Genomic DNA, 144,179 nt, shown 5'->3' with positions numbered 1-144,179 from the left:
GTCTTCTTTACTTCGACCGTCATAAGTTATTTTGCTCCCCAAATAGCAAAACTGAGCACCTAATTTAAGTAACTCATTTCCTAACTTAATTGTCGTAGCGTCACCTGATTTAATTCAACCACATTCTATTATCCTCGTTTTGCATTTGTTGAGATTCATTTTCTATCCTCCTTTCAAGACACGTCCACTCCATTCAACTGCTCTTCCAGGTCCTGTGCTATCTCTAATTACAATTTCATCGGGAAAACTCAAAGTTTTTATTCTTTATTTATTTATTTTTATTTATTTATGCATTTATTTTTCCTGGCAAGATTAGGGCCTTCAGGCCCTCTCTTACACCTAACCAGGCATACTCAGATTGAACGAGTTACAGTTTCTACAGAACATTAAGGACTGTATAATGTATTATGTAGTATTGATGTTAAAGAAGACAAATAGAGATTATAACAGTAGTACAATGATAACTATAACAATAAAAAATAATTATAACAGTCAATAATAATAATAATAATAATAATAATAATAATAGTAATGACTTGAATTTAATTCCCACTCCAAATTTTTCTTTTGTTTCCTTTACTGCTTCCTCAGTATACAGATTGAATAACATCGGGGACAGGCTACAACCCTGTCTCACTTCCTTCTCCACCATCGCTTCCCTTTCATTCCCCTAGAATCTTATAACTGCCAGCTGGTTTCTGTACAACTTGTAAAATGCCTTTCACTCTCTGTGTTTTACCGCTGCAGTTTTAGAATTTGAGACACAGTATTACAATCAACATTGCCAAAAGGTGTCTCTAAGTCTACAAATGCTATAAACGTAGGTTTGTGTTCCCTTAAATTATTTTCTACGAGAAGTCGTAGGGTCAGTGTTGCCTATCGTTTTCCTAATTTTTTTCCAAAATCAAATTTGAGCTTCCCCGAGGTCGGCTTCTACCAGTTTTTCCGTTCTTTTGTAGACGATTCGTGTTAAAATTTTGAAACCATGAACTGATAGTTCGGCAATTTTTACACCTGTCAGCACTTGCTTTCCCCGGAATTGGACTTAATATATTCTTCTTGACGTTTGAGGGTATTTCGCTGTTTCATAGATACTGCTCACCAAATGGAAGAGTCTTGCTCTGGTTGGATCTCTGAAGGCTATCAGCAGCTCTGACGGAATGTTGTCTACTCCCAGGGTCCTGTTTTGACTTAAGCGTTTCAGTGCTTTGTCAGTTTCTTCAAGCAGTATTACATCTCCTTTCTCATCTTCATTTCAATAATATTGCCCTAAAGTACATCTCAGTACTTTTCTGCTTCACCCTTGCTTAGGACTGGTTTTCATCTGAGCTCCTGGTATTCATACAGGTGGTTCTCTGTTCTCCAAACGTTGCCTTAATTTTCCTGTAGACGATATCTATCTTACCACTAGTGATACATGCTCCTACATCCATTCCTGTTTAGCTATTTTCCACTTTATCCGAGGATTTCTACGAGTCCTCGTGTTTTTAGCTATTTGAGCCTCTGCTGCCTTCTCTATTTCATCTCCTACTGTAATCTCTTCCCCTGTATTTGTCAAATGTTCCCTAGTGCTCTCTATGAAACTTTCTAGAACCTATGGTTCTTTCAGTTTATCCAGATCCCATCTCCTTAATTTTCTACCTTTTTGCAGTTTCATCGGTTTCAATCTACAGTTCAAAACCGAGAAGTCGTGGTCAGAGTCCATATCTGCTTCTGGAAATGTCTTACAATTTAAAACCTGGAAAACTGGTTCCAAAATCTCTATCTTTCCGTAATTTAAACAATCTGAAACTTTCCAGTTTCTCCAGGTCTCTTCCACGTATACAACCATCTTTCATGATTCTTAAACCAAGTGTTAGCTATGATTAAATCATGCTCTGTGCAATATTCTACCAGGCGGTTTCCTCTTTCATTCCATTCTCCCGGTCCATATTAACCTAATACTTATCCTTCTCTTTCCTACCCTACTATCGAATTCCAGTCCGACATGACTATTAAATTTTCCTCTCCCTTAACTACGTGAATAATTTTTTTGAGCTCTGCATACATTTCCTCTATATCCTCCTCATCTGTGTAGCTAGATGGGATATAAACTTGTATTACTGTGATAGGAGTGGGTTTCGTCTCTACGTGGCTACAATGATGCGTTCACTATGATGTTCCTAGTAGCTTACCAGCATTCGTATTTTTTTCATTATTGAAACTACTCCTGCATTACCCCCTCCCCCCTTTGACTGACTTTGTATTACTAACATCGTAATCATCTGACCAGAATTCCTGTTCTTCCTGCTACCGAACTTGACTAATTCCCACTACATCTAACTTTAACCTATCCTTTTCGCATCTTAAATTTTCTAACCTACTTGTCCGACTAAGGGATCGGACATTCCACGCTCCAATCCGTAGATTGCCAGTTTTATTTCACCTGATAATGACGTTCTACTGTGTAGCCCTCGCCCGGATATCTAAATGGGGGACTATTTTACCTCCAGAACAGTTTAATCAAAACATTACAGATGTAGCTTCCCCTTACTTTTAGCCGTTCGCCGTACCAGCACAGCAAGGTCATTTTGGTTGATGCTACAAGGCCTGATCAGTCAATCAGCCAGACTGTTGCCACAGCAACTACTGAAAAGGCTGCTGCACCTCGTCAGGAACCGCACAACTTTCTGGCCTCTCAACAGATATCCCTCCATTGTGGTTGCATCTACGGTACGGCTATCTGTAACGCTGAGGCACGCAAGCCTCCCCTCCAACTCAAGGTCATACGTGCTGCGAAAGTCTCTTGCCCTTGCAGCACAATAACACAACAGCGTTTTAAGGATCCCCGGCTCTGCTTACCCAAACCACCATGCTAACAAGGATAGGTAAAGCTCTACCTGGGTGGAGCAAAACTCCCACTCACCACCATTCGAGACATAAACGGACCCATCAGCAAGACTGGAAAATTTCATCACCCAAAGAGCATGAAAATGTTTCGAGCCCTTTTTTAGCGAGGTTGATAGTCGCTCAAACAGCACAATGATTAGTGAAACGGACAGGAACACAAAACATCGGACAAATACAAACATCAAAAAACGTTTTCCATCACGTCGGTTCCGAGAGTTCCGGAACTTGTACAGAAAATTGGAATAGAGATCAACATAAACATCTTGTTCGCCTTTTATTGCATTGATGCACGCCTGTATGAGTCGTGGCATACTATCCACAAGTTCAACAAGGCATTGTTGGTCAAAATTTAGCAACCCCTCAGCAGCGATTTCGACGTAGATTCCTCAGAGTGATTGGTGGGTCACGTCGTCCACAAACACCCGTTTTGAATCTATCCCAGGCATGTTCAACAGGATTCATGTCTGGAAAACATGCTGGCCACTCCAGTCGAGCGATGTCATTATCCTGAAGAAAGTCATTCACAAGATGTGCACGATAGGGGCGCGAATTGTCGTCCATGAAGACGAATGCCTCACCAATATGCTGGCGATATGGTTGCACTATAGGTCGGAGGATGGTACTCACGTTTCTTAGAGCCGCTACGGCGCCTTCCATGAGTACCAGCGGCGAATGAAGGCCCCATATCATGCGACGATAAAACATCAGGGAACCTTCAATTTGCTGCACTCGCTGGACAGTGTGTCTAAGGCGTTCAGCCTGAACAGATTGGCTTAAATCACGTCTCTGACGATTGTTTTGTTAAAGGTATATGCGACACCATCGGTGAATAGAACGTGATGCCAATCCTGAGCGTTCAATTCCGCATGATGTTGAGCCCATCTATACCGTGCTGTATGGTGTGGTGGTTTCAAAGATGGATCACACCGTCGACATCGGGAGTGAAGTTGCAGATCATGCAGCCTATTGCGCGCAGTTTGAGTCGCAATACGACGTCCTGTGGCTGCACGAAAAGCATTATTCAACATTATGGAGTTGCTGTCAGGGTACCTCTGAGCCATATTCCGGTCATCCGCTGCAGTAGTACCCTTGGGTAGACTGAGCGAGGCATGTCATCGACAGTTCTTGCCTTTCTGTATCTTCTTCACGTGCGAACAACATCGCTTTCTTCACTCCGAGACGCTATGACACTTCCCTTGTTGAGAGCCCTTCCTGGTACGAACAACAATATCCTAAATGTCGTATCAAGCATGATACGACTTTTGCTGCTGCGTAACGTCTGCGCGAGACCGGGTCATTTAGCAGATTACCTGTGAAGTGACGCCGTCGCGCGATAAGAACGCTACAATTTGAGGAAGCTGTCTTGCAGCATTTGGAGCGGGATCCTTCAATCAATACGGTTCTTCGTTAATGTGTGCGTCGGTGTTGTTGGGGACTGTTTAATTGCACCGCATCTGCTGCCTAGGCCATTAAATGGCAGGCACTATTACAATTTACTCGCCATAGCATTGACAGAATTGCTGGAAGACGTCCCGCTCCCTACAAGACAACACATGTGGTTCCAACATTACGGGGCGCCGACACATTTCGGGCGTCGTCTGCGTCGATTCCTGGACCGACGGTTCCCAGAAACGTGGATTGGCAGAGCTGGTCGTCTACCATGGCCTGCTCGATTCCCAGATATGTCCCGTCTGGACTTTTTTGCGTGGGGCTAGATGCACAATCCTTTTACGCAACTCCTGTTGCATCAGAAGAGGACCTGGTTGCCCTGATAGTAGCAGCAGCAGTAACAATTCAGGATACCCCTGGGGTTTTGCCCGTGTCAGACAGATCATGATCCGACGGTGTAAACTTTGTTTACGTGTCAATGGAAGCAGTTTTGAAAATCTAATGTAATTGAAATTGGGTTGTGTTCATGTGTTGTCTCTTGGTCATAAAAAATGGAGAAGTGTTTGTTGGTTTAACTAATTTGCGACCAGAGAAATCTTCCTCTACCGGTTTAAATACTGCTCATAGGAAAAAATGACATTATGGAATAATATTTGTTTTGATGTCCCCTACAACCTCCCAGAGTTTGACGGTTTAAATACTTTTCACCCTGTATAGACGCACGCCCATGTCAGGCCTCTTCTTAACGCTAGCCATGGCTGTAACTACTTACTATAAGTGTAGCAGTTTTTCCGAATAAGTTGATTCTGTAAATACACACACCTTTGTCAGGCCTGTTCTTATTGCTAGCCACGACTGTAAGAAGTTATTATCAGTGTTGCAGTTCTTCAGAGTAACCTCAGTGTATATAGACACATTCCCGTGTTACGCCTCTTCTTACTGGAGGCCACGGCTCTAAGAAGTTATTATCAGAGGAGCAGTTCTTCAGAATAAGTTTAGTATATATAGACACATGCCCCTGTCAGGGCCCTTCTTATTGCCAGCCATTGTTGTAAGACGTTATCATCAGTGCAACAGTTCTTCAGAATAATTTAAGAACGGTATCTTCGATAATCAGTTTTTTATGATCCTAAAACACTGGAGAAACCCAATTAACATACATGTCCATGTCTGCAGGAGGTGGCTGGGTATGACACACACGGTATGTGGCCTTTTTTCCTGCTTCAATTGAAAGTCGTCCAGCATTGAGTGGTATGAAAAGGGGATTGACAGCGACCACTTACTCATATGCGTATGTCCTACGACGTCACCTTCAGCCTGCAATGAGAAGGTAACGCCGAACACGTCTCACTGCAGATATTTTGTTGAAACGTGTAATTGTTCGGCCTCATTCTGCCCGTTAAAGAGCAGCATCAATAAGGAACATGAAATATGTTGGTTTCGAAAACCAATGTTACTTAACAACTTCGCACTGAGTTACTTTTATGTCTTCGGGCCGATGTACGAGTACCTGGGAGGCAAACATTCCAGAAGCGATGAAGACGCAAAAACCGCGGTGCATGAGTGGCTGCATTAACAGCTAAAAAAATCCCTCTCACGGAGTATCCATCCCGTTTGGAAACGGCGCAATACGGGCGTTAGAGGCCATGGGGACTACATAGAAAAATGATATATCTGTAATATCACTGTCGCCTCAATATTAAATAATTCGGATAATCATTTGATTCATCTTCGTAGTGAAATACAGATCAGACACTAAACATAATCTACGTTTTATGTACCGGAATTTCATACTACATACTAACGAGTGTATGTATGGAGCATGGAACGAGTTTTCAAGAGGCGTGCTATCTTATCATTCAGATAAAACATAGTTGTAAGTCAATCAGCTGCGTAAGACTTTAACACGATCGAAACGTCCTTGAGTCTCACAGAAACAACATAACATTGAGAGTTTAATAATGACGAGAACGATGGTGGTGATACTACTAATGTGGTATTATTGAATTTGTATGCAGTCTGCGTTACAATCATCGACGAATTAGGACCGCGAGCACGAGCAAAGTGAAATACCGTATAGCGGAAGATGCATGACGGTGGCACAGAGTGTACAAAATGTCGTTGTTTTACTTGTAAGATTCTAAAAAGTGGAGCCGCAGCGCTGGATATTGTGTGTAGGAGTGGGACATCCCCTTTCGCCTGTTAGAGAGACAATAGTGCCATCTGTTCCAAGAGCACTGAGTGAACTTGAGGATAATCATATCATCGTTATCACTCTGCAGAAACCATTGGACTTTGACGATGCTCCAGAAAACAAGCACGGAAACAGTTCTCCGTTGGGAGTCATACGTGCCACTGCTTTAAGAATCGATGCAGTGAGCTGAATGAAAGAAATGATGTAAATAGGTAAATAGAAGTGTAGCTACAGTACTTCAAACCAATGTCAGACAGTGTATTTGGAGGACGATCAAGCAGGAACGACTGCGGTTAAAGCATTGAACCCCAATCCATTCACTAAAATCGTTACATATATAGCTAAACGACTACTCTATTTTAAACGTTTCGAAGAGGAGGGAGACTGGGATTGTCCAAACAGAGCAACTATGAAAATGACTAAAAACATTTCTTGAGTCCATAACAATAAACTTTTTATGAAAGCGTCAGAGAATCGTTCACATCCTCGCAAACGTCTGCTGAAATACAAGCTCTGTACGTTAACCGCCGTCTTTAGCAACTGTAATAAAAGTCTCGTTCAGACTAGATGCGTCTCGCTTTATTTTAAAGCATCTGCAATGGTCACTGTAAAAATATGGTTTTTTCTCTTACAATTTCATTTGTTTTGATCTTCAACATTTCGCATGCTTTACTTGTTATCAGAAACAGTTTTAATTCGTTTAGTTACTAATAGCTTTTTGGTGTTCGTTCCATTCTTCTTCGTCTTCCGCGTGTACGTGTTGAGTGTCAGCATTTGCACAAAGCATTTTCACTGAACTGAACACATTTACACTTCTGTGTACTGCCCTCTCGTCAGGTTGCGTGTTTTGTTTTGCTATTTTGAAATGCGTTCGTGTTTTGTTTCATTTGTTAGTGATGGAGGTGTCTGCTGTCACTCTGTTAATGTTCATATTTCCCAAATAGCGAGAGTGAGAAGGAGAGGCGATAGTGTGTGTGTGTGTGTGTGTGTGTGTGTGTGTCAAAAAGAGAGTAGTTACTTTTTTAATTTAATTAATTTATTTTTATTAATCTACTTCTGTTATTACTACATTTTTAGATAGGTTGTTCATCTTGGTTTGTTTTCGTGTGTGTGTGTGTGTGTGTGTGTGTGTGTGTGTGTGTGTGTGTGTGTGTGTGTGCGAGCGCTTGCGAAATAAGGAAAGAGAGAGATATGTTTCTCCTGTAAAGTACTTTTTTTTCCTTCTGAAATGTTATTCCTCGCTACAGTCCTCGTTCCACAAGCTTTCAGGCGCCGTTAGGAAAGTACTTCAGTCTTTGTAGTTAAAATACTAACAGTTTCGTGCATAATTTGCTGATGACAAACAACTATACTTCACTGGAGGAGAAAAACATCATTAGCCAAGTTTTGTTAACACATGTATGCAAAGGTAATATATATACCAGCAAAATAGTTACTGTATTGATTCTAGGACTAAGACATACAAGCGCGTTGAGGGTCTTTATGGTTTTTCGATCCCTTGGAAAGCTGTGAAAAGATAACTACCTATTATACGGCGAGCACGAAAGCCATAATGGAATGATGCCACGTCGCAATGTAACTAGTACTAAAACCAGTGGTTAGCGTCGGACATCGGCACCTGAAATTCTACTTCCATATTTTTCATTTGCTTATAAAACCTAAAATATGATCAACATTTTTTAAACTTCCATTATTGTCAGTGGAATCTGGAAAATACCCGTATAACAAGGTAAAACAACACCACGACTAGCGGCAGTGTCGAATTAGCTGTGCATATCCGTTTCCTGAGTGCTTTCTGCAACTATGACGCAGCAGACTGACAAGTTTTCTGACGGTCGGGCCGGTTTCGAGGACGAGATTAAATAACCTTCGGTTACAGTAACCGACACGTGCCGTGAAAAACCCACATTCCAGATTCGTAGGTAGAGCAATAAACGTTGACGTAACGCTTCAAAAGCCAGCCACCACAAAGAGCGCTGGGTGCAGCTAACACCCGCTGCTCTTCCCTCCATTGTCGCTGCTGGCATGAACCTCATACGTTAAATGGACGCAACAGCGTATGAGTTAACGCAGAGCAGAGTGTTAACACTTCAACGATAAACTGAAATAACAGTCGTTAAGGCTGATGGATTAAATCTCGCCAATACAAAGTGATATATGCCTATATTTTTGTCCTGGAAGGCGGATATAGTGTAACATAGCCTGCATTCCCGAGTGCCAGGGCACTGGAAATATCAAAATATAAAATAGTAAATTAAAATTATCTTACAATACAATGTCGGTCGTCACTGTGGAAGGGTTTCTTGCTACTAATACAACAGCTAGCGACTGTCTTAATCAATGTACCAAAGTAGAACGTCATTGCCATGCTACAATAGATATATTTTTAGTACCAATCAGTGGTTTTTAAATATTTTACAAAAATTCGATATTAAGGAAATTTAAATACGTATAGAGATACGCAAACGTACACAGCAAGATATTCAGATTTTTATATTATGGATTTCCTCTGTAGACAAAACTTGTGCTTTCGTGATGAAATCAAAAGGTATGTGCTCAAAAAGTAGCACATTTTACAAAAATCCAATATTACATGTCTGAATTTAGGAATGTGGAAAATATTATTGTGCGAAATCAGATCAATCATTGTTCTTAAGTAACATACAGCATGAAAATCAGCACTGGTGATTTCAGAGATAACTTTGAGAGTACAAAAAGGATTCAAAAAGCTAACCTAATTTTGTAGGGTGTGATGGCAATACAATATGAAGCGAAAAAATGTGGCGAGGGCAATCAAATAGTAGCTGGCTCTATATATAGGAATTAATGGAACTTGAGTAATATAGGAAAATAACAGACAACTGTTCCACAGCTTACAAAATAACGAAGTATTTGACAGTAAATGTAGAAGAATTTAGACATAGGAGTTAATAAAGAATCAAAAGTGAGAATGTCAGTCAAGATACTGAAAAAGGCAGTAATTTTTAATAAGACGCTCAATGATAATCTAAACTAAATATGAGACCTGTTTCTCCCTTATGACAAATGAAGCTTTGATTACGTTTAGAACGAACAGTGTAAAACTGGTACAAATCAAACGTATGGAGAAGGCTGGCCAATTCATATCATCAAAAATTATTAGACACCAAACTGAATTAATCTGTTGAAATTCCGAAGATGTTACAGGAATTTTTGCAATATTATTGGTATATTAGCCATAAATTATTCAATAATTAATTAATCAGATAAGTAAACAAATGAAATAAGTCCATAAGTTTAATGATTACGGTAACATCACATTAATAATAACGCAGCAAAAGAAAGAAAGGAACAATAAGTATGTTATATGACATACATATAACATTGCCGCAGATCAATGGTTAACTCAAAGACCAACTTTACGTAACGTTTCAGAGTGTTCGATATGAACATTAATATTTTGCAACAATAATATGACAAATCCTGTAATTACTACTTTATCCTCTAACGATATGAAAAGGAACAAATTATATTACTAGTCGAAGCTGTCCAGTGACAGCAACTAAAATATAGTATATCTTTATGCGAATACATATTTTTGTAACTCAATGAAAACAATAGTAAAAGTGAGAAAAGAAACGGATGATGTTTAGAGCTGTCAAAAGTGGAGATTTCCGGTTCGTTATCGCAAAATGCCGTTGTATGTAACTCAGAGCTTAATCACAGATCAACAATCACTGCGGGAAATTCAGAGCATCGCTGAATAAACATCTCTCCGGTTACCAAACCCCTTTAAAAGAGTCTCTGATAGGAAGCCCAAAACACAATGAGCAACGGAGAAGTAAAACCTGAAGACGTTAAGAAGGAGATCCTTACACCAGAAGGGTTTAGGAAATGCCGTGGTTCACTTTGGACTGCAAGTAACGTTGATCTCCCTCACGATACAGCTTGCTTTTGTGCACTGACAACATTGTACTTCGCTATGACTCCTAACTTCCTCTTCATAACAAACAAAAACACAGATTGAGTTTTTATGGTTCAAACTGTAATAGATAACGCACTCGCTAAGAGACGGAACTCAAACAAAGTAAGAAAGTTAGGAAAAGAACCTCCCAGAACAGTTGCAACTTCCGTGCGGTAGTGATTTAAGAACATCTATAAAATATGAACATATAAAGAGGGAGGAATATTTGCAACACCGTTCCACACTGTGTCTTACAACAGCGCCACGTCGCTCATTGACGCACCCAGTTGATAGTAGTTAAAACTGTCGCTTTTCTTTACATTAAAAATGACAATTACTTATACAGTGTGTACCATTGATCGTGTCCGGGCCAAATATCTCACGAAACAAGCATCAAACGAAAAAACTACAAAGAACGAAACTCGTCTGGCTTGAAGGGGGAAACCAGAGGGCGGTATGGTTGGACCGTTAGATGGCGCTGCAATAAGTCAAAAGGATATAAACTGCGTTTTTTTAAATTAGTAAACCCCATTTTTATTACATATTCGTGTAGTACGTAAAGAAACATGAATGTTTTAGTTGGACTACTTTTTTCGCTTTGTGATAAATGGCGCTGTAATAGTCACAAACGTATTAGTACGTGGTATCACGTAACATTCCGCCAGGGCGGACGGTATTTGCTTCGTGATACATTACCCGTGTTAAAATGGGCCGTTTACAAATTTCGGAAAAGGTCAATATCATGTTGATTTATGACTATTTTGATCAAAATGCCATCCGGCGTGTGCTATATATGCTGCTCGGTAACCTGGACAACATCATCCAAGTGTCCGGACCGTTCGCCGGATAGCTACGTTATTTAAGGAAATAGGAAGTGTTCAGCCATATGTGAAACGTCAACCACGACCTGCAACAAATGATGATGCCCAAGTAGGTGTTTTAGCTGCTGTCGCGTCTAATTCGCGCATCAGTATGTGGCGTTCACTGTGTTATTCAGTGGTTTGGTATTTAACTAATTTGTAAATCGAAATGATACTCTTGTTTTATTACATTGAGTAATTACTTAATAATTTTTCTCCTGGTTAAAAATTTGATCAAGTAGCTAAAGAACTCCAAGTTAATGTCGTGTTAAAGTGTTGTCTGTATGTTGTGTAAGTGTCACTAAATCACAGTTCATACAACAGATTCTATACAACTATGGATTATGATGGAAACCGTTATCTTAAGCAAAATGATCATTAAAACCACCGAATATCATTCGCGCACAACATTGACGTATGTTACCTGAAACAATATTCTTCGTATCTCGTGCGTAATTAATTTCGGCTCCATACATCAGCTAGAAAAGTTTGTTATAACGATCGTGCTGTGAGCACTGTTTTTAAAGAATCAATCTGATTCGAATTATTTTCATTAAAATGAGTTCGGGACCACCGGTGCACATTTATTTTTACACATTTGCATTACGTTCAGCATTTATGTCTGCAGAGTTGCGTAATTTGAATTTGCCGCTGTGATAATTGTTAAGATGGCGGCAGACAATTGATAGAGACTTTCTATTGTTGGAGCAAATAAGTATTTTAAATGCTTATTGAACTTCACAGAAACTCTAGTATTGTGCACTATTTAGACTTCATCAAACAAACATTTGATTTGTTTCTAATGAAAAGACAGACAAAAACGCGATACAAATCGCTATCATCAATGGCTGCGCTCCTTGCAGCGGAAAGAAACAATTAACACAGGTAATGCTTACTGAGAGAGGAATTAACGTTACAAATAATTATTCACTCATATTTATAATAATAATGAACTCTATTTTCAAGTAATAATTAACAAATAATTACAATTTCTTAACAGACATCAGTTTGATAAGCGTCCGCAATCTACATAAGCCAACCAACAAAAGGTAAAAACAAAGGAAGGCAAACGCATATCAAAATGGGAATTTACAATTATCATTGTCTTTGTATGATACACATCGATATGTCTAACTACATCATGGAGTATTATATAAATAATTAATATTTATAAGTTTTCATTGTTTTTTCGTACGTCGAATACATAATGTTTATAACTGTTAGAGGCATAAATTCCTCTCGTCGCAGTGTAGCCAAAAATTTATCTCGTGGATGTTACAAGTAGCAGACAAATTGCGCGAGAATCGGGAATCTCAAAAATGTCGGTGTTGAGAATGCTACATCAACATCGATCGCACCCGTACCATATTTCAATGCACCAGGAGTTGCATGGCGACGACTCTGAACGTCGTGTACAGTTCTGCCACTGGGCACAAGAGAAATTACGGGACAATGACAGAATTTTTGCACGCATTATATTTAGCGTCGAAGCGCCATTCACCAACAGCAGTAACGTAAACCGGCGTAATATGCACTACTGGGCAACGGAAAATCCACGATGGCTGCGAGAAGTGGAACATCAGCGACCTTGGAGGGTTAATGTATGGTGCTGCATTATGGGAGGAATGACAATTGGGTCCCATTTTATCGATGTCAATCTAAATGGTACAATGTATGCTGATTTCCTACATAATGTTCAACCGATGTTACTACAAGATGTAACGGCATGCTTTCTCAGAAATGATAAGTTCACAAAGATACATGTATCACATTGGAACAACCGAAATAAAATGTTAAAACTACCTACATTCTGTATTTTAATTTAAAAAACCTACCTGTTAGCAACTGTTCGTCTAAAATTGTGAGCCACATATTTGTGACTATTACAGCGCCATCTATCACAAAGCGAAAATAGTGGTCCAACTAAAACAATATTTATTTACGGAGTATACAAATATGTAATAAAAATGGGGATTCCAGTTTTTAAAAAAACGCAGTTGATATCCGTTTGACCAATGGCAGCGCCATCTAGCGGACCAACCATAGCGCCATCCGGTTTCCCCTTAAAGCTAGACAAGTTTCGTTCTTTGTAGTTTTTTCGTTTGACTCTTATTTCAGGAGATATTTGGCCCGGTCTCGATCAATGTACCATCCTGTATACACATATAAAAAGGGAGCAAGAAATTGGTTTGCTCTCTCGGGGACAGTAACTTACGTGACATTTAGTACTCTGTCAGTTATCTCCTCCTCGATTTCAAGTGTGTATTCGAGTACTAATTACATAATGTGCAGCAACAAGAAACAATAAGGCATTAAATACGGTCTCCTAGCCGAATAACTCTACAGGAGTATCCCTAACACTCCAACGACTACCGAAGCGTAATACAGTTGAATGTAAAACAGAGGTACACTTTGCAATATTCAGGGAACACTCATGTCATCGTCCGTTGAAGAAACAAGTTTAGACAAAATAGGCCCGTTAGCAGGCTATATAAAACGGTCACGTACTAAGTTCTCTTAGGCGAAACTTACTTATATTACTAGAGAAAAGGCTTCAAAGTTACAGAATAAGGTTAGGACACTCTGGCGTGGCCATGAGAAGAGATGGCACCAGTTAGTCTTCTCTTAAAGAGTTTCGTCTCGGGAACGTTTAGTTGGTGTGAGTGCCTTACCGAGATTCTTAATAAAATCCCGTGGCAGACGTTACAAGAGACGTTCTGAATCACGGAGAGGTTTAGTACTGAAATTTCGAGGGAAAACTTTCTGCGACGAGTCAGACAGCTTACTACTTTCTCCCACATACATCTTGGGAAATGACTACATCGCGAAAATTCGATAAATTAGAGCTAACTTTGTCCACTTGCATTGGCTTGAGGAACAGGGAAGGGGGGGACAGTTAGTGTTGCCAGATGTACCGTCTGCAGCACACCGTTTTGAGGCTTGCGGAGTATATTGTAGATGTGGATGTAGACGACATCGATGAACCGAAACCGGTTCTGACTGTATACCACTCAGGTTCCTTCCCGAGTGCGGCGATGCATTGGTTCCATACTTAAAAATCAACTTCAATCGTTCGCTGGACGAAAAATCCCAAGGCAAAGACTGGAAAGTTGCACAGGTCACCCAATATACAAGGAAGGCAATAGTACTAATCCAATAATTACAAATCCATATAATTAACGTCGATATGCAGTAAGGCCTTGGAACCTATATTGTATTCGATGCTATTAATTACCTCGAAGGGAATTGTCTATTGACACATAGCCAACAGGTATTTAGAAAACAACGTTCTTGTGAAACACAACTAGCTCTTTACTCACACGAATGATTGAGTGCTATTGACAATGGATTCCGTATGTATAGATTTCAAGAAGACTTTGGTACCGTACCACTCAAGCGGTTTGTAGTGAAAATGCGTTCTTATGGAATATCGTCTCAGTTATGTAATGGTATTCGTGATGTCTTGTCAGAGAGGTCATAGTCTATAGCAATTTATGGAAAGTTATCGGGTAGAAACGAAGTGATTTCTGGCGTTCCCCAAGATAGTGTTATAGGTGCTCTGCTGTTCCTCATCTATATAAACGCCTTAGGAAACATGTAAATCTAGAAAGCAATTTGAGCAGCCATCTTAGGTTGTTTCCACATGATGCTGTAGTCTATCATCTAGTAAACTCTTCAGAAGATAAAAACAAATCGCAAAACGATTTAGAAAAGGTATCAGACTGTTGCGAAAATTGGCAGTTGACCCTAAATAATGAAAATTTGAGGTCATCCACATGTGTGCTATAAGTAATCAGTTAAACTTCGGTTACAAGATGAATCAGTCAATTGTAAAGGCCTTAAATACAACTAATTACCTTGGAAGTACAATTATGAACAACTTAAAATTGGAAGAACGCTTAGAAAATGTTGGGTGGAAGGCAAACCAAAGACTGTCTTTCATTGTCAGAAAACTTAGAAAATGTAACAGATGTACTAAAGAGACTGTCTACACTACGCTTGTCCGTCCACTTTTGTAGTACTGCTGCTTCATGTGGGAACCTATCAAGAAATAGGGGAGAGAGTGTCACGGACATGATGCAGTATTTGGGGTGGAAATAATTAAAATAAAGGCGCTTTTCGCTGCGGGTGGATTTTATCAGGAAATTTCAAACACCACTTTTTCCTCCGAATGTAAAAATATTTTGTTGACCCCTATTTACACAGGAAGGAACGGTGCGTAGTAAAACAATTGAAATCGGAACTCGCACTGAAACATATAGGTGCTCGTTTTTTCCGCATGCTGTTCCAAATTGGAATAATGGAGAATTATTGTGAATGTGGTGCAATGAACCCTCTGCCAGGAACTTAAGTGTAGTTTGCAGAGTATCCGTGGAGATGTATATGTAGACTCGATGTAGATGCAGACGTAGATGAAAACATGGCGAGCACTACCCACAATGAGACTGAATTACGCCTGATCGCTCTGCGAGCCCGTTACACAATAAGGTGTACAGTGAAATTTTTACCTCTACGGATCTCGCTCCGTCTGCCTCCATCAGCTGTCATAATGAGTATAACAGCGAACTTTTTAATTATTATAGCATATATTTTAGACAATGTTTTGCCATTTATTCATCCCTCTATGCTGAATATGTATTACTGCCGTACGGGGAATAGCCTGAAGATGGTCTGAGGAAATGGCAAAAACAAGTTGCTAACGAAATCTGATTGAGATTGTTTTTATTTGACTTTTAATATCAATGGAAAGCTTTTGAAGAACGGTGAAAATACTAGAACGCGGTAAGGTTTCGGAAATTCACGACTTAGCTTACAAGGTGGAAGTCGGACACTCACGCACTCTTAAATCAAGTTAGTTGGCGGTCTGTGGCAATCTGACGACAAAGTACAACGCAGGTTCAGGCACAGCTGTTCAGTACACATTTTGGAAGTGGATCCGGAGCGGGCAGCGATCTCCGAGATTAGACCGTGTGTCAATGGAAACTTGTCGCCTGGGCGAAAGAATCACGTTTCTTGCTACACTACGTCGATGGTCGTCCCCACATACGACTTTTTACAGGCGAAAGGTTGCTGGAAACTTGCACAGTTCACCGGTCGCACGCTTCCCACAGCACCTGTTGCAGTAATCGAAGGAAACATCCTTGAGCACAGCAAATACAGAAAATGGAAAGAAAAACATAAGTACAAAGAAAATAACAGCGAAGAAACCATATGTAACAAAAGAAATTCTTCAGTTGATCAATGTAAGTGAGAACTACAATAACATTCAGGGAAGTTCAGGAATACAGAAATACGAATCACTTAAGAATCAAATAATCAGAAAGTGTCAGTAAACTGAGGAGAAATGGCTACATGAAAAATGTGAGTGTCTGAAGGACTGACTCACGATATAGAAAAGTCAAAACAGCATTTGGTGAAGTTATAAGCAAGGGCGGTAATATTAAGAGTGCAATGGGGCTTCCACTGTTAAGTGCAGAGGAAAGAGCAGATAGGTCGAAATAGTACATTAAAGGCTTCTATGAGGGGGATGAGCTGTTTGATAGAAAGAGAAAGACGGGTCGATATAGAAGAGATGGAGGATCCAGTATTAGAATCAGACTTCAAAAGAGCTTTGGAAGTCTGAAGATGAAATAAGGCAGAAAAGATACATAACATCATTCAGAAATTCTAAAATCATTGGGAGAAGTGGCAACAAAACGATTATTCACGTTGGTCTGTAGAATGTACTGGTATGTGACTGGTGATATACCTCAGATTTTCGCAGAAGCATTATTCACTCATTTCCGGAGATTACAAGAACAGACAACTGCGAGAATTTTCGCACAATCAGCTTAACAGCTCATGCATTCGAGTTGGTGACAAGTATAACAAACGGAAGAATGAGAAAGAAAATTGTAGTTGTGTTAGGTGATGATCAGTTTCGTTTTAGGAAAGGTGAAGGCATCGAAGAGGCAGTTCTAACGTTGCGATTGATAAAAGAGAGGAATTATAGTACAAGATGAAACGATATCAGCGATACGATTCGTTAATGACATGGCTATCCTCAGTAAAAGTGAAGAATAATTTACAGGATATGCTGAATGAAATGTGCAATCTAATGAGAACAGAATGTGGACTGAGAGTAAATGGAATACAGACGAAAGTAATGAGAAGTACCAGACATGAGAACAACAAGAAACTTAACGTAAGAGTTCCTGATCACGAAGTAGATGTTGTTCCGGAATGCTTCGTAGACAGCAAAATATCCCACGAAGGACGCAGCAAGAAGAACATAAAAAGTGGACTGGCACTGGCAAAAAGGGCATTCATGGTCAACAGAAGCCTACTATTTTCAAACATAGGTCTGAGTATGAAGAGGAAGTTACTGAAAACGTAATTTAGGAGCATAGCATTGTAGGGCAGTGAGCAGTGAGACACGGACTACGGGAAAACCCGAAAATGAGGGAATCGATGTATGGAGCTACAGAAGAATCTTGAAAACTAGGCGAACTGGTAAGGTAAGAAATGAGGTTCTTCGCAGAATCGGCGAAGAAACGTCTATATGGCAAACACTGACAAGAAGAAGGCACAAGATAGTAGGATATCTGTTAAGACATCCCAGAATAAGTTCCATGATAATGAAGGGAGCTGTAGAGGGTAAACTTGTAAAGGGAGATAGAGATTTGAATACATCCAGCAAATAATTGAGGGCATAGGTTGCAATTGCTACCCTGCGATGAAGAGGTTGGTCCACAAGAGGAACCCGTGGTGTGCCGCACCCAACTAGTCATAAGACTGATAAATCAAGGACAAGAAACAGACCGTACAGATTTAGACATAAATACCTTTGAAACTATGCTAGATTATTAACAAGAGGTTTTCAACATGTGGTAATATAATTCATAAAATGTTGTTTACTTATTTATACACATCAACGTGGGCACTCTTTGTGCCACGGACAATGTCTAGTCGGAATTTAAATTCTCTTCTAGTACGATTCAAGACTCCACTGTGACATGTTCAAACTCATTTCGAATGCGTGCCTGCAAGTTCTGCAAATCCTGCCTCTAGCGATTGGTCGGTAACACCAGATCATTTATAAAAGCCCACAGGAAGAAGTGAAGTTGTGTGAAGTCAGGGGATCGTGGTGGCCATCGAATCGGACCCTGGCGTCCAGTACATCTATCCGGAAAGTTTCCATCCAGAGACTGACATGAGCAATGCATCCTGCTGGAATATGACATTATGTTTCAGGCGAATTGTGGCACAGAAATCTCTTGTAACATGTCCAGCTAAACACCATCGATGGTTCAAATGGTTCAAATGGCTCTGAGCACTATGGGACTGAACATCTTAGGTCATCAGTCCCCTAGAACTTAAACCTAACTAACCTAAGAACATCACACACATCCAGGCCCGAGGCGGGATTCGAACCTGTGACCGTAGCAGTCCCGCGATAAACACCATCGATGACGGCAGACTCGATGAAGAGGAATTCTCTAGTAATGAAACTGTGCATCAGTCAGCACCAAACACTGACCTTGAGATTGTTTCTTTCCATGCCATGTGGAACATGAGGATGGTGTGAACTCCGTATGCGAACGTTATGACGATTCAGTTTTCCGAATAAAGAACGTTGCCTCCTCGAAGAAACAAATGTTTGCCAAAAAGTTGCTGCTTTCGTCATTGTTCCCTAGACCCACTACAAACTGTTCGCGCTGAGGTATAATCGTAGGTTTTAGTGCCTGACACAACTGCACCTTCTAGGGATGTAGTTGTAACCTCTTATGCAAGACTTTGTGCACTATTGATTGTCTGATTTCAAACTCTCTGGCCACCGTACGCACTAATTTTGTCGGGCTCCTTGGAGAGGCCTGCCGTACTTTCTCCACATGGGCTTTTGAAACATATGGGTGACCCGCCGACTTTTTCTGGAGAAAGATACCTGTTTCCATAGATGATGTATGACTTAGAAAGTCAGAAAGTTTCGTTGCACTTAGATTTCGGACGCTGTGTGTATGACCCCGGCCACACACTAAGTTTCCTCCTGTTGCATTTATTAGGTTTTCAAGTACAATTTTGGGTCAAAATTGCGTCACCTGGAAGGTAAGAAAACCTTATGAACTATCACATGTTAAAAACCATTTCTTAATATCTAGTAAAGTTTTAAAGTTATTAAAGTCTTACAAAAGATAATTTATGGGCGCCATGTATCATAAAACAAACTTTTACTGGCGAAACCTACGTTTTGGTCACTATAACCGAGGCCGAAAAGTTGATTTCACAAGTAATAGCTTTTTATGCTATGACGGTGCACCATATCCAGAAAACATGTAAGTGAAGTGGCTCTGGCCGCTGAAGCCTTCGCAGTTATAGTTAGACCTATTGTTTCGGCTCAACAGTGAACATTCTTACTTTACACGCGAATTTGAAATGTACTGCTTTTGGAATCTGCCGAACAATGTTGTATATGCAGAAATAAAATCGAAAATTCGTATGCAATGAGAAGCAAGCTGTCCATGTACATGAACTGTTGATGAAAAAGACAATCGTAGAGGCTGATATAAAATATCTGATGATCTAAAAGGGCTTATAAAATGTAAACAGGCAATACCAAGAAAAGCGTTTCTAAAATAGAGTGTACTAACACTGAATATAAATATGAGTAAGAGGCACTATTTTCTGAAAGGATTGATCTGGAGTTTATTTTTACGTGGAATCTGAACTTGGACATGAGCAATACAGTAGAGATTTTGAAATGTGGTGTTACTGAAGATTTCTGAAGACAAGATGCCTAATAGAGTAACTTATGAACTGCTACTGAATCTGACTGGAGAAAAAAGAGCTTTATACCAAAAGTTAACTGAAAGAACGAATACGGTGACAGCATACGTCATGAGGCAGTAAGTGGTAACTAACTTGGTAATGGAGGAACGAACGTTATTGTAGTTATGTAGAGATGAAGAGATGTACACATGATAAACCAGTGCAGAGAGCTGCATCGAATCAATTTAGACTGAAGAGTACAACAACGACTGCTGATCAAATGGTTCAAATGGCTCTGAGCACTATGGGACTTAACATCTGAGGTCATCAGTCCCCTATACTAAGAACTACTTAAACCTAACTAACCTAAGGACATCACACTCATCCATGCCCGAGGCAGGATTCGAACCTGCGACCTAGCAGCTGCGCAGTTCTGGACTGAAGCGCCTAGAACCGCTCGACCACTGCGGCCGGCACTGCTGATCACCTGAAAAAGACAATAAAAAGCAAGGAAATATAGCGTCCCGACGACGATGAGGGCATTAGAGGCGGAGAATAATATCGTAATAGGAGAGAATTGTGAAGGAAATCTGCCGTACCGTTATTGAAAGAAAGATACTGGCAGATGCCTTATGGGATTTAGGGAAATGGCGATACATCTGAATCTCGATTCGAACCGTCGTCCTCCTGAATGCGAATCCTGTGTGTTAGCGCCACGGTGCACTGTGGAGACAATAAAATCTATGCCAAAATCATTCCACAGGCATTTTCCAAATAGAATAAATCGCATTTATTAACAAATCTAGAGAATAGTTTTTACATCCACTTCAGTACATGTTTTTGTACTCATATTTAGCGTGTCACATTATCAATGACGCAAATGGTGTCATCTACGGACACGTGACTAATCACATATCACATACGGTTTCTCCGTCCACAACGGTTTTAGCACTTCTGTACGCAGTGGTGGGGTCTGCACTACCTCAGCTAAGATACTACAGTTTGTTTTCCAGTCGCTGTGAATCGAGATGATATGAACTGCGCATTGCCGTAATGTAGCTGACACGTAATTTTATATGATTTCACAGAGAATCAATGTGCGTTCGTCACTGGTCAGCGTCCACATTTGCAAATGCTAGAAAGCATGACATTGATAACCACCAAGAGCCTACGTCAAACGACATCGCAAAACATCTGCTTCATAAGCTAAATACTGTACAGTATTACTTGAACCACAGGGGAACCGAACAGTAAATGTGCCTGAGGAGGATTCCTCACAACTATTAACTCACAGTTCACATTAAATGCTTTGTGGATGTGTTCAAGACTGTGGCTCGAAGCAAGAGTGGACACAGTTCTAGACTCAGTGCCACTTATCGGTAAAGAGTGGGATTCAAATCTTCATCCTCATTTCCTGAATTCCATTCTGTACAGTTACCCCGAAAAATTCAGCGAGCGCCAGGGTCCTTCGTACCACAGATTATCGCAGCGCGACTATAAAGTGAAATATCGAACAATCTTTCGTTTCGTTTTTGAGTTAATCTATTACAACACTGCCGACATGTCGTATTCTTAAGTGTATTGTAGAAATAAGGATTACCAACAGCCATATTTTATAAAAATATATTAATTAACTGGCCTGTTTCGACAATGCATTAGTGTTATTTTAGGCCCATATGCTAACCGACTGATGACATCCAATCAATGGTGTATTAGGACAAGTACCGTGCATATTCATTGGTCTCATGGATTTTTATTTAGACCATGTTTGCAGTCCAGCCGTCTAACGACAACTTCCAAGGTGGCTGCAGCACATACATCTTGTAAACAGAAATACATGAGACAACAGAATAAACATGGTACCTGTCCTAACGCACCGACGTCTGTATATCACCATTTAGTTTGCCTAGGGGTCTGAAGATAACATTGCTGCAGTGTCGGAACTGGTCACGTCAGTTAATATACTATATAAAAAGTACGGCTATCGGTATTTCAACTTCTACGAGTTTATGACCATCCACGGTCCCACTTTCACATAAGTGACGGATCGTCTGAAACTTAACTGCATTGGTCTGCTAAAATTTTTAAAGTGACTACATAAATCCGCTGGCTCTGTCTCTACGAATACCATATATCGTCCTACAGTTATTTCGTTCGATGTCTCATTTTGAGCCATACCATATCTAACAGATTAGCTATCAACGTCAGTGTCATTCAAAATTTTTAAGGCTTTCGTGGCCTCTTGTTGACAAACTGCCTATTGGCTTCTGTCACAGATTCTTTGGCCGACGTTCATCTAATGATTTTACTGACGTTTCGCCAGCACGAGTGGCTGGCATTGTCAAAGCTTCACCCTAAATTGCCAGTGATGAACTGGAGCCGAGCTCGCGGCCGCAGTTTATAGGTACCTGGCGGCCAACGTCCGAGGGCATCTCCGTGGTCATTATCGGGGCGGTTCTCCTCTTGCTAAGTGCTACTGTCGTTCATGCAGTACGGGAAGCCAGGATCCGTTTACCTTAAGGCTTTCCTCTTTCTTGTTGAAGGTGCTCGCGTGTTTTTGTATTTCAACAGCTTCTCTGAACAAGAGCGTGTGATAGTACTTCTCTACAGCCAGAACTTCCGTGTCGGCTGAGGCAGGTGGAGAAATCGGTCGTGGCAGAGCACGCACTGAATGAGACCGACGACGTAATAAAATTCCCCGACACGGAAGTTCTGGCTGTAGAGAAAACTATCACACGCGCTTGTTCAGAGAAGCTGTAGAAATACAAAAACACGCGAACACCTTCAACAAGAAGGAGGAAAGCCTTCAGGTAAACGGACCCTGGCTTCCCGTACTGCAGCAAACGACCGTCGCAGGTAGCAAGAGGAGAACCGCACCGGAAATGAGCACAGAGTAGAGGTGGGCCAAACGGTTATTCTGGAGTAACCGTTATCACAGTTCCAGTTATTCTTAGATAACCGTTATCGGTAACGGTTATTAATAACTGACAAGTTTTTTTTCGCTAGCGAATACCGAATATTCCGATGGGCTACAGTTAAATAACGACATAGTTGGAATCCATCAGTTTAGTTATCAGTATAACTGCGTGTAGTGTGAAATGGCAGAAATGTCGTATGTATCTTGTCATAACCTTAGCTAATTAACTCCGGGTACATTTTAGTTGATGTTAGAACGATTATTAGTGTTTAGCATTATATGTCTGTAGGTTATCGGTCGCTATTAGAAATTTCATCTTCGCAGCTGCGACAGAAAGTACGCGGAACTTCGCCACAGCACTATTTAAGTAAAATGTTAACAACGTGCGTCTTTAAGTATTAAGTAATATGTAAACTGAGCACTGTAGATTAAATTCGAAGCTTAATTTCTTGTGCTGCTCACATAATAGAATAAAGTGTACAGCCTTGTAATACAACAAAACATATACGTAATCTGATAGATTCGTTTACTCCTGTGCTGTAAAAGCTAGTCCTCTTGGGTAAAGTGTGAGTGCGCTAATGCAAGTTTTATCTCAGATTTGGAAACTGCTCGATTTCTCCACATATGAAGACATGCAGATCGAAAAGGTTGACAGTGTTACATTTCTGGGGCTACAACACGATAATAAATTCGGTTGGGAAGGGCATACCACATTTTTTCATTCTATTATTTCATAAGGGAGTATATTCTGTGGTAACTTATCAAACGTAAGAAAAGTTTTTCGCGTGTAAAAGCGTGTAATAAAAATCGTTTGTGGTATATATTCAAGAACATCATGTACGAACCTGTTCAGGGAACTTTGTATTCTAACCACTGCTTCCTAGTATATTTATTCCTTAATGAAATTTGTTAGAAGAATTTCCAACCAATAGCTCAATACATAATACCAGTACTAGAAATGGGAACAGCAATCTACATAAATACCTAAAATCACTTACCTTGGTCCAAAAAGGATCCAATATTCAGGAACATGCATTTTAATAAAATGCCAGCAAGTCAGCAACCATTAAAAACTTTGTTTAAGATAAAGCACGGTTTACAGTGTGTTTGAAAGATTATTTGATACAGAAGTGTCTTGATTCCACCCGTCATCAATATGCCGGAAATGGCTATTTTAAGTGTGGCTATGACGTCACTACATACACATGGCAACAAATACGAAGATACATATAAATAATACAACAACATTTCCCACCAAAAATACAATCAAACCAACGGGAAACTGCGGGAAGATGAGGGTTTTAGGGTGAGGACAATGGTGGTGGTGGTGGTGGTGGTTAGTGTTTAACGTCTCGTCGACAACGAGGTCATTAGAGACGGAGCGCAAACTCGGGGTAGGGAAGGATTGGGAAGGAAATCGGCCGTGCCCTTTCAAAGGAACCATCATGGCATTTGCCAGAAACGATTTAGGGAAATCACGGAAAACCTAAATCAGGATGGCTGGAGACAGGATTGAACCGTCGTCCTCCCGAATGCGAGTCCAGTGTGCTAACCACTGCGCCACCTCGCTCGGTGGTGAGGACAAACTAGTAAAAAAAACATTCTGCTACACCAACAGAATCTGCAGTAATCGGACACTTCCCTTAAACAATATAGGTCAACCTTAGGTGACCATACCAAAACACTAATACCCACAACTAAAAGTACGAAAATTGGAATCGGACATTTCCCTTGACCTACATAGGTCAACCTCAATGACGATACTAAAACATCAACACATATAACTATGAAAATGGGAATCGGTCATTTCCGGTAACCTATATAGGTCCACCACAGATATTGATGCCCAAAAACCAACACCTACAACTGCGAAAAATAAAACCATAATCCCAAAAGTCCACAAATCAATCATCCCTACATAAATTAAATCACATTCAATACACCATAAATACACAAAACATCACAGCTAGAAAAAACATAATTAGCACCAGCAAATTCCGGCACTGCAAACTAGATCGGGAGCCCCCCCCCCCCCCCACACACACACATACACACACGAAAACCAACTCATAAACACAGTGCCGTAATGACATTCACACACCACAACACCTTTACGTCGAAGCAGACAGGTGGAATCAGACGCTTCCATTGACCCCTCCTTCTACTCTGTAGATGAATATCGTAACAGAGACTGATAGACCAGCTTAGGTAAAAATTCTGCTATATTTCAGTTTTAACAGCACTTGGTTGCAACAGTCAAGATCAGATATTCTGTGTATGATAAATTTATTAAAAGTGCGTAACTGTGTTTTATTCTGACAGCGTATCAGTTCTGTAAATATTAGCAGTTACTCTGATATGTTCACATATTTTGACAATCTCCTGACAAATGATGAGGATGATAGTTGTTATATTCAACTGTATTATGATATACTTTCTGACATGTTATTTGTTATTCGCGATGGCCAGCGGCTGTTTCCGAAGAAGTTCGTAAATATTTGTTCGCTCCAGTAACTATCGTCTCTGTAATATCACCGGGGTCTAAGACTGGAGTCACTGTATCAGGAACACAGACACACAGTTATTCCGTTACCAACTTCCAGGTTACTTGTAATGGTAGCCCGATAACTACCAGAGAGCGAGAACTGTGAGCCAATAACGGTAACTGCCAAAGGAAAATACTGATCTCTGACAGTTATTTCCATAGTCGCTCGAATTCCTTATGGTACATCTCTTTATACAACCCGTCCAAGCTAAATTGACATATGAGACGGTGGCTTAAGGGTACGACCGTACTTTTTAATGCCTGTACTGCAGCTCCTATCAGCCACCGCTCGGACATTAACGTTATTTAACTGTTTGTGCTAAAAGTAACGAAGGTGCACGATATAATACACAGTTCTTATCAACAGACAGCGCGCAGTCTTACAGTTATTCCCATGGCCAATAGAACGCCTTTCAAATGGTCTACACTCTCCTTAGTTCCTAGCCACATCTCCGATGATTTGACGAAAAGCGTAGTACGATCTTCGGTCAACAGATGGCGAGAGGCACTGTTGACATTAGACAGTTATTGAAATAACTGCCTGTATCAGAGGAACGGTTATCGCAGTAACCGTTACTTTTCAGTAACCGGTTATGTCTATCAGTTACGTTATTTTTTGCCACCTCTAGCATAGAGGCCCTATAACGTTGGCGCGCCAGGTGCATATAAACTGCTGTCGCGAGCCCGGCTCGAGTTTACCAGCGGCAATGGAGGGTGAAACTTTGACAATGCCAGCCACTCGTGCTGACTAAAAGTCGGGAAAATCATTACATGAACGTCGGCCGATGAACCCGAGACAGAAGCCAATAGGCAGTTTGTCAGTGTCATTGTTCTACTTTGCTGGTACTGACCAGTTCTTACAAAAGTGGACGAACAGCCTACTTGAACTACACTCAGCCTAGAAACCATCCATTCTTATGATCAGTGATCTATGCATTCCGGAAATAGTAACTCATCATTAAAATTTACCACAGCCTGCAATGATTTCGTACTTAATAATTAAAGTTCACTGATTTGATTGAGCTTCAGAAATATGAAAAAAACTGGCGCACCCAGAATGTACAGATCTATTCAAAAACAAGGAGCAGATTTCGAATATTAATTGTTTCCTAACTACAAAAGTTAGAAACAGTATCTCAACTTTCGCGGAAAAATAAAAGTTAAAATTTTTATGTATTCAATGTGAACACCATGTGTTACACGACAAATTTCAAAGCGGTGGCTCATTTCCTGCCACACAAGAAGCAGCTGGTCTCTTGTTGCCGGATTCACAGCTTCAACAACATTTACATCTATCTACATCTACATCCACACTCCGCAAGCCACGTGACGGTGTGTGGCGGAGGGTACCCTGAGTACCTCTATCGGTTCTCCCTTCTATTCCAGTCTCGTATTGTACGTGGAAAGAAGGATTGTCGGTATGCTTCTGTGTGGGCTCTAATCTCTCTGATTTTATCCTCATGGTCTTTTCGCGAGATATACGTAGGAGGAAGCAATATACTGCTAGACTCTTCGGTGAAGGTAAACTTTAACAAAAGGTAAACTTTAACAAAAGCCCGTACCCAGCTACTGAGCGTCTCTCATGCAGAGTCTTACACTGGAGTTTATCTATCATCTCCGTAACGCTTTCGCGATTACTAAATGATCCTGTAACGAAGCGCGCTGCTGTCCGTTGGATCTTCTCTATCTCGTTTGTCAAACCTATCTGGTACGGATCCCACACTGCTGAGCAGTATTCAAGCAGTGGGCGAACAAGCGTACTGTAACCTACTTCCTTTGTTGTCGGATTGAATTTCCTTAGGATTCTTCCAATGAATCTCAGTCTGGCATCTGCTTTACCGACGATCAACTTTATATGATCATTCCATTTTAAATCACTCCTGATGCGTATTCCCAGATAATTTATGGAATTAACTGCTTCCAGTTGCTGACCTGCTATTTTGTAGCTAAATGATAAGGGACCTATCTTTCTATGTATTCGCATCACATTACACTTGTCTACATTGAGATTCAATTGCCATTCCGTGCACCATTCTTCAATTCGCTGCAGATCCTCCTGCATTTCAGTAAAATTTTCCATTGTTGCAACCCTTTCGATACACCACAGCATCATCTGCAAAAAGCCTCACTGAAATTCCGATGTCATCGACCAGGTCATTTATGTATGTTGTGAATAGCAATGGTCCTATGACACTCCCCTGCGGCACACCTGAAATCACTCTAACTTCGGAAGACTTCTCTCCGTTCAGAATGAAATGCTGCGTTCTGTTATCTAGGAACTCCTCAATCCAATCACACAATTGATCTGATAGTCCGTCAAACGCCTTGCGGAAGTCAACGCGATGTCGCAGAATCTAGCGAGTGTCAGGCAAAGGGTGGATAACTGCGCGGCCTTTTACGTAACTCCACAGGTAAAAGTCACAACGTGTGAGGTCTGGGACGTTGGATTGGAATGGAGGGGGGCAGGGGCAGAATATGAACTTCATTGACGGTGCCACCCGTTCCCCCTATCCCCCCCCCCCCCCCCATCTTTCCACACCTCACACCTTGTGACTTATACCTTCGGGGTTAAGTAAAAGAATTCTGTGACATTGCATTGTTGAAGCTGTGGATTCGGTAACGAGACCACCTGCTTCGTGTGTGGCAGGAAATGTGTCACCCTTTAGATTCGAGTGTTGGAACTTAAATAGTGGAAACTATTTATTCACAACCGACACAAAAGAGTTACATGTTTGTGCCTGCTACTGTCTTTCAAAGTAGTCACCAGCGTAGTGTAGAAACCGTTGCCAGCGATGTGGAACGCTTAGTATACCGTTAGCAGAGCCTGTACTGTTGATGGTGGAATGGAGCGGTCTAAAGTTATGGTGATTCTCGTGTACTACTGTGATGGTGTTATCCTAAAGCATTACGTTCCTCCACTGCACACCGTCAATGCACGTTTTTGGAGCATCACCTGCGACCAACTTTGCGAAAGAAGCGGCGACACTTTCTGCGCGACCCACCCATCGTTTTGCACGACAATGCGCTGGCGCATACGGCGCAAGCTGTGGCTGCATTGTTCGGTCGATCGGACTGGGAAGTATTGTACCACCCAACACACTCCCCGGATTTAAGTCCTTGTGACTTTGATTTGATTCCGAAGATGAAGGAACCACTTCGTGGCATTCACTTCAGACCTGTTCCGGAGATTCGACAGGCACCGTCAACACAACAGGCTCTGCTAACGGTATACTACGCCTTCCACATCGATGGTCACGGGTTCTACACAACACTGGTGACTACTTTGAAGGACAGTATCAGGTGCAAACATGTAACCCTTTTGTATCGGTTATGAATAAATAGTTGTCAATATTTATCTTCCAACCCTCGTATTTGCAGTGTAACACATAGTGCTCACACTGAACGCTTAAAAGTTTGAACTTTTCCTTTTCCAGGAACGTTGGAATTGTGTTTCTGTCTTTTGTAGTTCAGAAGGAATAAATGTTTGGATTATGTTCCCTCTTCTTCAATAGCCCTGTACTTCCCATTGCGCTAAACCACTGAATCTTCCAACTTCTCCGCAACAATCTCGGCCCTTTTTTCTGTTGCAATAATTAGCGCTGGGAACCCTTTGCACCCTGTGACATGCAGGAACGCAGGTGAATTCGAAATCAGCCGGAGAAATCACGATTGTATCAGGCAAACACAAATAAGTTTTCTTCGACTATTCGTAGATACATCTGCGATCTTCTTGTTAGCGAATAAAAAATTCGGCACCGATACATATCGAAAATACAGCCCACACGATAATGTCCCCACAAAATTGGATTCAGTTATCTTGATTTAATAGTTATGCATTTTATACCGTCGAAGCTACAGTATACTCGCTACCCACTTAAAATCCGGAAAGTAGACGACATCTTCTTAACATAAACCACACGAGAAATGTTTGTACAAGGTCGTGTTACCTATTAAATGGTTAAAAGTCGTAACACTAGAAAGAATGGATCTGTTTTTACACCTTCATTTCATGAGAAACTCTATATCGCAGCCTTTAGGCACATGTCCTACAAACAGGAAACCTCATTTCTTGAAAGAAAAGCGTATAATGATATGTCCATATCTTATGAGATTCGAATAACGTGGGTGAATATACTCACTTTCAAATTTGCTGAATAGCTTTAAGTGAACAACTGTTTTTACTTGAGTCGCTGTTAATTGCATGTACGGAGCATGGTGCTCGTACCATCACTGCTCCTTGGTTATGGCCTGGACGAAGCGTCACCGTCACAACTAGGACAATGTTACTGAACAGCTGCGATACGTGAACATAACTGGGGTACGTCAGCCTAAGGACGAAACACTCGACGTTCCGTGATACCCTTCCTGTCAGCTGACAAGTTCTGCGTCTACGAGGGCGTACACGTAATCAGCGCAGCGGCGGCTGCCTTATGCCATCAAAGTCAGGGAACCTTCTGCGAGAAGCCACACCGGTTCTCATTCCATAACGATTACGACTCACGAATCAGGAAGAAACGCAACAGTGATCTGGAACGCTGTTAAGAAGTCCAATGTCATACAAGCTGGCTCCCTCGAGTCCCTTGTCCACTTTCCCAATTGGTAACATGTTGCAGAAACCTGCAAAGCCGGTTCAACCAACTAGATCAGGAAGACTGAACGAAGGTCGACGTTTGTCTCTGAAACGTTTACCGTGTGAACAATAGCATTTCCAGTGTAGCACCAATGCAGAGTGCTGTGTTTATTACGACGATAACTAGCACTGTAAATACAGTATGGTCAAAAGTATCCGAACACCCTCATAGCCGCGCAGGATTAGCAGAGCGGTCTCAGGCGCTGCAGTCATGGACTGTGCGGCTGGTCCCGGCGTTGGTTCTAGTCCCCCCTCGTCCATGGGTGTGTGCTTGTTTGTCTTTAGGATAATTTAAGTTAATTAGTGTGTAAGCTTAGTGACTGATGACCTTAGCAGTTAAGTCCCATAAGATTTCACACGCATTTGAACATTTGAACACCCCCAAAATCATACGTTTTTCATATTAGGTGCATTGTACTGCCACGAACTGCCAGGTAATCCACATCAGCGACCTCAGTAGTCATTAGATATCGTTAGAGATCAGAATGGGGCGCTCCGCGGAACTCACGGACTTCGGACGTGGTCAGGTGATTTGGAGTTACTTTTGTCATACTTGTGTAAGCGAGACTTCTACACTTCTGAACGTCCCTATGTCCACTGTTTCCGATGTGATAGTGACATGAAAACTTCAAGGGACACGTACAGCATAAAATCGAACATGCCGACCTCGTCTGTTGACTGACAGAGACCGCAGACGGTTGAAGAGGATCGTAATGTGTAATAGGCAGACATCTACTCACAGGAATTCCATCGGGTTCAACTGCAAGTACTACAACAGTTAGGCGGGAGGTGAGAAAACTTGAAAATTTTTTGATAATATCTTATGGAACCAAACTGCTGAGGTCATCGATCCCTAAGCTTACACACAACTTAATCTAGCTTAAACCAACTTACGTTTAGGACACACACACACACACCCACACACATGCCCGAGGGAGGACTCGAACCTCCGACGGGGGCGATGGGGGAGGGGTGGAAGGAGCTGCGCGGACCGTGACATAGCGCCTAAGACCGTGTGGCCACCCCGCGTGGCGAAAAAACTTGGATTTCTTATTACTTGGTCGAGCGGCTGCTCATTAGCCACACATCACGCCGGTAAATGCCAAACAACATCTCTATTGGTGTAAGGAGCGTAAACATTGGACAACTGAATCCTGTAAAAACTTTGTGTGGAGTGATGAATCACAGTACACGATCTGGCTATACGATAGCAGGGTGTGGGTATGGCGAATACCAGGTGAACGTCATCTGTCAGCATGTATAGTGCCAACAGTAAAATTCGGAGGTTGTGGTGCTATTGAGTGGTCGTGTTTTTCATGGAGGGAGCTTGCACCCATTGTTGTTTTGCCTGGCACTATCACAGCACAGGCCTAGATTGACGTTTTAAGCACCTTCTTGCTTATGACCACATAGTGTAGATGCATGTCTCGTAAGAGTGTACAGAGGTAACAATGTGCGCTGGCGTTCTGAATAGTAATGTCGCCGATTTTTTGTTATTGTTCTCAATACTAGTTTACGTATTACATGTCACGCATATTACTCGGCCGACTTCCCTGCTTCGCTGACGCAAGTTACAACTCCCTTCCGCTAGAGGGCTCCGTGTTGTAGCATCAACTGTGTGTTACGTAATCATGACGATGTGTGAGAAACATAGTGGTGTAATCGAATTTCTAAAGACAGAAAACTGTCTCCAGCTGAAATCCATAGAAAAATTAAAACTGTGTAGGGTGATGGTTGTACCGATATCAGTAATGTGATACGTTGGTTTGTTCGTGCTCGTAATGAAGGAAACGGTGATGCTTACCTCAACTAGCGCCCATCCGATTTTCAACTGTTTTCAAAAGTTAAAGAATAGCTTCGAGGACTTTACTTTGATTGTGACGAAGCGGTGCAAGCAGAGGCAGAGTTGCGGCTCCGTCAACAAAGTTAAACATTCTACAGTGACGGTACCAACAAACTGGTCTCTCGTTGTAGACCTTTTCTGGGTATGGTGCCGCTTCATAATGTATTGAACTATTGCTGCTGGTTAAAAACCAACGTATCGGCCACGGCTGCAGCGGCCTTCTCGATCTGACTCTGGTCACGGAAGCCTACGCAATTAAACTAGTCTCTCTTTCGCAGAAATGTGTTCTTCGCCTGGGTGACTATGTTGAAAAATAAATGTGTAGACATGAGGAATAAACATGTATAACGTTTGCGTTGTTTGAAATACCTTAAGGGTTTCACATTAAGAAATTTAGAGTCATTACTTTGCATCCCGTCGTCGTAGTTTCCGCAGATACCTTACATGAGGCCTTTTTACAAATGTTATTGTGTTATATCATCAACCCTTAGGTGAGCGTGCTCTTTTCAGAGTAACTAATGTAAGTGTTAATTCCGATTCCCACAACACTGTAAGCATCAATCTTCATGAAGTGTTTATTTTCGATTAAGTAATTAAAGTGTTAACTGCACTTTCAATTAAACAATATCGATCAAGTTAATTAAATTTTAAAGCTCTTACACATTTCGCTAAATACTAAGTTTAATAACGACTGCGATTCAAGGATCTGGATGAAAATAGAATCCTTTCTTTGCATCCTCTAACTGAGAATAGAAATTAAACGTGACTACAAAAAAATGGTTCAAATGGCTCTGAGCACTATGGGACTCAACTTCTGTGGTCATTAGTCCCCTAGAACTTAGAACTACTTAAACCTAACGACATCACACACATCCATGCCCGAGGCAGGATTCGAACCTGCGGCCGTAGCAGTCGCGCGGTTCCTGACTGCGCGCCTAGAACCGCGAGACCACTGCGGCCGGCCAAACGTGACTACAGTCCGGAACGTAAGTGCGCCTCTCAATGTACATCATCAAAGATCACGAAGAGCGGTAAAAGTCAAGCTGATAGCAGGCCAGCGCATATAGTAAATCTACCCTATTTACAAGGGAATGTGGTCAATAGCAGAATTATGTCTTGCAATTGACGACGAAAGCGCGGAACTTGCCGCGCTCATGGAGCATAAGGGCATCTTCGCACTACTGAGTGAAACTAAGCTCAAACCACGCAACCACCTAAACTTCACCGGCTACTGCGTCTATCGCACCGACCGATTGGACGGCTCTGGTCACGGTGGAACGGCCATCATCATACACAAAGACACAGAACTCACTAACATTGTGCTCCCCGAACTTGAAAAATTAGAGGCAACCGCCGTCAGGGTCATGCTTAACGGAGCCTACACTACACTGGTGTCAGTATACAACAGCCTTAAGTACATCAATACACGCGACAACAGCACAATACTGAACATATCACTGCGCGTAATGGCCGCTGGAAATCTTAACGCAAAACACCCAGGTTGGAACTCACGTATACGAAACTCCAATGGCAAGCAACTATACGAACATGCACTAGGACGAAACTACATCACACTAGCACCGACCGAACCGACGCACATTCCCTACCGGATGGGTCACACGCCAGACGTGTTAGACATGGCCTTCATCAAGGACATAACAGCGACACTCAACGTTGCCGTTGAAAACGATCTGCCCTCAAATAACCAAGCCGTTATACTGTACATTGAAGAAACACTGCAGGACATGGATCAACGCAGGATGTTAGACTACAGGCGCGCAAATTGGACTTTGTTCAAGGAAACGCTTGACAGTCGCATCTCACCCACCCATGCTATTAACGAGACATCCCAAATTGACGAGGCCGTTGAAACCCTCTCTAGCGCAGTCCAAGATAGCCAACGCCATACCAATCCGCACACCACAAAAACATAGTGCTGCCCTGTCCAAGAAGAACCGGGGCCTTATCTCAATGAGGAACCGCCTTAGGAGGCATTGGCAGCGTACCAGGCGCCAGCACTTCAAACAGCCCATGAATTGGCTCCAGGGAATAATCCGGGACAAAATACAAACATTTAAAGCACAACAATGGAACCAGAAACTCGAAGGGCTGGACACCACGCGACCTGGCGTGTGGCAGCTAGCCCGAAACTTCACCAGGGAGAAAATGTACACATCCACTCTCAAAGGGCCCAACGGACCTGTATATTCTGAGGAAGAAAAAGCGGAAGTGATGGCCCTCATACTTGCAGCGTCATTCACACCGAACCTGGATTCCTCAGACCCAGCGTTCACACTTGCGGCCGACGAGGAGGTTACACGCATCCTGGCCCTACCAGCGCGCAACGTCATCCGACAGACTACCACAGCTGAAGTCAAATGGGCCATCATGCATACCACAGCTAGGAAGGCCCATGGTCACTATGGCATTCAAAACCGTCTCCTCCAGGAGTTCACCGATAAAGCTGTATAATACGTCACACATATCACGAATACCATACTTAAACACCAACACTTCCTCGCCTTTTGGAAGACGGCCAATGTTCTAGTGTTCAGGAAGCCGTGGAAAGACCGCTCCCTCCCACAAAATTACCGACCCATCAGTCTGCTGAGCGCGCTGAGCACTGGGTGCACCCGACTGCAAATTGTTGCTTATGTCGGCACTAATGACTCCTGCCGTCTGGGTTCGGAGGACATCTTCAGTTCGTACAGGCGGTTGGCGGAATTGGTGAAGGCGGAAAGCCTCGCTCGCGGGGTGGAATCTGAGCTAACTATTTGTAGTATCGTTTCCAGAACCGATCGCGGTTCTCTGATTTGGAACCGCGTAGACGGCTTAAACCAGAGGCTCAGACGATTCTGCGGAGAGCTGGGGTGCAAATTTCTCGACCTCCGCTATCGGGCGGAGAAATGTAGGGTCCCCCTGAATAGGTTAGGCGTGCACTACACGCCGGAAGCGGCTACAAGGATAGCGGAGTACGTGTGGAGTGCACATGTGGGTTCTTTAGGTTAGAGAATTCCCTACCTAGGCCCGACAAGACGCCTCCTGAGACGCGGCATGGTAGGAGTAGGCAAAATGCAGCAGGTAATTGGATGTCTCTATAGGCCCCATGGCTCAGCAGCTGTTGTGGCTGAGCACCTGAAGAATAATTTGGAAAATATTTCGAGTAGATTTCCCCACCACGTTATAGTTCTGGGTGGAGATTTTAATTGGCCGCTTATAGACTGGGAGACTCCAACGTTCATAACGAGAGGCAGGGACAAAGAACCCAGTGACATTTTTTTAAGTGCTTTATCTGAAAACTACCTTGAGCAGTTAAACAGAGAACCGATAACACGTAGTGTGAGGAGGGCTATGCGAGGGGCGTTCAATGAACTCAAAATTAAAGTTCTATGTACTGACTCGGCAGAAAATCCTAAGACATTTTGATCTTATGTCAAAGCGTATGTCCAGACACTCTGTGACCATAATGGTACTGAAACAGAGGATGAGAGACTAAAGGCCGAAATACTAAATATCTTTCTCCAAAGCTGTTTCACAGAGGAAGACTATAGCTCCTTTTCTAGGTTGTCGCACAGATGACAAAATGGTAGATATCGAAATAGACGACAGAGTGATAGAGATACAATTAAAATCGCTCAAAAGAGGAAAGGCCGCTGGTCCTGATGGGATACCAGTTCGATTTTACACAGAGTACGCGAAGGAACTTGCCCTCCTTCTTGCAGCGGTATACCGTAGGCCTCTAGAAGAGCGTAGGGTTCCAAAGCATTGGAAAAGTGCACAGGTCATCCCGGTTTACAAGAAGGCACGTCGGACAGATGTGGAGAACTATAGACCTATATCTCTAACGTTGATCAATTGTACAATTTTGGAACACGTATTATGTTCGAGTATAATGACTTTTCTGGAGACTAGCAATCTACTCTGTAGGAATTAGCATGGGTTTCGAAAAAGACGGTCGTGTGAAACCCAGCTCGCGCTATTCGTCCACGAGACTCAGAGGGCCTTAAACACGGGTTCACAGGTAGATGCCGTGTTTCTTGACTTCCGCAAGGCGTTTTACACAGTTCCCCACAGTCATGTAATGAACAAAGTAAGAACATATGGACTATCAGAGCCATTGTGTGATTGGGTTGAAGAGTTCCTAGATAACAGAACGCAGCATGTCATTCTCAATGAAGAGAAGTCTTCCGAAGTAAGTGATTTCAGGTGTGCCTCAGGGGAGTGTAATAGGACCGTTGCTATTCACAATATACATAAATGACCTTGTGGATGACATCGGAAGTTCAGTGAGGCTTTTTGCAGATGATGCTGTTGTGTATCGATAGGCTGTAACAATGGAAAATTGTACTGAAATGCAGGAGGATCTGCAGCGAATTGACTCATGGTGCAGGTAATGGCAATTGAATCTCAATGTAGAGAAGTGTAATGTGCTGCGAATACATAGAAAGATAAATCCTTATCATTTAGCTACAAAATAATAGGTCAGCAACTGGAAGCAGTTAATTCCATAAATTATCTGGGAGTACGCATTAGGAGTGGTTTAAAATGGAATGATCATAAAAAGTTGATTGTCGGTAAAGCAGATGCCAGACTGAGATTGACTGGAAGAATCCTAAGGAAATGCAATTCGAAAACAAAGGAAGTAGGTTATAGTACGCTTGTTCACCCACTGCTTGAATACTGCTCAGCAGTGTGGGATCCGTACGAGATAGGGTTGATAGAAGAGATAGAGAAGATCCAACGGATAGCAGCGCACTTCGTTGCAGGATCATTTGGTAATCGCGAAAACGTTACGGTGTAAGACTCTGCAAGAGAGACGCTCAGTAGCTCGGTACGGGATTTTGTTAAAGTTTCGAGAACATACCTTCGCCGAAGAGTCTAGCAGTATATTGCTCCCACCTACGTATATCTCGTGAAGAGACCATGAGGATAAAATCTGAGAGATTAAAGCCCACACAGAGGCATACCGACAGTCTTTATTTCCACGAACAATACGAGGCTGCAATACAAGGGAGAACCGATAGAGGTACTGAAGGTACCCTACGCCACACACCGTCAGGTGGCTTGCGGAATATGGATGTAGATGTAGATCGTTGAGAAGGTAATACTAAAACGACTCACTAGGCACTGCATCATAAATGACACCCTGAGACCGGAGCAATTCGGCTTCAGGAATCACCACTCGACAACACAACTCCTCCGCGTCGTTGAATACATGACACACAGATACAATACAAACAAAGCAATGTGGGCGGTGTTCCTGGACATCGAAATCGCCTTCGATCGTCTATGGCACAACGGCCTCATACCCAAACTCAGCGACGCAGGGTTCCCCGACGGGCTCGTACGTCTCATACACTCATACCTCACAGACAGGAGTTTCAAAACTAACGTGCAGCGCAAACAATCGACACGACATAATATCCAGGCAGGAGTACCCCAAGAAAGCATCCTAGGACCATTACTGTTTAACCTCTACATTAATGACCTCCCAGCTACACGCAGCAAGACGGTGGCAATCAACGCGGATGACATTGCCATCCTTGCGCAAGATTGGAAGCCATCTAACATTAACTCACGACTGCAGACTGCACTCAGACCGGCAGAGTCTTGGCTGGTGAAATTGCGTGTTAGAGTAAATGTCGACATGAGCGAAGCCGTTCTGTTAACTAGAAGCCCGAAACTACTCCGCAAACATAAGCACTGCAACCCAGTGACACTACATGCACGCCCATTACGTTTCCGCCATAAGGTCAAATACCTCGGTATCTGGCTGGACCGGAAACTACTCTGGAGGGACCACATTCAACCTCAGACCAACGAAGCTAACGCGAGGCTCAAACAACTCTACCCTATGCTTAACAGGCGTAGCACACTGAATAGGAGGGTGTCCAGATCAATGTACATGACACTTATTCGACCCCTGATGACGTAAGCAGCCCCTGTCTGGGGATACGCTGCGTCCACACTCCTGCGCTGTCATACAAAACAAAGTACTCAAAATTATAAGCAACGCTCCGTGCTACACACGTATCGCGGACCTTCACTGGGAATACCGGCTAGATGCCATCTTGCAGCTATTCCAAAAACTCTCCACACGACTGCCCAAGAACACGAGACACTCTCGTAATCCGTTTATCCTTTCTGTGGGTAATTACGACCACAACCATAGATGGAAACACAATATACCAAAGACACTATTAGCAAGAAACTAAACATCTATGGTCATAGCACGCGAACACGACAGTACTGGCGAGCCCCTGCAACACAGCTACTACTGGCAACCCGAGATGCTCGACCCGCCGAAAAACAGGCAATCGCAGGGAAACCGTACTGTACACAGCACGCAAACCAGCCACACACACCCCCTACAGTGTTAGCTGATCTATGACCGATCGCCCACTAATGTATGACGACCTTGAATTGTTACAGGGACGCAGCAGCTGCAGAAATCTCTACAACGAGCTCCCACAACGACAAAGCTAACGATGCACGATACCTCGCACTAACATAACCACACCTTGCATGCACTGTCGCAGCTAGCAATCCGCTACTTCCCTTACTACCCGTCCTACTGTCGCAGAGTTTTTTTCCCTTGGCGCTTGCCTTGGCACCTTTTTCCCTCTGCCCTAACAAACCGGTACCTTTCTCTCGCTTTCGTCCACTTTCTGTCTCCTGATGGACCATGTCAATGAGTAATCCCACCCAGACGCATGGATAACATCACAGCCCACATCCTGCGACTCGCCATTTCAAAACTAACGTGTTATACGCAGGTGACAGTAGAACTTTTGGTTTGGTCACCACGTTGGCGTGGGCGTGGAGTGGCCCCATACTTTATACACTCCTGGAAATGGAAAAAAGAACACGTTGACACCGGTGTGTCAGACCCACCATACTTGCTCCGGACACTGCGAGAGGGCTGTACAAGCAATGATCACACGCACGGCACAGCGGACACACCAGGAACCGCGGTGTTGGCCGTCGAATGGCGCTAGCTGCGCAGCATTTGTGCACCGCCACCGTCAGTGTCAGCCAGTTTGCTGTGGCATACGGAGCTCCATCGCAGTCTTTAACACTGGTAGCATGCCGCGACAGCGTGGACGTGAACCGTATGTGCAGTTGACGGACTTTGAGCGAGGGCGTATAGTGGGCATGCGGGAGGCCGGGTGGACGTACCGCCGAATTGCTCAACACGTGGGGCGTGAGGTCGTCACAGTACATCGATGTTGTCGCCAGTGGTCGGCGGAAGGTGCACGTGCCCGTCGACCTGGGACTGGACCGCAGCGACGCACGGATGCACGCCAAGACCGTAGGATCCTACGCAGTGCCGTAGGGGACCGCACCGCCACTTCCCAGCAAATTAGGGACACTGTTGCTCCTGGGGTATCGGCGAGGACCATTCGCAACCGTCTCCATGAAGCTGGGCTACGGTCCTACACACCGTTAGGCCGTCTTCCGCTCACGCCCCAACATCGTGCAGCCCGCCTCCAGTGGTGTCGCGACAGGCGTGAATGGAGGGACGAATGGAGACGTGTCGTCTTCAGCGATGAGAGTCGCTTCTGCCTTGGTGCCAATGATGGTCGTATGCGTGTTTGGCGTCGTGCAGATGAGCGCCACAATCAGGACTGCATACGACCGAGGCACACAGGGCCAACACCCGGCATCATGGTGTGGGGAGCGATCTCCTGCACTGGCCGTACACCTCTGGTGATCGTCGAGGGGACACTGAATAGTGCACGGTACATCCAAACCGTCATCGAACCCATCGTTCTACCATTCCTAGACCGGCAAGGGAACTTGCTGTTCAACAGGACAATGCACGTCCGCATGTATCCCGTGCCACCCAACGTGCTCTAGAAGGTGTAAGTCAACTACCCTGGCCAGCAAGATCTCCGGATCTGTCCCCCATTGAGCATGTTTGGGACAGGATGAAGCGTCGTCTCACGCGGTCTGCACGTCCAGCACGAACGCTGGTCCAACTGAGGCGCCAGGTGGAAATGGCATGGCAAGCCGTTCCACAGGACTACATCCAGCATCTCTACGATCGTCTCCATGGGAGAATAGCAGCCTGCATTGCTGCGAAAGGTGGATATACACTGTAGTAGTGCCGACATTATGCATGCTCTGTTGCCTGTGTCTATGTGCCTGTAGTTCTGTCAGTGTGATCATGTGATGTATCTGACCCCAGGAATGTGTCAATAAAGTTTCCCCTTCCTGGGACAATGAATTCACGGTGTTCTTATTTCAATTTCCAGGAGTGTATATAAAAGGGATTGGTGACGATGTCAACAGAGAGCTGTAACCGTAATATACAGTGGGATAGTGTACTCTAAAATATCGGATTAAGCTTTGATATCAGATCCAAGATTTATTTTATCTGCCACCAGTCTAAGCCTTTCCTCGAGAATGCCGGCATGGTTTCAATAATAGTGCCGTGAATGATTTCTTTAGTATTTATTGTTGGCTGCGTACCTTACAGCAAGAAAATAATACAACAGTTCAAAGTCTTAAGTAGCATACTAAAAAATCAAAACGTTCATACGTACTGACGAACTACATGGCAGCTATTAAGAACACACCTCTTGAGTTGTAATATCAATCTCTGCTTCATCATCGGAGCTGAAATGGTCCGAATATCGTTTCGACACGCTAGGTGAGTCCAAAATGATAGGTTATTGATGTCATAAGGCAGAGGGAAAAAACTGTGAAATGGCGCCTTCTTATACTATCCAAGGTTGCCCTGTTGGTTTTTTTTTTTTTTTTTTCGTGTGCTTTTCAAGAAAACAAGCCGTTCAGATCGCGCTCATTTCAACTATTTTATGGAGGATATCATTTCAACTACAAAATCAAATATGTCAAATTATAAGTTACCTAGCGCACAATATTTCCCTAGTGTTCATTGTCCTAATCTAAGAAAGATATTAGTTACTATTCTAATTTTTAAAAACTTTCTTATGCTCTCCATCTCGATGAAGCAATGCCATTTCGAGATCTACTCAATTTTCCCTACAACATCTTTATGAAATTAAGTCACACAGACGTTCATACGACTGGTTAACACATAATCCGTTTCATACGGTCGCGTTCTAGCATACTATGGCTGTGCTGCATACTTTTGGCAGAATGTAGTTTATGAATATTTTATAACGGCCTTAACCGTAAGTAATGTCACATATCCCACCCATGACGCTAAACATAATGTACAAAAATGAGATGAAATGATCTTACGGCATTGCCGGCCGCGGGGTCCCATCCTGGAAAGTTCATCTCCAGTGTGCGGCTGTTTGCTGGTGATGCTGTGGTGTACCGGAAGGTGTCGTCGTTCAGTGACTGTAGGAGGATACAAGATGACTTTGACACGATTTGTGATTGGTGTAAAAAATGGCAACTAGCTCTAAATATAGATAAATGTAAATTAATGCAGGCGAATAGGAAAAATAATCCCGTAATGTTTGAATAATCCATTAGTAGCGTAGCGCTTGACTCAGTCACGTCGATTAAATATTTGGGCGTAACGTTGTAGAGCGCTATGAAGCGGGACAAGCACGTAATGGCAGTTGTGGGGAAGGCGGATAGTCGTCTTCGGTTCATTGGTAGAATTTTGGGAAGATGTGGTTCATCTGTAAAGGAGATCGCTTATAAAACACTAATACGTCCTATTCTTGAGTACTGCTCGAGCGTTTGGGATCCCTATCGGGTTGGATTGAGGGAGGACATAGAAGCAGTTCAGAGCCAGGCTGCTAGATTTGTTACTGGTAGGTTTGGTCATCACTCGAGTGTTCCGGAAATGCTTCAGGAACTCGGGTGGGAGTCTCTAGAGGAAAGGAGGCGTTCTTTTCGTGAATCGCTACTGAGTAAATTTAGAGAACCAGCATTTGAGGCTGACTGCAGTACAATTTTGTTGCCGCCAACTTATATTTCGCGGAAAGACCCTAAAGGTAATATAAGAGAGATTAGGGCTCGTACAGAGGCAGATAGGCAGTCATTTTTCCCTCGTTCTGTTTGGGAGTGGAACAGGGAGAGAAGATGCTAGTTGTGGTACAAGGTACCCTCTGCCACGCACCGTATGGTGGATTGAGTAGTATGCATGTGGGTGTAGATGTAGATGTTATTTCAGTCGATGCAACATTGGGCGACTCATGTGCCGGTTGTGAGAGTGAAATGATAATGAGGACAACACAACACCCATTCCAAGGGCGCAGAAAATCTCCGACCCTGCGGGAAATCAAACCCGGGGTCGCTCCATGGGAGGCATGCACTTAAACAGCCAGCAGAGCAGGCGGACCATTATGTATATTTTGTGGCAACATAATGTGCGAGTTACTCAGCGCTGCCCATTTCTTTCATTGCAGCGCTCTCAAAGGTATCTAAAAAGATTTGGAAACATTGTGGGTAATGATGACGGCGAAGAAAAGTACTTCAGTCACAAAAAAAGAAATGGGGAATAGAACGAGTCCCTTTTAGTGAAAAAGGCGTGTATGGCCTCTGAATGTTGCAGTACAACCATACGACCACCGGGCTGGAAAGTCGAGAGTCTGTCATCAGCGGAAGACTACCAGGAGAAGGAGGATATACATTTATCGACGCTCTTCTTCTTTTTCTTGTTCCTTTGTCGCGGAACGGTACAGGAACTGTAGGGCTATTAACGGATTTGGCATGATTAACTTCAGGGTGGACAGAAAGTGAATCCGTTCATTTTCTATTGCTAACCTGTTGCAGACTCCCCCCCCCCCAGATCTCTCGACGATTTCAGAACACGAGAATCACCAGCGTACAAATGACTGCTCCGCTAATGCAGTGCCCTACTTTGCCTTGTGTTCACGATACTACCGCAATCTGTACGCGTGCATATCATTATCGAATGATTTTTGACGCCTCGATGCATTTTCGATGCGTCTCCTTGTGAAATAATCTGAATAACACGTATTCGATATTAAAGTAGATTATCGACTTACAAAGTTGCTGAGACCCACTTATTCAGAGGAGTTACAGTCAAGACAGCACTCACGATTTACTCTAATCTCTGTATTCCAATCGGATTGGATCGATTTAATCAACACCAAGGTGACGACTCGTTCATCAGATATTTTTATAATATTTTGCAATGTAATACTTCATACAAGTTGATCAGAATGAAGTTGTAACCAGTGCAGTAATCTGAAGACCGCAGTCTTCCTACCGATATCTGGTTTGATTAGAGATTCTAATTTCCAATAAAAAGTTGGTAAAACCAAAAGATGAGGTTATTAATGAAGAAGATTGTTAAATGCTGTTTATAATTGTTAGTCATAGTGGAATGCGAAAACTTCAACAAAATACGTTTTTATGCACTATTTGACATTGCAGAAGAAGTAATATACAACTTCTGTCAGTCGTTCGGAAGGGCATTCCAGGGTAATAACGCATAACAGTTTGCGAAACGATTAATTTATTTGAATCCATGTAGAGAGCAAAACATGAGAAGTAGAGGGGACGTGATTCAAGGCAATGACAATGATTGAATTTCATTAGTAAAAACATTGAACACATCACTTACAAAATACAGTTTATTGTCTTATTTTAAGAAATTAAACATAGTTATCGTCAAAGATTGTTATTGCATTATAACCCGTACAACGTCCGGCCCCCCGATATATGAGTAGACGGAACGGTAACGCAGCGTATTCGGTCAGAGGGTAACTGCCCTCTGTACTTAAAAAAAAAAAATCGCGTTAAGGGATCAACTGAAACGGGTGTCTTGCGACGTCCGCCACGAGCAGAGCAACGAACATTTTTATTTATGTGTGCAACAGTGTTAAGCTATAGTCTTTCACTTTCCATTTTCTCATCTCCGTCACGATGAACATGGACGTAACGTAACACTGCCGATCGTTATAAAATGTGGATAGTCGAACACAGAAACTGGCGAAATTGTTCAACGGTTAGAAAATTATGAGCGGTGTAATTGGATTGGGAAGGTATAAGGGCAGTGAAAGAGAGGACTGAAAAACGTAAGTAGATGAATGAGTACTGGATATAGCTTAAGGCAGATATTATTTCCTGTTTAAACTTTCATCTAGGTTGGCATACAAAGGAAAACAAGATTGGCATGTATCTTACGAAACATTGGCGTGTATCGTACGAAACATTTTAAAGGATGTTCTGCTACTTACATAGACAACTGTGAAACCTGTAGATACTTCAGTGTGAGCAACAATGGACTGGGAAAGAGCAGCGCACTGACGACCTTGTTTGCCACGTCTTAGAAAACGACGAGCTTTATCTAAGGCTAGGAAGAAAAGGAGGACACCATAAAATCGCTTGAATGACTGCTGAAAAGACAATAACAGAGAAACAGACGTCAAGCAATGTACCACAAAAGAATACAGGCCAAGCGTCAGTTACATAACACATTGGCATGTACTACTGCAAGAAAGCAAAGAAGTTCAAAACTACAAACTGATAAAGCACAACATTTGAAAATTAACAGTATAAAGTAATTTTAGATGCAAGAACCTAAATCAGTGTAATGAATAAACAGTCGTACATAGTTGTTGTATGTCATTGTCATATTCTCAATTACAAATGACAAGAGCTGATTATCAAAGTCATCAATGTTACAACTAATCTCCAAGACTGCCCATCTCTTACAGAAGATCGAAATTTAGAACAGACTTCAATGCAAGAAGCTTTCCGTTGTTTCCACAATGAAACACTGTCTCGTAACCTAGCAGATAATCCGAAGATATTTTGGCGCTATGGAAAAGCATACCAGTGACAAAATACTGGTTCAAATGGCTATGAGCACTATGGGACTTAACATCTGTGGTAATGAGTCCCCTAGAACGTAAAGCTACTTATACCTAATTTTGGTCCTATGTCAAAACGGTAGGTGGATCAAAACAAAATGTCCAGACACTGTGACCAAAATGGTACGGAAACAGAGGATGACAGACTAAAGGCCGAAAAACTAAATGTCTTCTTCCAAAGCTGTTTCACAGAGGAAGACTGCACTGTGCTTCGTTCTCTAGATTGTCGCACAGTTGACAAAATGGTAGATATCGAAATAGACGACAGAGGGATAGGGAAACAATTAAAATCGCTCAAAAGAGGAAAGGCCGCTGGTCCTGATGGGATACCAGTTCGATTTTACACAGAGTACGCGAAGGAACTTGCCCCCCTTCTTGCAGCGGTGTACCGTAGGTCTCTAGAAGAGCGAAGCGTTCCAAAGGATTGGAAAAGGGCACAGGTAATCCCCGTTTTCAAGAAGGGACGTCGAACAGATGTGCAGAACTATAGATCTATACCTCTAACGTCGACCAGTTGTAGAATTTTGGAACACGTACTGTGTTCGAGTATAATGTCTTTTCTGGAGACTAGAAATCTACTCTGTAGGAATCACCACGGGTTTCGAAAAAGACGGTCGTGTGAAACCCAGCTCGCGCTATTCGTCCACAAGACTCAGAGGGCCTTAGACACGGGTTCACAGGTAGATGCCGTGTTTCCTGACTTCCACAAGGCGTTTTACACAGTTCCCCACAGTCGTTCAATGAACAAAGTAAGAGCATACGGACTATCAGATCAATTGTGTGATTGGATTGAGGAGTTCCTACATAACAGAACGCAGCATGTCATTCTCAATGGAGAGAAGTCTTCCGAAGTAAGAGTGATTTCAGGTGTGCCGCAGGGGAGGGTCATAGGACCGTTGCTATTCACAATATACATAAATGACTTGGTGGATGACATCCGAAGTTCACTGAGGCTTTTTGCAGATGATGCTGTGGTGTATCGAGAGGTTGCAACAATGGAAAATTGTACTGAAATGCAGGAGGATCTGACGCATGGTGCACGGAATGGCAATTGAATCTCAATGTAGACAAGTGTAATGAGATGCGAATACATAGAAAGATAGGTCCCTTATCATTTAGCTACAAAATAGGTCAGCAACTGGAAGCAGTTAATTCCATAAATTATCTGGGAGTACGCATGAGGAGTGATTTAAAATGGAATGATCATATACAGTTGATCGTCGGTAAAGCAGATGCCAGACTGAGATTCATTGGAAGAATCCTAAGGAAATGTAATCCGACAACAAAGGAAGTAGGTTACAGTACGCTTGTTCTCCCACTGCTTGAATACTGCTCAGCAGTGTGGGATCCGCACTAGATTGGGTTGATAGAAGAGATAGAGAAGATCCAACGGATAGCAGCGCGCTTTGTTACAGGATCATTTAGTAATCGCGAAAGCGTTACGGAGATGATAGATATACTCCAGTGGAAGACTCTGCAGGAGAGACGCTCAGTAGCTCGGTACGGGCTTTTGTTAAAGTTCCCAGAACATACCTTCACCGAAGAGTCAAGCAGTATATTGCTCCCTCCCTACGTATATCTCGCGAAGAGACCATGACGATAAAATCAGAGAGATTAGAGTCCACACAGAATCATACCGACAATCCTTCTTTCCACGTACAATACGAGACTGGAATAGAAGGGAGAACCGATAGAGGTACTCAGGGTACCCTCCGCCACACACCGTCAGGTGGCTTGCGGAGTATGGATGTAGATGTAGATGTAACCTAAGTACCCCACACACATCCATGCCCGAGGCAGAATTCGAACCTGCGACCGTAGCGGTCGCGTGGCTCCAAACTGAAGCTCCTAGAACCGCTTGGACACACAGGCAGGCCCCAGTGGCAAAACACAATCAAATCTTCACTGCACGATGGCAATCGTAATGATACCGATGACAGTCTACTAAAGGAAAGTTGCTGAACATATGTCTACGAAATTCCTTCACCAAAGTAGATGCAATAAATAATTCAGAATTAAAGTCAACAACAGCTGTCAACGTGAGTAATTTTTAAGTAGATACCTTCGGTGTAGTTATGCAAGTTAAGTCGTTCAGTAAAGGTGAGTCTTCCGGTTCAGACTGTATATCAGTTAAGTTTCTTTCGGAGTAAGCTCATGAAATTGCTTCATTTTTACCAGTCATATACGATCACTTGCTCAACGGAAGTTCCTTAACGAAGGACTGTTAATATGTGGCATGTCTCACAAATACACAAAAAAGGAAACAGGTGTAATCCTCAAAATTGTAGACTCATATCACTGACATCCAATTGCGGTAGGCTAGTAAAAGATATGATGTGTTCGAATCACGAATCATACGAAACGTCCAGAACAAAAAACCTGCTGACACAAAAGCAGCACGACTTCAGAAAATGTCGTTCCAGAGGAGTACAGCTACCTCTTTAAGCAAGCGAAGTAGTATGTGCTGTCGACAGGAGAACTGAATTTGATATCATATGAAGAGATTTCTAAGCCATCACAGGTGAAAACACCAAAATCACAAAATATTACCACGCCTAATACGGTGTAGGATACCAGGTGCCTTCACAACAGTTTCCAGTCATCTCGGAATGATTTAAAGTCGGTCCTGCATGGTTTTCATCGGAATTTTATTTCATTCTTACTGCAGACTAATGGTCGTTACAGGTAACAAAGACAGGTGGACAGCAACCACGCACCGCTCTCTCCAGAGTAGGCTGCAAAGGCTCAGTAATATTGAGGTCTGGTGATGGCTCAAAAATGGTTCAGATGGCTCTGAGCACTATGGGACTTAACTTCTAAGGTCATCAATCCCATAGAACGTACAACAACCTAACTAACCTAAGGACATCACACACATCCATGCCCGAGGCGGGATTCAAAGCTGCGACGGTAGCGGTCGCGCGGTTACCAGAGTGTAGCGCCTAGAACCGCTCGACCACCACGGCCGGCCGAGGTCTGGAGATTGTGGTGGCCAGGTTAGCCGCGATAATTCATCCTCGTTTATAAACGATGCGAATTTTGTGAATAGAGGCCCTGTCATATTGAAACACGTCACCGCCATAAGCAAACAAAGATTATATCATGGGACGAACCTGATGAACCAAAATGTTCTGCTTGGCAGTAGGGCGACCTTTTAGTGCAGAGTAACAGTGCTACCATGAGAAACCACGATAGGGCCGCCTAAATAATTGCCGTCCCCTGCCATGTTCCATTCTTGGGACGTAAACGCGGTCAGAAGTAAGTCTCATTAAGTCTCACCCGACCGAATTACTTGCTTCCATTGCTCCATAGTCTAGATGTTATGGCTTCGTCACTGCGTTTTTGTATTCTGGCCTTTTGCATGAGTGGTGATCAGTTTTGGAAATCCAGTTCGCAGTGCAGTACCCTGTTACAGGAGCTCCCTACCTGGTGTTTTGGTGCTGACAGCGTTCGGAAGTGCGAAGTTCAGTTTTGCGGTGATTTTTGCAACTGTCATCCCCTCATTTGTCGTCACACTATTTAATGACCGTCTGCTATGATCATTCAACACTCACTCTCGTCCATTATGTGACGATGTTTTCCCGTTTTCCCCGAATGCAGCGTAAATATTCGATGTAGTCCCTCTTGAAACACCAGATCATTCGGCTACCTTGCTAGTGGGAGCATCCACAACGACCGCAAAAAAATGGCTCTGAGTACTATGGGACTTAACATCTCAGGTCATCAGTCCCCTAGGACTTAGAACTACTTAAAACTAACTAACCTAAAGACATCACACACATCCATGCCCGAGGCAGGATTCGAACCTGCGACCGCAGCGGTCGCGCGGTTCCAGACTGTAGCGCCTAGAACTGCTCGGCCACTCCAGCCGGCTACAACGACCGCAGCAACAATTCAGTTAGCTCCGACATAATGCACTCACAACAACATGGAACATGGTTTTGATCACTAGTGACACTTGCAACTTATTGAGGACATTCCACAAGTGCTGGTCAAATACAACAGCTGAACCTGCATTTATGTTCAAGCACGCGTTTCCTGTGTTGTTTCCATATTTTTGTCGAACAACTTTACCTACTTGGTATTCTCTCAAAGCAGCAAATAAATTCCTATCAGGAGACACCGCCTTACCGTAACACTGTCGGCGTGTTGCGATGAAGTGGGCGACTATACCGGCGGCGGCTTTGCCACTGCCAGGGTAGCCCAAGCCGGCCAGGCGTCTGTGGAGGAACCAGACGAAGAGTGTTTCACAATGTCTATCTTTCCTACATCAAGTCTTGATGTTCCCTTTCCTTGATTTGTCGGGTGGGCAGAGTTCGAAGTCTGTATAAGGAATGGTAACCTAAGGTATTGCCCAGTTCTCCGGATGGGAGTTGAATCTTTGCGATAGACCGCCAGCATTTCTATAAGCTATTTCTCGGCGTGAGATGTCAAAAAAAAAGTCTTGGAAAAATAACAGCACTGGATCGTCACGGAGACGAAGATGGCTCTGTGGAATGTGAGGAGTTTGGATATAAATTTAAAAAAAAGGAAAGAGCAAAGAAGAGAGAAGTATTCCAGGAACTAGGAAGGCGGAAAGTAGATGTCAGTGTCCTCAGGTGAAGAGGAAGGGAAATGAAAATGTAGCAGATTACACTCATCTTTACAGTGGCGTTAGGTAGGAGGAAAAGTGCCAAAAGAGAGATTTTAATAGCAGTCCATAAGAATCAGAGACGAGATATCAAATACTGGGAAAGCAATGACGAGGGGATAATGACGGATAAATCTCAAACTATGCCCACAAACTGATTATTCTTGGGACTAGTGCACCAAAAAGTGACGCTGACAGCAAAACCAAAGATGAGTTTATGAGAAGTTAACGAGTATGGTTCAAATGGTTCAAATGGCTCTAAGCACTATGGGACTCCACATCTGATGTCATAAGTCCCCTAGACTTAGAACTACTTAAACCTAAGGACATCACACACATCAGTGCCGGAGGCAGGATTCGAACCGGTGACCGTAGCAGCAGCGCAGTTCCGGACTGGAGTGCCTAGAACCGCTCGGACACCAAGGGCGGCAATTAACGAATATGCCAAGGAGCATAAGTGTTCACAAAGAAATAATTGTAATGGGCGATTTTGATGAAAAAGTAGGGTGGCCACTGATAGTGGAGCAGTGCAAAGAGGTGGCACAGTAAATGGCAGTGGAGAAAGTGTATCTGTGTGAGACATTGTCCTCGAAGATTTCAAACCTTTCTTTCCCTCACAAACCGGTCCACAAGTGTGTATGGGTGAGTTCCTTCAGAAATATCAGGTCATTAACAGATTATATCATTCAAAATAAAAATTTCAACGTATGAATAAATGATGTTAGAGTCTCCAGGGAAGCAGAACGTGAGCCAGACTACATCCTGGCGGCCGCTGTGGCCGAGCGGTTCTAGGCGCTTCAGTCTGGAAGCGCGCGACCACTACGGTCGCATGTTCGAATCCTACCTGATGCATGGATGTGTGTGATGCCCTTAGGTTTCTTAGGTTTAAATAATTCTAAGTTCTAGGCGACTCATGACCTCAGATGTTAACTCCCATAGTGCTGACAGCCATTTGAATCACCTCCTGTTAAGTGCAAAGATGACAGTAACATCGAAGGGCCAGAGACCAATTAAAGGGACAAATATTTCCAGGAGGACAGTTGACACTACGCTGAAGCACCAAAGAAACTGGTATAGACATGAGTATTAAAATATAGAAATGTGTACGCTGGCACAATACGGCGCTGCGGACGGCAACGCCAGACAACAAGTATCTGTTGCAGTTGTTAGAACAGTTACACCTTCTACCATTGTAGGTTACGATGATTTAAGTGAGTCTGAACGTGGTGTTATAGTTGGCATACAAGCGGTGGGACACGGCAACTCCGAGGTAGCGATGAAGCAGGGGTTATGCCGTATGACAATTTCACAAGCGTTCCGTCAACATCTGGAAAACGGTAAAACATGAGTTGCTGTTTTACCGGATCCACAACGCTGCGGCCAGAGAAAGAACCTGCAACAACGCGACAACCGACAACTAGAGAGAATCGTTCAATTTGACTGAAGTGCAACCCTTCCGCAAATTGCTGCATATTTCAATTGTGGGACCATTAACAAGTGTAAGCGAGCGAACCATTCAACGTAACATCATCGATATGGGCTTTCGGAGCCCAAGGCCCTCTCGTGCACCCCCTTGATGACTACACGGGGCAGATATGATAGAACCTCGCATGTCAAAATGAATAGAGAAGTAAAAAAGGCCATCTGCAAAAGCAAAAATTAAATGTGGGAGGATAAGGACGAAGAAGCCGGTCGCGTGTGGCAGCATGGAAAATGATAGGAGGGTTAGAAAAAGAAGTAAAAGAAGGAGCACAACTGTCAATCTGCCTATTATCAGTTCGATAGAGTGTGGCAAGCATTTTAAAGGACTGGTAACAGAAGGGAGGACAGAGTACAAGGAAACGAAGTAGGAGATACGGGACGCCCAAGAGTGTGAACAGATAGAGAAAATAACTGCAAAAGAGATACAGAAGGTTGGTACCCAAATGGAAACTGGAAAATCACCAAAGGCAGGAAACGTACCAGTAGAATTGGTGAATATCTCTTTCTGTGAATATGTAAGTTATTTACTAAATATGTGCGTGGGATGAGAGGAAAATTCGAGCAGAGTGGAACTTGGTGTATCTAAGCGCCATACATAAAAAGGGAAACAAGAAAGTATCTAGCAATTATAGTGGCGTGAGTGTCACAAGTGCAATTAGCAGATAGTATAAGAGGATTTTAAAATCATGATTGGAGAAGATTGCAAATGAAGTGGAAAAACAAAGTGGCTTTAGAAGAGGTAGGTCATGTGTAGATAACATCTTTACAGTAAGACAGATCGTGGGGAAGAGACTGAAAAGGAATTTAAGAAGTCATTAGGTTTCCGTAGATTTTGAAAAGGCATATGACACAGCATTACTAAAGATATTGTTCGAGGTCCTGTGGTCTGGAAACAACCAAAAATTTTTGTAAGAAGTATCATAAACCTCTATAAGGTAGCAGAAAGTAGGGAATGAAACTTCTAGAGTGACCTTCAGAATAAAGAAAGGACCGCAGCAGGGATCCTTGGGCATCGTGATTGAAGTAGGGAACCAGTGTATGTACACTTTTCTACATTGCGGATCAAATCGCTATAACAAACATGAATGGGATATATCTTGAGGTTGTTGGAAGAGTATAAAAAGTGAGGTTTAGTTATTAGAAATGAAATATCTGTATTGCGGAGGAGAAGTAAGTAACCAGCACATTGGTGGTCATCTTATTGTAGTGTGTAAAGAGTTCAAGTATCTAGATAGTATCCTATCACGTGATAGTAAATGTCACAAAGATATCCAACAAAGGATCAGGCGGGGAACGGAGGCTATCCAAAACTTAAACACTGTGCCTTGCTCCTTAAAGTGAATTTAGAGGTTAAAATTCATTTATCCAAATCCATCACGGAACCAATATCAACCTATGGAAGCGAGTGCTAGGAACCCACAAAAAAGAAACAAAAAGATATTTATAGCTTTAGAAATGGACGACCTGAGAAGGGCCTGTAGAATTTCCCCACTCGATCGTGTAATAAATGAGGAAATAAAAGAAAGGACACAAACTCATTATAGGATAAAAAGAAGAAAGGCCACTAGGGTGGTGTGGGTATGTCAAAAGAATGGATGAAGACAGATGGCTAAAGAAATAGAGGAAGATTACGGGAAGCAGTTAAGTGGTATAGAAGAACCGCTGGAGAGAAGACGAAATAAAGAGGATGGGAAAGAATCGCGAGATCGATTCGTCTGGCAACATAGATGCACGGTGCGGCAACAGCTGTAGAACCGCCGCACCATGGAAGGAAGGAGAAAATAAATTAAAAGTAGCTGCTCTGTCTGTGTGTGTGTGCGTGTGTATGTGTGAGTTTCTGAGAAAGGGGGAGAGAGGGGCAGTGGGAAATCCAGCAGGTATGTCGAGTGGAATAGCTCGATATGTAACGTGATTGTGATGTACTCAGATCTTTTACGTCAGAATGTCAGAAGAGGCAACTTAAGCGTCGTATGACTCCCATGGCTAAAAAACGTACTGTCATTTTAAAGAAGGTCAGTCCGTCACGTTTGCATTACAACTGAAATTGAATCAACATATTTAGAATATTTTAATGGATGAAAATTCACATACAATAGCAGGAAAACTGTATCCGTTTAGGTAAATAGTGACATTCGTATCCACAACCAACCTTAAAACCAAAAAACGATTTATAGGCTAATAATATTTTTGGTATGATCTTAGGGGACCCAACTGCTCAGGTCATCGGTTCATAAGCTTACACACTACTTAATCTAACTTATACTAACTTAAACTAACTTATACTATGGACAACACAAACACTCATGCCAGAGGGAGGACTCGATCCTTCGACGGGGTCAGCCACGCGGACCGTGACAAGACGCCTTAGGCCGCGCGGCTAACCCACGCGGCGATTTACGGGAACTTGCTAATTAGTAAATAAACAGCACCCACCATTCCTATCGAAGGCCGTTACTAGAGATTGACAAGAAAAGTGATGACTGAGCCAACCAGAAAGAGCAACACGCAGTTCAAAGTTTCCAGCCAACAACAGCGGGTGACGTCTCGTGTTAGGTAGAGCACAATAAACATAGTGAGCTGAGCACGTACTTTCCAGAGTCTAACATAACATGTAATGCTTCAGATCTAAAAATTTGCGGTCGGAGCTGAACAGAAGCCAAGGACGAGATTTGTTGTGTAAGTGGAAGGTTCCACAACGGTGGCATGACGATAGCTGCTATGCAACGGCTGGGTTTCTCATTCAGCACATACTGAAATGTTTTTTTAGAAAATCTCCGTGAATTTTAAATTTGTTTTACAGCACTTTAATTCAAATTAACAAACATCAGATGCAGTGTCATCACATTTACACAATCTTCTTAAAGATTCAAAGAGAATGGCTGGAACATACACATAATCTGATCAAACTATAGAGGACACTACTGTGGGGTGTGTCGACCCTTGGCCTACGTGGTGGCTTGACCTCTGTTGGGGACACTTTCAGTGCGGTATCTGAATGGCTGGTTCAAATGGCTCTGAGCACTATGGGACTGAACTTCTGAGGTCATCAGTCCTCTAGAACTACTTACACCTAACTAACCTAAGGACATCACACACATCCATGCCCGAGGCAGGATTCGAACCTGCGACCGTAGCGATCACGCGGTTCCGGACTGTAGCACCTAGAGCCGCTCGGCCGCTCAGGCCGGCGTATCTGAATGTGTTTAGAGGAATGGCACCACATTCTTCCTCAAGAGCCTAAACTAGGGAGGTAGTAATGATGAACGCTGGTGTCTGGAAGAAGCTGATGTAACTCATCCCACAGGTCTTCCATTGGTATTAGATTTGGAGTCTGAGAAGGGAAATTAGTTCCGGATTTTATTGTCCACTAACCATTGGCTCACAGGTACTGCTTCAACTGTTCTTGTATTGCACGTGTTAAACATTGCTATAAAATGTGATCACATCCTTCACATTTCGTGCTTCTATGAAAGCAATAAGGGCCCTACACCCTAACCATGATAAACACCCCCATACCGTACCACAAGTACTCTGTACTTCAGAGTTGGCAGCACACATAATAGCAGGTAATATACTCCTGGAATACACTAAACCTAAATATTCCCACCGGACTGAACCATTTCAGAACGTGATTTATCACTCCAAATCCCTCCTTTCCTGTCAGGCAATGTCCAATGTTGTGCCTTCGTACAGCATATCAAGCGTCGCTTAGCATTGCCTACGGAAATGTGTGGCTTACGAGGGGCTGCTAGCCCATCGTGCACAGCATTTTTAACTCGCTAACCACAGTCTTTCTGCTAACAGTTAAATGTCGGTTTTGACGGTCCCAGGCGAGACGCAAAGCTTTGTATCACTCATTCATCAAGGGTACACGAGTGGCCTTCTGCTCTGTTAAGACCATATCCATGATGTTTCGTTGAATTGTTCGCACGTTGACACTTCTTGATGGCCAGCATTGAAATCTGGAGCACGTTTCGGAAGGGTTGCAATTCTCTCTGTATTTGAATAAGCATGGCTATACCCGTTTCTTTGACGCTTCAGTGTAAATATATTCATTAAATCTCAGTTACAATGTAGAGCTCGACGGATTGACGTGATCCTCTTTAAAAAGAGGGTCATACAGAATGCGACTCAAAAACCTCGAGCACTTAAGCTGCCTTTTCTGACATTCTGCCAACTTGTAAAAGATCCGAGTACATCCCCACCACGTGAAGTATCGAGCTAATCCAGTCGGTATACCTGCTGTATTTCGCACTTCCCCCCTCCCCCTCTCCCTCTGTCTCACAAAACCACACACACACACACACACACACACACACACACACACACACACACACAGAGAGAGAGAGAGAGAGAGAGAGAGAGAGAGAGAGAGAGAGAGAGAGAGAGAGAGAAAGAGAGAGAGAGGCAGACAGAGAGAGAGAAGCTATTCTTAAGTCATTTGCTCCTTACCTCTTTACAGCGAAGATCCTACAGCTATCGCCGCATCTTGCATCTCTGTTGCCAAATGCCTTGATCTCGCCATTCTTCACCATCCTCTTTCATTGCTCTTCTCTCCAGCGCTTCTTGGATACCACTTAGACACATTTTCTGTGATCTTCCTCTACTGTCGTAGTTTAGCTGAGGTTGTTCCCCCACGTTTCCACGTAATGAACAGTCAGGCACCTTTAGAATGGTTGAAGTGTCCCTGACATATTCACTACTCAAGTGACATCCAATACTAGCCAAACTACTACGTCACTGCCCTCTCCTGACCGACCATATGTGCAATTACTGCTTCCCTAATGAACAAGTTTGTTTCAAAATAAGCTTTTGTATGGATGCAGACACAGAGACAGCTACAAATATTCGTTCGTGGGGAACGAGAGCGGAGAAATAGAGATTTCAGAAGTAGATGCATTCATCCTTCAGCGTCCTTCAGTTTGGAACCGCGCGACAGCTGCGGTCGCAGGTTCGAATCCTGCCTCGGGCATGGATGTGTGTGATGTCCTCAGGTTAGTTAAGTTACAGTAGTTCTAGGGGACTGATGACCTAAGAAGTTAAATCCCTTAGTGCTAAGAGCCATTTGAATCATCTGTGGTGTACCTGGCGGAAGGGGGGCGTTTTCTCTTAATTCAAGAATATTATTTTGTGCTCTTGACAATATCTTATCGTTTTTATAGTGTTACATTAATTCACCAATAGTTGCCGTAAATGAAATTTCACATAGTAGAATTTTGTTTTTTGTGGGTGAAAGAACCAGCGCAATATGATTATTTGTATTCTTTTGACAACAATGGTGAGTATACCGGGACCAAACGAAAGCTTTCTATCTCACTCACTCTCTACTCAGTTGACATCCAATACATCCAATACTTGCCCAACTTCGACGTCACTGACCTCTGCTGAACGACCATATGTGCTGTTACTGCTGCTCTAATGAACTAAAATGTTTAAAATTAAGCTTTCGTATGGATGCAGACACAGAGACAGCCACAAATATTCGTTTTTGGGGAACGAGAGAGGAGAATTTGTGTGTGTGTGTGTGTGTGTGTGTGTGTGTGTGTGTGTGTGTGTGTTTTCGAGTTGGTGTCATAAACTGTTAGTTAAGAAATGGGAGTAAGGTGGATGCTCCAGGAAATCAACATGGATTCCCAAACAAAGATCTTGCGAAACGCAGGTCGGTCTGTTCCTCCATGGCCGCCGGGGTAGCCGAGCGGTTCTAGTCGCTTCAGTCCGGAACCGTATGACTGTTACGGTCGCAGGTTCGAATCCTGCCTCGTGCATGGATGTGTGTGATGTCCTCAGGTTAGTTAGGTTTAAGTAGTTCTGAGTTCTAGTGGAACTGATGACCTCAGATATTAAGTCCCATAGTGCTCAGAGCCACTTGAACCACTTGCTCCTCCATACGATCAATAGAGCTGTACACTACGGCGCTCAGGTTGTTGCCGTTTCCCTTGACTTCAGGAAGACATGACACTGTCCCACACTGTTGTTCACTGAAACTAATACGAGCTTATCCAGTATTGGGTCAGACGTGTGAACTGATTCAAGAATTCCTTGCACATACAATTCAACAAGTCGTTCTTAACGGAACAAAGTCAATAGGTGAAAATGTGATTTCCAGAATACCCCACGGAGGTGTGTTATGACCGTTGCTGTTTACAGTCTACGTAATTGATCTAGGAAAATGAGTTGGATGGTGTTTAAGACTGTTCGTAGGTGATGCGGTTGTCCTGAACAAAGTAGCAATGTCAGATGACAATATCGATTTGCAGAATCAGCTGCAGACGATTCCCGTAAGGGTTCGGGCACTGTTTGTGCATCCGCACAGAAGGAGATGGACAAATAGCCGGTGAGCCTTTTTAAGTAAGCTGTTTAGTTTTTTATGTTGGTAACGCCAATTAGCGCTCTGTATGAAAATCACTGACTGTACTGCGTGCAGTGTGTGACTGGTTGGACTCATTGTTGGAATATTCGCTTATGTACTGTTGGGCAGTTGGATAGGGGAACAGCTCGTAGCGTTGCTCAGTGGGAGGTGAGCCACCGGCAGTGGCGAATGTGAAGAGAGAGATGCCAGAGTTTTGAGAGGTTACTATAAGCGGACGATCTGGACGTGTGTCCGCCAGAAAAAGGAAATTTGTACAGTTGGATGTAATGATAGATATATATGATTACTTTTGAACATCCTTAAGGCAAATTCATTGTTTGTTCTCTATCAAAATCTTTCATTTGCTAACTATGCGTATCAGCAGTTAGTGCCTTCAGTAGTTAGAATGTATTATTTAGATGGCAGTATTGGCGCTCGCTGTATTACAGTAGTTAGAGTAAAGATTTTTGTGAGGTAAGTGATTCATGAGAGGTAGGGGTAATTGTTAGTCAGGGCCATTCTTTTGTGGGATTATTGAAAGTGAGATTAGTGATGATCACAATAAGTAAACAGAGGAAGGTCTGAATACAGTCAGTTTTACTCAGCTGTCTTTGTATCAAATAACGTAGAAGTTTACTACCAAAGTCATTGATAATTTTTCTAAGGGGACGTTTCAATATGATGATCGTATCTGCCCTTTCGGACTTTTCGAAAGAACAGGTACCATCTTCACATAGATGTAGGGCTATTTCTGTCACAGGAGTGCTGTAAAAATTCTAATGCCTTATGTTTATTACTCGTTTCAGTTGGATTTGTTATGACTGGTCACTTTTGCCATTCTGTATAATAACGCAAGATTGGTAACCAATGCAAATTTTATGAACAAAAATTACTTCATCTTCTTTTTTTAAAAAAAGACTCATTTAATAACTAAAAATTTCTGCTGTGGCTTATTGATAATTATGTTTCTTTTTCGTTATGTTCGGTTGTTAGCAAACAAAAAAAAATGTGGTATATCCGAGACAAAACAGATACCGAAAAATGACTTTTATTCTAAACTAAGCACCGGTACCGGTTTTAACCGGTCGATATTTCCCATCCGCATCCGTTAGTACGATAGTTATCCCGATGACGAAAGAGAAAGCAGTTGAAAACGATGAAGTTGGTTTGATGGCAGTTTCCGCAAAGCCTGAACTGTGGATCCCTGCCTGTAGAAATGTACGTCAAAAGGGCTGAAAAAAAAAAATTCCCGACCAGTTATTAGTAAAAATGTCCGCCCCCTGTAGCTGAATGGTCAGCGTGACGGACTGTCAGTCCTCTGGTCCTGGGTTCGATTTGCGGCAGCGTCGGGGAGTTTTCTCCACCCAGCGACTAGGTGTTGTGCTGTTCTCCTCGTCATCCTCTCACCCTCACCGACTGCAGGTTGGCAAAGTGGTGTCAAATTGAAAGACCGGCACCCGGCGATCGGCCTGCCCCACGGGGGGTCCTGGCCATACGCTTAAATTAAATAAATAAAATTAGCGAAATAAAGATAAGGTACTAAGAGTACGCTGCAAAATTGCCATCACGCTCCAAGGTGACCAGCCCGCGTGCTTCAACAGTATTGACACAATACAGGAAAGAGGTAACAGGTATCGGGTACCGATCGTGACGCGGATCACTAAGGCGTGCGAATCGGGTTTTTCGGGTAAACGACAAGGTCCTGTTGCGAAACACCAGAAAATCTAGCTGTGTCGGAGAAAACCGGTCGAGGGGCTGTTGAGCATTCTGCGAGCAGTCGCGGCAGCCACCCCAGAACCCGCTCCGCGCGACCTTGAGCAGCGGCGAGTATTTCACAGGCGCGGGACGTCGGCGGACTCCAGCCACGCTGTGGTCGCCGCCGCCTGCTCGCACCGCGTCCGTGCCGAGCAGCCCGTGCCGTCAGCTAGACGCTCCGTCCACAGAGGCAGAGGCAGCCGCAGACACACCGGCAGACACGAGGCGCAGCGCGGGACGGCGGAACCACTGTGCGCTGGTGAGTCGCAAGCTGTGGCGGGCACAGCGGCAGGCGAGTTTACACTTAGGAAACATCGTTCTTGTGACACACAAGTGGCTCTTTATTCGGATGAAGGCTTGAGTGCTATTGTCAAGGGATTTCAGACCGATACCGTATTTCTGGATGGCTTTTTGACACTGTACCACACAAGCGGCTCGTAGTAAAATTTCATGCTTATTGAATATCGTCTCAGTTAAGTGACTGGATTTGCGATTTCCTCTCAGAGAGGTCGCAGTTCCTAGTAATTTACGGAAAGTCCTGGACTGAAACAGAAGTGATTTCTGGCGTTGTCCAAGATAGTGTTATAGGCCCTTTGCATCTCCTTATCTACAGAGTGATCTAAAAGGCAGTATAAATGTGAAAACTTAATAAACCACCCAATAATGTAGACAGAGAGGTAAATATTGACACACATGCGTGGAATGACATGGGATTTTATTATAACAAAAAAAGTTTACAAAATGTCCGACAGATGGCGCGTGAAAGATCTCGCCTATAGTGATGATCGTGTGCTCAGCCGCCACTTTCGTCATGCTTAGCCTCCCAGGTCCCCAGACCTCAGTCCGTGCGATTATTGCCTTTGTGCTTACCTGAAGTCGCAAGTGTATCGTGATCGACCGACTCCTCTAGGGATGCTAAAAGGCAACTTCCGACGCCAATGCCTCACCATAACTCCGGACATGCTTTACAGTACTGTTCACAACATTATTCCTCGACTACAGCTATTGTTGAGGAATGATGGTGGACATATTGAGCATTTCCTGTAATGAACATCATATTTGCTTTGTGTTACTTAGTTATGCTAATTATTGCTACTCTAATCAGGTGAAGCGTCATCTGTCGGACATTTTTTAACTTTTGTATTTTTTGGGTTCTAATAAAACCCCATGTAATTTCAAGCACGAGTGTCAATTTGTACCTCTTTATGTACATTATTCCGTGGTTTATTCAGTTTTCAAATTTATACTGACCTTTTGATCACCCGGTATATAAACGATTTTGGAGACAATCTGAGCAGCCGTCTTCGGTTGTTTGCAGACGACGCTGTCGTTGATCGACTAATAAAGTCATCAGAAGATCAAAACAAATTGGAAAACTATTTATAAAAGATACCTGAATAGTGCGAAAAGTGGCAGTTGACCCTAAATAACGAAAGTGGGAGATCATCCACATGAGTGCTGAAACTAATCCGTTAAACGCGGTTGCACGATAAATCAGTCAAATATAAAGGCAGTAAATTCAACTAAATACCTGGGAACTACAATTACGAACAACTTAAATTGGAAGGAACACATAGAAAATGTTGTGGGGGAGGCAAACTGCCGGCCGCGGTGACCGAGAGGTTCTAGGTTCTTCAGTCCGGAACCACTCTGCTGCTACGGTGGCAGCTTCGAATCCTGCCTCGGGCATGGATGTGTGTTATGTCCTTAGGTTTATTAGGTTAAGTGGTTCTAAATTCTAGGGGACTCATGACCTCAGCTATTAAGTCGCATAGTGCTCAGAGCCATTTGAACCATTTTTGCTATTGTCAAGGGATTTAGGACCGATTTCGTATTTATGGTTTTCCGGAAGGCTTTTGACACTGCACCACACAAGCGACTTATAGTGAAATTGCGTGCTTATGGAATATCGTTTCAGTTGTGAGACTGGATTTTCGATTTACTCTCAGAGAGGTCACACTTCGTAGTAATTGACGGAAAGTCATCCTGTAAAACAGAAGTGATTTCTGGCGTTCTCCAAGGTAGTGTTATAGGCCATTTGCAGTTCCTTATCTATATAAACGAATTGCGAGACAATCTGAGCAGCCGTCTCAGGATTGTTTCGGATGACGATTTCCTTTATCGACTATTAAAGTCATCAGAAGATTAAAAAAAAATACAAAACCATTTGGAAAAGATATCAGAATTGTGCGAAAATTGGCAGTTGACTCTAAGTAACGAAAAGATTGATGTCATCCACAAGAGTGCTGAAACGAAGCTTTTACGGAGGGTAGGACGTCAAACGCGCCGAGTAGGAGCAGGAGGGGCATGACAGGACGTTTTAATTTCCAGTGTCTATACTTTTACAAACAAATTCATAAAACTTTGTCAGCATCGCCATGAAGGATTCAGGATTCACACTCATTGCAGTGGAAGTACTAAAATATAACAAAATAATTTTTTTATGTGTGGAATTTCATCATTTTTTCACTCACTAATGGCTGCATTTGCTGCTCCAGGTAAACCTTTCTTCATAAGTTAGAGAGATTCTACGATGAATTTTGCACAGCATGCATACCATACTTACAGGTGTATGAAACTCTAGAATTTATCTAATTTATGAAAAAACGGATGATCTGTTGTATTTTAAACTTCATGTTTGGGAAAAACACACATTTTGTAGTTAATTACCTAAATTTTTACCACAGTTTTTAATAGATTTGGAAAATTCTAGAGCTCCATACACCTTTCAGTATGGTTTGTATGCTGTGCAGAATTCATCGAACCATCTCTCTTGCTTATGAAGAAAAGTGTACCTATAGCAACAAATGCTACCATTAGTAAGTGAAAAAAATGATGAGATTTCTAATGTAAAAAAAATACTTGGTTATGTTTTCGAACTTCCACTGCTATGAGTGTGAATTCTGAATCCTTCCTGGTCATGCTGACAAAGTTTTACGAATTTATTTGTAAAAGTATAGCCAGTGGAAATTAAAATGTCCTGTGGTGCCTCTCCTGCTCCAAGTCAGCCCGTTTGACTTCCTACCCCCCATAAACGCGGTTATACGGTAAATAAATCAAATATAAAGGCAGTAAATTCAACTAAATACCTAGGAACTACAATTACGAACAACTTATATTGGAAAGAACACACAGAAAATGTTGTGGGGGAGGAAAACTGCCGGCCGTGGTGGCCGAGAAGTTCTAAGCTCTTCAGTCCGGAATCACGCGGCAGGTTCGAATCCTGCTTCGGGGATGGATATGTGTGATGTCCTTAGGTTAGTTAGGTTTACGTTTAGGGGGCTCATGACCTCAGGTGTTAAGTCATATAGTGCTTGCAGCCATTTGAATTTGGAGGCAAACAGAGGACTGCGTTTTATTGCTATGACACGTAGAAAATGTAACAGATCTACAAAGGAGACAGCCAACACTACGCTTATTCATCCTGTTTTAGAATGCTGCTACACGGTGTGGGATCCTTACCAGATAAAATTAACGGAGTGCATCGAAAAAGTTCAAAGAACGGCACCACGTTTCTATTATTATTATTATTACTATTATCGCGAAATATGGGAGAGAGTTTCACTGAAACGTTACAGGACTTGGGCTGCCACGGAATCTTCTTACGAAATTCCAAAATTTCTCCTCCGAATGGCCGGCCGGGGTGGCCGAGGGGTTCTAGGCGCTACAGTCTGGTACCGCGCGACTGCTACGGTCGCGGGTTCTAATCCTGCCTCGGGCATGGGCGTGTGTGATGTCCTTAGGTTAGTTTGGTTTAAGTAGTTCTAAGTTCTAGTGGACTGATGACCTTAGAAGTTAAGTCGCATAGTTCTCAGAGCCATTTGAGCCATTTTCCTCCGAATGCGAAAATATTTTGTTGAGATCGATCTACACAGAGAGAAAGATCACCACGATAATGTAAGGGAAACTAGAGCTCGTACGGAAGGATATAGGTGTTCGAGATTGGAATAACACGGAATTGTGAAGGTGGTACGTTGAACCCTCTGCCCGGCACTTAAATATGATTTGCAGAGTATCCACGTAGATGTAGATGTAGATGCTCGGTTTTGTTGGAGCAGTAGATTTGGTTGCGTACTCAAGCTATCAATGTCTTCCTTCTGTCGTCAACGGCACATCAGTCGTACTAACAGACCTCCAGCTATGTGATGGAGTCATTTTGAAGTATTTGCACGGCAGTTTTTGAGAAGCTTCTTTCTCTTTTCTTTTTTGTGTGTCGTGAGGCTTCTCACTGGTTTGAGTTTCTCCCCTGCGCCAAACTCATCATCTCAGGGTAGCACTTGCAAGCTACGTCTCCGATTATTTGCTGGATGTATTCAAATCTCGGTCTTCCTCTACAGTTTTTACCCTCTACAACTCCCTCCAGTACCATGGAAATCATTTCCTAATGTCTTAACATTCATCTGTAGCAATACAATTCAAATGCTTCGACTCTCTTCTGTTCCGGTTTTACCACAGCCCATGTTTCACTGCCGTACACTGCTGTGCTCCAAACGTACGTTCACAGAAATTTCTTTCTAAAATTAAGGCCTGTGCTTGGTTATACACTTCTCTTGGCCAGGAATGCCCATTTTCCGGTGCTAGTCTACTTCTGATGACCTCCTTGCTCGGTCCGTCATTGGTGTTTTTTTGAATAGATAGCAGAAATCTTTAACTTCATGTGCTTCGTGACCATCAGTCCTGATGTTAAGTTTCTGTCTCATCTCATTCCTGGTGTTCCTCATTTCTTTCTCCTTTCTTCTAGTTAACCTCAGTCGATATTCTGTACTCATTAGACTGTTCATTCCTTTCAGCAGATCATGTAATTCTTTTTCACTTTCTCTCAAGATAGCAATGTCATCAGCGAATCGTATCATTGATATCCTTCCACCTTCAATTTTAATTCCACTCCTAAGTCTTGCTTTCATTTCCAAAATTGCTTCTTCTTTGTACAGGTTGAACAGCAGGGGCAAAAGACTGCATTCCTGTCTTACACCGTTTTTAATAAGTGCACTTCGTTCTTGATCGTCCACTGTTATTATTCCCTCTTGGCTCTTGTACATATTGTATATTACCCGTCTCTCTCTATAGCATACCCATATTTTTCTCCGAATTTCGAACATGTTGCACCATTTTGTATTATCGAACGGCTTTTACAGGTCGACAAGCCATATGAACGTGTCTAGATTTTTCTTTAGTCTTGCTTCCATGTCAACCGGAACGTCTGAATTGCCTGTCAGGTGCATTAACCTTTCCCAAGGCCAAAGTGGTCGTTATCTACCACATACTCATTTTTTCCATTCTTCTGTATATTATTATTGTCAGAAAATCATGTGGATGAGATGTTAACTTGATTGTGCGACAATTCTCGCTCTTGTCGGCTCTTACAGTCTTAGGAATTGTGTGGATAATATATTTACGGAAGTCAGATGGTTTGTCGCTAGACCCACACATTTTATGCCGACCAGGGTGGCCTAGAGTTTCTAGGCACTACAGTCTGCAACTGCGCGACCGCTACGGTCGCAGGTTCGAATCCTGCTTCGGGCATAGATGTTTGTGATGTCCTTAGGTTAGTTAGGTTTAAGTAATTCTAAGTTCTAGGGGTCTGATGACCTCAGCTGTTTAGTCCCATAGTCCTCAGAGCCATTTGGACCACACTTTCTATACACCAGTGACAATAGTCGGTATGTTGCCTTTTTCTCCAATGATGTTAGAAATTTTGATGGAATGTTATCTACCCCTTCTGCCTCAATTGTTCTTAAGTCCTGCAACGCTTTTTTGAATTCCGCTTCTAATACTGGATCCCCCATCTCTGCTAAATCGACTCCTGTTTCGGCTTCAATCACATCAGACAAATCTTCCCCCGCACATACTTTCAGTGTATTCTTTCCACTTATCCGCTCTCTTCTTCATCTGACAGCAGAATTTCTGTTCCACTCTTAAAGTTACCACCTTCGCCTCTAATTTCACTAAAGTTTGTTTTGACTTTCCTGTTTGCTGATTCAGTCCTTCTGACAAACATTTCTCATGGGATTTCTTCACATTTTTCATGCAGCCATTCCGTCTTAGCTTCCCTGCAGTTCCTATTTATTTCATTGCTCAGCGAGTTTTATTTCTGTATTCGTGAATTTCACTGAACATTTTTGTACTTCCTACTTTCGTGAATCAACTGAAGTATTTCTTCCGTTACCCATGGTTTCTTTGCAGTTATCTTCTTTGTACCTATGTTTTTCTTTCCAGCTTCTGTGATTGCCTCTTCAATTATACTAGCTACTGCAATATTGCTTATAGCCTTAGAGAACGTCAAGCGTATCTCGTCATTCATTAGTACTTCCGTATCGCACTTCTTTGGGTATTGATTCTTCTTGAATCATCCCTTACACTTCAGCCTACTGTTCATCACTACTATAAGAAGTTGTATTAGCCTTGAAAAGGAAAGCAGCTATTACGAATAAAGTCATAAGCAAGCACCATGTTACGAGAGAGGATTCCTTGGTCTGGTCATTCTCTTACTTTCGTATACCTTCCCGTATACTCTGGGGTGATAAAACTCATGGGATAGCAATATGAACATAAACGGCTGACGATAGTATCGCTTAAACAAGATACGTAAGGGCAGCGCATCAACGGAATTCTCATTTAAACTCAGGTGAATCACGTGAAAATTTTTCCAATCGGATTATCGCCGCATGACGGGAAATAACTGACTTTCAACGCGGAACAGTAGTTGTAGCTAGACGCATTGGAAATTTCATTGCGGAGTTCGGCTGTTCCGAGATACACAGTGTTATGGGTCTGCCGAGAATATGAAATTGCAGGCATTACCCCTCATCAAGCACAATGTAGTTTATGACGGCCTTAACTTAATGATCGAGAGGAGAGGCGTTTGTGTGGATTTCTCAGCGCTAACAAACAACATGGTTACTAGGAGACCATTTGCAGCGTTTCGTTCACTTCATATTCCTAAACAGCGATAGCGGTCTTAGGGATGACAATGTTCTATGTCACCTGAACGCAGTTGTTCGCGACTGGTTTGAAGAAAATTTTGAATAGTTCGGGCGAATGATTTTGCCACCTAGATCGTCCGACATGAATCCCATCGAACATTCATCGGATATAATCGAGAAGTCAGTTCATGTGCAAAATGCTGCACGAGCAACACTTTCGCATTTGTGGATCGCTATAGAGCGGCTGAGCATTTCTGCAGGGGCTTCCATGGGCTTTCTGGCTCCATATCACGTCGAATTTCTGCACTATGCCGAGCAAATATTGGATCCGACACGATATTAGGGGGTATCTCACGACATTTGTCACCTAGTGCTGCTTTTCTGTGCAGTCGTCCGCATTAGTCATTACGAAGTAATATGCATAACAATTTTGAAGAAAGCTGTATGAACTCTTGGAAGGAAATCAGCTACTAGGAGCAAAGCAGCTTGCCACGAGAGAGGCATCTGCCGCTCAACACAGTGATGTATTAGTCAAGCATCCATAGCGTGGATCACATAGCTTAGGTGACCGTGGGTTTGTCAATTGGCTACCAGTGGACGTTGTGGCACACTATCAACTTTCGTATCTCTAAAGCTATGCACATCGAGAAAGGACATCACACACATCCAAGCCCGAGGTAGGATTCGAACCTGCGACCATAGCAGTCGCACGGTTCCGGACTGCGCGCATAGAACCGCGAGACCAACGCGGCCGGCTTCTAATTCTCCGTGAACACTTCTGAGGTTACAACGAATTAAATGTCTTTGAAAATGGGTAACAATAATAACGATAGTCATAGTGGCTCTTTCGTGACGAGCAATCGAAACGTCGATGTGCGTATAAAGTCACACGGAATTACAGGATAGGCCAAGGTGATCCAACCGCATGGCCGCCGCGATCGCTGAATTTAACTCCTAAGGATTACTTCTTGTGCGATTGTGTGCAAAGTTTAATATACGAGACTTGTGTAGATACAGAAGAAGATCTGCTGGCACGAATTGTGGACGCTGCACTAGAAATTGAAGAGACCAGGTAGAATGCACATTATGTACCATAACATGCTTCGTAGGTACAAAGTCTACAACAACGTTGGTGGTTTGCCAGCCGCTTTTGGTAGCGATCATTGATTATTTATGGTCAACGACAACTCAGTCCTTATTAAATTTCGGTATCTCGGTGTCGTGATTTCGTCCACACTCGGGGATGTCAATACCTACTCCGTCGGATACGTTAACTTAAACGCTGTGGAACCACAAGAAGTGGCTTTGCTACTCATATGCAGACTCTTTGCCTTCCTCCGAAACAAAAAACGACTACCGGTAACAATTCCTCTCCTGTGGCTAGTTATGTGATTTTAAATTTCATATTATACCATCCAGTCAACTAATAGCCACAGCATAATGAAACATATACGATTGGCTCGATGAGTGTTTGACCAATAGATCATTACACTGACCTATATACACACTGTCAAATGGAGGCACTTCACTAACGTATTTCATGCAAAAAACCAACACAACATGACGGAAAAAGTGAATACGCTTCCTGTGCGGGAATGACGTTACTGTGCGGCACTTTTGGAAGCAGACACTGGGAAGCAGACGCTGGGCCATCTGGAGATTTGGATCTGCCCTGGAAGCGTGCTCGGACAGCCGAAGTTGTTATGACGATCGCTCGAGAGAAACGGGAAATCTGGGCTCGAATCCCGGCCCGGCTAAAATTTTCACATGTTTCTACTAACTTCTATAGATGCTGTAGTACTGTACTCACAGTTCTGGGAGTACATATTATGATAATTTGTCTGCCATATGTTTTATCAGAACAGAAATGGCAATCAATGAAGCTTTAGCTGTGCGACGGTCATACAGAAACTAATATTGAATATGATATCAATAGAAAAATACAAAACAGAGGATAATAGTGGTATATTCTGTACACGTCAGTGAACACCACCATCTGAATATATAGTTATCACCAAGGTGAAAGCAGATTTGCATTCAGCCGTCACCTCTAGGAATGGTTCCACTGCGCATGAAATTCTCTTCATCCAAACAGTAAATACTCAGTCATTTATAATACCGAAATTTTAACATAAATTTCGAAACACGGTGAAACTTGACATTTTTCACGTATACCAATCATTGACGAAGTTGAATTAAGAAAAAAGTGGCCCAAATACTCCTTGACTACAAGCTTTCGGAGAAGTGGACTCTCATACTGCTACCGAGCCTGATACAGAACACGGTCGTACAATGTTTCAGCCGGACATATGCTCTGTTTCAGTGTTTCTCAACAAAATATAGTAGTTTCTCAGCCCACATGCTTGGACAGTGTTAGACCACGTTAGGAGGATCCAGTGAAAAAGATTCCCCGTGGGTAAGGAAGGAATCTACCAGCTCGTAACTCCACTGTTTCATCTGCTGGCGCCCCGTAAAGACAAACTCTCGTCCTAGCCCAGGCTTGCTATGCACCGCGGCTCCCTTCAGTAAAAGAATTTCTTTTGCTTTCTTATTTAAGGCCGCTTGGAGGCTCTCATACAACTTTTTTCTACTACTACTGCTGAGGCTGGCGGGAGATATCTGTCCCTCGCTTTGATGAATACAGTCTGTTTCTTTGCCCTTTCTGAACAAAAATATAAAATTGTAAAATGGAACCATGTCAACGTATTTACAGACTCACCACTGTTTTTACCAAATCTCTGTTACAAAAACAAGAACGAGTCTCTCTGAATCTGTCCAGCATAGCAGGAGAAGGCAAGCAGCATCTGTCTCTCCCGCTTTTCACTTATTTCAAGATAACTGAAAACGACACGCCGGTAGAAATAAAACTGCTCAAGAGAACGCCTAATACATTATAGTGGAACTTGCCGCGAAAATACAGACGAAAATTCTACACAAAATCATGAAACTAAAAAGGAAAGATTATATGAATGTGGGCATGTACGAGAGAAACAAACAAACACCACGCATTCATATAGCTAATTCGACTCGATGGGTAATGGACCCATCAGCCTGGTGCAAATGCACAATTAAGGGCGGGCTCCTGAGGGAATCTCAACGTAGCGAGCTTGAAGGACATGGACGGGACTGCGGATAGGAGACGCCAGGTGGGAATATGGATCGCCGGGAGGCATGGCGAGATAATTCATGCAATGCCAACGACTACTGTGTCCGGGTGGCGCAGTGGCTAACGAACTGCCTAGCAAGCCGGAGATCCTGTTTTCGAAGTCAATGCAGCACACATTTTTCGGTGATTCCGCAAAAAAGGGGGACCGAACCAGCTGAAAGCAATAGTTCGTTCCCTGCTCTATCACTTCTCTCAACTCCACCTCCAAATTTACATAATGCACTGAAGAGCCAAAGAAAGTGGTACACCTGCCTAATATCGTGTAGGGCACGCGGGAGCACGCAGCAGTGCCGAAACACGTCTTGGCAAGGACTCGACTAATGTCTGGCGTAGCGCTGGAGGGAACTGACACCATGAATATTGCAGAGCTGTCCATAAATTCATAAGAGTACGATGTGATGGAGACCTCTTCCGAACAGCACGTTGCAAGGCAATAATGTCCATGTCTGGGGAGTTCGGTGGCCAGTGTAAGTGGTTCCTGGAGTCACTCGGTAACAATTCTGGACGTGTGGCGTGTCGCATTGTCCTGCTGGAATTGCCCAAGTTCGTCGGAATGCACAGTGATTGTAACTGGATACAGGTGATCAGGCAGGATGCTTACGTACTTGTCACCTGTCAGAATCGTTTCTAGACGTATCGCTCCAACTGCACACGTCCCACACAATTACACAGCCTCCACCAGCTTTGACCGTCCCCTGCTGGCATGCAGGGTGCATGGATTCATGAGGTTGTCTCGGTACCCGTACACGTCCAATCGCTCGATACAATCTGAAGCGAGACTCGTCCGACCAAGCAACATTTTTCCAGTCATCAACAGTCGAATGTCGGTGTTGATGGAATCAGCAGAAGCTTAACGCTTTGCGTCGTGCTGTCATCAACGATACAAGAGTGGGTCTTTAGCTCGGAAAGCCCATATCGATGATGTTTCGTTGAATGGTTCGCACGCTGATATATGGTGATTACCTAATATTGTGTCACGCTGAACGATTCTCTTCAGTCGTCGTTTGTCCCGTTCTTGCAGGACCTTTTTCCGGCCGTAGCGATGTCGGATATTTGATGTTTTACCAGATTCCTGGTATTCACGGTAGACTCGTGAAACGGTCGTACAGGGAAAATCCTCACTTCATCACTACCTCGGAGATGCTGTGTCCCATCGCTCGTGTTCCGGCTATAACACGACGTTCAAACTCACTAAAATCTTAATACCGTCCCATTGTAACAGCAGCAACCGACCTAACAACTGTGCCAGACAGTTGTTTTCTTATGGAAGCGTTGCTGACCGCATCGCTGTAATCTGCCTGTCTTGTTATCTCTCTATTTGATTACGCATGCCTATACCAGCTTCTTTGGCGCTCTAGTGTAAAAGGGAAGTGCTATGTCCCATCATGAAGTGGTATTATTTATTACGTTCACATACCTCTTGCGTTCATGAAATAGTAGCCCACCACTTCACAGCCTCCACAAGACATTAGTTTTATAGTTATGATTGGAGCGGTTAGAAGAGAAAAGTGATACAGAAGTGAAGGTAGTAATTTACCCCATTAATCACTAATTTATAAGACGTGTGAGAGTATATCTACTATTAATAATTACTGCTATCATCATTACTGCTTTCGGCATGTATTTTTCACTTTAGCTGAACGGAGCCGCTCGGTGTAGCCGCACGGTCTTAGGCGCCTTGACACGGTTCTTGCGGCTCCCGCCGTCGGAGGTTCGAGTCCTCCCTAGGGCATGGGTTTGTGTATTGTCCTTAGCATAAGTTAGTTTCAGTTAGATTGAAAAATGTGTAAACCTAGTGACCGATGACTTCAGCAGTTTGGTCCCACAGGAACCTACCCCAAATTTTCCAAATTAACCGGAATATGAACGTGACTAAATGACAGATACAAAAGAAATAAGTACTTGTCGCTATGTTGCATCTTCTGTTACTGAGATAACACCTTTGAAAATCTGGATTTACTGACCAGGTGAGTGAGTCTAAGTTACACAGTTTTCAGCATTTGCTCTAATGTTTCGAACCCACTATTACTCTATAATAACTTCAAAACTTAATACCTTTACTTTAAGCCACAATGTGTGCTACTTTCACTTCGCCATTATGGGAGAGCTATGAAGTAAGAACTAAACTTAGAAATGAACACAGGTTACTCTCGGTTGGAAACAGGTCAAAGTGTAAGAAGAGTCGCAGCCAAATCGCTTCTCATCCTCGTGTTGCGGTCGGGAATTATCACGAGACAGTAAATCCCCGTTGGAAAACACGACACGATATTTTATTGCGGGTTTCCCGGGACAGTCATTGCATCTCGTTACCACATAACGTTGGAAACGTGGCAGTGATCTCACGAATGTTTCTGTTTCGATCATTTTTCATCTTACTGTGACCAGTCACGACTCTTATACAGCTGTACCGTAAATGCCGCATATTCTGTAACAAAAGAGGAAGCTTTATGTGACACACGCGAAGGGTGACACCTGCTTCATGACACGACTCAACAGCGGGTCTTACTTCCCGGACGCCATGAAGCATTTATCGAATTGCACCAATCCCCACTTCAGTGATTACCAAAATTTCGGATTCCGTTATGCATGATTTAAGTAACGTGTCAGCTATTATCCTCCATAAATTTCAGTGCCCTATTCTCTTTAAGGCGATCAAAAACTAGAGCTCGTTTATGGAAAATGACGAAGGTAAACAGCGTTTACACTCAAAAAATATATATATTAATTTAATCAACAAATGGTCCTAAAAACTAAAATAAATTACACTGATGTTCCACAGTAATATATATATCACTGCTCGTATTCAACTAGCGTTTGGTCTTTTAGATCGTCCTCATACAGGTCCTGGACGAGCCAAACATTCTGGTTACACTCTCGTACAAGGGATAATACTACATAGGGGAGACTGCTGTCAGAAGCAACACACTCAAGAATACCACTGATTCAAAACTACCGGTGCAACAACGTTTGACAAAATGTCGCGGCGCGTTTCTTACTACGAAAAGTCCGCAGCACGTTGCACAAGGTCGTTAACAGGAAGATACTGCCACAGGGAGCGTGAAGACCTCCTTGGATCATAAGTATGGAAGAAACGTGGATTCGGTAGAACGAACCACGGATAAAGCGGCAGTCCACTGAATGGAAAAGGCCTGGTTCCCCTCGCCCACAGAACGTACACCGTGAACCAGCTGCATCATATTGTATTGCAGCGTCAGACGGTCAGTGCAGTCTACTGCTGCAACCTTCGTCCCCCAACTGAGAAGAAACCGGCAGCAGCTTGTGGCACTGCAGCTCATCATCCTTCGTGACAATGCACATTGCCACAGGCGATCCCTGTGGAGGAACTCCTGCGTACGTGGGATTGGAAGATACTGGAACACCCACCATTTCACCAGATATGAGTCTGTGCAATGACGACCTGTTTACCAAAATGAATGGACCTCTTCATGGCAGGCGCTACAACACCACGGAAGACGTCATCTCTGCCATAGGGCGGTCCTTCACATACATCGACAAAGATGGCGCTCTGACGGTGTACGACGATTTCCATCTGTATGAGGGAAGTTGAACGAGATGCGAGGAGATTATATCGAGTGTATGTAATATGGTGAACGTCTGTCAGTAAAGTCTTTGGATTTTGGCCACTACTTTTTATGCAACCCTAGTATAAAATGTTGAATGTGAAGTTCATAAAATAATAAGAAATGTACCTAAGCTAATTTACAGGTTCCGCCAGTTTCAAATATTCCGGGTTTACTGCTCGAGTGAAATAGGTTTCAGTGCCAATGTCTTTCAGTCTAATTTTAGTTATTGTCTCGGTCAGTGTTCTATGTACGGCCAGATTAATTGCTGACAAACTACTGTCACTCCCTATACTGGGTTGAGATTCCAGCGATTCCAGTTCATTGTACGCCAATTGGACGATGGGTTGGGGAGGGAGGAGGAAGATATATGGAGAAAGTGTGTGTGTGTGTTCTGAGTCATTTTTAACTAGTCTCATGCTGCTTATCTGCATATATGAGCCGAGCATGTGAGGAGTTACATAATTATAAGCCTGATATTTCTCTTGAACACAGCAGCATAACTACCAAACGGTAACAGTTATTAGGTACACCGAGGCAGGGACATATTCTTCGAGTAAGCTATCCTGGGCTTCCGTTTCAACTACACTCCTGGAAATTGAAATAAGAACACCGTGAATTCATTGTCACAGGAAGGGGAAACTTTATTGACACATTCCTGGGGTCAGATACATCACATGATCACACTGACAGAACCACAGGCACATAGACACAGGCAACAGAGCATGCACAATGTCGGCACTACTACAGTGTATATCCACCTTTCGCAGCAATGCAGGCTGCTATTCTCCCATGGAGACGATCGTAGAGATGCTGGATGTAGTCCTGTGGAACGACTTGCCATGCCATTTCCACCTGGCGCCTCAGTTGGACCAGCGTTCGTGCTGGACGTGCAGACCGCGTGAGACGACGCTTCATCCAGTCACAAACATGCTCAATGGGGGACAGATCCAGAGATCTTGCTGGCCAGGGTAGTTGACTTACACCTTCTAGAGCACGTTGGGTGGCACGGGATACATGCGGACGTGCATTGTCCTGTTGGAACAGCAAGTCTAGGAATGGTAGAACGATGGGTTCGATGACGGTTTGGATGTACCGTGCACTATTCAGTGTCCCCTCGACGATCACCAGAGGTGTACGGGCAGTGTAGGAGATCACTCCCCACACCATGATGCCGGGTGTTGGCCCTGTGTGCCTCGGTCGTATGCAGTCCTGATTGTGGCGCTCACCTGCACGGCGCCAAACACGCATACGACCATCATTGGCACCAAGGCAGAAGCGACTCTCATCGCTGAAAACGACACGTCTCCATTCGTCCCTCCATTCACGCCTGTCGCGACACCACTGGAGGCGGGCTGCACGATGTTGGGGCGTGAGCGGAAGACGGCCTAACGGTGTGAGGGACCGTAGCCCAGCTTCATGGAGACGGTTGCGAATGGTCCTCGCCGATACCCCAGGAGCAACAGTGTCCCTAATTTGCTGGGAAGTGGCGGTGCGGTCCCCTACGGCACTGCGTAGGATCCTACGGTCTTGGCGTGCATCCGTGCGTCGCTGCGGTCCGGTCCCAGGTCGACGGGCACGTGCACCTTCCGCCGACCACTGGCGACAACATCGATGTACTGTGGAGACCTCACACCCCACGTGTTGAGCAATTCGGCGGTACGTCCACCCGACCTCCCGCATGCCCACTATACGCCCTCGCTCAAAGTCTATCAACTGCACATACGGTTCACGTCCACGTTGTCGCGGCATGCTACCAAAAGACTGCGATGGAGCTCCGTATGCCACGGCAAACTGGCTTACACTGACGGCGGCGGTGCACAAATGCTGCGCAGCTAGCGCCATTCGACGGCCAACACCGCGGTTCCTGGTGTGTCCGCTGTGCCGTGCGTGTGATCATTGCTTGTACTGCCCTCTCGCATTGTCCGGAGCAAGTATGGTGGGTCTGACACACCGGTGTCAATGTGTTCTTTTTTCCATTTCCAGGAGTGTATATATCGTGAAACAATGCCTAATACAGACAGCAGTCGAAACTGGAGGTCACCTACAAGTTGTGGAGACTGGCACTTCGATATTAACGTGTAAAGAGAAATCAAAATTGCCGAACTCTCACAATGAAGTTGTGAAAAACTAGTGCTTCGAGTACCGCATGTAATCAGTATGTAGGCTGCTACAGAGGGATGGCCAGCTCTATTACGGAGGATGGAGGAGGAAGTTGGCCGCGACATTGGAAAAGCATACCACTCTGATAAAGAAAAGAAGTTAACAAGTACATGCTAACTACTTTATGACGCAGCAACTGTGACCATCTTCAGACTTCTGTCCTTGAGTCTGCAGACGCTGGCAGCAGAATAAGCTGCGGTAGTCGTTAGAGTAATACTCCCAACGGCTCTGCTTCTTATTTACGTAAGCTCACAGAACAAAATATGAGTCATCCATTTAAAACAGCGTCTTGGATTGTGTGACCGTCTGACACCAAAGTCATGTGAGTCTCGATCTCTGACGTAACCCACGGCAGTGAAGTTGTGTGTTTGTGATGTTCGGTTGTACTCAACAGCGCACTACGAAAGGTAGACACGACGTGACAGAGGGACAAAAAGGAGCTATCGTGTTTGCTCATTATCACATCGTGAACTGTTGGTGTATCAACAACTGCTTTCCTACAAGGAGTTACGGACCACTCGCGGCCATCAAAGATGGCGTAAGAACAGCCGTCTCAATACGATCCTCAGGGACAGACCAAAGGAGCTTATGAGAATTGTTTCAGTCGCAACAGGAATTGCAATAAATATTCGGAGTCAAATACTTCGCAAACGGCCATAGTCCACAAGGCATGCAAAACTGCTCAAGGTCAGTCGACTAAGGAACACAGAAACTGTGCAGTACCTGCCTGTTGCCTTGTTATGTAGTCCGACAAGTCTCAGTGTCACCGCTTCTCAAATATGCAAGGCTTTGAGAGCAGTATATTAAGGATTTAGCTCAGACCGGAGCTCTGTGCTGTTTTGGGGAAGTTTCGTATACCACGACTTGTATCCACGCATTCAGACAGCCATCGACATGAACCAAACTGTTTTTTTCAACATTCTCAGTGACCAAGTGTCCTCATTTCCATCACATCTTCGTGATCAATAGCCGAGATACGCAACGCACGTGTTCGTCGTGGCGCTCGACTCGGATCGTGATGATGGTTGAAATTTTTGCTGCCACGGGAGGAGAGTGGTGTACAGTTCTTATCACGTCTTTGTACCAATAGCATGGATTAATTTCAGACCTTCCCGCAGTTATGAAATAAGGTCACGTGACAGCGTTGATTTCGTCTATCGGACTGGGACATTAATATCGGCGGCCTCCATTCGTGCAATTCGACAGGAGAAACTCTAGATGGCCGCACCGGGTTTCGTTCTCTCTCTTCTCTCATCATCAGCACAAAAATAACACGGCACGATACACGGATCCATTACATTCCCCTTCACTCTACAAAGCAACACACGATACAACTCTCACACGTCCGCAACGAAATTGCGTTTGGAAAACATTCAGCCTTTCCGACAGAGAAATCCCGTAAAATTTCCTAGACAATAATGTCTTTCGACATTTACATTTTTATTGTAAACTTTGTCCAGAATCGAGTTGCTGAAATAATATGAGCGGTTTTGATTGTGATTGCAGTCATTTTCAAATCAGAAAATATCGTCCAAGGGCGTAACATGCCTCATATCGCACAAACAAGCACTCAGAACTAAGAACCGGTAGACGTTTTAATGGCTCTGTACTTTTTTTTACAACATGTGACGTGCTGCGCTTTGCAACTGAGAGGTCCTCAATTTGACACAGCCATCACTCGCCTTCGTAGCCTGGGTCATCAACGGACTCCATGCAACCGGTTCGAATACTGATGTTGGAAGATATTTTAGGCCAAAAGGAGAAGGAAAGGTGATGGTGTAAACATCCCAAACATCAGATTTTGCGCTAGCGTTCTGGATTAGCGGTGTCCTCGGGGGCCTCCTTGGTGTCACTCAAGTGGACAAGGCTGTGTGCCAGCAACCGGTTTCACAACAACTCCCTTCTCAATATCGACAAACACAGACAAAACACCACACTGCTACACACACCCATTGCGGTCACGTACATTCCACAGAGACAATTACTCCACAACATCCAAACAACTCGAAGACGGGGTGAAGCACTCACTCCGTCTTCAGCCCACAAGTGGCCAATCGGGACCATCCGACCGCCGTGTCATCCTCAGATAAGGAAGCGGGTAGGAGGGGCATCTGGTAAGCACACTGCTCTCCCGGCTGCTACGATGGTATCCTTTGACCGGTGCCGCTACTATTGGGTCGAGTAGCTCCTGAATTGGCATCACGAGGCCGAGTTCACCCCGAAAAATGGTAACAGCGCATGGCGGCCCTGATGGTCACCCAGCCAAATTCCGACCACGCCCGACACCGCTTAACTTCGCTGATCTCACGGGAACAGGTGTAGCCACTGCGGCAAAGCCGTTGCCCACGGGACGAAGGGAGAAAGACTTTCCCAGTTACTCGCCGCTGTGAACTGGCTACAGGTCGCCATGGCGTCGCCAACGTCAATGTTTCCATGTACCTTTGACGTAGCCTCTTCTGTGTGTGAAGATGATTACATGAAAGAGAGTGTTTGGAAAGAGCCTGGGGAATTTGTCCAGAGATCAAGTAATCAAGTATTTATGTATTCACACTATGTGGAAAAAATAGCGAATATGATTTCATTGCGGATGGTTTTCAGTCGTAACAACTTACTCAGAGTTTTCATTGAGCGCGTTCAGCACACCCAACTACTAATATGGACACAGCGTTATTGCCACCAGATGTGTGCCTAACACACAGCCATGTTCTGGAACTTAACTGCTCATGCACAACCTCACAGGGCAACAATTTTCAGTTCATTTTTGTATGAATTTCATTGCAAAATAAATGTTCAAATACTATGCCTACTTAAAACTATTTTGTATTCTGGTACCTCAATATTAGGGTTAATGTTTCTTAAGGTGTTACTAGAGAGAAACATCTATTTGATGAGACATTCCTGAGAACTTTTTTTGATTAGATCTAGGATATAGTTAAACTGGGCAATATTTAACCTGAATTACTCAAGATGGTTTATATGGCTCTAAGCACTATGGAACTTAACATGCGAGGTCATCAGTCCCCCAGCCTTAGAACTACTTAAAACTAGCTAACCTAAGGACATCATACACATCCATGCTCGAGGCAGGATTCGAACCTGCGAACCTGCTACCGTAGCAGCAGCGCGGTTCCGGACTTATGCGCCTAGTACCGTTCGGCCACAGCGGCCGGTGAATCACCCAAGAAACTTTTAATAAATAACGATGAAATGTGTCGTAAAGAAACCTACATCGAACGTTGTCTTCGATATGGGATGCGTTCATCTTTTCCGTTATGTAACTGTTGGCGCAGAGTCATTGTCTTCTTTTTCTTCCAGCAGGAAACACAGCAATAAATCGCTATTACTAATTCTGAGAAACATGCATCTACTGCTACGAACTGTTCAAGACAGAGGCTAAGAACAACTGCAGGCTACTTGCCTGTGGCGTCCTCAAATGAAATTGTTCAACTTCTCCACTGCCTAACAAAAAAAGTGAAGCACCCACAAAGCGTGGTCGGATGTCAATGCCACTTCGCACACCTACACCTCATTGGTGGATATAAATGAATAGAGTTACAAAACGGCCGTCAGAGCGCAATGGTGTTGTTGGTGTTTTGCTTTCTTACAAGACCTAGTAATGTAAGGGGTGAGAACTGTGTCGTAGGAGGTATTTTCAAAAAAATCCAGAACATTGTCCACAATAATTTTTTGCGCTTATCTTTTGCTTATTGTGCACTGTCTTTTTCGAAATACTCCCCTCCACAAATAATACACCGCTCGCAATGGCGTTTCCACTTCCGGAAGCAGTCTTGGTACGTCTCTTGCTGGATCGCGAGAAGTGCCGCCTGCGAATTTTGTTTCCTCTCGTTTATCGTTGGAAATCTTCGTCCTTGAAATGGGGTTTTCAACTTTGAAATTCCAAAAACTTCCACAGGTCCAAGTCTGGAGAGTACAGAGCATGAGGCAGCACAGTGATATCTTTTTTTTCTCGCAGGCTTCGCAACACATACCGATAGTACCATCCATTTACAGATTCTCCCTGGGCACGAATTTATAACTAACTAATTATTGAAATTCAAAGGAATCTGTCAGCATGGCTTTGACATTTGACCTTATCTGACAGGCTTCTTTTGGCCTTGGGGAACCTTTCCCGGTTTTTTATGAAGATTGAACCTTGGTCTCAACATCATAACAGTAGACCCACGTCTCATCACCAGCTATGATTCTCTTAAGGAACATCTCGTTCTCATTTTTGCCATCCCAAAGATCTTCACAGATTGCGAGGTGAAGGTTTTTCTGGTGTTGACTCAGGAGCTGTAGGACGTACTTGGAGGCAAAACGATGCATTCAGAAATGCTGTGTCAGGCTTTCATGACATTATCCAACTTAAATGTGGCGTTCTTCTGCAATCTCTCGGACAGTCATTCTTCGATTCAGAAGATCAATTTCGCTGTCGCTCCTGACATGAGCGTAATCGGTAGACGTCGAAAGGCGTCCTGAACGACGGACATACACTCCTGGAAATTGAAATAAGAACACCGTGAATTCATTGTCCCAGGAAGGGGAAACTTTATTGACACATTCCTGGGGTCAGATACATCACATGATCACACTGACAGAACCACAGGCACATAGACACAGGCAACAGAGCATGCACAATGTCGGCACTAGTACAGTGTATATCCATCTTTCGCAGCAATGCAGGCTGCTATTCTCCCATGGAGACGATCGTAGAGATGCTGGATGTAGTCCTGTGGAACGGCTTGCCATGCCATTTCCACCTGGCGCCTCAGTTGGACCAGCCTTCGTGCTGGACGTGCAGACCGCGTGAGACGACGCTTCATCCAGTCCCAAACATGCTCAATGGGGGACAGATCCGGAGATCTTGCTGGCCAGGGTAGTTGACTTACACCTTCTAGAGCACGTTGGGTGGCACGGGATACATGCGGACGTGCATTGTCCTGTTGGAACAGCAAGTTCCCTTGCCGATCTAGGAATGGTAGAACGATGGGTTCGATGACGGTTTGGATGTACCGTGCACTATTCAGTGTCCCCTCGACGACCACCAGAGGTGTACGGCCAGTGTAGGAGATCGCTCCCCACATCATGATGACGGGTGTTGGCCATGTGTGCCTCGGTCGTATGCACTCCTGATTGTGGCGCTCACCTACACGGCACCAAACACGCATACGACCATCATTGGCACCAAGGCAGAAGCGACTGTCATCGCTGAAGACGACACGTCTCCATTCGTCCCTCCATTCACGCCTGTCGCGACACCAATGGAGGCGGGCAGCACGATGTTGGGGCATAAGCGGAAGACGGCCTAACGGTGTGCGGGACCGTAGCCCAGCTTCATGGAGACGGTTGCGAATGGTCCTCACCGATACCCCAGGAGCAACAGTGTCCCAAATTTGCTGGGAAGTGGCGGTGCGGTCCCCTACGGCACTGCGTAGGATCCTACGGTCTTGGCGTGCATCCGTGCGTCGCTGCGGTCCGGTCCCAGGTCAACGGGCACGTGCACCTTCCGCCGACCACTGGCGACAACATCGATGTACTGTGGAACCTCACGCCCCACGTGTTGAGCAATTCGGCGGTACGTCCACCCGGCCTCCCGCATGCCCACTATACGCCCTCGCTCAAAGTCCGTCAACTGCACATACGGTTCACGTCCACGCTGTCGCAGCATGCTACCAGTGTTAAAGACTGCGATGGAGCTCCTTATGCCACGGCAAACTGGCTGACACTGACGGCGGCGTTGCACAAATGCTGCGCAGCTAGCGCCATTCGACGGCCAACACCGCGGTTCCTGGTGTGTCCGCTGTGCCGTGCATGTGATCATTGCTTGTACAGCCCTTTCGCAGTGTCCGGAGCAAGTATGGTGGGTCTGACACACCGGTGTCAATGTGTTCTTTTTTCCATTTTCAGGAGTGTATTTCAGTTCCGTCCGGCGATTTTTAAAATGTGTGAACCATTTTGTAGCACCGAGTACGGCCGAAGCTCCCATCACCATAGGCTTTCTGCGTCATTTGGTTTGTCTCTGTAAAGGTTTTCTTGAGTCTCACGCAAAATTTTATGCAGACGCGTTGCTGCTCTAACTCTGCCATCTCGAAATTCGCAAACAGTGTGACACAACGTTCTACTCAGTACAGCAATGAACAGTAACTAACAGACACACAACGATGATCCTTCTGGCAGTCACACTTGAAACCTAGGCCTACGCCGTGATGCCAGTCGCATTTCGCTCCAACCCACCATTGGCGCGAAATTAAGAATGTTCTAGAATTTTTTGAAAAGACTTCGTATGATTGGTGATCACTGTGAAGGATACGGAGATGCCACGCACTCGTATTAGACAGCGTTATGAGCACCTGACAGAGTTTCAAAGGAGCCTGATTGAAGGCGTTCATCTAGTCGGTTGGTCGAATAGTTCAGTGTTAAGATTTGTGGGTAATTCGGATGCAACAGCGGTCTGATGCTAGACTGCATGGGAAGGTGAGGGCCGGCATACATGTCGTAAATGTTCAGGTCAGACACACCAGATTATCCAAAAACAGGATCGCCGTACCGTGCACCAAGCACGTCGCAACCATTCACATTTGCGTCTGCCATCCGAGAACAAGTAATGGACTCCCTCCAACATTCTGTTGGACTTTAGAAGCAGGTAGAGAAGGAAATTACTAATACATGCCTATACTACATCGATACCACAGCACAAACGGCTGCAGTAGGGAGAAACGATTTCGGAAGCTGCCTGAAAAGGCGAAACACGTCAATTCTGTTTTCGCAACCTCTACTGTTTTTCCTACTGAAAATATATCACGTTTTCTACATGATGGGTATAGACCGAGAGGATTTATACAAACGGCTGAGTCTGTAGTAATGCCCTGACCAGAAAGCACAGATTTCTGATGATATGAGCCACTATGCGTTCAGCGTGTGTCGGCCACTGTGGCGGTGACCTGCGGAGAGGTTCCATTCTTCCAAAGTTTCGAATATGCACTGCAGTGTTACTCCAGGAGTTATGGCGGGTGAGCCATCGGTAATGACTACACACTGAAGAGCCAAAGAAACTGGTACACCTGCCTAATATCATGTAGGTCCCCCGCGAGCACGCAGAAATGCCGCAGGAGACGCAGAATGGACTCGAATGATGTCTGAAATAGTGCTGGAGGGAACTGACACCCTGAATCCTGGAGGGCTCTCCACAAATCCGTAAGATTACGAAGGGGTGGAGTTTTTTTTTTTAATCGTACTTTGTAAAGAATTCCAGGTAAGCTCAGTAATGTTAATGTCTAGAGAGACAGGTAACCAGCGATAGTTTTTAACTTCAGAAGAGTGTTCCTGGAGCCACAATGTAGCAATGCTGGTCTTTTGGGGTGTCGCATTGTCCTGCTGGAATTGCTCAAGTCCGTCGGAATGCACAATGGGCATTAGTGGATACAGGTGACCAGACAGGATGCTTACGTATTTGTCACCTGTCACAATCGTATCTTGACGTATGAGTCGTTTCATATCACTCCAACTGCATACGCCCCACACAATTACACAGCCTTCACCAGCTTGTACAGTCCACTGCTGACATATAGGGTCCATGGATTCATGAGTTGGTCTCCATACCAATACACGTGCATCCACTCGATTCAATTTGTAGCGAGATTCGTCCGAAGAAGCAACATGTTTGCAGTAATTAAGAGTCCAATGTCGGTATTGATGAGCCAAGGCGAGGCTTGATGCTTTGTGTCGTGCAGTCATCATTGGTACACGATTGAGCCTTCGGCTCCGAAAGCCCATATCGGTGATATATCAGTGAATGGTTCGCACGCTGACATTTGTTGATGGTCCACCACTGGAATCTGCATCAATTTGCGGAAGGGTTGCACTTGTGTCACGTTGAACGATTCTCTTCAGTCGTCGTTGGTCCCGTTCCTGCGATGTCGGAGATTTGATGTTTTACTGGATTCCTGGTATACTCGTGAAATGGTCTTACCGGAAAATCCCCACTGCATCGCTACTTCAGAGATGGTGAGTCCTATCGCTCGAGCGCCTACTCTAACACCACGTTGAAACTGCCACCGTAGCAGCAGTAACCGATCTAAAAACTGTACCGGTCACTATTCTCATATAGGCGTTGCAGACCGCAGCGCCGTATTTTGCCTGTTTACATATCTTTGTATTTGAATACGCGTGCCTATACCAGTTCCTTTGTCGCTTCATTGTATAACTGTATGTCATGGAAATTTTGCGTCGTCAAGTGTTACTTTCACACAGTAATACGATTGCGCTATTTTGCAACTCGACAATGCTAGGCTACACACAGCATGTGTCTCGATGTACTCCTGTGGCTAACAATTCACCATATTTTTCGGTGGCGCTGTGCGTTTAAAAATGTATAAAGTTCTACTGACCTAGTGCTAAATCTCTTACAACAATCACGTTCCTTGAAGTTACCGACACTCATTTATTATCTACAAAAATCTATAGAAAAATCAGTTGTACACATAGTAACTACACGTCGCTCAAAATTGTTTTGTTGGTGGAAGGAATAGTTACATAAATATATTATTTCACTCTCTTACGATAAACTTGCATATTCCAGTCACTAAGAAGACTTACTACAAATTTTAAAAACTCTGAAAAGTCCGCAAGCACACATCATTCATAACTGTACCCAGTTCATGGTGATTATCAATGATATTTTCCTAAAAAAAAAGTTATTAGGTCTACCCCTTAGCTTCCGCCGTTTTGCAATAGACTGCAGTAGCGGCAAGTGGGGTCAGGTGGTTGGTCACAGGTGTGATACCACAAGCTTAGGCATCTGTAAACACAATGCCATAAAAGTATTAGTCGATTTTTGATTGCATCATAAGGTTATTCTCGATTACGTACGTCAAATTACGCATCCATTTCTCATCATTTGCGGGAAGTTTTAATTTTATGCTTTAACATGAAGATATCTGCTGCTGAGGCTCTTAAAATGTTGGGTAAGACCAATGGTGAGGGAACTACACTCCTGGAAATTGAAATAAGAACACCGTGAATTCATTGTCCCAGGAAGGGGAAACTTTATTGACACATTCCTGGGGTCAGATACATCACATGATCACACTGACAGAACCACAGGCACATAGATACAGGGAACAGAGCATGCACATTGTCGTCACTAGTACAGTGTATATCCATCTTTCGCAGCAATGCAGGCTGCTATTCTCCCATGGAGACGATCGTAGAGATGCTGGATGTAGTCCTGTGGAACGGCTTGCCATGCCATTTCCACCTGGCGCCTCAGTTGGACCAGCGTTCGTGCTGGACGTGCAGACCGCGTGAGACGATGCTTCATCCAGTCCCAAACATGCTCAATGGGGGACAGATCCGGAGATCTTGCTGGCCAGGGTAGTTGACTTACACCTTCTAGAGCACGTTGGGTGGCACGGGATACATGCGGACGTGCATTGTCCTGTTGGAACAGCAAGTTCCCTTGCCGATCTAGGAATGGTAGAACGATGGGTTCGATGACGGTTTGGATGTACCGTGCACTATTCAGTGTCCCCTCGACGATCACCAGAGGTGTACGGCCAGTGTAGGAGATCGCTCCCCACATCATGATGACGGGTGTTGGCCGTGTGTGGCTCGGTCGTATGCAGTCCTGATTGTGGCGCTCACCTGCACGGCGCCAAACACGCATACGGCCATCATTGGCACCATGGCAGAGCGACTCTCATCGCTGAAGACGACACGTCTCCATTCGTCCCTCCATTCACGACTGCCGCGACACCACTGGAGGCGGGCTGCACGATGTTGGGGCGTGAGCGGAAGACGGCCTAACGGTGTGCGGGACCATAGCCCAGCTTCATGAGTACGGTTGCGAATGGTCCTCGCCGATATCCCAGGAGCAACAGTGTCCCTAATTTTCTGGGAAGTGGTGGTGCGGTCCCCTACGGCACTGCGTAGGATCCTACGGTCTTGGCGTGCATCCGTGCGTCGCTGCGGTCCGGTCCCAGGTCGACGGGCACGTGCACCTTCCGCCGACCACTGGCGACAACATCGATGTACTGTGGAGACATCACGCCCCACGTGTTGAGCCATTCGGAGGTACGTCCACCCGGCCTCCCCCATGCCCACTATACGCCCTCGCTCAAAGTCCGTCAACTGCACATACGGTTCACGTCCACGCTGTCGCGGCATGCTACCAGTGTTAAAGACTGCGATGGAGCTCCGTATGCCACGGCAAACTGGCTCACACTGACGGCGGCGGTGCACAGATGCTGCGCAGCTAGCGCCATTCGAAGGCCAACACCGCGGTTCCTGGTGTGTCCCCTGTGCCGTGCGTGTGATCATTGCTTGTACAGCCCTTTCGCAGTGTCCGGAGCAAATATGGTGGGTCTGACACACCGGTGTCAATGTGTTCTTTTTTCCATTTCCAGGAGTGTATTTTAATTCCGTCCGGCGATTTTTAAAATGTGTGAACCATTTCGTAGCACCGAATACCGTCGAAGCTCCCATCACCATAGGCTTTCTGCGTCATTTGGTTTGTCTCTGTAAAGGTTTTCTTGAGTCTCACGCAAAATTTTATGCAGACGCGTTGCTGCTCTAACTCTGCCATCTCGAAATTCGCAAACAGTGTGACACAACGTTCTACTCAGTACAGCAATGAACAGTAACTAACAGACACACAACGATGATCCTTCTGGCAGTCACACTTGAAACCTAGGCCTACGCCGTGATGCCAGTCGCATTTCGCTCCAACCCACCATTGGCGCGAAATTACGAATGTTCTAGAATTTTTTGAAAAGACTTCGTATGATTGGTGATCACTGTGAAGGATACGGAGATGACACGCACTCGTATTAGACAGCGTTATGAGCACCTGACAGAGTTTCAAAGGAGCCTGATTGAAGGCGTTCATCTGGTCGGTTGGTCGAATAGTTCAGTGTTAAGATTTGTGGGTAATTCGGATGCAACAGCGGTCTGATGCTAGACTGCATGGGAAGGTGAGGGCCGGTATACATGTCGTAAATGTTCAGGTCAGACACACCAGATTATCCAAAAACAGGATTGCCGTACCGTGCACCAATCACGTCGCAACCATTCACATTTGCGTCTGCCATCCGAGAACAAGTAATGGACTCCCTCCAACATTCTGTTGGACTTTAGAAGCAGGTGGAGAAGGAAATTACTATTACATGCCTATACTACATCGATACCACAGCACAAACGGCTGCAGTAGGGAGAAACGATTTCGGAAGCTGCCTGAAAAGGCGAAACACGTCAATTCTGTTTTCGCAACCTCTACTGTTTTTCCTACTGAAAATATATCACGTTGGCTACATGATGGCTATAGACCGAGAGGATTTATACAAACGGCTGAGTCTGTAGTAATGCCCTGACCAGAAAGCACAGATTTCAGATGATATGAGCCACTATGCGTTCAGCGTGTGTCGGCCACTGTGGCGGTGACCTGCGGAGAGGTTCCATTCTTCCAAAGTTTCGAATATGCACTGCAGTGTTACTCCAGGAGTTATGGCGGGTGAGCCATCGGTAATGACTACACACTGAAGAGCCAAAGAAACTGGTACACCTGCCTAATATCATGTAGGTCCCCCGCGAGCACGCAGAAATGCCGCAGGAGACGCAGAATGGACTCGAATAATGTCTGAAATAGTGCTGGAGGAAACTGACACCCTGAATCCTGGAGGGCTCTCCACAAATCCGTAAGATTACGAAGGGGTGGAGTGTTTTTTTTTTAATCGCACTTTTTAAAGCATTCTAGGTAAGCTCAGTAATGTTAATGTCTAGGGAGACTGGTAACCAGCGGTAGTTTTTAACTTCAGAAGAGTGTTCCTGGAGCCACAATGTAGCAATGCTGGACTTTTGGGGTGTCGCATTGTCCTGCTGGAATTGCTCAAGTCCGTCGGAATTCACAATGGGCATGAGTGGATACAGGTGACAGACAGGATGCTTACGTATTTGTCACCTGTCACAATCGTATCTTGACGTATGAGTCGTTTCATATCACTCCAACTGCATACGCCCCACACAATTACATAGCCTTCACCAGCTTGTAGAGTCCACTGCTGACATGTAGAGTCCATGGATTCGTGAGTTGGTCTCCATACCAATACACGTGCATCCACTCGATTCAATTTGTAGCGAGACTCGTCCGAAGAAGCAACATGTTTGCAGACATTAAGAGTCCAATGTCGGTATTGATGAGCCAAGGCGAGACTTGATGCTTTGTGTCGTGCAGTCATCATTGGTACACGATTGAGCCTTCGGCTCCGAAAGCCCATATCGGTGATATATCAGTGAATGGTTCGCACGCTGACATTTGTTGATGGTCCACCACTGGAATCTGCATCAATTTGCGGAAGGGTTGCACTTGTGTCACGTTGAACGATTCTCTTCAGTCGTCGTTGGTCCCGTTCCTGCTATGTCGGAGATTTGATGTTTTACTGGATTCCTGGTATACTCGTGAAATGGTCTTACCGGAAAATCCCCACTGCATCGCTACTTCAGAGATGGTGAGTCCTATCGCTCGAGCGCCTACTCTAACACCACGTTGAAACTGCCACCGTAGCAGCAGTAACCGATCTAAAAACTGTACCGGTCACTATTCTCATATAGGCGTTGCAGACCGCAGCGCCGTATTTTGCCTGTTTACATATCTTTGTATTTGAATACGCGTGCCTATACCAGTTCCTTTGTCGCTTCATTGTATAACTGTATGTCATGGAAATTTTGCGTCGTCAAGTGTTACTTTCACACAGTAATACGATTGCGCTATTTTGCAACTCGACAATGCTAGGCTACACACAGCATGTGTCTCGATGTACTCCTGTGGCTAACAATTCACCATATTTTTCGGTGGCGCTGTGCGTTTAAAAATGTATAAAGTTCTACTGACCTAGTGCTAAATCTCTTACAACAATCACGTTCCTTGAAGTTACCGACACTCATTTATCATCTACAAAAATCTATAGAAAAAACAGTTGTACACATAGTAACTACACGTCGCTCAAAATTGTTTTGTTGGTGGAAGGAATAGTTACATAAATATATTATTTCACTCTCTTACGATAAACTTGCATATTCCAGTCACTAAGAAGACTTACTACAAATTTTAAAAACTCTGAAAAGTCCGCAAGCACACATCATTCATAACTGTACCCAGTTCATGGTGATTATCAATGATATTTTCCTAAAAAAAAGTTATTAGGTCTACCCCTTAGCTTCCGCCGTTTTGCAATAGACTGCAGTAGCGGCAAGTGGGGTCAGGTGGTTGGTCACAGGTGTGATACCACAAGCTTAGGCATCTGTAAACACAATGCCATAAAAGTATTAGTCGATTTTTGATTGCATCATAAGGTTATTCTCGATTACGTACGACAAATTACGCATCCATTTCTCATCATTTGCGGGAAGTTTTAATTTTATGCTTTAACATGAAGATATCTGCTGCTGCGGCTCTTAAAATGTTGGGTAAGACCAATGGTGAGGGAACTACACTCCTGGAAATTGAAATAAGAACACCGTGAATTCATTGTCCCAGGAAGGGGAAACTTTATTGACACATTCCTGGGGTCAGATACATCACATGATCACACTGACAGAACCACAGGCACATAGATACAGGGAACAGAGCATGCACAATGTCGTCACTAGTACAGTGTATATCCACCTTTCGCAGCAATTCAGGCTGCTATTCTCCCATGGAGACGATCGTAGAGATGCTGGATGTAGTCCTGTGGAACGGCTTGCCATGCCATTTCCACCTGGCGCCTCAGTTGGACCAGCCTTCGTGCTGGACGTGCAGACCGCGTGAGACGACGCTTCATCCAGTCCCAAACATGCTCAATGGGGGACAGATCCGGAGATCTTGCTGGCCAGGGTAGTTGACTTACACCTTCTAGAGCACGTTGGGTGGCACGGGATACATGCTGACGTGCATTGTCCTGTTGGAACAGCAAGTTCCCTTGCCGATCTAGGAATGGTAGAACGATGGGTTCGATGACGGTTTGGATGTACCGTGCACTATTCAGTGTCCCCTCGACGATCACCAGAGGTGTACGGCCAGTGTAGGAGATCGATCCCCACATCATGATGACGGGTGTTGGCCGTGTGTGGCTCGGTCGTATGCAGTCCTGATTGTGGCGCTCACCTGCACGGCGCCAAACACGCATACGGCCATCATTGGCACCATGGCAGAAGCGACTGTCATCGCTGAAGACGACACGTCTCAATTCGTCCCTCCATTCACGCCTGTCGCGACACCAATGGAGGCGGGCTGCACGATGTTGGGGCGTGAGCGGAAGACGGCCTAACGGTGTGCGGGACCGTAGCCCAGCTTCATGAGTACGGTTGCGAATGGTCCTCGCCGATATCCCAGGAGCAACAGTGTCCCTAATTTTCTGCGAAGTGGCGGTGCGGTTTCCTACGGCAGTGCGTAGGATCCTACGGTCTTGGCGTGCATCCGTGCGTCGCTGCGGTCCGGTCCCAGGTCGACGGGCACGTGCACCTTCCGCCGACCACTGGTGACAACATCGATGTACTGTGGAGACCTCACGCCCCACGTGTTGAGCAATTCGGCGGTACGTCCACCCGGCCTCCCGCATGCCGACTATACGCCCTCGCTCAAAGTCCGTCAACTGGACATACGGTTCACGTCCACGCTGTCGAGGCATGCTACCAGTGTTAAAGACTGCGATGGAGCTCCGTATGACACGGCAAACTGGCCGACACTGACGGCGGCGGTGCACAAATGCTGCGCAGCTAGCGCCATTCGACGGCCAACACCGCGGTTCCTGGTGTGTCCGCTGTGCCGTGCGTGTGATCATTGCTTGTACAGCCCTCTCGCAGTGTCCGGAGCAAGTATGGTGGGTCTGACACACCGGTGTCAATGTGTTCTTTTTTTCCATTTCCAGGAGTGTATTAGTGTAAGTTAGTGCAGAGAATGTTTTCAACGCCTTTAGAACGGTGAGTTTGATGTCGAAGACCAGCATTGCGGCGGAAGACAGAACGTACTCGTAGCTACTGAAACAGACGAAGAGAGACACATGATGTCATTATCGAAAGTAACTGATGCGTTCGAGCCCAGCACTAAAACACATACGGCCACAGTACAGCGATAGACACATAATTTTGGAGCAGGACAGTGCTCGACCCCATGTCGCAAAATATACACAGAAACGTTGAAATGAGCAGTCCTATCCCTCCCGCCGTATTCTTAATACGTTGCTCGTCTGACTACCACTTTTTTCGATCAGTGGCATACAGTGTGGCTGATCAGCACTTCCGATCATATGAACAAGTCCAAAATTGTATCAATTCATAGAGCCCCACAAAAGAGGCCCAGTTCTTCCATCACGGGATTCGTATGCTATCCAAAAGATGAGAGAATGTAATGGCCATCGATGGCAATACTACGAATCATAGTTTTTTTGTAACTTTTTCACTATAAAGCCACTAACTTCGAGATCAAACGGCGGAAGCAAAGTTGTAGACCTAGTACTTACGGATTATTTTAGAATAGCTCTCTCAAACGTTGGAAATTTGGAGTTTGTGGTAAGGGCTTATGGGAGCAAACTGCTGAAGTCATAGGTTCATAAAATGACGCACTACTTAATGTAACTTAAACTAACTTTCGCTAAGGACAACACACACACACACACACACACACACACGCCCGAGGGAGCTCTCGAATCTCCGACGGGGCGAGGCACACGGACCGTTAGTAATCGCCCTACAACGGGCGGCTACCCCGCGCGGCCAGCAAATGTTGCTCTAAACAGTCTCACACAACACAATGTGCACGTTCGCGAGTAAGCAACACGCCACTCTGAATTTAGTTACTTCAAACGCCACCAAAAAGTTCACAATTTCATGCCCTACATTAACTTGATCTCTCTTCCACGCTTTACGGCACATCTCATAACATTTTGGTACCGTAATTTCGCAATATTAATAATTTTCAACGGAGCACATATCAGAAGGTCTGATCACTATGAGATCCAAGCCATGACTTTCCTCTCTCTACACAAAAAAAGTTTCTAGTTTCCCAAAGAAAGGACGAATATGTTAATTTAGGATTGGCGGAGAAACTTCGCAGTCAGTCATTCAATCCGCTCAGTCCCGCACGTATATACCGACTGAATCAAAATTTGTCACTGAATGGGAACAGTAAATTGCTCTAAATAAGTTTAGAAAACCCACGAACATAAATCTAATTCCCTCTTAACAAAATTACCTTTCCGAAATCGTAATCTCATTTTTCCACTGCCATTATATGACGAAATAGCTTATAACGAATTCCCCCGTACGAATGACTAACGAACACGTCTTTCTCGGAATTTCCTCACGTGACCAATTTCCTCAAAGTATAGCACAAAAACTTAACATAAAGCGTTATTTTACATTCACATGTTCATTAACTCTCATAACTAAGCATAATAGTAGTAGTAATAAATAAACAATTATAAATTAAACCAACAGAACAGCAGCTAAAATTGACAGTATTTTGACTGCAGATCAAACAGTGTCGGACAGCTAGTGACCTCTATCATATCGCATAGAAATTACATACACTCGAACAATCTGACGCCATCTGTCTTGCGAGTGACATATACTGCACGTCTAATCACTGCTGTAATGTCCCATATAAATAAGTACGATGTAGAGGGGCTGCTACTCAATCTGTCGGCGACAGAACATTTGAGGACCAGCTCGGACATTAACTCCGTCTCGGTACCCCTATTCAGGACGTCAGGGAGGAGTTACAACAGTCGTGTGTCTAAGGAGAGGGTGCCCAGGATTTATGATACACTTCCCCACCGAACAGATGCAAGTATGCACACAAGAGAAAGTGTAACACGCTACTGATAAGTCGGCTCATACTACCAAGTTCTCTTTAAATGTGAATCGATGTTACGATCACTGGAATAATCTCACATACCTTCTTAATCGGCGCAGCATAGAAAAGATATTAATCATCAAGCTATGATGTGAACAGTTTTGTGTGCGAATTACGAATGGCTCAAAATCGAATGAGACGTATCATTTCTCGAAGGAAACGCTCAGATCCGAAAGAGGTGGTTTTCAATATTTTAAACGAAAAAGAGAAATTCTACCGAAAAATTAACTTTTCGATTTTATGTAGCATTGCTCCATTTGCGTACTGCACTTTTTGCAGCAAGAAGATCAGAAAACTTCTTTTCCTCACATACTACGTTACATCACCTGCTACATGCTCCCAGTGCGATGACGAAGGCGCCACCTGCATCATAAGAATATTTGCAGCTTTCGCGATCACGTGTGACCTGTGGCGTAAGCTAATGCAGTCTTTTGTTTTGCTAACAGAGAGCCTGCAGTCTACATTTTTGTGGCTCAGGAGGGAGCAAGTTCGAGGCCGCTGCTGAACACGTTAAGTGCGGTGAGTCTAGCGCCTTCAGCAGTGTTTTGTTTTAAAACTCGACGTCCACAAATTATAAATGCAGTGACACCAACTTAGTGTAACTTGTATCAGGCGATCTACAGGCTAAGCTACTGAACATTCTACGCACACTATGCACTATTCAAAGTCGTCACGAAGTAAGTCCGGAACAACCTGCGAGAACGCATCGCATAATACGTTAAGCGCCTCCTGATTACCAAATCATTATCACTTATTTCAGGTTTAACATAATAAAATTTATTTATGAAGATAAATAAACTGCTGTACTAATAGGTCCTCTTGTTCCAGATGTTATGCAGTTTGAGGAAAAACAAGTAACATGTTGCAAGATGTAAGGGACCGAAAAAGATTTCTTTATCGGTGTTAAGTGTTTAAGTGTTTGCGTTAAACTTTGAATTTAGTTGTGTCCTCTGCCTCCTTGGGCAACGGCCTTGCCACAGCGGATACACCGGTTCCCGTGAGATCACCGAAGTTAAGCGCTGTCGGGCGTGGCCGGCACTTGGATGGGTGACCATCCAGCCGCCATGCGCTGTTGCCATTTTTCGGGGTGCACTCAGCCTTGTGATGCCAATTGAGGAGCTACTCGACCGAATAGTAGCGGCTCCGGTCAAAGAAAACCATCATAACGACCGGGAGAGCGGTGTGCTGACCACACGCCCCTCCTATCCGCATCCTCAACTGAGGATGACACGGCGGTCGGATGGTCCCGATGGGCCACTTGTTGCCTGAAGACGGAGTGCTCTCTCTCCTTGGATTGTCGCTCTCACCCTTCCATAATACACGAACTGGAGCTCGAGGTATTTCTATCTCTCTAAACAATCTATGGATGAAAAGCTCACATGGCCTAACTTGTGTAAACAGGACCATCGGTAGGTGAAGTAGTTGAGGTAGTCCTAGAAATGTTTTGGGAACTGCAATAATCGTAGTGAATAGCGTCGCCATTATCAAAGTGAACATTGCGGCAGAATTGTTGAATCTTGCCGACGCAAGTAAGTACCAACTGTGACAGAAACATAAGCTAAGTAACAGTCATATGTTCACCAATGAGTCTTTAGAATTATTAAACCACATAGCGAAAAATCATAAAAATATAGATCGAGACGGCGCAACGGTTAAGACACTGAGAGAACGACGTTTAAAGCCCAGTCTAGATTTATGAGTTTGCGAAAACACGACATTCCGTCTGCGGGAACGGTGATTAACTTATTGTAAGGTATTACTTTTTTATTTTTTGATCCAGTCACTTTTTTGTGGTTTCAGGTTACAAAGGTCATATTCAAATGCAGTGTGTGAGATACGATGAACAAGTGACCATATAGTATATAGTATAGCAAAAAAGAAAAAGTGAATGAGTAAAAAGTAAAAAACAAATAGTGCCCTAAAAGTTTGTGTTATGCCTAACCGCTTGCCGTAATTATATGGATGATGACTGAAAACTGGACGACCTATTTCTTTGCCCATTCCTACGCAATGATCTCTGGTGGGGGGTGGGGGAGGGGGAAACGTCTCTCTCGTCCTATCTCCACTAATAGTCTACCAATAGACAAATTTGATAGCATCGTTCTATGGGAAAGTGACTGGAAGTTTCAGCAAAGGATGGACAAACGCCAACCCGTTCAGCCATCTGTGCGTGTTAAAGCGCCACCTCTGGGACGGGGAGGTGTACTGACCCCGGATCGAATCCTCCAGATTATGCCTGCTAGCCCCGATGTGAATTTTAGTCGGTTTCCCACATCCCACTCGGTGAAAGAAGCATTAGTATCCAACTCCTGCCTCAGTTATACGATTCGCAAACATTTAGAAAACTTTCGACCACTTGTACATGCAAACAGCTGTGACAGCCGTATCCCATCACGGGAGTGTAACGGGGTGGTGACAGGAAGAGCATTTGGCCAGCCCTTAAGTTAACAAAGCGAATCCGGAGATATCCACGTTGACTCTGCGCCGATTTGCGACAAAGGCACAAAAAATAGAAGATTGCGAAAGGAGTGAACGAATTAATAGATAACCGGAATACCTACGAAAGCGTTTATTTCCACACGATGATGAATGCAGGCACCATGGTTGTTTTAGAGTATGATAGAGTACCTGAAATATGTGTGTGACGTGTCATTCACCATATCGTGTTCGTACTCTATCTCTGCAGCTGTGAGTGGCCCAAATACTTGCTAGTGAAACTGAAACATTGCTGCTTAACAGTGCCCCGCACTTTACATACGCATGGTCCACAAACGGACACCACTACACAATTCAGTCTCGAGAAATCGCCTTAACTCATATATTCTATTACCTAGAAACGCTCACGAAAAGCAGTATTTTTTTGGTAGTGCGTGCAACCTACATTCTCAGTTATTTTCTGGATTTATTCCAATTTCTATCTTCCTCTACATTCTTTACCCTCTAGAGCTTCCTCTACTTTCATCGAAATTATTCTTTGATGTCTTAACAGATTCACTACACTTCTGTCCCTCCTCCTTATGAGTGTATTCTATATATCGCTTTCATCTCTATTTTGCGGAGAAACCTGCTCACTTCTTACCTCATCACTACCATACGGTGATGTACTGCAAAATCAGTAACACAATACCAAAAAACTGAAATGTTATGTTATCTTATGTATGGTCTGCTTATGTACAGCACAGCACAGCACAGCACACACACACACACACACACACACACACACACACACACACACACACACAGACGCACAAAACGCATACCGTTTCTCATCTGCAAATGCTGTACTGCCTTGTCATTAATTTTCATGTCACAAGTGTGTGCACGGAATCAAAAAATTACGTACAGTATTTCCACTTGTACCTCATCATCATAAATAGTAAATTTCATCTATTTCATTAATACACTGATATATCACAGTAAATTTCCTCTCTCTCTGTAACGTTTACTGTAACAAAGCAACAACAATATTATAATACATTATAATGGGACTGCCTATACCTCCCCAAGCAGCTGACATCAAGAGTCAACCATATCGTCTTTCTGATATTGTATACACAAAGGTAAATATTTCCTCCTTATGTAACGCCTTTAATGCTTACTTAAATGAGAATGCAACATTATAATATATCACAGACAGAATGAAAGAAACACATTTTTTCTCAGTAGCTGACACCTCTCCCTGTAGCTGACGTCCCCAGCTGCTAACGTCATCTTTCTGATTTGTACACCACAGTAAATTTCCTCTCTCTCTCTCTCTGTAATGCTTACTTTAATGATGCAACAACGTCACAGAGCGAATGAAAGGAATGCTGTTTTCTCCAGGAGCTGACACCTCTCCCAGTACCTGACATGCCCAGCACGTGACATAATCCCGCTGACTAACAGACCACACCGTATTACCTCTCGCTCTGTAATGCTTACGTTTGGTGGTGCAACAATCACTTTGATATGTTACAGTGGTAATGTAACCTGCAACGTTACTTCTATGAGGCAACAACATCGTACGAGTCCAGAGGAAGTGAAAGGAATACAGTCTGCCCCAAGTTCCCGTTGTGTAACAGTAGAAGATAACAAATCTGACAAAAGCACCTCGTTATTTTAGAAGTAATTATCTCTTCTCTGTAAGGTACAGGTTTCCTAAATATTATCACTATATCAAATAATGATTATAACTTTATATTCTATTTTTAGGTTATTGTTTATAAGATTCTAGTGTAATTTTATACTTCGACTTTTGTGACTTCCAATTTCTGCTCCAGGTTAGATTTAATCAACTTGTCTTTTTGTTGGAAACATCGACCAACGTCTTGCTATTGGCTACAAAACTTCAGCACATTGGCACCACTTCTGTAAGCCACACCATTCTCTTTCATCTTTGACGATCACTATGGACCACTGTGGTCGAGGCAACACGCGGTGTCCATTGAATATATCTTTGGCACAAGATAGTCATTTGTACGACGATGTATCCATGGAAACGTCCTCGTTAGGCACTCTAACCGATGCCACAAGATGGCGTTCATGTAACAAACAGCTTCTAGTTTGCCTTATTACTCTGATGTACTATAATAAAACGATTATGCTAATATTAATACTGGTGTATTTAATGGTTACGTAGGTGCTTCTTTTATTTTAATCTGTTATGGGTCTATAATTGATGACTTAATAGCAGTTGCTACGGAAAGAGCGTCTTCGTAATGCTATTGCTCCAGACAGCGTTCTGGATTACACTTTAGACTATCACAATGGCTTATTATTTAATGATATTAAACTGGTTTTAACCTCTAGGATGCTATAGGGTGTTCTTCAGTAATTCCCGTTTTCTAGCTGTTTAGAATTGAATTTACGTACATTTTTAAAAATGGATGTTTAAATCTTATCATACGACGTGTAAATCGCTTCCCATTGGCTGACACTGACTTCATGCTGCTCACGTTTGCCTTCTTTCCCTGTATTTAACGTGTTACTATTCAGCCATTAGCAGCAGTTTTGCGTATAGGGTCAGTTGTTCCAAGTGTCGTCGTCATCGGCCGGATGGGTAATGATATATCATTTTAACATATATTCTTTTTAATATTTCCATACTACCCTATGTAAATCAGCAGTACCAGTTTTTATCTTCACAGTGCATTATCTGAAGATGGTCTACTGCTACAGAGCGAAGTCGGTCATTTTTTTAAAAAAATGTTTGTGCGATCGGGATGTTTCTTCCTAATTTTATCTACTTGTCTCATCGCTGTCTCTCAGTAATGTTATCTAACGTTTTGATTCGTTTGTCATGTTGTGATGAATCTAAAAATAGCAGAAGTTCTCGTAGTGTGTTACGAAAATATACCGTTTAAGTGCTGCATCATAACTTAATTTGATTGTTCATTCTGAAATGTGGCAATGCATGAAAAGACAGCTATAGAAAGAGTTAGACCTTTGTTATTTCCTATGTTACAGAACTTGCACAGTTATCTGTATAATCCAGTCTTCCCGAAAAATCTCACATGGGTCTATTTAGTATTTACTGGAGGTTTGTGCTATCGCATTGTCCTGCTGGAATAGTTCAAACCCGTCGGAATGCGCAATGGACATGATTAGATAAAGCTGATGAGACAGGATGCTTACATACGTGCCACCTGTCAGAGCGTATCCAGACGTCATCAGGTGTCCCATAGCACTTTAAGTGCATGAGCCCCACACCATTACAGAGACTCCAGCAGCTTGAACATTCCCCTGTTGACATGCAGGGTACATGGATTCATGAGGTTTCCTCCGTACCCGTACAGGTCCATCCGCTCGATACAATTTGAAACGAGGCTCGTCCGACCGGGCAGCGTGTGCCCTGTCATCGACAGTCCAACGTCGGTGTTGATGGGTCCAGGTCAGACGTAAAGCTTTGTTTTGAACAGTCATCCAGGGTACACGAGTGGGTCTTCGGCTCCGAAACCCCATATCAATGATGCTTCCTTGAATGGTTAGTTGGTGGCCCAGTACTGAAACCTGCAGCAGTTTGCCTAATGGTTGCACTTCTTTAGCGCTGGACGATTCTCTTCAGTTTTTTTTGGTCCCGTTCATGCATGATCTTTTCCCGCCCGTAGCGATGTCGGAGATTTGATGTTTTACCAGATTACTGACATTCACGGTACACTAGTGAAGTGGTTCTACGGGATAATCCCCACTTCATAGCTACGTCGGTGATTCTGTGCCCCAGCGATCGTGCGCCGACTATAACACGACGTTGAAAGTCACTGTATCTTGATAACCTGCCGTTGTAACAGTAGTAACCGATCTAACAATTGCGCCAGACTCCTATCTTACATAGGCGTTGCCGATCGCAGCGCCGTATTCTGCCTGTTCACATAACTCTGTATCTGAATACGCATGCCTTTACCAGTTTCTTTGGAATTTCCTTGTATATGGGTTTTCTTACGGTAATGACCGTGTCATACAGGTTTAGTATCTGGAGATATTGGCAGAAGTGGGATGTACCGATAAAAGCACATTTGAAGCTCTTCATGTCATCCTGAAGCATGGGATATTTAATACTGCTTCGACTAAGACTCTGCAACTAAAAGATGTAAACACTGATGCTGTTGACGAGAATCTATGTCGATGTAAGACAAGTAGCTGCAACAAGTAATATTACCCACATTGCTGTTTGAGGAGTAAGACATAGGAAATTTCTGCTTCCTGACCGTTTACAGCGTACGTAACACTATCTGCAGCTAAATTTTCTGCATGTATACGCTGGTGCAAGTGATTTATTCAACACTGTATCAAGCCTTGGTCTATTGAGAATACTCTGTTCAGGGACGCAGAATTGTTCACACGGGATCAGATAGCAAATTTCCAGTCAGCCCTTATGAACTGACGTGAATTATTCTACAACTGTTGAAGTGCAACTGGAGATTTTGAACAGCTAAGTAATAAGGTGTTTCACTTGGTAAAACTGTACTTTCTCTTTCTGTGTACTTCCCACGATGAGTGTATTATGAAGAGCTCTAGAAAACAGTCCTACATGAAAACAAACCTTTACCGACATACGTATGACTAAGATATTTTCTCCTTCAGTGTGTCGGTAAAGTCGAGTGACTGTACGTTTATAAGTTCATCAGAAGATCGTGTTAATATGCTCTACAGAGTAATTTTTATTTATCTGAATGGGAACTGCTACTCTTCACCTGTCATAGACCCAGAACACCTGAAAATATGATGTCCAAGAACTGCTGTGTTCGAGGGTGGCATTTACTTGATATCACAAGGACTTCATTTTCTCAAACACGAGTATATCGAGTACAAATTTCGAGTCCTCCCATCAAACCGTTGTCCTGTCTGCTTTGTGTTTCATCGGCGATTGGACTCTGAGGAAGTTCTGCATATAGATTTGGAACGATTAGCTGTGACAATCACTGGGACGAAAGTGCGCCCTAATTCATGACGTTCGCTCAAAGCGGAGTTTCCGTGTTTGTTTTCCTGTTATTGTATCTCGGACTGCACTAAGTGACTCTCAGCTTAACTTCCTGGACCACTAATAGCATAAAGTAGCGCATCGCATCGGACGTGTGATGTACTGCAGTAGAGCGCCATCATGTGTGTAACAGGTTGCTGGCCGCATACGAAATTTCGTTGCGTCCAGGTACTACTGATATGTTCACATACATTTCTGTTTGGTATTTAATGGTGATCTTACCATTAGATGATTATGGGATATGTGAGTGGCCCACTGTATTTTTCATTCATATTTTGTGATCCACTGATATATTAGTGAAACAGCAGTGGCAGCATGGTATATGCCCACGCTCTTGACATCGCTGTAACGACGTATTTTAAAACTTGCAGCACCCTACAACTGATATTGAAGGCGCTAGATGCAATTGTTTCACGAAACGCGACCAGGATATATTCCAGAGCTGGTTGTCTCTTTATTTCATAACTGTGCTCTCGCTTCTTTGCGTGTACAGTCACTTTCTGATTCTTAATCTTACCTAATGGTTGAGAACAGACTCTCCGCTTACTCCAGTCACATATTCCAGTCCCTTGATGCGTTTCAGTTTCTCTTTTTATTGACAGATTCTCTGCAAGCGTGCTACTGACCTCGCTGCAACTGTATAGAGATTAGTTCCCACATTTTCCATCCAAAGCACCACTTGTCATTGATATTAATTTATTTTAATTATAATTAGGTTTTTTAATATTACTTACTACGCCACTTATATCGACATAAAATTTTGTTTATGCCTTACGACAACTATAGTTACTTTGCTTTATTATTTTATCGTACTTTCACCCCCTCTCTGATATCAACTTCAAAATGTCATTGACTGATTGGCTCATGTTCTATCGGTTCTGTCGTACTGTTTGCACTTTTGGTTTCGTTTCTTTATACTAATTTTATGCAGACACTGTGAACTACATGTAGGCATCTAAGCGCTGTTATTGTGTTAGTCCAGTTAGTATTGTATTACTTATTGCTCTTGCATATATTTTTAGGACCATGACATTGTACTGTAAACATTTTATTATTAACGCTCGAAAATAATGCGATAGGCGTAGGTATGTACGATTTTCATCGTTTACTTTTTAAAATATTTTTTTAAAAATTTTGTTCCTAAATTTAATATTTTTATCTGACTTCTACTTATTTGTGGTATATTTTCCTTCACCAGTCTTATTAAGAAGCGCCCTAGGTGCTCTAAACTGGTAAATAAATTAAGTTCCTTTTATGCAACTCGCTGCTTATAATTTCATTATAGTATTTATGAAGTTTGAGTAAGTTGTGTTGCATCCGCCTGGTATTCCTGTCCTCAGCACACCAGGCAGGTCGTGCGGGTAGGTGCAGCGCTAGGAGTACGTGCGTAAACAGTTGTCATGAACACTGCGATATTTTCTTGTACGGCCTGGGCTGTTTACCGTGGAGTAACACGTCACCACCATAGTGTATGGGGGCGCCAACCTCCAATACAGGCAGCCTGCCTTTCGCAGCTAACATCGCTGTCGATAGTGCGCTATTTACTTACACCATTTCACGTGCCTTTGCTGCGCTACGCACATATCCATCCGCTCCCGTTTATTGATGCCGCCGTCGGACTGCATGAAGTCAGTTACACCCTACGCCTCGTATCAACACTGCCAGCAGTTCCTTTCAGTAGCATCAACAGTCCAGTTCTGGAGCAACTAGTTGGCAATACCAGCAGTATCGCGTCAGCGCTTGACGTCGGCAGACCTGACCTCCGTCGCCTTGGTCTATACCAGGCAGCGCGTCAGCCGTAACACGCCGTCAGTAGAGGCCCAGTAACTACCCAGATCTTCACGCCGCCGCCTTCTACTGCTCTACGGTTCTTCGTGTAGGAATATTGCGGACAACGTCATACAAGTAGGAGAGACACCCCTGTAGTTACGTGGATATTCATCGAGGAACTGAGTTCTTTTAAAGTATCTTCGATCACTCCTTCATACGAAGACACAGCAAGTTAGTTTTGGACGTGGGAAAACGTCTCCCAATAATTATGTAGAATTTTTCAACGTGCATTGTGAACGAGCCCTAATTTGTGGTTTGTTATCAACTTCGATATAGTATTCATCATTCATCAACATCTTTTGTGTATGGCATGTTTTGATTGCTCGCACTGTCGATCCTCTCCCAGGAGTCTCACGTTATCATTTGCTTCTTGCGTGATAGCTACTTGAGCGTTTTCTTGTCTTGAGACTGGCTTCCAAGTCACGTATCTCACAGGCGATAATCGCAGTCGTAGTCTGTTTGATGTACATCCTTCGACAATTGTCGTCAGCTAAATTATTTGTTGCGGAAGCTTCGACACAGGTTAATGTCATTCCTGGAACTGGATGCAGGCATGGGCAAGTTTACCCTGGGGTCTCCCAAGCTACTTTTCTTGACATTCACCAACCAATAACTGCGGTACGGTGGTGGCGGTAACTGCCTAATGATGGTAAATGTATCTAACACTGCATCGCTATGACTAATACTTTGAGCAGCACATCAGTACTTTATGGTTAACTACCCAATGCTGGAGGAAATGTTGCGATCAAGTAAAGAAATCAAAGTTTTCTATATAAATTCTAATTAGGAATTTACTGGATCATGGAATTCTTGCTGATTACATTCGTAAACTGTTTTATATCCTGCCAGTTTTGATATTACTAATTAATGTAAAGATTACTTTTCCATTTCCTTACGAAATTATACCAAGTTTCACAAAGGGAACTGGAATTTCAGGATCTACAGTTAAGTGTATGCCGGAGTAAGAGTCCAAAAGTTTGGACTTCGACCTTCAGTTGATCATAGCTGTTTTTCTGCCACTTATCGCTCCTTTCCACTCGGGATATAATTTAGTCATGTGAAATGTATCAAGATGCACCACGTTAGGGTTACATCTTGAACAGTGGGTGCTCCTATGGCTGGTTTGTGAGTGGAAAGAGTGAACCAAGCAAGGTCATGCTACCTATTGTAAGGCACATTGCTTACCGAAGCAGCCATAGAGTTGCGGCCACCTTTACCTCACTGATGCAGTTCACTCACCAGCATTGCATATCCCCCCCCCCCCTCAGATTGATGTCAGGGAGTTCGACTTTTTTATTATCTACCCAATCAACGGTAAATGAGAATATTTTATATTTTGCCAAGTTTCTTCTTTCATCACTAAAAGCAGTACATGTTACAGAGAAGCAGTGGCACATGATTGCATGAAATAGGTTCATATTTCTGTTGTTTTAATGACTGATGTTGTAAATGTTTTTATCTGCCATTAAAGGAGTTGCTTAGGATGGCAACTGAAGGCGGAAAACTAACAACAATAGTGCGATAATTTATCGTGGCAAGACAGGAATATTCGTGTAACTAACTTTTGCTCCGAAATTTTCAAAACACAAGATTCATGATCCTCATTCATATTTTACTAGAACAATTATCGTTACATAGACTACTAATGAACATAGCATAGGTACGAAAATAGGTTGAGTGGCATGGCGCATAGAGTAACACTAGTTCAAGATATAATGTACACATCAAAAAAAAAAGTTTTGCATCACCTCGGTTCTGAGAGTTCCGGAAATTGTACAGAAATTTGGAATAGAGGTCAACGTAAACATCATTTCCACCCTCTTTATTGCTCATGAAAACCACACATTGCACGTTGTACAACCACAAAAAGGAGATAAAAATTCTCTCGGCGTCCACCTGAGAGACAATCTCCACTCCTTCCAAATTAGTTATATAAGTGTAGACCAGATGTGGCTTGAATTCAAAAAAATAGTCTCGGCAGCAACTGAGATATTTATAGCAAATAAATTAACAAACGACGGAGCGGATCCTTCTTGGTACACAAAACGGGCCGGAATACCGTTGCTGAAACAGCGAAACACACATGCCAAATTTAAACAGACTCATTGTCCCCAAGATTAGCGATCTTTTACAGAAGCTCGAAATTTAACGCGGACTACAATGTGAGACGCTTATAACAGTTTTCATAACGAAAATTTGTCTTGAAACCTGGCAGAAAATTCAAAGAGATTCTGGTCGTACGTGAAGTATGTTAGCGGCAAGAAACAATCTACGCCTCCTCTGAGTGATAGCAAAGGAGATACTATCGAAGACAGTGCTGCCAAAGTAGAGTTACTAAACACAGCCTTCCGAAATGCCTTCACGGAAGAATATGAAGTAAATATTCCAGAATTCGAATCAAGAATAGTTTTCCAAGATGAGCAGGGTAGAAGTAAATATCCTCGGAGTGGTGTCGCAACTTAAATCACTTAATAAAAGCAAGGCTTCTCATCCAGACTGTATACCAATTAGGTTCCTTTCGGAGTATGCTGAGACATTAGCTCTATACTTAAGAATCATATACAACTGTTCGCTCGACGGAAGATCTGTACCCAAAGACTGGGCCGCGTAGATAGGCCGCGCGGTTTGAGGCGCCGTGTCACGGATTGCTTGACTCCTCCCGTCGGAGTTTCAGGTCCTCCCTCGGGCCTGGATGTGTGTTTTGTAGTTAACGTAAGTTGGATAAATTAGTTTACGTAGTGTGTAAGTTTTGGTGACCAATGACTTCAGCAGTTTCGTCCCTTAGGAATTCATACACACACACACACACACACACACACACAAAGACTGGAAAGTTGCACAGGTCACACCAATATTCAAAAAAGGCAGTAGGAGTAATGAGCTTAATTACAGGCTCATATCATTAACTCGACTTGCAGCAGGATTTTGGAACAGATATTGTCTTTGAACATTATGCATTACCAAGAAGAAAACTGTCTATTGACACATAGTCAACATGGGCATAGAAAATCCGTTCTTGTGAAACACAACTAGCTCCTTATCCGCATGAAGTGTTGAGTGCTATTGACAAGGGATTTCAATCTGATTAGAACAAATTGCGAAACGGTTTAGAATAGATATTTGAATGATACTAAAATTGGCAGTTGACCCTAAATAACGAAACGTATGAAGTCATCCGCGTGAGTGCCAAAAGGAAGTCGTAAAGCTTCGGTTACACGATAACTCAGTCATATTAAAAGGCCGTAAATTCAACTAAATGCCTAGGAATTACAACTGCGAACAACTTAAATTGGAAGGAACACATAGAAAATGTTATGGGGAAGGGTAACCAAAAACGGCGTTTCATTGGCAGGACATTTATAAAATGCTAAGACGTACTAAGGAGATTGTCTGCACAAAATTTGCCCGTCGTCTTTTAGAATACAGCTGCGCGATGTGGGGTCCTTACCAGATAGGACTGACGGAGTACATCGGAAAAGTTCAAAGAAGGGCAGCACGTTTTGTGTCATCATGAAGTATGGGAGAGAGTGTCACTGAAATGATACAGGATTTTGGTTGGACATCATTATGACGGAAACATTGCAACCCAATCTTCTCACGAAATTACAATCACAAACTTTCTCCTCCGAATGTGGAAATATTTTTTTGACACCCACTTACATAGGGGGGAACGATTACCATTGACAATGCGCTGACGCGGGTTGTCAGGCGTTGTCGGTGGATCACGATAGCAAATATCCTTCAACTTCTTCCACAGACAGAAATCCGGGAACGTCAGATCCGGTGAACGTTCGGGCCCTGGTATGGTACTTCTACGACCAATCCACCTGTCATGAAATACGCTATTCAATAACGCTTCAACCACATGCGATATGTGTGGCGGACATCCATCAAGTTTGAAGTACATCGGCATTCCGTCATGCAGTGAAACATCTTACAGTAACATCTGTAGAATATAACGTAGGAAATGAGCATACACTGCACCATTTAGATTGACATCGATAAAATGGGGGCCAATTTTAATTCCTCCGTCGGAGCGTTTGTGGATTTTCCGTTGCCCAATAGTACATATTACGCCGGTTACGTTACCACTGTTGGTGAAACACGCTTCGTCGCTAAATAGAATGCGTGCAAAAAATCTATCATCGTCCAATAATATCTCTTCTGCCCAGTGGCAGAACTGTATACGACGTTCTGGTGTATAGAAATATGGCAAGGGTGCAATCGATGTTGATGTAGCATTCTCAACACCGATGTTTTTGAGATTCCGGATTCTCGCGAAATTTGTCTGCTACTGAGATGTGAATTAGCCGCGACAGCAGCTAAAACACCTACTTGGGCATCATCATTTGTTGCAGATCGTGGCTGACATTTCACGTGTGACTTCCTGTTTCCTTAAATAACGTATCTATCCGGCGAACAGTCCGGAAATTTGGATTATGTCGTCCACGATACCGAGCAGCATACATAGCACACGCCCGTTGGCCATTTTGATCACAAAGTCATACATCAATCGATATCGACCTTTCCCTCAATTGGTAAACGGTCCAGTTTAACACGGGTAATGTATTACGAAGCAAATGCCATCCGCACAGGCGGAATGTTACGTGATACCACGTACTTATACACTCCTGGAAATGGAAAAAAGAATGCATTGACACCTGTGTGTCAGACCCACCACACTTGCTCCGGACACTGCGAGAGGACTGTACAAGCAATGATCACACGCACGGCACAGCGGACGCACCTGGAACCGCGGTGTTGGCCGTCGAATGGCGATAGCTGCGCAGCATTTGTGCACCGCCGCCGTCAGTGTCAGCCAGTTTGCCGTGGCATACGGAGCTCCATCGCAGTCTTTAACACTGGTAGCATGCCGCGACAGCGTCGACGTGAACCGTATGTGCAGTTGACGGACTTTGAGCGAGGGCGTACAGTGGGCATGCGGGAGGCCGGGTGGACGTACCACCGAATTCCTCAACACGTGGGGCGTGAGGTCTCCACAGTACATCGATGTTGTCGCCAGTGGTCGGCGGAAGGTGCACGTGCCCGTCGACCTGGGACCGGACCGCAGCGACGCACGGATGCACGCCAAGACCGTAGGATCCTACGCAGTGCCGTAGGGGACCGCACCGCCACTTCCCAGCAAATTAGGGACACTGTTGCTCCTGGGGTATCGGCGAGGACCACTCTCCACGAAGCTGGGCTACGGTCCCGGACACCGTTAGGCCGTCTTCCGCTCACGCCCCAACATCGTGCAGACCGCTTCCAGTGGTGTCGCGACAGGCGTGAATGGAGGGACGAATGGAGACGTGTCGTCTTCAGCGATGAGAATCACTTCTGCCTTGGTGCCAATGATGGTCGTATGCGTGTTTGGCGCCGTGCAGGTGAGCGCCACAATCAGGATTGCATACGACCGAGGCACACAGGACCAACACCCGGCAACATGGTGTGGGGAGCGATCTCCTACACTGGCCGTACACCTCTGGTGATCGTCGAGGGGACACTGAATAGTGCACGGTACGTCCAAACCGTCATCGAACCCATCGTTCTATCATTCCTAGACCGTTAAGGGAACTTGCTGTTCCAACAGGACAATGCACGTCCGCATGTATCCCGTGCCACCCAACGTGCTCTAGAAGGTGTAAGTCAACTACGCTGGCCAGCAAGATCTCCGGATCTGTCCCCCATTGAGCATGTTTGGGACTGGATGAAGCGTCGTCTCACGCGGTCTGCACGTCCAGCACGAACGCTGGTCCAACTGAGGCGCCAGGTGGAAATGGCATGGCAAGCCGTTCCACAGGACTACATCCAGCATCTCTACGATCGTCTCCATGGGAGAACAGCAGCCTGCATTGCTGCGAAAGGTGGATATACACTGTACTAGTGCCGACATTGTGCATGCTCTGTTGCCTGTGTCTATGTGCCTGTGGTTCAGTCAGTGTGATCATGTGATGTATCTGACCCCAGGAATGTGTCAACAAAGTTTCCCCTTCCTGGAAAAATGAATTCACGGTGTTCTTATTTCAATTTCCAGGAGTGTACGTTTGTGACTACTACAGCGCCATCTATCACAAAGCGAAAAAAAAGTGATCGTACTAAAACATTCATTTGTCTTCACGTACTACACGAATATGTAATAAAAATGAGAGTTCCTATTAAAAAAACGCAGCTGATATCCGTTTGTCCTATGGCAGCGCGATCTAGCGGGCCAATCATAGCGCCATCTGGTTTGCCCCTTGAAGCTAGGCGTGTTTCGTTCGTTGTGGTTTTTTTCGTTTGATGCTTATTTAGTGAGATGTTTGGCCCGGTCACTATCAATGGACCACCAAGGATAGTCTCACTACACGAACCCTCTGCCGTTTAGCGGGACGCAGAAGAAGGCGTCACCAAGAAACGCGCCCCAACATCTTCGAGTACCAAAAGCAGACCTGCTTAGTAATATTGCATTCGAACTAGGTTTCAGATGAGTCAATGAACAACCGCCATGTTTAAGTGTTATGTTCCACCCTACGGCATAACATGAGACCTCGAATGTCCGTACAGTAGCAAGTAGTGTCAGTGAGGGCAAAGAATTTCACAAGTGCTTTGTGTCTGCGGCGATAGTTTGATTTAGTTGTAACCGGTGCAAGCAAATTAAATTCTTTAGGGTGTTAACTGATCAGTTCCACTCGACCTTTTGCTAGTGCTACGTCCCATACGAGGTCACAAAGTTCAGCTCTGTTCATTATCTGAATACCCTCTTCAGATTGCTGATATGGGCCTGACACGTTGCTGGAACATGAAAGAGAACTTTCTTCTTGCGTTTCTTCAGCAACTGTATATTCTGTAGGTGTTGTTGATTTGTGCATGCGGCGGGATTATGTAGAACTGGTTTAGAGATTGAGGGAACGTCAAAATACATTACAGATGTACGATTTTTGTAGGAAAATCAGGCAACATTTACCAAACAGAAATGGTGTGCTAGTTGACTCGTGCGATAGCATAGGAACCCCGAATGTTAGACGGTTGTTCTTCTTCGGCTTCCTTGTCCAACAGCGCAAGTTACATGCACTTGCCAAAGAGATTAACGGTAATACCCACCATTTACCAGTATCCATCTTTTAATAGAAGGATAATTCATATGCTTTCTTCAGAAACGAAGTTAATGCCTTCCAATGGGATTTATCTTTTAGACAGACAGGAACAGATTAAAACAGATGTCTGCAACCTTTGGACGTCACAATATTGCCTTATACTGAAAATAAAAAGATACAGATTATAGATTGGTTGTTCGATATCGTAGATGTTTTGACGTTTTCACTTAAATACAACCATTTTCACCGACGACGAAAACATATGTGATATGACATAAAAAATTACTGAATACTTGGAGGTAAGAAAAAAATAAACAGAGATCAACAGTGTTCCATGAAAATAATTATTTTCTTGATGTCTTCAAAACCTGAGGTGCTAGAGCAAAACGGTTTTCATGTATGAAATTAGCATGAAAGACTAAATTAGGGAAAGTAAACAGAATGCCATCTGACTATAGGTTACTTACCACACTAATAAATGATAAACTAAGATCAGTGTTCTAATGTCAACAACAGAACTAAAATTTAGAAAAGAAATTTAATAGCCCCGTGTTTCTGTGATAACTTTGCGAGAGACGTATTCCAGTTCTCGCGTTGTAAATGCAGTTCGTAATATTTAAGAAAATTCACACTTGTAGTACCGTCGCTCATGAAGAGAACCGAAATGTTACAAATTCAATATGCAAGTCATTGTTCTATCGTCGTGCAGCTCGATTATTCCGACAATACTATCTATTTCTAACCTATGTGATTCGCTTTCCAAAATCAAAAACAATGAGATACTTATGTTTAGTGCATTACACCCTAATACAGGCAAAAGAAAGAAAATATGTCACAAAATCGTGTATCGAATCAGGAGAGCATAATTTTGTGATCACCTAGGGAGATTATCATAAATAGTACTGTGAGATTTATACGAACGTCAGCTGAATAAAAACCAATAAACACATTAAACACGGAAAGAAAGACATCGAGCGGAAGGGCTTGATTAGTGTAGCATGTCATTCCTACTACCTATTATTTTCTCTTTCCCATTTCTGAATTTTATGTTTAGTTATTACTGACATATGCAGTTACATTACGCAATGCCAATTATTTCGGCACGTTTTCAAAAAGATAGTATACTATGGTAAGGGAGCACGTCTTATCTCTGTTAAGTGAATGAATTTAAATATTAACAAATTCCATGATCTTTAAGTCTTCTAATCAGTATGTAGAAAAAGATGTAATCAATCTTTGATACTTTCTACTCACAGTTTTCTTGGAACAATAAGATATTCAACAAAAGATTAACTAACTTATAGCGTAAAGATTCCTTTAGTATCTCAGTGCTGCACTAGTAAATGCTTGTTCCACGTGCAGTTTCGAGTAATGGTCAGATTTTAACAAGTTAATGCTTTATTCAAAGAAGTTCAACAATGCCAAAAGCGTTCAATGTCATGACTTTCCACCACAGAAGTTGTGACGATTGTTAATCACTCATATTATTGATTTATGAGCTGTTAAAGTAATCTGATAAGCATTTCAAATTAGGTCGAATCTCGTAATGGTCTTAGTTCAACGGGCGTAACAAATTGAAACCAACAGCTAGACCAAATATACGGTTCTGACAAAGTCTTTAGAGTTTAATTTGTGTTTCTAAAATTCGTGTTTCAGGCAACCTTTTCGTCTGGAGATCTCCCATACTGTAGTTGAAAGCCATACAGACCACAACCTGCTTATTTCACCAACATCTTGATTCATCTGTGGACACTTCGCCTGAAGACTATTTGCACAGCCAACCAACATTCTTAGTAAGTGCAATATCTCCAGCATCCCTAATTTCAGCGTTGTGTCAAGTTCAGCTTCAATACACGATTGAAACGACATGCGATAAATATTGGGTAGTAAAGCACAAAACCGATACTTCTGTTGAGTTGTGGATCATACATCAACGCATGTGTAATACAAAGAGCAAACATATATTTTTTAATTCGCTTGATGTAATTGTATTGTATTATGCACAGTTATGTCGTAAGAGGTGATTTTGTTTTTTGAACCCAGATATATGCCTGTGTGAAGACATACTTCCAGAAACGAACAGACATACGCACACAATTTTAAACCGTCGTTTGTGATCCAGGTGTCTGCGTAATAACTATGAGTCATAGAATGATATAATTTTGAGATACACTCTGCGTAATATGTGGCTGCTGTCTACAAAATGTGTTGCGAGAGGAGTTGGTTGCAATGAAGCAATATGTGTCAACGTCGTGCACGATGCGGCTGTTTTTCACGCATCTCACTGTTTGTGACGTCATATCTTTTAAAATATATGTCATACAGTGTTTTAATATTGAAGGCACATGTAGTGAAATATGTGGACACTGTCTGCCAACTTTATTCGAATAGAGGTTGTAGCAAAGAAGTAGTAATCTGGAACGTCATGCGTGATGCGAGAAATACAGAACTTGGTCTTGACACTGGCCATCCTATGGAATGTAGCACCACCGACTTTCTGGCAAGCACTTCCAGCTATCGGGATAGAGTTTCAACTCCACAATAAATTCTTTTATAACCAGTGACGCTGCCATGAGTTTTATTTTTATTTGAACTATGTCCCTATTTCAGCTATACAGCCATCATCAAGTTGTCTGTAATAGAACATCTTACAAATTTGGTATATTTGTTGTGTGGCACGTGAGTTACTGATGGATAATATGATTTTACATAAATTTTCAAGTCCTGACTTCCATGCTCCAAGCGTTGATTGTGTTACTGTGTATTTGTTCTATATTCTTTGGTGTGTGTGTGTGTATGTATGTGGATGGGTGGGTGGGTGGGTGTGTTTGTGTTCGGATGTTACGGGCTCCCACTGGTGAGGTCGTCAGCGGGCTCTTTCGTTGTTATTTTAGCAGTAATCAGTTGTGTGCCTCAGCTTGTTCTGACACTTCATTAATAATGGTCAGAAATAAAGCCACTTTCCTTTTGAAATTTCGTGACAGTAATTGTGTCAGGTGATCAGCGATACTGAGATCAGCTTGTTGAGAATTCTGTCAGCGATGTCATTCGGTTATAATGAATTGATATCTGTGGTGCTGTGTTACTTAAATTTGCTCTGGTTCTGTTATGATTGGTGGTTAACGTCAACAAAGTTTTCAATAAACAGTTTATATTTTATTTCAGTTTTTTTTGTTGAGAATTAAATGTGGGTACTTTCTTGTGTGCAAATACGTCTCAATTTCCCTCAACATTTCAACAGTAAATTAAGTTTATTTCTGATCACTATTAATGAAGTGCCAGAGCACACTGATTACCAGTAAAATAGCAACAAAAGAATATAGTCAGTAAACAAATAGAAAGCAGCAGAATGAGCGATACTGCATGAAAGTTGGGACTTGAAAACGTATGTAAAATCATTTTATCAGTAGGTAATTCACATAAATTTACCCAAATGTTTAAGATTTTCTGTTAAAGATAACGTGATGATGGCTGTGTAGCTGAAAAAATGTTCAAATGTGTGTGAAATCTAATGGGACTTAACTACTAAGGTCATCAGTCCATAAGCTCACACACTACGTAACCTAAATTATCCTAAGGACAAACACAGACACTCATGGCCGAGGGAGTTTTTAATTTCGCTTGCACAGCGTTTACTTGCTGCAGTTTTGCCTTGAAAATGGAAGGGTGTGCTCCTTTCTAAATATCGTCGGCTGTCGACAATGACGCCCGGCTGCATTCCTTTAAGTTATCTGAACATTGTATGCGCCTAAAGAAACTGAAGTTTCGCGAGTCAAGTTGTTCTGCTAAGGAAAAGTATTCTTAGCCTATACCAATAGACGCCGGACATCTTTATTACTTGAGCCATCCGGAATACTTTTGCTACCTTCGCAGGAGAATCTTGTTGCTGCGTCACACCCAATTTTCATATAGTCCTCCCGTCTTTACTTAGTACCAGCTTTCATTTAGCTTTTGTTATCCTGAAACCATCTGCTGTATTGAGTATGCTGCCCATTCCATTGAACTGGAACTCAGTCACAAGGGTTAAGTCGTCTGCTGCCTTAGCATTGGTGGTTGTTTCCCTATTATAAGTGTTCGCTTTCTCTCTTTCCCTGTTGCTTTGGCGCACAAGTTAATAATACTGATTACTTTCACACTTGCCTCACACACTTCTCAACATAAATTTCCTTCCGCTTTTATCATGCTCTCTTTAGTGTTTATAGCTACGACGGAAAACTCGTCAGTCTATGTTGTAACGAGTCTCATTACTGTGAACATTCGTTACGCGGTCGAAGGCTTCTCTAGCCGTACAAATATAAGAAATCGCTTGGTACTGCAGCTTCTAAGTTCTGCACTTAGCATAGTCGCAGTTCGTAAGTGATTTCCTTGATTTTTACGTTTAATCTACTTGTATATCTACATCTCCGTTTTTCCTTTAGTTATTGCTTTATCAGTTTGTTTAAACGTCTTATACTATATGATTTCACCTATTCGCATTAATTCCCAATTAAAGTGTGCTTCCGGCTTCCTGTTTCATTCTATACATATGCACTTGTTTTTCCATCGACAAGAAGGAGCATTTCGTTACTCACTTACGGCTCTCGTGCCTCTGCTTACAATGATTAATCACTATAGTTATTTTAATTGTATTCACATACTTGTATGCAAGTGTTTACAATTAATACTTGAAATGCACATAGTAATAGATAACCTCCTAAAATATTTGTGTGACGTACAAGAAATTGTATAGCTAAAATCGTTTCTGGTTTTTTCAAGTTGGTCTTCGGTCTTTTACTCTTTAGAAGCGCTGTGAGATGCACGCCGTTAACATCTCGTAATGTATGTTAACATCATGGACGTAGCGTACGTAAAAAAAAGTTACATTTATTCATCTCGTAGACGATGCATGATGGACCGAAAAACATTCACAGATGGGATATTCTTCATAGCCTTTGTGGAAGAGTCATCCCCTCATTAAAAAAACTTTCTCTTATACATACGACTCTTTAAGTTTCACTCAAGTGGTGGTACGAAATGCTTCAAATTTTCAAAATGTCTTATTAATGTTAAGAAGGATCATAAGTTGCGAAAGCTCTTAGTTGCTGATTTTGCAAAGCTTTGCTCGGTAGTTCCATGAAGGCATTTCATTGTCAAGTTCCTCACACCCAGGATTTACGTTTTCCTCTGTTGTTGTCGAAGAAACATTATAAGTATATACGAGTAATTGAAATTTTAATTTCCTCGGAATTTTCTTTGTCATTAGTCTCCTGAGTTGATCAGATGCAGTCCGTCGCGAATCCCTCTTCTCCACCAAACCCATCACCTCCGACGAAAACTTGAAACACCTCCACCTTTTGTTCAATATATTACAATCCTTGTCTCACCATACAGTTTTTACACCTACGTCTTCCACAGGCATTATGTAAGTTAGTCCTTGATGTCTTAACACATGTCCAGTCGTCCAGTCCATTCTCCTTGTCAATGTTTTCCACATGTTTCTCTCTTTATCCTTTCTGAGGAGACATATCTTATTCCTTATTAGATCTGAACTGCCTACTGTGGTATTCACCATCGCAGTACGTAATTCCAAACGCGTCTCGTCATTTCTCACTACCTCAATAGCCTACTTATTTCCACAATGACTGTTCCGAGCATTCCCGTTACACTTCAGTTTACTCTACGTCATTGGCGTTTGTTTACTGTCGATTCCGATGAACATGATTGTAATTCTAGCACTGAACTGTTGAAAGTAACTTACCCCCTGCGTTACCTTCCTATTATTGATGAATCCTGCCCCCATTACGCTATTTTTTGATGCTGCTTATATTTCACTATATTCTTGGACTATCTTTCTTTTAAGTTTGTTGTCTAGGATCCTACGTAGAAACTGACTGCTGTTCTCGTTTCCGTCACAGTACTGCCTAACGTCCCCGACAAGGAAGTGCGAGGGCTCCATTCGGTTGTTTTCATCCTGTTGCATCTACCGAATAGCAGTTTCAAGAAATGACTACCGGAACTACATCCATACTCAGTTAAGGAGTTCACGAAGAATACAACGCCCTTGTCTCATAACGGATGCTCCAACCTGAGATCTATGGATAGTAGTACAGCAATCTAGATTCATTCAGAAGAAACATGAAGCAGCCCAACAATTCATATTCAGCTTTTTCGTGATTGCCCCAAATCGCTCCAGGCAGCTATCTTCGAAAGGGCCGGTCGATTTCCTTACCTATCCTTGAAACTATCCGAGGTTATCGACGAGACTTAATGAACACTAATCTTCCTTCTTTACTTTTTTTGAGCAGTCAGTGGTTGTGTATTGCATACGCCTTTAGGTTTTACTGTTAGTGAACCGGTTTTGGTGGTTTAAGCGACTGTGTCTACTTTCTGCTTTACAGCAATGACAGACACCGGCAAGTACTTTGCGATCACGGCTGAGGAGGTGGCGTATGTCAGGAAGCAGGTGGGCACCAACGAGGAGGACATCAAGACGGCTGTGACGTCCCTGCGAGAGTGGCTCAGGATGCAGCCACACTTACCAAACGCCGTAGGTCAGTACCCCTGAGGTCATATATGACGCCTTCGTAATGTGCGTACCGTCATCGTAACTGATGTAACTACTCAGATGTAATGCCTTTGTTCATGCAAATATTATTTCTCTCTTCCATTTCCATACCAGGAACAGCGCTGATTTACTATTTTTTATTGATTTCCCTCCATGTTTCTTCACATTGTGTAAGTGTAAACGTGACTGAACTACAATTGATGTGGACGAAGTTTCCAGAATGAAATATTCACTCTGCAGCGTAATGAGTATGCGCTGATATGAAACTTCCCGGCAGATTAAAGATTTCTAATAAAGTTTTTTCTTGATAACTGTGGAAAAGAAGGGTATAGTTTCATACACAGCTTCACAAGGAACTATGTTCGTTTCAAATTTACTTCTGTATTACCACATCACCCTCTCCATGTTAGTTTACGAGAAATATTGAGTTACGGTATTCAGCTTTACGTTTTATACCCAAATTTTATGTTCCTATTTCCGTAGGTTATCTGTTCAATGATTAAGAATGCTCCGATGTGTTATTGCTCTATTTTATCTTTTGTACTATGTTTAGCAGCAAGTCGTATGTGGAACACAGTATTGTGATTTTGAGTCCATTTAACATGTAACCATGACTCACATATCAGCTAAAACTGAAAAACTTACATCTTTTATTACCAGTTCTAGTGTCGGAAATTTTGCATGGCAAAATTTTTGTCGATCTGATAATAAATTATATACGCAGTACACTTGTCCAAATATATGGAGTGTTGCTAAGTACATTTAGTCTTGAGTTTTTGGCATTATGCATTTATTAGTTGCTTCAGTAAGACATGACACATGGACGAAATCATTCCCTTACTTAAGGCCATAAATTTGAGTGCATTAGGCTAACCGTGATGAGCTGTATTTATTTCATGTGAGCGCTTGCGTGTTCTGTTTCCTGTGTCGTTAATGTCCTGGCTTATGGTGGCTATCGGACAATCTGTGTTCCAGACGGCTCCCTCATCGAGCGCATGTACATCAACTGCAAGTGCAGCATGGAGAGGGTCAAACTGGGATTAGACGCTTATTTTTCCCTGAAAAACAGAATTCCCGAGTTTCTAATGAACAGAGATGCAAGAGGAACCGACATCCAGTTTGCAATGGAGCACATGTGAGTCCCGACTCGTCTTCATCAGTTTAATTTCACGATGTAGTTATTACTAATTAATTCAGGAATTTTTGCTCATTACTATAATGGATTTATTATCCTACAGAGAACATGTACCAATGTTTAGACTGTAATCATGTGTAAGGGTTGTTATCTTGTAAATTCTCAACGAAATCATGATATTACACTTTTGTTGAGAGTAGTAAAGTCTTTTGTACAACCAAAACAGTTAAAATCAAATGAAAAAAGTGTTCTATATTTTATAAGCAGTTCAGCCTTCTAATTCGTCGGACATTTTTAAATGTGTATTTCGGTGTCGGTGTTCGGTAGTTTGGTTAGGTTGCTTGAAATGGTACGCACATTTAAAAACTCGTAGAGAGAAACGAGTATTTATGAACGTTTAATCGTATTATCCGTTCAACACAGATAAGTAGTAACGAATACTTTACTGTTGTGAAGTAGAATTTACACTGTTTACGTGCCTCTAAATTTCTTAATACTGCCATCGCCTCCTCCTTCGTGCGTACATTTATTCTTCACCATTGTTGACACCTGACGCTCACTTTCTGGGCTCACTCAGTTTGTATGATAGTCCGAGTCACAGTTCTATCCCACCAAGAAATTTCGGAAGAGAGCACAGTACATTGTGGCCGAAGGATTCATTCTAGATGCGTACTTCGTTGTTTGTTGCGGAATGAGTTAGCGCAGCGGTTAGAACACTGCACTCCCATTCAGTAGGACGACGCCTCAAACCCGTGTCCGTCTTCGAGACATAGGTTTTCCCTCATTTCCCTAAATCGTTCCAGCCAAATGTCGGGATGGTTCCTTTTAAAGGGGACGCCCGATTTTCCTCCCTATCCCTGACACAATCCTAGCGTACGCTACGTCTATATTGACTTCGATGCCGACAGCACGTCAAACCCAGTCTTCATTCCTTGTTTATTGTTTGTTGCTGTATTTCGTAAACTGTAACTTCATGTTGACTACATGTATTATCCTCTTTCCCGTGCGTATGGATTAATAGGAGTATAATGTCTCCTACAGCAAAATGATGACGATGCCACGACTCACAAAGGACGCGTACCGCGTCCACGTCATCACCGCTGTGGACGAAGACTCAATGAATATAATTTGGGCCGCATATGGTAAGATCCTGTCCATTGCTATGGAAGTTATGTTCGTCGAGGACTATTCTATTGGAGATGTGTGCATCATAGACATGGCCAACGTAAATGGTGGGCACGTAGTGCGGGCGGACATCAACATCATCCGCAATCTCGAACTCTGCTACAAGGTAATTTCAGTAACCTATTACATTCATACCTAACAGACTGAAAGTGTAATATTTAAGGAACTTTCGGACCTTAAAACCGTTTACCAGACTGTAAATAGAACGCAGGTATCAAGGATCATGTATGTTCACCTAATAAATTTGATGCCCAGCAGAAATATAGCAGGAAGCGAACCTCCCGCCATAGAAATTAGTTACTATATTGAGGTGCGCGCTTGCGCGTGCAGCTGTCTGATCACAGTGCAAAGTATAACTACAACAAAAAGAATGAAACACACTGAATAACAAATAACAGTCATTTATTAAAATCATATGTACACAAACAAATATTCGGCGTCAGTTCGAGGAGAAGGTGTGGCAGTGATGTACAAGTTCAGAACCCAAGTCTCAGTCTAGCTCAGTGGATGATGACTATCCAATCTAATTGTAGCTTACTTTCTACTGGTATTGCTGGCAGCAGGCTCAGTTAACGGCTAAATTTCTCGACACTTGGTGATTATTGCAAACATATGATGATAATTCTTCATAACTGCTGGTGACTCGCTGATGGCTTAATTAGAACTGTGTGCCAAATTGAACTAGAGTTGTTGGCAAGTGAAATGACGACTGGCCGAGGGAAGCAGTGCAGCTGCTTAAATCTGTGGTTTGCAAATGAAATAAATGCACTGAATAACATAATTTGAGGGTCACTTTTTCGGAACTCCGTAATTCATTCCCATTTAAACGAAGAATTTTGGAACACCAAAATCGTCCTCTCTACAAACACAGAAGTGTGGCGATCTGGGACGTTACATTTGGGCTCGACGAGTCGTTAAACCAGAAGTGTCGATATCTGCTCCTAAACGGACAGGGCTCAAAGGTTCACGAGAGGTGTAAGACTACGCTGCCGCTCTTGTCCCTACTAATGGGAATGTGAAATCGGAAGGGTGCCAGGAGGTTGTCTGCCTGCAGGCGCCTTGGACTCAGTCAAAGGTTGTATGTCTATAGGTGTGCTAGTGGCAGAGAGAATGTTGCCGAGTTGGGTGGTCTTAGAGGGATTATTTGACATTTCATTTACACATATGTCTTGTTCACACATCTCTATGATCATGTCACAGGAGGAAGCGAAACAGGCGGGCTGAAAAACCATAAGCATACTCTGCTGCTTTGGATCACATATATATAGTCTACCGAATGGTACTGAACAGTCCCTTGAGGGTCCACCCGGTACACAAGACCAGACATTGCAGTAACAGTATAAAACAAAAAGATGTCGTGATGTTCAGTGAGGTTTCATATTCTGGATGTCCTTAGACAGGGATTGAATTGTTTGGATGGGGGATGGAGGGGAGTGACAATGTTTTCCAATAATGCCATTCTGTTGCCTATTGCCCTATAATCTTTCGTTTTCAACCGCGAAATTATGTGATCATGCCACACACATTTTTCTCATTCCAGCAGTCATCTGCTTAGAATTCCCATTTTCGATTAAATGGTTTACTATTGCGCAATTTTGATCGCCAAATTTTGGGGTCTCACTCCGTAAATGATCTGGCGAATTTACGCTGGGAGCTCTGTAACATTCTGTTTGTGGGCTATGTGTTTATATGGGATGGGCAGACTAAGCATGTCCTAAGAAATATTTCATGCACTTCAAGACAGGCAACGCAATTTACATCATCCTTGCCTATGATAGATGATGTAACTGGTATTGCCTATCTTAAGGTGCGCGAAATATTTTCCAGGCCATTTCTACTCGTATTTTGCCCGCCTTGTATACGGAGGAGGTGAGTAGGCAAAAGGTGGCATCAGAGAATCGACACTTAATGCAGTGGATCATAGCTGACTATATTCAAGCACAAATTAATAGATGGAAAATTTAATAGTTTCCTTTTTGTTTGTAATCACTATTTGCATTGATCCAGTAGAACTACATTTACTATAAAAGGCAGTATAAATGGTATTTAAAAGTACAGATAACAGCTTTGTCAGGAATCATAAAAACAATTTTGAAATTTTTGTTTAGCCTGATTCTAGCGTTGAAGGCTTCCTGCAGTGTATATTTATGAGATGACAATGATTTAATATGATGATAGTTATAAATTCATTATTAATTTCAACTATAGTTTTTTACCCGTATTCAATTGCTTGGGTCGAGGAAGCGTGATACCCTGCAACATCGGCACTAGCACTAACAGCCTTACACAACATGCAAACAAACTTATACTTTACGGCCTATGTGGATCACCACGTATCAGGTTTGACGCACCACTAAAGGTGTGTATTGTGTTCCAGTAAACGTTAGTATTATGTGGTGTTTATACAAAAACTGGCCATTTATATCGGATACTCTCACAAATATTCGCATGTATCTTTAAAGTGTCATGTATCAAGGAAATCAGAAAATTATGTGCGCAATTAAAGTGTTATCACAGTTTTGTTGCGTGTAGTCGAAATCTAACTGAATCATTAGGTAAATTTAAGTTAAGTCCAAATGGCAATTCTGCCTGCAACAGTAGGACAGTTACCCTTTTTATATACAACTGGTCTTCAAAACATGGAAGATAGCGGATAATTTCAATTATATCACAAGGGCATAGAGAATGCCAAAGACGAACATAGCATGTTGTCTTAGATTCATAGAGAGAAAGATGTTGTTTTGGTAAACCTCGCCTACTCCTCAGTTCCTCACGGCTGACGAGCGAATTATAAGGCAATTCTCCAACCCTGTCAACTTGCCAGTACCTGACTGGCCTTGACTGGCAACTTCAGGAAGCTTCCCCTACGTTCCTGGAAAATCACTTAGCGTTTCTAACGGTCGACTAATTACTGTTTGACAGGTCTTGCACTCAAAATAAGCTGGCCAAAAATTGCTCTTGTACAGATGTAATGTTGAAGTAATTCCCATCTCATTATCGTCAGAGTGCTTTTCCTTTTGTTGTTGTTGATAACAGTGTTCGGACTGGACTGATGCGGCCAAGCCACGATTGCCTTAGTGGCAATTTCTTCATTCCCGAGTAGTATATGGAACAAAAGTTGGCAGCATTTATTCTCTGGATGTGTTCCAACCTCTGTCTTCTTCTACAGTCAGTCACCCTCAACTCACTCTAACCATGGAAGTCATTCTCTTAACTCATATTCTGTCATCCTGCCCTTTGTTCTTGTCAGTGTATTCCGAATGTTCCTTTCTTCGCTGAGTCTGCGGTGCACCTTCTCGTTTCCTATCCTATTAGTTTCATTTATTTTGAACAACCTTCTGTAGCACCACCTCAGAGAAGTTTCAGTTTAGTCCTTTTCCTGTTTTTCTACAGTCCATGATGCGACACTATGAGATGCTCCAATCGTACATTTCCAGATATTTCTTCTTCAAAATGAGGTTTTTGTTTGATACTGTTAGATTCAGTCAGGAATTCTCTCTTTGTCTGTGCTAGTTTGCTTCTTTTTTGTACATCTTGTTTAGTTCGTCATACATTACAGTGCTTCCAAGGTAGGAGAATTTCTTATCTTCGTTTACTTCTTGATCCTCAAGTCTGGTGTTACGTTTTTTGCTAATCTCAAATCTGCCACTCCTCATTATTTTCGTCTTTCTTCTGTTTACTATCAATCCATACTCAGTACTCATTAGACTGTTCATTCCATTCAACACGTCCTGTAATTCTTCCTCACTTTTATTCAGGATATCAGTATTATCAGCGAATCTTAACACTGACATCCTTTCACCCTGAGTCTTAGCTCCACTTCTGAACTTTTCTTTGATTACCTTTCACTGCCTATTCGATGTAAGGATTGAACAGTGGCGGCAACAGACAGCATCACTGTCTTACAGACACCAACACTAACAATTCGTTCTTGATCTACCATGCTTATCGTTTATCTTGGTGCACATATAGTATTTTACTCGTATTAGCTTTTCATTGCCCTTTTTCTTCAAATTTGCAAACATCTTGCAACATTCCGCACCGTCAAAAAGTAGTTTCTCTAGGTCCACGAAATCTATGAAAGTGTCTTGATTTTTCTTAAGTTTTGTTTCCGTTATCAAGCAGAGCTTTAGAACTGACTCTCTGGAAACTGTACCTTTCCTAAAGCCAGTTCCTTAATATTGTTTTCTGTTGTTCTGTATGTTATTCCTGTCAGTAACTTTGATGCTCGTTCTGTTAAACCGATTGTGTGATAGTTCTCACACACGCCTGACTTTGCAATTCTCGGGATTCTATTTTTCCGAAAGTTTGATGCTGTGTCTCCAGCTCACAGGCAGCGCAAACCATCTTTAATAATCGTTTGACTGTCATCTGGTTCACAAAAAATTACTTACGTAACTTCATTTTTTAAAACTAATATTTATAACTTTATGTCTACACCGTGCATGTCGAGGGAAGACAATGGCGTAAATGGTCCTCTTGTCTCTCTTGTATTTCGAGTTTAGAGTTAATATCACAGGATAAGAAGTTAGTATCTTCTTAAGTCCAAGGTATTTACTGTACGATGGTTGACAACATGTTTCAGCTTTTAACTCTTGTAGAATTATTCCTTGACGACGCTCTCGTCAACGTACAGGATTCTTTCCTTTACCAATCGTCGAGACCTCATGACTTACATGCCTAGCGCAAATGACAGTACTCATCGGATCACTAGCTCCTTGTATCTGAACAAGCATCTTATCACCACTTCTTCACTTCGACAATCAAGGATAATGTAGATCATGTTCCGACCTCGTAAGTAGCTACCGCTTTAATTTGTCTAATGATGCCTCTCTCCACGTTGCGTTGTCTGTTTCTAGTTCTGTCCAGTCTTTCGTCATAAAGTCTCTTGTTTTTTGGTTGTTCGAAATGATTTTGCCGACTGAGTTTGATTCCACGGTCATCGCTCCGACCTTCGTCTTGTGAACAATGTCTGTTTCTTGCATCAAGTCGCCAGCTCATCGTCTCCAAGTCGCGTTCTCGCTTCCCGAGCACGTGGTCCCGGATTCGATTCCCGGCGAGGTCAGAGATTTCCATCGGGGTCGAGATGAATGAGTATTTGTGTTGTACTCATCATTTCATCATCATTGATGAAAGTAGTGCTACTGGACTGAGTAAAGGCTGGGAATTTGTACGGGCGCTGATAACCGCGCAGTTGAGCGCCCCACAAACCAAACATCGTCATCATCTTGCATCAACTTATGTATCTTTTGACTGAAACAAATTCTGTAGTTTTACCGTCCTTTTTATATTTCTCATTGTCAACTGTTCGCATATTCTCGCTTTCCCCTTTGTTTTAATAATTGCCATTCCAAGTTGAATATTATATCCGTGACGCTATCTTCCTTACTTGGCGTTAGTACAAAACAGCTGTCTTTCTTTGAAATTCTTAGGTGTCCTCCAGCAGTCCAATCTGTCAAACACCCCATACTGCACTGAAATAGTCTTGCAAAGGACGGAGAGGCGTAATGTAGGCAGTCTACTTAATACAGCTGTCGCATCTTATTTCTGCTAATAAAGCGGAGTCTTTGGTTTGCCTTTCACACAACATTAGCTATGAAATAGATGCAATTTAAGTTATTCCCAACTGTAGTTCCTAGTTATTTGGTTGAATTGAAAGCTTCAGATTTGTGTGATTTATTGTGTAACCGAAATTTAGCGGCTTCCGTTTAGTACTCATGTGTATGATTTCATTCTTTTCGTTATTAAGGGCCAATTTCCATTTTTCGCGCCTTATAGATGTCTTGCCTAAATCCATTCTTTGATATAATTTTAGACTTTTCATCGTTGTCAAATATATACCCTAATACTTGAATATTATGATATGGGTAGCTTCACAGACGCAGTTTGTTTTTCCAGTATTACCTGTCATTCTAGATAATTTCATCACCTCCGTCTTTGCCCTACTAATATTGAGACCAACCAACAATAGCTTCGTCATGCATCTTCAGTCTACATATACATCTACATGACTGCTCTGCAATTCACACTCACATACCTGGCAGACCGTTTGTCGAATAACTTTCACACTATTTCTCCACCGCTCCACTCTCTAACAGCGCGCGAGAAAATCGTACATAATTATCATTCAGTGAGAGCTGTGATTTCTATTGTTTTGGTAGAATGATCATTTCTTCCTGACCATTTCTTCTGTATCTCATTTGTTTTTAGCTGTTACTAGTACATCACATGTGTAGACCATTTACTGCTTCCACTCAGTCGCAATCCTTGGAACTATATTTGTCTGTCTGCCTCCTTCATATCTTTCTACAAAACTGGTTAAAATTATCTTTCTTGGCAGTCGGATTACCTGTAATGCGTCTATGACTCTTCTACTGAAACTAACTTTCACCTTAGTACGCTTCGTACGTATTTCCACGGCGCCAACGTAGTATTTTCTCTACGTACAGTACAGTGTGTAAGGTGTGTCGTTGCATGTTATCCGCTGCGAGTCGGTGTTCATCACTACACTGGAGTTTTTACGTATTACTAGTTTAATCATTAAAACCCTGAACTCAAGAGAATTTTAACTTTTTTCTACTTATGTTAACGTTCAAATTCGCTTTTTCTATTTACTTGTAACTAAAAAGCATTCTTTTATATCATACTAAGCTTAAGACTTCAGCCTTCAAAAGACTTTGTGCTCTAATTAACAAATCTGTTATGTATAGACTGCCTACTGCCGGAGGCTTAAAGGACTTCACTTCGTGAATGCATCGAAGATTATGGATTCAGCCATGAAAATTGTTAAGATGGCGCTGTCTGAGAAGTTGCAAAAGAGGGCAAGTATTATATATCCGTATTTGTTTTCTACTTCTGCTTAATATAAGGGAATGTCTTTGGATCAATCAATATAAATTCTAACATTTTACATTCAGGCCGCGCACAGATTTTTCTCTATGTTTACCTTCATGATTCACACGCACCACTGCAAGTTACAATATTACATTTTACAGTATACGATATACAGAGTTGTATTACGCTACCATGTCCAAGTAAATAACTACGCAATACCACTGCGTGAAAGGTGCCTCGTTTTATCGCTTGCGATGAAATTCTTATGTTTACAAATTATTTCCAAATAGTCAGTCTAGGAAATCTCTTAAGCTTAACAAATTAATGATAACAACACACATTCAGATACAATACCAAGAGTCGGTAGAGAAACCGATAACTAGAAAACAAAAAAATCCAGATAAATTACCGCGCTGGTGCACGATCCGAGACTCTAAAATGTTTACTTATCCAGAAACATTCCTAGCGGAAAATGTATCACACCTATCAGAAAAATTGAAGCCAAGTAAAGAACAGTATTTTTAAAAACATTTTTAAATTTACACATTTCCAGGCGCGGTTTCAGATCTTTATATAATATGACTAGTTTCGATCGCCCTGGATCATATTCAGATCTGAAAATAAAGTAAAGCTGAATATGTATTAACGATTATTTGACAAAATGTAGCCAAACATGGTACACAGTTCTTGAATTTATGTATGTAGTTGCGTCAGCAACCCGAAATGTCTGTATCGGAAGTACACACCGGTATACTGTTGTACGCCAAACTGTGGTTCATGTTTTAAGTCCGTAACTGATAGAATGAGAGGAGAGGGGCAAAAATGGAAAGTGGAAGGGGACAAAACATGGAAAAGGGGAACTGGATTTTCGATAGCAAACTGAAAGGGAACGAGCTAGCACGTAAATATCGTTGATGGCACTTAATTAGCACTGATGGTTGCTAATGACATCTACCGGATACTCCCAGGCTGAATTTGCTGTGCATATTACGAGTGTGACGTACTATCGAAGTATTATGTATGTAATGAACTATCAGGCTTTTAAATAATCTAGATATATAATATTACGTTTACCAGACGTTTTTAGGGTAATGTCTCATATTTTTCTGCTGACAGGTTGTGAGAAGCAACATCCCCAACGTCTTACGCAGATAATTTGTTGCTGCTAGTAATGTGTTATTTAGGACACTGTCATTATTTTCATATCTTTTTGCAGTGGTATACATTAGTGTTCGTTAATTTCAATTTTAAGAGAAGTTCGAGTATTCAGGTAGTTCATGACTGTGTGGCAATGTCTCAGTGGTATACTAGAAAGTTTTTGGACTGTTTTATGCCATACTGCGTGTTTGTTGCAGGTGTTCGTGCACCTTCCAGGATCGACATCTCTGTTCGATCATGTGCAGCGTGACTGCTTACCTGACGAGCTGGGAGGCACTGCTGGCCCTGTTGACAAACTAGCGTGTAAGCAACTCCTCTAACTGTTCAGCAAATTCGTCAGCGGCTGCCTAACAACTGTATTTAAAAACCACCTGCTGCTTACCTTAATTATTTCGGCTAAGCCGGAAATAGTTTCACATTACGAAACACAGTACATAAGGGTTTTGGATTTGTTATGCAACAAAATATTCCCTGCCCTGGTCTCTAATACCCCATGTAATACATGTAAAAGTACAGGAGGCATTATTTTTATTTTTCCACAACGCAGAATATATCATTTTACGCAGCGCACCTCACAAAACATCTTCAGCATTGTATAGTTGCCGCGGATGGTGTGGCACCTCCTTCTCCCAAAATTTAGGCGCGAAATTAATTAAATGTGGTTGAATACCAAGCGGTACGTTCAACAATAATTTAATTCTTACAGTTTGTCTCGGGTGGACAACTGAAACAAAAGGACTTAAATAAGAATCTCCTGGATAAATTTTAGTTACTAGAAAAAATGCATAATGGAGGCCCTAGATTTAGAATCTGATTGAATTAAAAAACGTGTATCTCCGATATGGGCGCCTCTCGTAAAACAACTGAAATAAAACGATAAAGCAAAGGTTAAAAATTTGTCTCAGCTTTACACAGTGATTTAAAAATTGCACACTACCTACCGATATTAAATACTGACACTACGATACGAATTACGCTCTACCTTTTATCAATGAACTAAAAGCCGAATATATTTTTTTCAGTTATCCCAATACTGCAGGCACTGTACCTCGCAGACACAGCTGCCTTGCAGTTTTCAAAACACATTAATGTCAACTACAAAAGTCCTCGCACAATGAGGAACCAGTCAGTCCAGAACGAAAGCAGTTCAGCGATGAGTATTACAACTTCTTTTCCTTCCTTTTTCTGTGATAAAGGCGAGTCCTACACCCCGTGCCTCTTCGGTCACTGTTCGGCGATTCCATTGCATTGATATCCGTTTCCCCCGACGAGAAGCTGTGTGGCTGCCGAGACACGAATTGATATTTTTTCAACGTTATTAGTGAAAGGAGTCTTCCCTCTACCATCATTCAGTAACAGTTTGGCAAACATTAGCCAAGTTTTAAGACTGAAATTAATGAGTTTGCGGAGAATAAAAAAAAAATTGTAGCTGTATTTTTACAGTTGTATTAGGTCAACGAGACTATTTCCAAATTCGATATCACACGTCTTCGTTGCACTTCAGTTCAGCATCTACTCGAAGACTCCAAAAGGCAAAATACATATAGATATTCTACAACAATTACTGCACCCCTCTATTGGACATCCGCATGATTGTTAGTTTGTATACGTCAGTGTTTCATGGTCTAGATCACAGAGAAGATTGAAGAACGACTGCGCTCCTCTACGAGCCACAAAAGCCTAGTAAATAATTGTGAACTGAGAAACGCTGCTTGAAACAAGTATAAAGGTAAGCTTAAAGGTTATGCTTACGCAAATACAGCTCTACCACATATAGGCACTACATTATGTATAAATCAGAGTGCAAAGAACTGTTATTTATTAATTTAATGTCTTACGTCAGGACAAGATTTCACTCATGCAGTACCTTTCTTCCACCACAGTTGCTTAACAAATAACATTTACGGTATGACAAGCAGTATTAGAATGTTATGAATGTTATAGTGGTAATGTGAGTAAATAAACTGAAGAGACAAAGGAACTGGTACAAGCTGTCTTATGTCGTGTATGGCCTCCGCGAGCAAGCAGAAGAGCGGCAACACGAGGTGGCATGGACTCGACTTAAGTCTGAGGTAGTGCTGGAGGGAACTGACACCATTAATGCTGCAGGGCTGTCCATAAATCCGTAATAGTCCGAGGGGTATAGATCTCTTCTCGACATGACGTTGCAAGGCATCCCAGATAAGCTTGATAATGTCTATGAAGTTCGGTGGCCAGTGGAGGTGTTTAGTCCTAGAGCCACTCTGTAGCAATTTTGAACATGTGGGGCGTCGCATTGTACTGTTAAATGATTCAAATGGCTCTGAGCACTACGGGATTGAACATCTGAGGTGATCAGTCCCTTAGACTTAGAGCTACTTCAACCTAACTAACCTAAGGACATCAAACCCATCCATGCCCGAGAAAGGATTCGAACCGGCGACCGTAGCAGCCGCGTGGCTCCAGACTGAAGCGCCTAGAACCGCTCCGTCATGGCGGCCGGCTTGTACTGTGAGATTAGCCGAAGTCCGTCAGAATGCGCAGTGGAAGTGAATGGATGCAGGTCATCAGACAGGATGCTTACGTACGTGTCACCTGTCAGAATTATTTCTAGAAGTATCAGTCGTCCAGTATCACTTTAACTGCACACGCCCCGCACCATTACAGAGTCTCCACCAACTTGAACAGTCGCCTGCTGACACGCAGGGCTCATGGATTCATGAGAGTATCTCCATAACCGTATAAGTGCATCCTCTCGATACAATTTGAAACGAGACTCGTCCGACCAGGCAACACGTTTCCAGTCACCAACAGGGCAATGTCGGTGTTGATGGGCTCAGGCGACGCGTAAAGCTTTGTGTTGTACAGTAATCCAGAGTACAAGAATGGGCCTTCGGCTCTGAAAGCGCATATCGATGAGGTTTCGTTGAATGGTTCGCACGCTGACAGTTTCTGATGGCCTAGCATTGAAATCTGCAGCAATTTGCAGAAGGGTAGCACTTCTGTCACCTTGAATGATTCTTTTCAGTCGTCGTTGGTCCCGTTTTGTAGGATCTTTTTCGGTCCACAGCGATGTCAGAGATTTGATGTTTTACCGGCTTCGTGATATTAACGCTACACTCCTGAAACGGACGTATAAGAAAATCCTCGCTTCGTCCCTACCTGGAAGCTACTGCGTCCCATCACTAGTGCGCCGACTATAACACCACGTTCAAAATCACTCAAATCTTGATAACCTGCGATTGTAGCAACAGTAACCGATCTAGAAACTGTGATAGACACTTGCTGTCTTACATAGTCGTTGCCGGCAGCACGCCGTCTTCTGCCTGTTTAAATATCTCTTATATAAATTCGCAAGCCTATACCAGTTTCTTTGGCGCTTCAGTGTAATACTGACTATGGGCATAAAGTTGGTGCTAACAGTACTTGTCTGAGGCTGCGACTAATAACAATAATAGTAATAATAATAATTATTATTATTATTAGAGATACAGATAAGTAAAGGATTTATGGATGTACCAAATAGATGTTTTCTGATACAGCCAGTTCTGGGGAACGGAGACTTATGCAGACTGCACCAGCTAAGAATACTGAAAATGGGAAAGATCTGGGTGGAAAGAAAAATGTACAAGGGAATATACAGCTAACGAATAGATTGCGTTGTTAGATAGACTTACAAAATTCACGTAGTTTATGTAGCACAGAGGACGAAAGTAACTTGAAAATGCTTTGCGGAGATTAGCCAGCACTAGCAACAATTACAGAAAAAGTTAACACTGGTCTCCACAAGTAAACGGAAACAGTGGTAGTTACGGAGTCTGATAGTGGCAGCTACTGAAGCCCCGAGTACTTGTGTACGTTCGAAAACTAAACTTTTCTCCGTATTCCAGACCAGCTCATTACGGGAGCCAACCGTGAGTGGCTGCTGGAGAAGGACAAGTACACCTCAGACGAGAGCAGACGTCCCGCCGAGAACCGCTACGCCGACAACATCTACGGCATTGCTGGCTCATTTAAAAAATTGTCCGTGGACTGACACAACTCTTCTGTTAAAGACAGAGGTGAAAGTTTTGTACACGTGTATATATTGTACAGTTTATATTGTAGATATTAAAATAAAAATTAAAATAAACGGTGTTACAATAAATCTTGTAATTTTAGTTTTATTATTTATTGCTTTACTCACACTTAGATTTCATTTATATAACGGAAACAGCATAAGCAAACCGACACAGCTACGTCATCCAAGACCACGACAGGTGTTCAGTACAGCTCCCTTTTGGAGATTCCAATGGGTAAAGTGATGATGTCATAGGCCTCATAGGCCCTTCACATTGCGTTTTGAGAAAATGATAGAATTCGATATGATCACACCCGCGATATGTGCACACTACTGTTTATGTGTAGGTTTCATCTGTGTCATACACATTAACAATACAAGATAATGTACAAGGTACGTCTGAAAGTTCAAAGAATGCACACAGAAAATAAAAGAAAGAAGAGTTAAAAATGAAATGCGTCTATTGGCGTTCAAAGTAATCATCATTTGTTGCACCGCTCTTCTTCTGGAGACTGTCAGCTGATGCTTCTTGCAGAATAACTCGAAGCGCCATGGCCACGTGATTTTGGTTATACGCAACGTCCACAAATGTTCCTGAGCAATAGTGTCTACACTGTCTTTGCTTACCTTCAGCTCTTCTGCAGTAATTCTCTCAAATACAGCCGCCAATCATCCGACTCAACTATACGTCGCACTCGTGTCATTGCAATACGGAGCGCAAAATGGAGCAACACGGAAAAATGAAGTTTTGCTTCAAATCTGGGGAAACGGTGACGCAGGGCTATGCAACGTTAGTGCAAGGGTGCTGTGTTGAAACAGTAATAAAATACATATGTTTATGTGTTTAAATGCTTTGGAGCTTAACAAAGACGATTATTCTCAACAAACCATAAGGACATATAGTTGCTTGAACGGAAACAACCTGTTTCGACAATTTTACAAACTTTTCCTTGGTGAACGTCTGCTTGGAAGTATCATCTCCACATACAACTACACCTACAGTTGTAACTGTACGATAGGAGAGCTGGGGTTGACTGTTTACCATGGATGACTTCCAGTTTCAGCGTATACTGCATAGTTTTTATAAAGTATCACGATATGTGTCTGCAGGCAACTTTTACGCCCCCATTAGCTAAAGGACATGTTATTACCAAGCTGGAGGCAATACACAATGAACGGGCCGTGGTGGCCGAGCGGTTCTAGAGCCTTCAGTCTGGAGCTGCGCGACCGCTACTGTCGTAGGTTTGAATCCTGCCTCGGGCATGGATGTGTGTGATGTCCTTAGGTTAGTTAGGTTTAAGTAGTTCTAAGATCTAGGGGACTGATGACTTTCGATGTTAAGTCCCATAGTACTCAGAGCCATTTTTGAACCAATACACAATGGATCGGGTAATTGGTCCCTGCGCAACACTGTTTCCGTGTGTAAATGATGACTTGTATCATTCTTTTAACTAATTTATTATAGCATATAATTACGTCACTTGGGCAGTTATTGGCAATTTCTTATCGGTACTGCAGCCGTTATCACCTACTCTGATGCGCAACAGAAACTGGCAATACCATGCGTATTCAAATACAGATATATGTACACAGGCAGAAAACGGCGCAGCGGCCGACAAGACAAGAAGTGTTTGGCGCAGTTGTTAGATCTGTTACTGCTGCTACAATGCAGGTTATCAAGATGTGAGTGAGTCTGAACGTGGTGTTATAGTAGGCATACGAGTGATGGGACACTGCAACGTCGAGGTAGAGATGAAGTGAAGATTTTACCATATGATCATTTCACGAGTGTACCATGAATATCCGGATTCCGGTAAAATATCAAATCTCCGACATCGCTGCGGCTGGACAAATATCCTGCAAGAACGGGATCAATGACGACTGATGAGACTCGTTCAACGTGACAGAAGTCAAACCTGAGACGTAGGACTTAGGGAAAGCAGGAAAGGTGTGGATCGGGCCCAATCAGTTACGGTTAGTTACACAGAAAACACATTCACTATATTTTTAGAAAAACAAACCTCTCAACAATCACTTTTAAAAGATTTTACTACACTGAAAGCCTTATTAGAAGAATTGCGAGTTATTGTCGGCTGAGGGCCACAAGCCATGATACACACAATCAACGGCTGAAGCCCTCGTTAAGAAGGTTCAAAATTATTCGTTGGCTGAAGGCCTGAAGCAATTTCAAAAATACACAATGGCTGCAAGCCTGAGTTACCAATAAGGTGGACAATTACACGATAAAAATATCATAAACGATTTTAAAAATCTTAATAACTGTAACAAGTTATATTGACGGCTGAAGGCCTTATCAAGACAGAACTGAAACTATTTGTCAGCTGAAAGCTACAAGCAATATTACAAACAATTTTCGGATGAAGGCCAGCAGCAATTTCAGAATACACAACGGCTTGAAGCCTTAATTACAAGTGAGGAAGGCAGTTACACATCAACAAATGCTAAGATATTTTCTTCTTAACAATCAAAACGGTAACAAGCTATAGTAACGGCTGAAGGCCTTATTAAGAAGGCTGAAAATTATTCGTGGGCCGAAGGCCACAAGCAACTTCGGAATAGAGAAGGGTTGAAGGCCTGAATTACAAGTAAGGTGGACAATTACACTTTAAAAATACTAAAACCATTTCTCGTAATCTTAATAGCTTCTAACAAGTTATAGTGACGGCGGAAGGCCTCACTAAAACGAGATTGAAAATTATTTGTCAGCTGAAGGCCACAAGCAATGTTATCAACAATTAACGGCTGAAGGCCTGATAAAGAAAGGATTCAAAAATATTGGTGGCTGAAGGCCACAAGTAGTTTTCAGAATTCTCAACGGCTGAAGGCCTGAATTACAAGGAAGGAATGCAGTTGCATGTTAAAATACTAAAAAGTTCTTAAAACAATCTTAACAAACTGTAACAGTCTGTAGTGACGGCTGCAAGCCTTATTAAGATAAAGTTGCAAATAATTTGTCGGCTGAAGGCCACTAGTAGTTTTACAAACAATTAACAGCTCACCGCCAGAATTGCAAGTGGGGAAGGCAATAACATGATAAAACATTAGGGTAAATTGTAAACAGTTATGACTACTTGTCCAAATAAGACTGAGTGATCCACAGACAGTGCTCCCTGGATCGACCTGTGAACGGTGACTACAGCTGTTTAAGCGGTGAGACAGGCAGCCAACAATTGTCCTCACATAAGAGGATGGCAACTCACACTAGGGGTAGCTTATGCGCCGACCGACCTACTAACCAATCCGCCTAAAGTCTGATCACCGGTACAACGATGGAATATTTTTAGGCAAATGAAAAGAGACGGGCAGAACTGCGTCTTCAGGAACACACTCAAGGCCGAAGGAAACACTAGAATCAAGGTAGACCTCCGAAAATCAAATACACCTTACAATTTAAAAGACTGTCGAACTACAAGCCATGTCAGACAGCATCAACACGACGAGGAAAGGTACACTGCCAGAAAGGTGTGCTGACCTTCAGGGCAGTTAACTGGGGCGTTAGGGGCCATAAAGCATAAAATCCCGCTGGTTGCACTTCACTAATAAGAATAATACTAAATGCACACTAACATCAAAGGGCAGAAGGCTGCTAATAGCTTCCACCAACCTGACAGACTCTACATCTACATCTACATGACTACTCTGCAATTCACATTTAAGTGCTTGGCAGAGGGTTCATCGAACCACAATCATACTATCTCTCAACTATTCCACTCTCGAACAGCGAGCGGGAAAAACGAACACCTAAACCTTTCTGTTCGAGCTCTGATTTCTCTTATTTTATTTTGATGATCATTCCTACCTATGTAGGTTGGGCTCAACAAAATATTTTCGCATTCGGAAGAGAAAGTTGGTGACTGAAATTTCGTAAAAGGGTCTCGCCGCGACGAAAAACGTCTATGCTTTAATGACTTCCATCCCAACTCGTGTATCATATCTGCCACACTCTCTCCCCTATAACACGATAATACAAAACGAGCTGCCCTTTTTTGCACCCTTTCGATGTCCTCCGTCAACCCCACCTGGTAAGGATCCCACACTGCGCAGCAATATTCTAACAGAGGACGAACGAGTGTAGTGTAAGCTGTCTCTTTAGTGGACTTGTTGCATCTTCTAAGTGTCCTGCCAATGAAACGCAACCTTTGGCTCGCCTTCCCGACAATATTATCTATGTGGTCCTTCCAACTGAAGTTGTTCGTAATTTTAACACCCAGGTACTTAGTTGAATTGACAGCCTTGAGAATTGTACTATTTATCGAGTAATCGAATTCCAATGGATTTCTTTTGGGACTCATGTGGATCATCTCACACTTTTCGTTATTTAGCGTCAACTGCCACCTGACACACCATTCAGCAATCTTTTCTAAATCGCTTTGCAACTGATACTGGTCTTCGGATGACCTTACTAGACGGTAAATTACAGCATCATCTGCGAACAGTCTAAGAGAACTGCTCAGATTGTCACCCAGGTCATTTATATAGATCAGGAACAGTAGAGGTCCCAGGACGCTTCCCTGGGGAACACCTGATACCACTTCAGTTTTACTCGATGATTTGCCGTCTATTACTACGAACTGCGACCTTCCTGACAGGAAATCACGAATCCAGTGGCACAACTGAGACGATACCCCATAGCTCCGCAGCTTGATTAGAAGTCGCTTATGAGGAACGGTGTCAAAAGGTTTCCGGAAATCTAGAAATACGGAATCAACTTGAGATCCCCTGTCGATAGCGGCCATTACTTCGTGCGAATAAAGAGCTAGCTGCGTTGCACAAGAGCGATGTTTTCTGAAGCCATGATGATTACGTGTCAATAGATCGTTCCCTTGGAGGTGATTCATAATGTTTGAATACAGTATATGCTCCAAAACCCTACTGCAAACCGACGTCAATGATATAGGTCTGTAGTTAAATGGATTACTCCTACTACCCTTCTTGAACACTGGTGCGACCTGCGCAATTTTCCAATCTGTAGGTACAGATCTATCGGTGAGCGAGCGGATGTATATGAGTGCTAAGTAGGGAGCTATAGTATCAGCGTAATCTGAAAGGAACCTAATCGGTATACAATCTGGACCTGGAGACTTGCCCGTATCAAGCGATTTGAGTTGCTTCGCAACCCCTAAGGTATCTACATCTAAGAAACTCATGCTAGCAGATGTTCGTGTTTCAAATTCTGGAATATTCCATTCGTCTTCCCTGGTGAAGGAATTTCGGAAAACTGCGTTCAATAACTCCGCTTTAGCGGCACATTCGTCGATAACAGTACCATCGGCACTGCGCAGCGAAGGTATTGACTGCGTCTTGCCGCTTGTGTACTTTACATACGACCAGAATTTCTTCCGATTTTCTACCAAATTTCGCGACAATGTTTCGTTGTGGAACCTATTAAAGGCATCTCGCATCGAAGTACGTGCCAAATTTCGCGCGTCTGTAAATTTTAGCCCATCTTCGGGATTTCGCGTTCTTCTGAACTTCGCATGCTTTTTCCGTTGCCTCTTGTTGCGGTTTGTCACACCGACCCTGGTAGCAGCAACACGCAAACAAAAGCGATATCTCAAACAGTGGGGGTTTCAGTACTGGACACGGTTCACTCATCTTCAAATGTCCTGGGTTCGGTCGTCGGCTACAGCCCTTCGGTCCATCATTGCCTGCACGCCGACAGCGGTCTCAGCCTGCCCTCTGGACCTTCTCGCTGCTCCATCCGAAGCCGAACTGCCTGACACACAAAACGACCCACGATACTAGCCGTGGCACCAAAGATAGTTCCACAGTACTATCGATAACCGTCGCTTCTACCACTCGTGGACAAAGAATACCAGCTGCTCAGTGACACCATTAACACAAGAAGGACTCGAGGCGCCACTTCCGCTATTATACGACGTCGGGTTATGAACGGAAGGTACGCGAGCCGCACACGGCTCAGCCTCCCCCCCCCCCCCCCCTTAAACATTAACCCAGACGGTGGTTTGGGGAGGTAACCCAACTAGACACGGCTCAGCCTCCCCCCCCCCACCTTAAACATTAACCCAGACTGTGGTTTGGGGAGGTAACCCAACTAGACACAGCTCAGCCCCCCCCTCCCCTTAAACATTAACCCAGACGGTGGTTTGGGGAGGTAACCCAACTAGACACGGCTCAGCCTCCCCCCCCCCCCCCCCCTTAAACATTAATCCAGACGGTGGTTTGGGGAGGTAACCCAACTAGAAGCCTAACAAAACTTAACTTGACTAAGATGGACCTGGTATTGCTTACCAGTGTGGTTGTCTTTAACCAGAAGATTAACTGGGCCCAAAATACGCATAATAGTTCAGGGATCCGTAAAACGGGGAGTGAATTTATCAAGTTTTCCATCATGGATCTCCCTCCCGAGAAAATTACAGACATACACCTGGTCTCTTGGCTTACCCTTAAAGACCCGTCGATTACGGTTATAAGGCTCAGATTGTTTGTTCTGCGTCCTGATAATGCTGCTCCTGGCACGATTCCAGTTTTCTTTCACTATTTGCGCCGTAATATCCACAAGAATTAAATCTTGAATTCTCCATACGTTCCAAAGGGAGGAATTAACAACGTAAGCAAAGATCAAGTAGACCGGAGTAGGCTTCAAAGCCACATGGCTGGCAGTATTGAAGGCGAAGCTAAGATAAGGGAAACTAGAATCCCATTTCCTGTGCGTCTTCTGATGGGAAATAATCAATTCGGATTTGAGACTACGATTGACCCTCTCCGCAAAGGAAACCTGCGGGTGGTGTGGTGATGTACTCACCTGCTTAACACCGCTTTGAAAACAGAACTCTTTCAAGGGAGCCGAAAGAAAGGCTGTCGCATTATCATTAACGATTTCCTTAGGGGGTCCAAAAACACTAAAAACGTTAGTTAAATACGATATAGTGGTAGCAGCAGACAGGTTAAGACTCCGAAGAATCCAGGTAAGCCTCGAAATCGCGTCAATAATAACAAGTACATAGCGATGGCCTCTCTTGGCGCCAGGTAAGGTTCCCAGATAATCGATATAGAGTTTCTGCGCGGAGCAGGATTCGCCCTCAAAACTCAAGAAACCCTGCTGAATAGCGTACTTAGGTTTGGCTACTCGACATAACGGACACTGAGAAACCATCTCTCTAACGTCTTGGTCGATAGATGGCCTAGTCAGATGTTCCTTAATTTTCTGCAAGGTCTTACAGGTTCCTAAATGCCCTCCCAATAAACGAATTGTGAGAGTAATGGAAAACGGGGAGTACGAGGGTGGCATGACCCAACATTTTACGCAAAATGCTCTTCCTGATCACATATCCATCCAAGTGTTCCCAATGCCTATAGGCATTCCTTAACCGGTCCTGAAATGGGGTACTGAATCTGATGCTCGGCAACATCACCAAACAAATGATGGATCTCGCCTAACACAACACAACTAAGATACCCCTGCTCCGTTTCTTGGACGCACTCACTAGGTGGATGTTCAGTAAACATACGGCTGAGGACGTCCGCAAGCACATTCTCTGTCCCCTTTACGTGTTTAACTTCGAACTGAAACGCTGAAATGAGTACTGCCCAACTGGCGATACGGCCAGTTTTACGCGGTCTTGGTAAGACCCAGGTTAATGCTTGATTGTCGGTTTCTAGCTGAAACACAATATGCTCAAGATAAAAGTGGTACTTCTCCAGTGCGAACAATGTGGCCAATGCCTCACACAGAATATTTGAGTTCGGCTCTGGTTAACCGACGAGATGCGTACACTAACCGCTGCCTTTGACCTCTGAACTCCTGAAGGAAGTCGGCGGAAATTCCTGCAATAGATGCGTCAGTTTGAACAATGAATTTTTCATTGAAATGCGGTACTCCGAGAAGCGGAGGTTTGGCTATAGCTGCCTTTATGTGCTCAAACGCAGCTTCTTGGGCAGGTCTCCTTTCAAATCGCACCCCTTTCCGGAGAAGTTCTTGTAAAGGAGCCGACAACTGAGCAAAATTAGGGACAAAACGCCTAAAATAATTCGCCATGCCTATGAACCTGGCGATCCCACGTTTATTACTAAGCGACGGGAGAGCTCTCAGTTCCTTAATCCGCTCCTGGTCGATTCGAATAGTCTGACCTAAGAAAGATACCTGTTGCCTGGCTAATGTCAACTTACTTCGTTTAACCGTTAAATCGGCTCCCTGCAATCTAGCAAGGACTTGCTGAATCTGACCTAAATGCTCCTGCAACGAACGGCTATAAATTACTAAGTCATCCAAATAATTGTAAACACAAACTAATTCCAAGTCCCTAAATATTATCCAGCAAACGTTTAAGAACAGCTGAGCCAGTGGTCAAATCAAAGGGACCCCTGTTAAACCCAAACAGATTCGAATCTGTACAAAATGAGTTACATGCTCGCAGTCTTCGGCAAAGGGAATCTGATAACTGGCTTGATTCAAATCGAGCACAGTAAACCAACTATCGCCAGCAAACCAACTAAAGGAGTTATGAAGATCAGGTAGAGGAACTGATTCAAGGACAACCATGATGTTCTGGCGCCGGTAGCCAAACACAGGCCTAAAATCCCGCCCTTGGTCCTTAGGAACAAGGAATATGGGGAAGGCATAATCAGTTATAGAAGTGGCTAATAACTCGTTGCTCAAGCTTTTTAGATATCTTTGCTCTTAGTATCTTCATCTTAGGCGGTGAGAGACGATATGGGGACTGTCTCACTGGAATTCCTGAGATAGACGAATATGGTAGTTGAGAACATTAGTAACCCCCAGTCTATCACAGAGAAGCTCAGGGAACCTACTCAACAAATCACCTAAATCAGAGGCCTGCTGTGACGACAGATGGGATAGATCAAACTTAATAGCATTAGTATCAACAGTCAGGATACCGGCGCTTCGATGCTCCGTACGTTTAGCACATTCCCAAAATCCAAACCTCTGAGCAGAAGCGAACTAAAAGGAGGTGTGCTCTAATTAATCCTAGACAGGATCAGTTTTATCGATGAAAATACATTCCAAAATCAAATCAATTGGGAGCTTCTTAACCAAGGCCAAAGACAAGGGACAGGAGAAATTCCCAACCGAGATAGTCCCTCGGACCCAACCATTCTGAGGCAATACCTGTCCATTGGCAACCCGTCATCTGTGCACCGAAGAAGGGACCGAAGTCTCGTAAGACGACCAAATTAAAGAAAACGTTCCTAGCTCAATAACGAAATGGAGCTACCAGAAGCCAAAAGGGCACAAATAGGTTAGCCACCTACTCGAGAACAACTATAAGGCAAAGGCGGCGACACTGGTATACCAATGTTTAAAGGCTCGATACCGAAATCGCTGTCCACCCTGGCTCTGGGCGCGCGCGATTGAACGCAAAAAAGACCTAACTGACCTGTCTGACCACACCTGAAATAGCACCGCGGTTCCCTTTTAGCAGCCTAAGCCGAAGCAGATAATTCGGTGTTTTCATTGACAATGCCCGAGGGCTGAACCTTATCCTAAGGGCACACATCGCGGTAACGCAGATGTCGCTACAACGACGGCACGAAGTTCTTCCCAGGTTGAAGGACTAACAAGGTCAAGCAGGCTGTCTTAACTCTTTTCACATATAGATGTATCTCCTCTTTATCTTGTTGCATCTGCTAAATATAGTGTTACTCGAGCTGCTTGAGAACCCCTATGGTCCATCTTTCGTTAATTTCAAGCTCCCTCAATTGCTGCAAAGAAAAACCCTCATCAATGGCTCGGATTACGAGGGTCCTCAATTCGCCTCTAGCTTATGGATACAATAGCGAAAGAACTACTCGATTCGAAATGTCATAGGCAGCAGCGTGTTGCTAAAGGCGAACTAGCAACCATAATAAGCTTTCAAATTGTTCGAGTTGATCTACACTCCTGGAAATGGAAAAAAGAACACATTGACACCGGTGTGTCAGACCCACCATACTTGCTCCGGACACTGCGAGAGGGCTGTACAAGCAATGATCACACGCACGGCACAGCGGACACACCAGGAACCGCGGTGTTGGCCGTCGAATGGCGCTAGCTGCGCAGTATTTGTGCACCGCCGCCGTCAGTGTCAGCCAGTTTGCCGTGGCATACGGAGCTCCATCGCAGTCTTTAACACTGATAGCATGCCGCGACAGCGTGGACGTGAACCGTATGTGCAGTTGACGGACTTTGAGCGAGGGCGTATAGTGGGCATGTGGGAGGCCGGGTGGACGTACCGCTGAATTGCTCAACAGGTGGGGCGTGAGGTCTCCACAGTACATCGATGTTGTCGCCAGTGGTCGGCGGAAGGTGCACGTGCCCGTCGACCTGGGACCGGACCGCAGCGACGCACGGATGCACGCCAAGACCGTAGGATCCTACGCAGTGCCGTAGGGGACCGCACCGCCACTTCCCAGCATATTAGGGACACTTTTGCTCCTGGGGTATCGGCGAGGACCATTCGCAACCGTCTCCATGAAGCTGGGCTACGGTCCCGCACACCGTTAGGCCGTCTTCCGCTCACGCCCCAACATCGTACAGCCCGCCTCCAGTGGTGTCGCGACAGGCGTGAATGGAGGGACGAATGGAGACGTGTCGTCTTCAGCGATGAGAGTCGCTTCTGCCTTGGTGCCAATGATGGTCGTATGCGTGTTTGGCGCCGTGCAGGTGAGCGCCACAATCAGGACTGCATACGACCGAGGCACACAGGGCCAACACCCGGCATCATGGTGTGGGGAGCGATCTCCTACACTGGCCGTACACCTCTGGTGATCGTCGAGGGGACACTGAATAGTGCACGGTACATCCAAACCGTCATCGAACCCATCGTTCTACCATTCCTAGACCGGGAAGGGAACTTGCTGTTCCAACAGGACAATGCACGTCCGCATGTATCCCGTGCCACCCAACGTGCTCTAGAAGGTGTAAGTCAACTACCCTGGCCAGCAAGATCTCCGGATCTGTCCCCCATTGAGCATGTTTGGGACTGGATGAAGCGTCGTCTCACGCGGTCTGCACGTCCAGCACGAACGCTGGTCCAACTGAGGCGCCAGGTGGAAATGGCATGGCAAGCCGTTCCACAGGACTACATCCAGCATCTCTACGATCGTCTCCATGGGAGAATAGCAGCCTGCATTGCTGCGAAAGGTGGATATACACTGTACAAGTGCCGACATTGTGCATGCTCTGTTGCCTGTGTCTATGTGCCTGTGGTTCTGTCAGTGTGATCATGTGATGTATCTGACCCCAGGATTGTGTCAATAAAGTTTCCCCTTCCTGAGGCAATGAATTCACGGTGTTCTTATTTCAATCTCCAGGTGTGTATAACTAATTCTGTGATGTCTCGAAGGAGGTGCACCAAAGGATTAGACAATTTCGCAAACAGTACGTCTAACTTCTCGGAAGACACAAGAGCATCGCTACCGGGCTGGGACCCACGTCCCCCTGGAGGTAGCAAGTCCAACCCCTCAGTTCTTTTCCCATCAAGTTCTAAACATGTAAGCTTAAACTGCAATACATTAACCAATTACTCCAATTCGGAGGTAAATTTCTCATGACGATCCTCCAGCCTTAACGGCCCTAAATCAGCTATCCGGTTGGTTAAATACATTAACTGTGCCCACACCCTGCCTAACTGACTGCCACGAGGTTCAGTGCCCTCCAAAAAGCCTATGGTGTCATCAGGGCGCCTAATGGCCTTAAACAAAAACTCAATGGCTGCTTGTCTCACCCACAACATCATGCGTGACGAGAACAGGCTGAAGAACGGTAGGACACAAACGGGCTGCTATGTCTGGAACGCTACCCTCAATAGCCTGGTGCCTTATCGCCAGCTCCTAAATGAGGTGATGACTAATCAACAGGCCGATCCTGGGGCACTGCCTGACCGCCATTAGAATAGTCACCTAAAACAACAAGTAGCAAAACAAATATCATGTTATAATTTTAACGAACGGTAACTGCAATGGGGTTATTACAATCGCAACCACGCTCTGCTACGAGACGTGGGACTTAGGGAAAGCAGGAAAGGTGTGGACCTGGCCAAATCAGTTACCGCTGGTTGCATAGAAAACTCATACAGTTTATTTTTAGAAACAAAACTACCAACAATCATTTTTAAAAGATTTTACTGCACTGGCGGGTGAAAGCCTTATTAGAAGAATTTGGAGTTAATGTCGGCTGAAGCCCACCAGCAATGATACACACAATAAACGGCTGAAGGCCTGATTAAGAAGGTTCAAAATTATTCGTTGGCAGAAGGCCAGAAGCAATTTCAAGAATAGACAACGGCTGAATGCCTGAATTACCAATAAGGTGGACAATTGCACTCTGAAAATGCTAAAACCATTTCTCATAATCTTAATAGTTTGTACCAAGCTATAGTGACGGCTGAAGGATTCAATAACACAGGATTGAAAAATATTTGTCGGCTGGCGGCCACAAACAATGTTACAAACCATTAATGACTGAAGGCCTGATTGAGAAAGGATTCCAAATTATTGGGGGCTGAAGGCTACAAGCAACTTTCAGAATACTCAACGGCTGAAGTCAGTTGCATGTTAAAATACTAAAACGTTATTACAACAATCTTAACCAACTCTAACAGGCTATAGTGGCGGCTGCAGGCCTTATTAAGAGAGAACTGAAAACAATTTGTCGGCTAAAGGCCACAAGCAGTGTTATAAGCAATTAACAGCTGAAGGCCGGAATTGCAAGTGGGGAAGACAATAACATGTTAAAAAATTAGGGTAAGTTCTTAACAATAATGACAACTTGTCCAACTAAGCCGGTGTGATCCACAGACAGTGCTCCCAGGATCGACCTGTGGAAGGTGAGACAGCCAGCCAAAAGTTGTACTCACATAACAGGATGGCAACTCACACTAGGGGTAGCTTAAGCGCCGACCTACCGACTAACTAATGCGCCTAACGTCTGATCACCGGTACAACGGCAAGGGCTAAGAGACGGACAGTACCTCGTCTTCAGAAACACCCCCAAGGCAGAAGGAAACACTAGAACCAATGTAGCCCTCCCAAAATCATATGCACAGTACAGTTCAAGAGACTGTCGAACCACACGCCCTGTCGGACAGCATCAACACGATGAGGAAAGGTACACTGCCGGAAAAGTTTGCTAACCTCCAGGGCAGGTAACTGGGGCGTTAAGGGCCACAAGGCAGAAAATACCGCTGGTTGCACTTCACTCATAAGTTTAAATACTAAATCCACACTAACATCAAGGAGTAGAAGGCGGTTAATAGCTTCCACCAACCTGACAGTCTCCACCTGTTGCGTTTGGTCTCTCTGACCCTGGGAGCAGCAACACGGAAACAACGGTGAGTTCTCAAACAGTGGAGGTTTCAGTACTGGACAAGGTTCACTCAACTTCAAATGTCCTGGGTTCAGTTGTCGGCTACAGCTCCTCAGTCCGACAGTGCCTGCACACCGCCAGCAGTCCTGGCCTGCCCTCATGCTGCGGACCTCCTCGCTGCTCTGTCCGATGCCGAACTGCCTGACCCATTTGACGACCCAGAATACTAGCCGTGGCACCAAAGATAGTTTCACCGTACTGGCTACCGATAACCGCTGCTGCTGCCACTCGTGGGCAAACAGTACTAGCAGCTCAGTGGCACCACTAACACAAGAAGGAATCGAGACGAAACTACCGCTATTACACGCTGTCAAGTTATAAGGGCAAGAACGTGAGCTGCACACTGCTCACAACCATTTTGCAAATTTCTGCAGATTTCAATGCTGGGCCGTTGACAAGTGTCAGCGTGCAGACCATTCAACAAAACTTCATTGGTATGGGCTTTTGGAGCCGAGGGCCAACTCGTGTATCCTTGATGACTGCACGACAGAAAGCTTGACGCCTCGCTTGGGCCCATGAACACCGACATTGGCCTGTTCATGACTGGAAACATGTTACCTGGTGGACTGCAGAAATTGCCCAGAGATCATGTAAGAATAACGCTGTATTCTTCGTCTTAAAAGTATATCAGAGAAGCGGAAATGATGTCATTGTAATTATTCTTTAGTTTGGAAAGTCGTACGAACTTCCTCAAAATTTTCAACCAGTGTGTTCAGTATATGCAGCTACTAATGCTGCCACAGATTCCACTTCACCAAATATGAATGATGTTCACAACCACGCATTTGTACGTAACTAGTCATACACAAATTCGTAGGATCATAATATTCCGTTCTTCTTAAAGGGTTTTCAACTTTCACTATATAGCCATATTGTGTATCAAGTACACAGTAACTCCTTCACATTTGCGTCTGCAGTTCGAGAATGAGTAAAGGACTCCATGCAGAATTCTGTGTCCTGTCGCATAGGGCGGAGACTGGCGGCTGCAGGACTAGGAAATTACCGTACCACGCGTAGGCCGACTTTAAGAACACAGTTTGCACAAACGGAGGCTTTTGGAGTGGTGTCATGACTGGGGAACGTGGGCTTCTGACGGAGTGCTTCAAATAGTTTCCAGCGATGAGTCACGGATTCCAATGTTCCGGGTGACCACCGTCGGCGAGTGTGTGGTCGACCTTTTGAAAGGTCCCATTCATCGAAAGACTTGGAGAGGCACACCGGTGTTCCTCCCCACTTGTGGGGAGCCATCGGATACGACTCCAGGTCACGGGTCGTAGTGGTTGAGGGAAGTCACGGACATCCTAAGCCAGTGGTTCCGAACTTTGTTTAGTCCGTTACCCCTGAGTGCAATCAGGCGTTGTCTAGCACCCCGGCCTTTTGCCCCCCCCCCCTCCTCCTCCTCCACATTAATACCAACTTTAGCACCTAAGTAAAGTGTAGAATGGAATACCTTTATTTTTAAAATGATCAAAGGTAAATGGTCTTTATTTTGTGTGTGTTTGGAGGATTGGGCGGGGTAGAGTCAATGGTGAAGGAAATCGTGGTGCATAGTAAGTGTAACCCACAATTCCCCCTCAGGTAAGAAAGCCAACTATCCACAGTGAGGGCAGACACTTATTACAAAACATGCTTCCCCTGTATTAAATAGTTCAAATGGCTCTGAGCACTATGGAATTGAACTTCTGAGGTCATCAGTCCCCTAGAACTTAGAACTACTGAAACCTAACTAACCTAAGGACATCGCACACATCCATGCCCAAGGCAGGATTCGAGCCTGCGACCGTAGGGGTCGCGAGGTTCCAAACTGTATCGCCTAGAACCGCTCGGCCACCCCAGCCGACTTCCCCTGTATTACTCCTCTCCATTCTGCACTTTCTTGCCCTGCAAGCTGCAACCC

At 43.4% G+C, this 144,179-nt stretch overlaps 1 protein-coding gene and 1 pseudogene across 1 annotated transcript; both read left to right on the top strand.

Annotated features, from left to right (window-relative positions):
* Nucleotides 1-58,335: 58,335 nt before the first annotated feature.
* Nucleotides 58,336-129,021, top strand: LOC126267664 (clavesin-1-like). Its single transcript, XM_049972964.1, has 8 exons — nt 58,336-58,372; nt 58,985-59,221; nt 114,417-114,569; nt 115,559-115,718; nt 116,760-117,009; nt 123,614-123,724; nt 125,093-125,198; nt 128,765-129,021. Exons 1-8 carry the CDS (start codon nt 58,336-58,338, stop codon nt 128,908-128,910), a joined length of 1,200 nt encoding a protein of 399 aa, XP_049828921.1. The 3' UTR covers nt 128,911-129,021.
* Nucleotides 92,642-92,758, top strand: LOC126268308 (5S ribosomal RNA; annotated as a pseudogene).
* Nucleotides 129,022-144,179: the final 15,158 nt, after the last annotated feature.

This window comes from Schistocerca gregaria, chromosome 4, assembly GCF_023897955.1.
Source record: "Schistocerca gregaria isolate iqSchGreg1 chromosome 4, iqSchGreg1.2, whole genome shotgun sequence".
In the NCBI taxonomy this organism is placed as follows: Eukaryota; Metazoa; Arthropoda; class Insecta; order Orthoptera; family Acrididae; genus Schistocerca; species Schistocerca gregaria.
Note: the sequence above shows the minus strand (reverse complement) of the source record. Positions and strands in the feature narration are given on the sequence as shown.

What these genes read in the sequence shown, in the direction of transcription:
- LOC126267664 (XM_049972964.1), top strand. Translation starts at nt 58,336, where the DNA reads ATGACGAAAGAGAAAGCAGTTGAAAACGATGAAGTTG. An exon ending in GGCGGAACCACTGTGCGCTG is followed by an intron (nt 59,222 to 114,416) that starts GTGAGTCGCAAG and finishes TCTGCTTTACAG; the next exon opens with CAATGACAGACACCGGCAAG. An exon ending in CCCTGTTGACAAACTAGCGT is followed by an intron (nt 125,199 to 128,764) that starts GTAAGCAACTCC and finishes TCCGTATTCCAG; the next exon opens with ACCAGCTCATTACGGGAGCC.